The 144,179-nt window shown below is 45.2% G+C and overlaps 1 protein-coding gene across 2 annotated transcripts; it reads right to left on the reverse strand.

Annotated features, from left to right (window-relative positions):
* Positions 1-10,634: 10,634 nt before the first annotated feature.
* Positions 10,635-93,904, reverse strand: RYK (receptor like tyrosine kinase). Of its 2 annotated transcripts, none has more exons than XM_056121350.1 (15): positions 93,643-93,904; positions 70,319-70,440; positions 59,607-59,706; positions 57,648-57,782; positions 54,769-54,822; positions 50,700-50,844; positions 45,073-45,173; positions 41,793-41,918; positions 38,735-38,821; positions 33,264-33,333; positions 28,647-28,779; positions 27,812-27,921; positions 27,495-27,654; positions 12,832-12,968; positions 10,635-11,723 (listed from the first exon to the last, which is right to left on the reverse strand). In XM_056121350.1, exons 1-15 carry the CDS (start codon positions 93,887-93,889, stop codon positions 11,612-11,614), a joined length of 1,839 nt encoding a protein of 612 aa, XP_055977325.1. In that variant the 5' UTR covers positions 93,890-93,904; the 3' UTR covers positions 10,635-11,611. The 2 variants fall into 2 exon arrangements, with proteins under 2 accessions (XP_055977325.1, XP_055977324.1); XM_056121349.1 differs by having other exon boundaries at positions 41,793-41,926; positions 45,072-45,173.
* Between the last annotated feature and the right edge of the window lie 50,275 nt (positions 93,905-144,179).

The following is a 144,179-nucleotide window of genomic DNA, read 5'->3' on the forward strand; positions in this document are numbered from 1 at the left end:
ACCCACGGGAGGGGCATACCTGCTCTTCCCCAGAGGGTCTGGACCCTGCAGGCTCAGCCTCTTTATTTTTTTCCCTTTTTGGGTCACACCCGGCGATGCTCAGGGGTTACTCCTGGCTCATGCACTCAGGAATTACTCCTGGCGGTGCTTGGGGGACCATATGGGATACTGGGAATCGAACCCAGGTCACCGCGTGCAAGACAAATGCCCTACCTTCCGTGCTATTGCTCCAGCCCCTCAGACTCTGTCTTTCCCCGGTGTCCCAATTTCAAAGGTCTAACCAGGCCCCAAGCCAGCTCCTGGACTGGAACGTGAGGCTGTTAGAGTGTCGGAAACTTTCCTCCCTCCCACAGTGCACTCTAGCGACTGCCCGGACATGTGCCCTCTGCTGGGCCCCAAACTGAGCCTGGACATGGCCGTCATACCGTCTCCATTCCTGGGGCCTGACAGAGCATCACAGCTGTTCTAGTTGAACGTGCAGCCTGGTCAATAACTGCCGCTCACCCGCCACCCCAGACCCTGGGACAGAACCAGCTCCCTGTTGCGAGTCGGGAGGAGGAGCAGCCAACTGGAGGCTTGGTGGCGCCCAGGCACACCCAGAGCTGGCAGCGTTTTCCTCCCTGCACTGTTGCAGCCACAGCCTTGGTGCCCGGGAGCGGCCCCTCCAGATGACCACGGCGCTGAAGGACCAGTTGACCGAGCCAGGTGAGAGGGGACAGCTGGGCCTGGTCGACTACCTTGGGAAGGTGATGGAACACCGAGATACCCGAGTATGGAGCAGGTGAGCAAGGCCGAGTGCCCCCCGGGGAGCTGCACCTAAACTAAGAGAGGCCGGAAGCCAGACCAGGTCACAGGAGCCCCAAAGAGGCTGGTGCTGGAGCTTCTCAGCAACTCACCTTCTTTGTTTTGTAGCTTTAGAACAAAGTCCAATCGCTCCATCTGCCACTGACACCTGAAACTGCACTTTTCACTCTGCCCTGAACACGAGAATGCTAATTAATTGCCTGCAGGTTTTTACTCGTAGCAGATTCACCCTAAAACACCCTCTCGTAGAGTATTTCTGACTATTCCCACACATTCCCCTCCACAGAAGGCCCCTTTTTCCATAAAAGTGTCTACCTGAGAGCAAGCCTCTCTCTACTGTGTGCTGGAAGTGCTAGTGAATTCAGCTTTCTTTGTAAAATAGGGTCAGATGACCCTACTTTCAGCTCTGCTAAGCCATGTGTCTGGGGGTCGGTGGGTGAGTGGGAGAAGCAATCTATACCTAAATTTTTGGAGAGCTGCTGCTGCTGCTGCTGCTGCTGCTGCTGCTGCTGCTGCTGCTGCTGCTCCTCCTCCTCCTCCTCCTCCTCCTCCTCCTCCTCCTCCTTCTTATTCTTCCTCCTCTTCCTCTCCTCCTCCTCCTCCTCCTCCTCCTCCTCCTCCTCCTCCTCCTCCTCCTCCTCCTCCTCCTCCTCCTCCTCCTCCTCCTCCTCCTCCTCCTCCTCCTCCTCCTCCTCCTCCTCCTCCTCCTCCTCCTCCTCCTCTTCCTCTTCTTCTTCTTCTTCTTCTTCTTCTTCTTCTTCTTCTTCTTCTTCGTTTTTGGATTGCTTCCACCTGACAAGGCTCAGGGTTGTCTTGGATCTGCACTCAGCCATCACCCCTGGTAGTCTCAGGGATGCTGAGGTTGAACCCAGGCTGACTGTGTGCAAGGCAAGAGCCTTCCCCAATAGACTCTTGCTCCAGTCCCTCTACCTACTTCTAAGCCTTAGGATATTGCTAAATGCACTTGAGATGATGTCGCATCCCAGAGGAGCGGGTACGGGGAAGGGTCCTTGAAGAGAGCGGGGACAGCCACGAAGTGGTGCTAAGAGACGAGGTCCTCGGGGCCAGAGGAAGGCAGACAACCCAGGTTTCCACTGCCTCTTCCTTTTCCTGACTTCCCAGAAGAGGCCAGGAGGACCCTGGGGAGCACTGACCATTAAGAGGAGTTGGCAGAGCTGACCAGGAACGCCTTCTCAGACATCTACCTGAAGCAGCAGCAAAGGGCACAGTACAAAAGTGAAATTCAAGTTTACCAAGACATTACACTTCCACAGAAAGAAATCCTGGGTAAGCCAGAGCTATTTTGTTTTGAGCAAAGTCAGAGCTAGAGAAACTATTCAGAATATTAACCCTGATGTTTCTCTGGACTCAGGGCCTATGACTAACCTCTCCTCAAGGCCAGCGAGTCTGCTGAGAATCCCGTTCACTGTCCGTTACAGGCAATGTTAAGGTGCTCTTTGATGTACTGTGATGTACCTTAACGCTGTGATGAAACAGTTCCAATTAAAAACTAAACTCTGAATGCAAACCATAAAAACAAAAGCACAGAAAATATATTCCAGGGTCATGAAGATGGCTTAGAGGACTGGAGTTATTATTTTTTAAGTTTATTTTAATTAATTTTACTGAATCACCGTGAGAAAGTTACAAAGCTTTCATGTTTGAGATTCAGCTATGTAATGATTGAACACCCATCCTTCCACCAGTGCAAATTTTCCATCACCACCGCCCTCCGTATATTCCCCCCCCAATCCCAGTCCTCACTCTGCCTCTACGGCAGACAATATCCCTGATACTCTCTCTCTCTCTACTTTGGGGGATTATATTTTGCTCTAATTTCCCCACCACCATTCAAGCCAGCTTGCCAGGGGCAGACGCTAGAAAGTTTATTTTCCATTGTTCTTTTTGAATATCATGAGAGGTCGTGTGGCTGTGAAAGTGGCCGAGCGCTTCTGGAATTCTAAGATTGTAAATGATTGGGTTCCAGAGACATCTCTGGGTGGGATTCAATTGGGAGTTTCTGGACCTGGGTTGTTGGTGCGGTAAGATGGCACCCGGGGGCGGGCTGGGGCGTGACAGGACTGGAGTTATTTTTATAAAATTTGGGAGCCCTGGGTTTAATCCCTAAAACATCAGAAGTATGCCCAAAGGGGCTGGAGTGATAGCAGAGTGGGTAGGGCGTTTGCCTTGCATGCAGCCAACCCGGGTTTGACTCCCAGCATCCCATATGATCCACAGAGCATCACCAGGAGTAATTCCTAAGTGCAAAGCCAAGAGGCAACCCCCGTGTCTTGCCAGGTGTGACCCAAAAAGCAAAAAAAAAAAAAAGGAAAGAGAAAAGAATTTTACAAAAAGAAAAAAATTATATTCTAATAAAATTATGTGATGAAGTGAGTACAATTTTAAAGCGCTTTCAATGAGAATTTAAATTACTCATATCAGCACTCGACTATTTCTCAGTAGCTAAATCATGGTAGTCAGAGGAAAGGGGGTGGGGGGATAGTGCCCAGGCTAAATCATGGGACAAGAAACACCTTTACATTCCAAATCTATAAAGTGGTGGCAGGATTAGAAACTGATGGAAAACAGTAGGGCCAGAGTCCAGAGTACCTGCCAGAGAACAGTAGGGCCAGAGTCCAGAGTACCTGCCATGAGAACTTGAGGTTAGAAGGTCAGTCAGTAAGTCCTAAAAGGTTTCTTCCGAAAATAATTGCAGTAGTCACTAAGCTGACTGGTCACTGCCTGCATTCACTCAGACTTCAGTTAACTTCAGTTAACTGCCTGTCACTACCCCATTCTGCATAATGCTACACTAGCGGCCACTGTACTCCCTCCCTGGTTCCTTATCTCTGGAAGCCTAGTTTCGTTCAGGGCAAGAATGTACCCAACAAGGGGCCAATTAATTTGATTCCAAGATGCCTAATAGTGGTGACTGCGTGTTCTGGCAAATACAAGAAGTACAGTATGGCAAAGACAGTAACAGTCTCCTCCTGAAAAGGACTCAGTCAGACCTTATATCTTTTCCCTCTGTTCTTATGTGCTAACGGCAGAGGCCCTGGGGGTCCCTACAAAGTTAGAGGTGGCACTGCAGCAAATGGAGGAGTAGCAATGACGATATTCTAGGGTGCTGCTGCACTGGTTTATTTCTCTGGGTTTAAAGAAACCCGTACTTAAAAAAACAAACTCGTATTTGGTTAAGATTTAGACTTCTAAACCTTGTGTGTATATTTGTCTCCCTCTACATCTATCTTACATATAAGAATATTTGAGATGCTAGGGATAGAATCCATGAAGGCATGCCCTTTAGCACTGCGGCCCATGGACTACTTTTTAATGTCATTACCCATTTTTTGTGTGCTGCACCCAGCTCTGTTCAAGGCTTACTATTGTCCCTTCACCTAGGGAGTGTTTGTGGCAGGCTCAGGGATTGGCTGTGTGCAAGACAAGTGCCCTACCCACTGCACTTTTTTTTTTTTTTTTTTTGCCTTTTGGGTCACACCTGGCAATGCACAGGGGTTACTCCTGGCTCAGCACTCAGGAATCACTCCTGGTGGTGCTCAGGGGACCATATGGGATGCTGGGAATCGAACCTGGGTTGGCCGAGTCCAAGGCAAATGCCCTACCCTCTGTGCTATCGCTCCAGCACCCCCCCCACCCCGTACTATTTTATAGACCCCTTATTACCCATTTATTTCTTTTTAAAAAATGATTTTAAAACCTATTCTTTGAAGGTTTAGGGGGCAATTCTTATTAGCACTCTAGGCCTGGTTATCATGGATGAGTTAAACAGCACTCACAGAATAAATAGGACCACAGATTGTTTATTTTTTTATTTTATTATTTAATTTCTTCTTATGCAGTCACTTAAGTAGGCTGTTCTTGGGCCCCAGAGAATTAATGTTAAGCCGAAATACTAACTGGGAAGAAAAAAATCAATGTAGAAACAAAAAAGTTATTATCCTATTTATTTCCCACATAGCATGACACTTAGTACTTGCCTCAAGAATTTTCTAGCATCTAAGCCATCATTTGGCCTTTTGTTGCTGGGAGTCCCCAACACCCAGTTTGTGGGCAGCATCAGGGTTTCAACTCGCAGCCCTGCACTTGTTGTGCAAGTTCTGAAAGCCACTGAGACATCTTTTGGGTCCCAGAAACCAAAATATCACCAAGTGAGTGATAACAGTAAAGTTGACTTCTCTGGTGCATAAATTTTATTACCTTCTCTTTAATTCTATGGGGTCAGGGTGAGGTGAACAGAATAGTAGTTCAAAAAAAAAAAAGCTTTCAGTGAATTACTTTGTTAGAGGCCATCATTTTCATGTGTAACTCCAAATTAAGCTGGTCTTATAGAAGTAGGAAGAATAATTTGCTACCAGGCTACACAGACACACGAATACAATCTATCTGTTTTTAAAAAAATTTTGAATTTTATTTTCATAAAGCTGTTCACAATAATTGATTACATTCAATATTTCAGCACCAATCCCACCCCCATTACACCTTCCCACCACCACACAAGTCTGTAGATGCTAGATAATTCACTTTGTAGTGCTTGTTATGAATAGTATAAGATGTCTGTGAGGGTCTACCTCACAGTGAGTCAACAAAAAAGAAAAAAAAAATGTATGAGATATCACACGGCCTTGTGCTCCTTGGGATTCCAAAAGTTCAAATAATTGGGGTCCGGAGCCATCTCTGCAGTGAGATGCTGGGTTCTGAGATTCACTGGTCATGGCTGCTAATGTGCTTGACTGGCACTTAATGTGCTTAAGAGGCAGTTTGTGGGTGTGACAGCCAAGAACCCGGAAGGGCAGGGAGATGGGAAGGGATGGCCCAGTCCCGATCCCTGGAGGCCTGGAATTTTCAGTCACTGGTCCCGTATTCCTGGGTTTTCAGCGGATTTATTCTCTTGCATGGGGGCCCAGGACGGGCCTGTGACGATCGGCCATGAGGGTGGTGGCAATTGGTTTCTGGAGGTTTGTGGATGCCGGGGTTCATCTGGTGCAGGTGGAGAGAGGACGCCGGCTCCCATCCGAGGGGTCCCAGTGAAATCAGCCTGGAGCAGGGTCTGGAGCCATCCTTGCAGCCAGCTACTTGATTCCAAGACTCATTTATGAGTCTAGAATCTATCTTTGAAAAACAATAAAATCTGCAGTTTGTTGCAGCTGGTACTAGAGGGCTCCAAGCTAAGTGAAATTAGTCAAAGGGAGGACAAACACCAGATGATCCCATTCATCCGTGTCTACAGCCAAACAAAGCCAAGGAATGGACAACAACAAATGAGGACAACCTCTTAGGCCTGCAAATGCAAAACTGAGATTACCAAGAAGTGGGGGGCAGGTGAAAGTGGTGGGGGGAGATGGACTAGTGGTGACATAAGAACAGAGGTGGAAGGCCCTGGGCACCTTGGCGGTGAAGTCGCAGTAAACCGTTCATCAAAATCATCCATGCTAGTCAACACTACTGAAATCATGTTACTTAACTACAATACAAAAATAAAACGTGGCTGGAAAAGGAGGTGCAAACAGTTGGTTAGGTCTTTCCTAACCAACCATCTCATTATTTCGTGGTTTATAGCACTGTCCTCTCATTGTTGATCGATTTGCTCAATCGGGCACCAGTAATGTATCCATCGTGAGACTTGTTGTTACTGTTTTTGGCATGCTGAATACACCACTGTATGTAGCTTGCCAGTTTCTGCCGTGAAGGTGAGATACTCTTGGTAGTTTGTCGGGCTCTCTGAGGGGGACGGAAGAATCAAATCCGGGTTGGCCGCATGCAAGGCAAATGCCCTACCCACTGTGCTATTCATGGTTTATATTAAATAAAATTCTTTAAATCTGAATTAAAAATAGAACATTGATAACATACACAGTACTTCACATGCTTTAAGAAATCAGCAGAATTTTAAAAAGCTTCTGCAACTGCGCTTTTGTGCAAATTAAGATATTTTTACTCATCAATATTTTAAATATTCAAACCTATCCTGTGCTAAGCATGCAATGGAGATTCACAACTAAGTTCCTCTGTCCATGGAATACAAGGGCCAGTAGTGAGGTGCAAGCCCAGGCAGCCAGGCTGAAAAGGAACTCCAGAGTCAGGGAGTGGGTGGGGTATGAGGGGTCCCGAGTGGAGCAGAGATCTGGCGGGGGGGGGGGGGGGGGGGCGGCGGAACAACAGGATGCATTCAGCCAGGAAGAGGTGCCATGGGGAAGAGCAGGAAGCAGAACTGCAGAGAAGGGGGAGGCTGAGTTCAACCTTGACACTGAGAAATCACTGGATGGTTTGATATTGGGGACGGTGCCAGAGTTTTAGGAAGCCTAACTTGACAAGGCAGGAGGGTTGGGTAACAAGTAAAACCAGTTTAACAAGTTTGGTAGCCAAGAGGCAAAAGATGGCAGTGAGGAGGATGAGCAGACTCTTAGGGAAGCCAGCCCTGGAGACAGTTTCCATAAAATGGGAATTTCAAAAGTTGTGTGCACCACCTTCCACTACCCACACTTCTCCAACAAAAACATTATCACACATAATCTTTACTACAACTAAAGGGACCAGGGTGAGGAAAGATTTTCATCCTTTGTAAACCAAATCACGCGGAGTACACCATATTCCAAAGGGATCTGGATCATTCCATTAGCCTGTGAGAAACCAACACTCTCCTTCTCCAGAGATCCAGAGACTTCTTGGTTCCGTTTCCATCCAGCGAAAGTCTCCACAGCACTGATCCAGGGAGTCCCCTGGGTTCATCCTTCAACCGTCTCAATCTGTAGAGCTGCTGCCAGTGACCCCCACAAGGCCAGTGGCCACTCAGGCTTCTTGCTCACTCGGAAATACTTTCTTCTTCAAGCTTCTGAGATACCCTACTGTTTTTGCTGTTGCTTTTTTCTGCCTCACAGCCATTTGGGGGTCTTTTCTTCTCTTCCTCCTTCACTGCACTCTGTGATATGATGTCTTAGGATGCCATTTCATTTCTTTTCTCTCCAAAGCCAGTTCCTCCCACACCATGGCTTGAAATAGACTCTACGTAATATGCTCCTATATTTCTATGTTCAAAGAGATCTCTTCCCTGAACTTCAGACTCTCAACTATCTGAAAACACAAACAACCTAAACAACAAACTTAAAAAAAAAAACCTGGCCCATAAAAAAGTAAAATGATTGATTTTCCTTGCTTTATAGTTAATTCCATCTCAGCACACAGTTTGGCCATCCAACCAGAAGCCCTAAACCAACTAGTCATCACTAATTATTCTTTCCTGAGTATTCTTCCCTTCTCTAATCCACCACCCAACACCCAGTGGATCCATATCCTGTCTGTTGCCTTTCAAGGTATCTTCGAGGAACACAGCATAAGGAGACAAGGGAATAGAAGGTACCAAGTGATGATACACCCTTGGCCCTCGATTACAGAAAACTTCAAGAAGTGGGGAGTGAGGGGGAAGGGAGAAGAAATGAGGCGGACTGCTAAAGGACACTTTGGTGGTGTATAGGTGAGATAACCGTGTACCTTAATGCCCTGAGTTACTATGATTAATAAGCATGTTTCTAAATTAACTGAAACAAAAAGTTTGCTAAAGAGGCAGGTGGTTCAGGGCGGGGACCTTGGACACTGATGGAAGGATATTGACATTGGAGTTGGAACACTGTATGCCTGAGTTCTTAACAGTTTTATAAATCATGGAGCCCAAGTAAAAATTAAAAACCAAAAAATGGATCTCCAGTCTACCCCTTTCAATCTCATATTACCCAAACAGGTATGAAACATTTCTCTCCTAAATTATGTAACAGTTTCCTTCTTTTCAAATTCACTGTGTAATAGTTTCTTAAAGAAACTCTTAAAACACACACACACACACACACACACACACACACACACACACACACCACATATCACTCCTTTTTTAAAACAAAATTGTTGACTGGGCAGTGGATAGTACAGTGGGTAGGGCACTTGCCTTGCACGCAGCTGACCCGAGTTCAATTCCCAGCACCCCAAATGGTCCCCAGAGCCTTGAAGGAGTGATCCCTGGCCAGAGCCAGGCATAAGCCCTTAACACTCCCAGATGTGGCACAAAAACCAAAAACAAATTTTTTTTTTAAATTTATGAAACAAAAATGTTTTTTAAATCCTCGATGTGGCCAAAGTTAGTACAGCAGGTAAGGCACTTCACTCTCATACATTCAAAGAGGTCGATCCCTGGCACCTATATGGACCCCCAAGTTCTCAAGGAGATCCTTGATACATGGCCAGTAGGAAGCCCTGACACAGCCAAAGCTCCCCCGCAAGCCCTTTGAGTGAAAACCCACTATATTTACAGTAAAATATAAGTGAAATATTTATTTTCTGTTCCCGTGCCAACCAGACTCTGTATTTCCTAGCCTACATTCTAGCCAAACGCACCTCAGTCCTCTTCTTCCAACAGAAGTTGCTGGAAAGTAAGAGACAGTGGGTATGACTTGAAGGCCAGTTTGTTTGATTTAAGGCACCCCAAATTATGTTATTCTGTTCAATATTCTCATAGCTAGCTTCCTATAATTCATATTTTAACCTGCTTGGAAGTCTGGCTAAATATTATTATCTAAATGTGTTCTCTGATACCACTGTGTTTAATTTTTAATAGCACTCACCAAAATTTAATGACATGATTTGCATCATCTAACTAAAATGCATGACCTGGAGGGCCCTCACCATCTTGTTCCTGCGTATCTTATTTATAACATAGAGTACATATAGAGTGCATCCAGCAAGTATATATGGAGTGAATATCTCAATCTTCCTTATTTCTACAAATAAAATTTTCTCACAATGGAAAGGACAGAATCTAACAGAACTCCCTGTTACAACAGTCATCTAATAATATCATATCAATATTTTTTCAGAAAAATCACATTTTCTGTTAAACGTGTTCTCTATTAATTATGACAAAACCAATGGAAGAGCAGTCATCAGAACCTAATAACCACTCTTATCTTCCCATGTCAATAACTTCAAGTGGCTCAGCAAGAAAAATATATTTGAACTTTCAAAACCACCTGCAAATCTGCAGGAATAAGAGCTTATAAACACAAAAGACAAGGCTAAAGGCATAAACATGTCAACAAACTTAAGAGTTCCTGTTACTAATTGCCAGCCAGAGTTCAGCACTGTGGCTGAATTCATCTTGTACCTAGAACTATGATTTATAAATACTGCACTTACCTGGACACACATACACACAAGCCCCTATTTACAGAGGCTTCTAAAACCAAGCACAAATCCAGAGCTTTCTCTATCTGGCTCTGGAGAAGAGTCTCAGTGTTGGGGAACATCTTTGTAATAAAAGTGGAGTCAGAGTCTGTTAGGACTTGGGCTCTTGGGCAAGGATCACATGAAATAAAACGTTTCTGTCTTGTGGTACCCATGGCCGGTGACAAAAACCTCTCCGCCTGGGCCCCCTGGGGCCACTGGTGCTTAATTTGGCTGAACTGTGCACGCCCAGTGCCAGCACCAAGACCACTTTGCACTCGTATGAAGTGCATGAATTCTGCCAAGTTAGGCACCTTCAGGGCCAGGGAAGTAGGCACTCCAGGTGCCAAAACTGCCCTGCCTGGGCAAGCCAGTGGCAGGGGCCTGGATTTCCACCAGGCTACCTGCCGCCAGTCCCATATTTCTAAGGTTCAATCCCTAGTGCCACATATGGTCCCCAAGCACCATCATGATTCCCTCCCGAGCACAGAGCCCACAGAAACAGCCCAACACACACCCACACTCCCTCCAAGGGGTCTATCCAGCTGTTCAAAGACTTACCAGACACATTTGTTCTTATGAACAATTTTTTTTCAGCACTGTCATAATATAAAACAAATCCTTTAATTTTTCAAGTGTCTTAAAAAACAATTTTATACTTAAGCCAGCATTGAAGATAAGCACAAAATTGATCAGTTTACATTTCTTTACCCACAATAACAAAAGCACCCACTCTGTGCATAGCACTATTCCAGGTGCAACAATAAAAGTGATTCCTAACCTTAGAAATATGATCTGACGTTCTGGAATTGTTATCTCTTTTTCCAGAGAGTAAAAATAAATAAAATCTCATTGTTTACTGCTGACTGTCCCAGACCTACTTCTGCCTCATGGGAAAGCAAATTTACCAAATTTAGAAAATTTCTACTTTCCCTAAAATAAGAAAGCAGGACTCTCTTTCCTTCTTTCCTTCCTTCCTTCCTTCCTTCCTTCCTTCCTTCCTTCCTTCCTTTCTAGAAACAATTTTCTGCGAAAGGGAAGTTCCTATCTCTAAGAAATTATTAAAATTCTTTTGTTCTCTAACTGTTCTTCGTTTTCATCCTCCAAGAAAAGTACTGCATCTTGAAGACAAACCATTCCCAAGACTAGTGTTAAATATTTAAGAAAACTTTAAAGGTGAATCACCTACATTATCTTGATGAAGTCCAAAAGTAAAAAGCGGTTGGCACTAAGATAGCTATTCAAAATATCTGTTTAAACAATTAAAAAAACAAAACAAAAAACCACTTATTTATTTTTTAAGAATGTACCCCTAATCCAAAGTAACTATGTCTTAAAATTTTTTGGCCAAAAAATTTACAAAACCTTTTCAGTTCAATCTAATAAAATTGTTATCTAGAAAATATTCCACATTATTAAGTCCATTTTTCAGAGTTCAGGTTCTAAAGCATTCATTTTAAGGCACGGTGTTCTGGAAGACAGATGTGCTGCCATGGGTTCCTCAGGATAGACAAAGCGCCTGTGCCCAGCCGAGTGGAGTCCCACGGGAACCTTCCTTTGGGTGAGGTGGCACCTAGAGGAGTCAGACATAGGCCCCCAGGGCTGCGTGGAACTCGGTGAGACACTGCACCAGCTGCTGGAACTTGGGCCTCTCCTCTGGATCCAAGGCCCAGCAACAAGCCATCACAGCAAACCTGAAAGGGACAAAAACGGAAAATGACTAGAGACAATAGCATAACCTTTTGCTATTGTTATTAAGCATAACCTTATACATCAGTTTTATGTTAGTTATGCTGGTCTAAATGTGGGTGTGGAGGGAATGATATATATTTCTGGCAGTTTTACAATAAAAAGAAAAACAAAAAATGAATGATCTCCAACTTGTGTGTGGATCTAAATATTCTTGAGTATATCAATATATGGGCTGGAGCGATAGCACAGCAGGTAGGGCATTTGCCTTGCATGTGGCCACCTGGGTTCGATTCCTCTGTCCCTCTCAGAGAGCCTGGCAAGCTACCGAGAGTATTCCGCCCGCATGGCAAAGCCTGGCAAGCTACCCGTGACATATTCGATATGACAAAAACAGTAACAAGTCTCACAATGGAGACGTTACTGGTGCCTCCTCAAGCAAATCGATGAACAATGGGAGGGCAGTGCTACCATCAAATATCAAGATTTCATATAAATACATAAAGCAAGATAAAATAACCTATCATTCTCCTTCCTATATTTCAGATCTGTGACAAAGAACCTGGAAGAACAGGAAGCTTTAGCTTAGCACCAAGAACTCTGGATCTGCAGTAACATTAGTGCCAAGACTGCTACTTTGCCATGGCCAGAAGCGTTCCCAGGATTATGAACCTAGATCACAGCCACTGTGCACTCCAACTCCATTCCAAGGAAAGACCAGCTGTGTGCAGCCGTGTGACAGAGCAGGAGCTAGGAGCATCTTCCTCGCGAGCCCACAGTGCTTCCTTATACGTCAGTCGGCCACAACTGAGAAGCCAAGATGACAACGAAGATTTGTTATAACCGCAGGTGTTCTTAAGGCTGCACAAATAAAAGTCAGGTCCCTCACTCCTCACAAATAGCCAAATGGCAGGCAGCGTCTTCTCACTATGTACATTAGTGTGCCAAGTGCGTTCAAGAGTGAAGGCGTTTCAGTGACTGTGTGGGTCTCTCCGAGATTAACTAAAAGTCCAAAGAGACATTCTCAAACACGGAAGTCTCTGTGAATATGTACACCCGCCCTTCTTTAATATGGTGAATGAAACGCGTGCCTTCCAACTCTGTGAAACTTACAGTTCATCGGGACAGTTGATTGGCTGGGCTATTCGGTAACCGTCTTTCAGATAGGCTGCCATCTCAAAGGGGTCGATGTCCACATAGGGCGTCTGGCCCAGAGTCATGAGCTCCCAAAGGGTCACTCCAAAGGCCCACTGAAAAGAGAAGCAAGATGATGAGGGAACATTCCAAACAGCTCTAAGAGTGCTGCTGCCTCTGATCAGAGAGGAACCAGAAATAGCAGAACAACCAACTTCACACATGCAACACAGAAGCCAGGGCTGGAGAGACAAGGTCAAGGTGCAGGCATGACGCTCACACGTGGCCAGGCCCTGTCCCACCCCCAGGACCAGGGATGGCTCCCAGAGCACTGCCAAAAACAGGCTGTGAGCACTGCTTGGGTGTGACCCCAAAACAACAAAATATTATCTATGAAAAGAAAAGTGCCGTACCCAGTAAGTTTCTCTTGCTGGAGAAAAAAAACAGATGCATTTTTATGGATGTAGTGCTTTTATTATTACTCTGTAATTAAGGCAGTTATATCTGCTGGCAAGAATTGTTAGTAAACAAATACTAGCTGTTGGCTGTAATTCTCCCCTAACTCAAAACTGTTATTTCTAAGATTTCCCTACTTGCTAAATATAACAGATAACCTGCATAATGAGAAACTGAAAAAGGAGGGGCCAGAGAGATGGTATAGTGGGTAGAGCGCTTGCCTTGCATGCCATGGGGTTTGATCCCCGGCAAGCCATAAGATCCCCCAAGCACCACCAGGAGTAATTACTGAGCACAGAGCCAGGAGAAAGCCTGAGCACAGCTGGGTGTGTCCCCCAAGTGAAACAAACAGAAAAATAAATGTCCTAAGTAAAATATGCAAATTATATGAAATATAAGATTTCATGGGTTTCTACTGAGTCAATTAATTTAAACTTAAAGCCTACCACCCAATCTTGATTGAGTGAAAGAACAAATTAACTGAAAATCAGTATGAACTATGGGCAAGGGCAGAAATCAAGAGCAGTGACTACACTGGGCCCCCACTCGGGCAGAATACTGGCTACACCAGGGCTCCTGGCAACTTGTCTACACCGAGCTGCTACCGTGTGGCTGGGAAGTACTCAGCCAAGAATACCCGCTGATCTAGTCCAACGTGTAACTCCTATGTTGTAACAGCAGGAACTGGCAGAGGATTCCTGCAGAACAAGTACAGTGCCTGAGAGTCCCGCCATAAATTCTATCTAAAGTAAGTGAGGGAGGTAAAAATGAGAAAAAGAACCCCTACACATCAAAACCAAGTCTGGGGCTGGAAAGACAGTATGGGGGTAAGGTGCCTCGCATGCAACCAACCCTGACTGATCCCGGGTACCAGGTATGAGCACCCAAGGATCACCAAGGTGATCTCTGAACATCGAGCCAGGAGTAAGACGTGATCACAACCCCAAAGAAAACGAACCCCAAAAACCACATACATAGAAAACAAACAAGAAAAGAAGTCTGCTTACAGATATCTAAGCGCAGCACATTTGTGAACCTTTGCATTCACAAATACTCCTCCCAGGAGCTGACAAACTTGGTACTGCAAGCACCTCAACAACATGCGTAAACCTAAAGACATAAACCCGAGTCTCGTGGAATTGCCCTTAAACCTGCTACTGCAGGGGAGTATCCAATTTCCACGGGGAGGTTTTATTACACAGGTGGAACCAGAGCCCGGAGATGTGAAACTGGTTGCCAAGGTGTTTCTCCCTCTCACCAGGTGAGAGCCATGGTAGGGGGTCATCAATCCTAAACAGATTTTGTAGGAAGATACCACAGTACCGGGGAGCAAGTGAGATGCTGCCCCTTGGGACAAGGGAACAGCCCGTTCACTGACTACAGAGGGACACTCTAACATAGGAGGGGGGCTCAGAGCTGCAGGGGACACAGGGACCGTAACAACTATGCCGACAGACTGGCCTCCATCCTTCAGATTGTAATCTGCACGCTGTTATGGTACCGGCTATGGGTCTCACATTACATATTGCAACACTAACAAACACCCCCCAAGAAACAATGAAGTCAAAGAGTACACTGAACTTTTATTTCCTCTTTTATTTAAGAGCCAACAAAAGTGATTAATTACTTGCTGGCTCACCAACCAGCAAGTGGGGGGGGGTGGGGGGTGGATGTGGGAAGAACCAAAATCCAAACAATAGCAAACACACAAGGATGATTTGTAGAAAACTTGCTCTTAAGGGCTCCTGATAACGGAACCATTTAAACTTTTGACACATGTGTTCTATAATTTCCTTGTCTGACGTTGATGGAAAGGGAACAATGAGGTCAAGCTATTTTTTTCCAGTTTTAGGAAAGTTTACCTCTATTTCCATTTAAGGAACCTGCAGAGGATAACTAGCTCTTCTATTCATCTTCCCCCACGGTATCATTTCACAGCTTCTTAACGTGAGGATATGAAACATTTCCCTGCCACCATCAACATAAACCTATGTGCTCAAGGGACCATGTGGGACGCTGGGGATTGAACCTGGGTCGGCCACATGCAGGGCAAACACCCTCCCTTTTTCAGCCCCAATCACTGAGATTGTGTCACTAGAAACCGGATCATTTCAAACTGTCCATTTTTAGCTTCACTGAGAAAAGTAAAACCAGATTCATTCTTGATGCAGCATTTATCAACAATTCATGCTTTCAGTGCAGAATAGTAGTATCTGGTAAAAACAAAAGTTTATCCATTTGCCTATGGGTTATTTCTAAGCCGGAGCAATAGCATAGCAGGTAGGGCGTTTGCCTTGCAAGCGGCCAAGTTCGATTCCTCTGCCCGGCAAGCTACTGAGAGTATCTTGCACACACAGCAAAGCCTGGCAAGTTACCCGTCATGTATTCGATATGCCAAACACAGTAACAATTGTCACAATGGAGATGTTACTGGGCCCACTCGAGCAAATCTATGAACAACAATGAACAACAACGATTGTCAATCTGTTTTACAGATCTTGATTTGGTATCTTATCTTTAAACAACTCTGTGTACTACAAAGAAATACAGAGTTATTACTTTGTTACTACAAAGAAATACTGAAAATTTTCTGCTCTTGGACTTCTGTTTAAAAGATAATCCTTCATCATGAAGAAAAAAAAAAAGATAATCCTTCGGGACTGTGATCATTGGTGGTAGAGAATGGGCACTGGTGGAGGGATGGGTACTTGATCATTGTATAACTGAAACCCAAGCACGAAAGTTTATAAGTCTACTACAACTGTACCTCATGGTGTTTCACTAATTTAAAAAAAAAAGCAACCAATCTCAATTAAAAGAAAAAATGTATTTATGTCACGGCAGAGTCTGGCAAACTCCCCATGGGGTACCCAATATGCCAAATACCAGTAACAATGATGGGTCTCATTCTCCTGACCCTGAAAGAGCTTGAATATGGCACTTTTTAAAATCTCAGGGCTAGGATGAAGGAGACGTTACTGGGGCCTGCTCGAGGCAATCGACGAACACAGGATGATCGTGATATATATGTATAAATATATATATATATATGCATATATATATTAGCACACAAGGCTTAACCTGTAAGATCAGGTGAGACACAACAACCGTCACACAATTTCCTCTAAGGAAACTTTTTGGGATCATTTTTAGTGCATTAGTCATAACAAGCAGTACAAAATAAATTATTTAGGGCCTGATCTTGGGACAAGCTTGGGTGGTAATGGGAAAATTTGAAATAATAGTGGTGGGACGGTTTAATGGTGGTGGGATTAGTGTCGAAATACTGAATGTAATAAACTATTGTGAACAATTTTATAAAAATAAAAAATATTAAAATAAAAAATTTAAAAAAAAAGAGAATCCTTTGGGCTGGTAAGAGTATGCAAGGATGCAGGTACTTGCCTTACACACAGCTGACCCCAGCTATCCCTGGCATTGCATACTGACCCCAATATGGTCTCTTGAGCACTGCCAGAAGTGATCCCTGAGTACAAAGCCTGGGATAAGCCCTAAGCACTGATAGGTATGACCGACCCCCTGCCCTAACCCGCTTATCTCAACCCCCCATCGCTAAAATACCATAAAAAATAAATCTTTCCCCACTGAATCATCTTTCCACTTCTGTTGCAAAGTATTTTCCCATACATATGAGTCAATTTAAAAGTAACTATTTCACGAGCCTGTCTACTTAATAACAATAACCACTGTCATCATTACTGTAATATGCAATCAAATCTTCAACTCTGTTCTTTTACTTAGTTTTTATACTTATTTTATTTTGTTCTTTTGATATTCTCGTTCCACTGCACTTACATATACATTTTAGAACCAATTTCTAATATGAGAGATTGAAAATCTATCTACAAAGATTTTCACTGTAATTAAGTATAATCATCTTGGGGAAACATCTTAATACTGAGTTTTCAGCACACAGAAAACAGGTAACCTTGCTGTTTATACAGGCTCTTAATTTCTCTCAAGAATATATCCAAACCTGGGTTGGTTGTGTGTAAAGCAAACGCCCTACACACTGTACTATCACTCTGGCCCCACACAGCTAGAAATTTAGGAATGGATTTAAGATTTTTTAAAATTACATTTCTTTTCATCCTTAAAAAAATTTTATTTTTCATTCAAGGGGTTCACTCTTTCTGGTATTGTTCCAATAATGACTTCATATGGTGAATTAGTACCTGTTTCATCACAATTTTTACTATTTTATAATCCGAAATATATTCATCCTTAAAGGTCTAGTGAATATCCGCATACCAAAGTTCACTCTGGAATTTCTTTTTGGGGGCAGACTTTAACTAAAAACTCAATTGTCAATAGGTAACAGAGCTATTGCAATGATTTACTTGAGTGAAATTAGAAAATTCTGGGGTTTTCTGTTTTTAAATATTTTCTTTTTCTGTTTCATACAAAGAGCCAGAATTGTTTGTTCTGTAAGGCAGGGATCTTGGATGATCACTGAGAGGAAGTTCACTCAATCCCCAACCTCACGTAATGACAGAAACAGCGGGGGCACACACAGAGGCCGTTTATTTCCAGATCAGACTGGTGGGAGCAGATGTGGCCAAAGCTAGATCTCACACTGGATTTTCTCAGATGGCTTCAAAAGAGCTGCCGTGGGCCGTCTGGTTTCCTCAGACATAATGAGGCAAAAAACAGCCTTGAGAAATCCTGTCTCCCAAAGCATTTGTGAATTCCACCTGTCTGAACTTAGTGGGAATTCTTAAAAATACGTGAGAATCACTTTTTCTCATTCATGATGCTGTTAATGTGCAACTTCCCTTTTTCCTTGAATCATCAGGGTCACCAGCCACCCGGCAGGCTTCCATGACTATACCTGGTGATGCTCAGAGGGCCACGAGATTAATCCAGGGCCGGACTTCTCCAGCGCCCCAGCCTTGCCTTAATGTTTTAATGTTTAATGTTTATCCTAATGCAAAATTAATATTTACATGATAAACATGTAACTATAATAAAAACAAACACTGTAAATCTGAACATTATTCTAATGTTATGAAGTCTAATAGAGGAAAAATGTCCTAAACTTTCAAAACAGTGGTTATTTCATTATCATGGCTCTCTTGTGATATTCTGGGTAATTCGTTATTTATGCTTAAAGATAATTTGTTAAAAGGGAATGCCCTGCCACAGAGGCAGGGTGGGATGGGGGGGGTGGGGGGTGGGAGGGATATTGGGACCCGTGGTGGTGGAGGATGGGCGCTGCTGGAGGGATAGGTACTTGATCATTGTATAACTGAAACCCAAGCACAAAAATTTGTAAGTCTATAACTGTACCTCATGGTGTTTCACTAATAAAAAAAATTAAAAAATAAAGATAATTTGTTAATAAACTCCTGAAAAATAAACTATTTAGGAGTTTATTCTGAATGTGAGTTTCTCCTGTAGAGGTTGGCTTCCTATGGCCCAGCGCAACCCAAGGTAGGACGATGCATTATGCTAGGTAAATTCATAAATCTACCTCCTTCTAGGTATTATATTTCACAAAGTAAATAATGTAAAGGCGCAGAGAACACAGTACTGTTTGCTCTGCACTCTGAAAACTGTTCAAATACCTTAAAACATCTCCACTATGACCTAAACCACATTAATAAAATTAGCATGGCCATCATTTCCTTTACTTGTTTCCCCCCAAAAAACATTCTGAAAGCACAATGTAATACTCTTTTCAGAAAGCTACCAAGAAACTCTTAACTGCATTCCTGACTGCATTTGATCTCTTATAAGGTAGTTTCTTAACAGAGTTACGTTAGCTACTATAGTGAAGTAATTCAAAGATATAAATCAAGAAACCATTTTCAAATAAAGGAAAAGAAAGTCACACACACAAAATTTATGGTGGTATCCACATCTGATGAAAACAGAATAAAAACAATATCCAGAAATTCTTAAGAATGCCTATGATGACGTTGTATCTTAGAATAATATTAGAGATTTATAACAAGTCAAAATAGCCGTGCATACTTCCTCAGCTCAACAGTTAAAGGCTGATTATCAACACTGCCAGAATCTTTACAGACTCAAGCACTCAATCTTTCCAGTAAAAGAGGAACTGTGAGAAGGGAGACGCAGCACAGGAAGAAAGGTGCTTGCTTGCTCTCCAGGCGGCCCAGCACGGTTCAAATCCCCGCACCAGGACCCACGGCCCCTGAGTGCTCCCACAGGCACAGAGCACAGATCCAGGAACAGTCTCTGAGCAGGGCCAGGTATGGGCTCCTCCACTCAAAATACAAGGAAATTGTAAGACAACCCGAGATGCAAATTATTTTATTTTTAAGAGGTTTTCAAAAAACATATCATGTAAAGCTTCTAACTAAAAAGAAATGTAGAAAAGTGAAGGACATATTAATGGAAAGAGATTTCCCATCCAAGACAGTAATCACTGTCACTGTCCTCCCGTTGTTCACTGATTTGCTCGAGCAGACCCAGTAACATCGTGAGACTTGTTACTGTGTTTGGCATATCAAATACGTCATGGGGAGCTTGCCAGGCTTTGCTGTGCGGGAGAGATAACTCTCGGTAGCTTGCTAGGCTCTCCGAGAGGGGCAGAGGAATTGAACTCAGGTTGGCCATGCTGGCCACATGCAAGGCAAACGCCCTACCCACTGTGCTATCATTCCAGACAGTAATATCATTTGTTATTAACACTAGTGTGTATTTTACACAATAGGGACTCTGGTAGGAGTGGGGTTATTTATTTTGTCTACAACTCTACCTGAAGTTTTTTGCCCCAAAGTACAATAATGTAGGTTTTAAACTTCCCACTCTGTTCATACAGGAAAAATGTATACAAATTTTTAATATAAATGTTAAAGAGCTGGGGTTAGAGTGATAGCACAGTGGGTAAGGTGTTTGTCTTGCATGCAACAAACCCAGGTTCAATTCCCAGCATCCCATATGGTCCCCTGAGCCAGGAGTAACCCCTAAGCATTGCCGGGTGTGACCCAAAAAAAAAAAAAAGTTAAAGAGCAAATATATTACACTTGTGCCTTACTTTAAGAATTCAACAAATGTGGAGTTCATGCCCAATTCAATCAGCCTAATCAATGGCTGAATAAATAGCAATACTCCTACATTAATAAAAAAAATATTCAACAAATATACAATTCCCACAAAATGGAAAGACAGAATTGTTACACCAATACATCAAAGTCATACGAAACAAAAGGGTATTCCTAATTTTTTCAATCTCATTTATCCAGCAAAAGATATCAGAGAATTTTATATGTGTGTATTTAAATACATATATAAATTTATATACAAAAACTTATATGACGCTAACGAAAAGCATGTGTGGTTCTCAAGAACTGCCAGTAGTGATTGCTATGAAAAGCCAGGAGTACTCTCAGGTCCTACCCCAAAATGTAAACAACATAATAAAAGTATAAAGAAGAAAAACATGAATATTTAGAGAGTTAACCACATTAAATGTAAATCAACCAGCATTCTCACTATCAAAGTGTAGTTATAGCACTTGGGTCACAGACATTTTAAGCAAGCTTACACCAGTATATACTAAAAGTAATTATGATTTAAAAGTAACTTAGAGACCCGGGTTGATTCCTGGTGCCAAAGGGTCCCCCAAGCACTGCGACGTACAGATCTAGAGACCCTGCACCTCTGGGGACTCCTAGCACCCCTGCTTCCAAACAGCACCACAACCCGAGCCCCTGCTGGAACCGCTGGCCCAGTGGCCAGAAACTGCTTAAGGACCTCCTAGCCACCACTGGAAGCCTCCCAACCCCCAAAAATAATTCTAAGAGCCACCATAAAGTTTCTGATTTTTATTTTTTTAATTATTTTATAATAAATATACATTTTTAAATTAAAATTTCTTAGTTAACTTTTTAAGTTAATTCAATTTAGTTTTTCAAGTGACAACTGGCAGTGCTCAGGGTTTACACCTGGCTTTGCACAGGGATCAATCCTGGTGGGGATCAGGGGATCATATGCGGTGCCAGGAACAGAACCCTGAATAGAGGTACGCAAGGCAAGCGCCTTACCCAGTTCTCCAGCCCGAATTTCTGACTTTTCAAAATATAGCTGTACTGCACTTGTCCTCCCATTGTTCACTGATTTGCTCGAGCGGGCCCAGTAACACTGTGAGACTTGTTACTGTGTTTGGCATATTGAATACGTCACGGGGAGCTTGCCAGGCTTTGCCGTGCGGACGAGATACTCTTGGAAGCTTGCCAGGCTCTCCGAGAGGGCGGAGGAATCAAATCTGGGCCAACTGGGTCGGCCACGTGCAAGCCAAACGCCTTACCCACTGTGCTATCGCTCCAGCCCATCAAGTGAATAATTGTATCTGTTTTAAATTTTTTGGTTTCACCCAAAAGGAGAGAGAGAACAAAAGGGAATGGCCTGCCACAGAGGCAGGGTGGGATGGGGGGGATGGGGGAGGAGGGATATTATCCATGGTGATGGAAAATGGGCACTGGTGGAGGGATGGGTATTTGATCATTGTATAACCAAAACCCAAGCACAAAAACTTGTAAACCTACAACTGTACCTCATGGTGTTTCACCAATAAAAATTTAAAAAAAAAATTTTGGTTTCTGGGCTGCACCTGGCGGTACTTGGGGCTTACTCCTGGCTCTGTGTTCGGGGATCGCTGCTGGTGGGGATGAAGGGCCATTTGGCATGCCTGGGAATGAACACAGGTCAGCCAGGTGCAAGCAAGTGCCTGACCAACTATATTTTCTCACCTGCCCCTGAACAACTGTTTTTAACAAATATAGTTGTCAATTAAGGCCCTCCCGTTTTTCGTCGATTTGCTCGAGCAGGCCCAGTAACGTCTCCATTGGAGACTTTGTTGTTACTGCGTCTGGCATATCGAATACGTCACGGGGAGCTTGCCAGGCTCTGCCGTGCGGGCGAGATACTCTCGGTAGCTTGCCGGGCTCTCCGAGAGGGGCGGAGGAATCGAACTCGTGTCAGCCATGTTGGCTGCGTGCAAGGCAAACGCCCTACAGTTGTGCTATCACTCGATAGCACAGCAGGTAGGGCGTTCGCCTTACAAGCAGCCAACATGGCCGACCCGAGTTCGATTCCTCCGCCCCTCTTGGAGAGCCCGGCAAGCTACCGAGAGTACTCGATATGCCAGACACAGTAACACCAAAGTCTCCAATGGAGACATTACTGGGCCCGCTCGAGAAAATCGACGATCAACGGGAGAGCCTTTACCTTTTATAGTTGTCAAGTGATGGTATGACTGCATTCTAAAGGAAGCCTACTTAAAAGAGAGTATTTTTTTTTAGTAATATGCTAGAACACTATTTTGCTTTCCCTTTTTTAAATTTTATTCACCATGATTTACAATTGTATAACAATGCCAATGCTATGAATACTGGATTTCAACACCACACCCACTAAAGGCTGTACATTTCCTTCCACTGTTATCTTAGGGCCCTGCCCTCACTGCACCCCTTGCCCCCACCTCAACACCACCAACCCAAAGAAGACACTTAAGAACACAGACACGCTTACAAAATTTATACAATACCACAGCCATAAAAATAATAAATTCTATGCATTTTTTGTTGTTGTTTGTTTTGGGGCCATGCCTGGCAGTACTCAAGGCCTACTCCTGGCTCAGTGTTCAAGAGATCCTCCTGGAGAGTCTGGGAGACTATATGGGGTGCCAGTTGTCTAATCCAGTTTGGCCACACGGACATCAGACACCTTACCTGCTGGACTATCACTCCAGCCCCCTAAGTTCTAGTGTGATGCTAAAATATCTTCTTAATTAAGCCACATATCCTCAACAGAAACTTTCCTGCTAGTACAGGGCATACCCAGCGGAAGTGAAGCAGATCAGATTACTCAGAGAAGCTGTTGTACTGGCAGAACTTTATCACCTAAATTTTACTCACTGTGAAGTATTTGATTATAAGTGTTACCAAAATATTTCCCATCATGTCTAAGCATACAGAAATGTATAAGGACATTAAGCTAAGCGATGCCTATACCCCATCTTCCATCTGCAAACATCCACAGGTACCGGCCATCCTGCCGCCCTTCTGAAGTATTAGCTGTCACCAGTGTTTTCTCTCTCTCTCTCCCTCCCTCCCTCCCTGCCTCCCTCCCTCCCCCCTCCCCTCCTCTCTTTTTCCTTTTTTTTTTTTTTGGTGGGGGGGAGTGGTGGGGGTAGGAGGATGCTTGGTGGTTGGGGACACACCTGATGGTGTTCAGGGCTTAGTCCTCGCTCTGCAATCAGGGATCACTCCTGGCAGGGCTCGGGGGACCAAATGCGTTGCCAGGGATTGAACCCAGGTTGGTTGCATGCATGAGTGCCTTACTTGAGGTACAATCTCTCTGGCCCCTCAACATTGCCTTTTCTCAAAGACTAATCATGCAGCCCTCCAGTCCCTTAGCATGAGATGGACTACTAGTAGAGTGTGATCTACAGAATACATCTATTTCCTGCTTCTCAAACTAGTATTGGGATCACAGCAATTACTGCCTCATCTCTACTCAGAAAAAGATGTTCAGTAAACTCACTGAATGTATTAATTCCATTATATATCCAACAGAACGCGGAGAAAAGAATGCAAAGTTTAAGAAGAGAATTCCCAGAATGACCACCAACTGGGAGCTCTTTGGCTCTGTTGCGGCAACATGGGAAGATGCCGTCATTGACAACATTGATGAGGAATACGATCGAATGATTCAGCACCTCCATGATTGTGCCAGGAATGCCAAGAGAGAGATAAACACAAAAAACCACCTTTCTTCGAACTCTCTTGAACTTATTCGCCAATGTGGCTTGGCACATGCCTCAGGCAACAACAAGCGAACATCCGAGCTGGCAAAACTATGCAGAGAAGCCATCAAGGATAACCTCAAAGACAGGAGAGCAGCGGTGCTGGTAGATGTGGCAGAAGCCAGGAAAAGCATTCGTAATGCCCGCCTGTCCTTTACCAATTACAAGACCAAGATGACTGCTCTCCGACATTCTGATGGATCTATCACATCTTCCAGAAGGGCAATGGAGAAGATTATTCATGACTTTTACTCAGATCTCTTTAATAGCCACGTCCACTTGCCCACATACCACATTCCGCATGATGGATATGTCGTTCCCAATGTTCTCCCTTCCAAAATTCAACATGCCATCTCGTCAGTAAAGAAACAAAGAGTACCTGGCCCAGACAAGATCAGACCTGAACACCTGAAGAACTTACCATCAGTACTCATCAATACACTGGCTCGGCTCTTCACACGCTACCTGTCTGAATGCAAGGTTCCATCCCAGTGGAAAACCAGCAGGATTGTACTACTATACAAGAAGGGAGACATCCACAACATTGGCAACTATCACCCAATCTGCCTATTGTCTGTCATCTACAAACTGTTCACTCGAGTCATCCTGAATAGGATTAGCAGAACACTAGATGAAGGACAACCATGTGAACAAGCCAGATTCCGAAAAGGATACAGTACCATCGACCATATCCACACGATTACTAAGCTCATTGAGGTTTCTCAGGAGTTCAAGATGCCACTCTGTCTAACGTTCATTGATTTAAAGAAGGCCTTTGATTCTGTTGAGATGAAAGCGGTCATAGAAGCCCTAGCCAACCAATCAGAGCGTACAAACTCAATACATCAGGATCCTTCGTGAGCTCTATTACTGATTCACTACCAGGATCTCACCATTCTACAAAGAAGTAATCATCCATGTCAAGAGAGGGGTTCGGCAGGGTGATACCATTTCACCAAAACTCTTCAGTGTCACCCTCGAGAACATCATGCGACAACTGGAATGAGAAAGAATGGGAGTGAAGATAGATGGTCGGCAACTACACCACCTCCGCTTTGCTGATGACATCGTTCTAATAACACCAAACATCAGCCAAGCGGCACAAATGCCGACCAACTTCAACCGTGAGTGTGGAAAGGTTGGACTACAGTTGAATCTTACGAAGACAATGTTTATGAGAAACAGCCTCGTTCCTGACGCTCCATTTGCTCTCAACGGAACCACCATCTCCGAATGCAACAGTTATATATACCTAGGTCGAGAAATCAACATGATGAATGATCTGGTATCTGAGTTGCGCAGGAGGAAGAGAGCGACTTGGAATGCCTTCAAGAGTGTTGAAGAAATAACTAAGAGGACAAAGAACCTCCAGCTACGAGCACATCTCTTTGATTCCACTGTTCTTCCTGCATTAACATATGCCTCAGAGACCTGGGCCCTACGAAAACAGGATGAGAACGCTATTCGGGTCTCTCAAAGAGGAATCGAAAGAGCTAAGCTTGGAATATCATGATTAACTCAAATGATAGAATCTGGAGGTCTGATCTCCATCAACGCTCAAGAATCAGGGATGCTGTCTCATTTGCCAAGGCATCAAAAATCAGATGGGCTGGACACGTAATGAGGTTTACAGACAACCGCTGGAGTAGAGCCATTACTGACTGGATTACACGGGAAATCAAAAGACCACGTGGACGCCCACCTACAAGATGGTCAGACTTCTTCGTCAAGACCCTGAATGATCGGTTTGAGGCTCTGCATGTTCCTAGAACGAACAGATGCCATTGGGCTACGCTAGCACACAACAGGGATGAATGGAGACGTTACGGGCACCCGCTCGAGTAATTCGATGAATAACGGAGGATCAAGTGATCAAGTGAAGTGATATATCCAATGGGTTAAAAAAAAATCAATTAACAAAACTAATCATTGAAATAAATGAACACCTTCAAAAGATGAGCTAGCTTAATCTTTAAAGCAACTATGAAGTGAGATTTTCAAGAAAAATATCAAGTTTATTTTTCTAAATTCAAAAATGTTCAGAGGAGGCTTCACTATGAAGGGTGAGGATTTGAAAACCAAATGGAAAGGACAGTGGGCATCTTGTTTTGGAGTCACAGCTGATAATGCTCTGGGGTCACTCCTGGGGGACCATGCAGTGCCAGGCTGAACCTGGACGTCCAGCAAGCAAAGCAAGCACAATGGCTTCTGAGCCGTGTGGCTCTAGCCCTGGATACTGCTTTTTATTATTTGGCTTTTTGGATCACACCCAGCGCTGCTCAGGGGTCACTCCTGGCTCTGTGAATGACCCCGGCATGCTCGGGGGAACATACAGGATGCCAGGGATCAAACCCAGGTTGGCCGTGTACAAGGCAAACACCCTACCCACTGTGCTATAACTCGGGATGCTGGATACTGTTTTTTAAAAACCATGTTCTAAAGTGAAAGGTGAACCCACTTCCCACCTTACCCTCCATAAAAACAGCTTCACTTAATGTAGAAACTAGTGAAGAATTATAACTACAATTTGAAAGGTGTGAATAAAGATGGTTCTGGCAACCCTTTAATAAAGTGCTTACCAGAATTCAATTGGTACTATTTTTTATTATTATTCTATAGGCCAGCCCGAAAATCAAACTCTGGTTTCCCTTTTCATATTGAGAAAAATCAAACTCAAAAATTGAAACCAAAAAAACACCTCTCTTCCCTTCCCAGACAGAAAAAGTCCAAGTTCTCCAGGAAACCTTAAAATGGTGTATATTATTTGTGCTGCTTAATTTTAACTTTAACTTCTAGACACTAATGTTAGAGAGTTTTATCGTCATATCCCTGAAAACAAGGCCAGACATGTCTCCCAGTGCTACACAAGTCGACTACTCAGACTTCAGTATCTACAATTATGGACATATGTCTCCTACCCTCAACCCATGCTCCGACATGCCCCAGGCCTGGATGGAAATGGCTGCGGCAACATACAACAAATTCCTGCCTCCTGTTGGCACCCAAGTTTCTACTGGAAGGCATTAGGATTCCTCCTCCTCCTCATTCATATTTACTCTGCTGAGCTGACAAGTATCAGGTAATTATATATATACATATACACAACGGGTACTATATGTATACATACATATATATTTTACAGCTGGTTTTAAAATGAAGTGTCTTTGACACATGCAAAATTAAAGACCTTAATTCACAGAAAGCAAAAGAAAAAAAAACAACAATGTAAGCAAACTGTTTATTAACATCAAGTCAGCACAAATTATGCTTTGGGTCACAGCTTCTTTCCAACACTGCTCTCTCAGTGAGAAAGTTCAGAGAACTATTATTAGGTGGAAAAACACAAAAATAGGAAAGCACTTCAAGCCACGACCATTTCAGTACTCACCACATCACTAGCGCTGGAGAACTCGTTATTAACTAGACTTTCAAGAGCCATCCACCGCACAGGCCTGTTCTCATTGTCTCCCAGACAGTGATAATCCATGGGGAACAAGTCTCTGGACAGGGCATTATCTGTGATCTTCACTTGAAGCGTGTCATCAATGCTGAAAAGCAAAAACATGACCGTCAAATGTAACGTGTGCAAAGAACACGAATCACGGCTGTCCTTGAATGCAGCACCCTTCCCGCTGGGACTGCTGGAAAGAACCTATCCAAAAAGCACTAAACATGGAAACCCAGAGACAGGCTCAGGATACCTACACGCAGTTCCTGGCAGCCAGGTCTTTGTGGATGACTTCCCTCCTGGCCAGGTAGCTCATGCCACAGGCAATCTGAATGGCCATGTGGACCAGGTCTTGCTGAGAAATCGCCTGCAGTAACAGGAAGTAACAATAGCTGCTATTAGCAACAAAAACATTAGGATGCCAGCAACTTATATTTTATCCCACAATTCTACTCCATCCCCAATTACTTCTCGTATCTACACATCCAGTTTCACAGAACTACCTTTCTGACCAGGAATATGTGTGTTCCCAGAGCTCCCTTATTGCTATTTATCTTTTGGTTTTTAATTTTGGGCCACAGATGGTGGTGCTCAGGGTTGACTTCTGGCTCTGTGTTCAGGGATCACTCCCGGTAGCCTGAGGCAGACCATGTAGGGTGCTGGGGATTGAACCGGGTTGGCTGAAGGATGACAGCAATCATGAGCTCTTTCCTTCTATGTCACTGTCACTGTCAGGGTCCTCCCATTGTTCATCGATTTTTTGCTCGAGCAGGCCCAGCTTGCCAGGCTTTGCCATGCGGGCAAGATACTCTCGGTAGCTTGCCAGACTCTCCAAGAGGGGCGGAGGAATCAAACCCAGCTCGGCTCGGATGGCTGCGCGCAAGGCAAACGCCCAACCGTTGTGCTATCGCTCCAGCCCCCTCTATGTCAATAGTCTGTAAATACCATAATTTTTAGCTTCTTTTCCCAGGTCTTTAACAGGTCTTTTTTTTTTCCAGGCTTTATCATTATTGAGAAGAACAACAGCTACTTTTGCAGGGTTTTTAAAGAAACTACCAGTAAATAACCAATATTTAAGCAAATGTTTCTTACCTGAGGATTATTGGCCTCTACTAATTTGCACTGCCGTAAAAATAATTTGAGGTTCCCCCAATTCATGTAAGGCAGTAACACCATGGGCTTTTCTCCTTCTTCTATACACACATGGGTTATAGGGAGAAGATTCCTATAAATATTAAAAATTGGAAGAGAGACAAGTGAAGCCTAAAACCTCAGGAGCTCTTATAATAAAAAATAATGGCAAATATAAATGACAAATATAAATAACAAATATAAATATAAATAAATAACACAAAATGAAACAAATACTTAAAAGAGGACTATCGTTTAAACTGTAAAATTAGAAATGCTTTTTAAAACTAGATTTTAATATTTCCCTTATATATGTATATGGAATCATTTTCTTGATAAAAAAATCATAAACTCAAAGCCGTTTACTGTGCATTAAATTCTCTAAAGATATAGTCTAGCATGCAATGTCCTCTGAAGGGTAAATAGTGACACTAAACAGCTTGACCACAAATGTATTACAGCATCTCATTCAGTCCATAAAAACAATAATGGCCTCAAGGCAGACTGGAAAAGAATCTGATCACCAAAACAGTCCCCTGTCAGGCTAACAATGCCATAAAAGCCAAAGAAAACTGTAGCTGGTCACATGGGCTTGGAATCTGATTTTTAGTTCCTGAATGTCTGTTTAGTATCTGGATGACCATCTCCTGTGGCCTTACTTTCCATTCAGCTGACACAGGGATCTCAACAACCATAAAATTGGCTATGATGTCCAAAATAAGACCAAGCCTGCAGCAAACAATCTTGTGCCTTTTCTAACTTCCATTGCAACCTACACACATTTCATTCTATCACAGAATGGTATTTCTTCTGTTAGTGTCTAAGAATAAACTTAGTTTTCCCCAACATCATCCAAATTTTTACATAATTACCAAATTTTCTCTACTAAGCTGAAAATTACTGGAAGGCAAACACCAAGATGGACTTTTTCTTTTTTTTTTTTTTTTTGCTTTTTGGGTCACACCCGGCGAAGCACAGGGGTTACTCCTGGCTCATGCACTCAGAAATTATCCCTGGCAGTGCCTGGGGGACCATATGGGATGCTGGGAATCGAACCCGGGTTGGCCATGTGCAAGGCAAACGCCCAACCCACTGTGCTATCACTCCAGCCCCCAAGATGAAATTTTAATTTTATACAAAATGCTTTGTATTATGTGCTCACAATATGCATTTAATATAATATTTGATACACATACAAATATAGCCTTAAGTAAAACTCCTTAAGTTAAAGAGTGAGTTCTACTTCAAAAGTGTTAAGTTTTCCCTCTTGATTTTATTTAGATTAACATGACATCCTCATGTTCCATCTGAAGACAGACTCAACTGCTTAGTATTTCATCTTGATCTACAGATGAAAAATCTAGCCAAGTCAAGATTTCAACTTTTCTTATAACTGAGTAGTATTCCACTGTGTATATTACTATTTTTTTTAATCCATTTATATTTTACTGGGCAGTTGGACTATTTCCAGACTATGGTCATTGTAATAGTTTTCCAATGAATATAGTTATGCATATATTTATCCAAATCAAGGTGTTTTTTTTTTCTGTTTTGGAGATAGATGCCACAGAGTAGAATCTATGCGTCAGTGATTTTTTTTAAAATTTTTTGAGACATCTCCATGCTGTCTTCCAGAGGCTGAACCAGATGAGAGTCCCATCAGTAGTGAATGAGAGTTCTTTTTTTACTGCATCCCAGCCCTGGTTGTTTCCAGACCTTATGTTTATTTCTTTTTTTTTTTTTTTTTTTTTTTGCTTTTTGGGTCACACCCGGCGGTGCTCAGGGGTTACTCCTGGCTCATGCACTCAGGAATTACTCCTGGCGGTGCTCAGGGGACCATATGGGATGCTGGGAATCGAACCTGGGTTGGCCATGTTGGCTGCGTGCAAGGCAAACGCCCTACCCGCTGTGCTATCCCTCCAGCCCCAATGTTTATTTCTAATGATTCTCCCTCCCTTCTTTTTTGTTTATGTGTGGTGCCAGTGATCATACCCAGGGCCTCACACAGGTATGGAACTAACTACTTTAACCCTTACCCCACCCCCAGTCATTATGCACCACTGTTAAAACAACAGCCACACAACTATGGATTAACACTGTGCAAGTGAAAGCTGTGGGCTCCCTCTGTGTCATCGAATTACAAAAGGAAAAGCACTGATCTGATCTGCCCAGACCACTGGAGGACTGGAGCTCAGTAAGTCTACACCCTGTGGCCTCTCTGTAAGGCTTCTGTCTGCCAGTCACCTGAGAGTGGCCATGATGGTTACTTCTACTTTACCAGGGAGGAAACTCATGCAGAGGTTACGTGACCAGCCAAAGACAAACAATAAAGCATTTAATTGTTTATTTCATTTCACTGTTATTTTTTTATGGTTTGCTTAAAATATTGAAAACATTTTAGTCTGCACTTGACATAAAGATGCCAGATGTATATAAGGAAAAGGAGAGAGAGATCAAGGAGGAAAGTGCCTCCCATAGAGGGAGGCTGGGGGCTGGGGGTGGGGTGTTGGGGGATGATGGTAGGGACACAGGGGACATTGGTGGTGGGAAATGTACACTGGTGGAGGGATAGGTGCTGGATCATGGTATGACTGAAACCCAGTTATGAACAGTTTTGTAATGGTTTATTTCGTGGATATTCAATTTAAAAAAATTTTTTTAAAGTGATGTTGAGATCATGCGCAATTCAATCAGCTTAATCAATGGTTGAATAAATAGTAGTACTCCTACATTAGGCAGCCCCCCCACGCCCAAACCCTGTATTGCTTCAAATCTGTGACTCTTTCGCAGCAATATGCAGTATATTCAGGTCTCAAGCCCAGGCGAGTGCCTGGGAGGTGCTGGTCTCTCAGGGCATGTGCGTGCGTTCTCTCTCTGCTCTGCCAACAGCACTGACGCTGGATGCCACAGCCAGATGGAATCTAGGAAGTGTCTGTGTGTCAAGTTGGAGGTCTCATTACTCTCTCTCTCTCAAAAAAAAAAAAATAGGGGCTGCCAAGAGGTGGGGGTCGGTCTCGGGCCACTTACATGACACTCCTCGTGGTGGTGTGGCCTGATGGCTCAGTGCAAGCACCACACCTCCGTGGCTGCCACTAGCCCATGCTCAGTGTTACTGGAACTGAAGCCCTGTGAAGCCAGGTGCTAGCTCGAGGCCTTTTTCACACAGGCCACTTGAACTCTCTCCCCGACCTTAGGCTTTAGTCGTGTGTGTGTGTGTGTGTGTGTGTGTGTGTGTGTGAGAGAGAGAGAGAGAGAGAGAGAGAGAGAGAGAGAGAGACAGAGACAGAGACAGAGAGACAGAGAGAGACAGAGGGACAGACAGACAGAGATAGAGACAGAGACACAGAGAGAGACTGTCTCAGAGGTGCCAATATATCCCTAGCTCATAAGCAGACATTTCATTTTTTGCATGCTAGTGGGCTGGAGCGATAGCATAGTACATTGGGCATTTGCCTTGCACGTGGCTGACCCAGATTTGATTTCTCCATCCCTCTCAGAGAGCCTGGCAAGGTACTGAGAGTATTACCCCACCTGCACAACAAAGCCTGGCAATCTCCCCATAGCATATTTGATATGCCAAAAACAGTAACAACAAGTCTCACAACAGAGACGTTACTGGTGCCCATTCGAGCAAATCAATGAACAACGGGAGGACAGTGCTACAGTGCTACTCCTAAATTTAAAAAAAAATGCTAGCTGTTCCGCCTTTCAGGAGCACCTGAGGAATTACAGAGGTGAGGACAGAGACTCTTTTCACACCAAGTTCCATGCACACTCAAATTACCACAGCAGGTCTGCATTCCAAAGTATTGAGTATCATTTCGGAGCTAACTGGAAAAGTAAGCCAATCTCTTTAATCTCCCTGCCCCCCACCAAATGAGTTCTCTGCTCCATTTCTCATGACTGAAATTCACTGAGCAGAGATAAAGGCATCTCATCCAGGCATACTGAGTTTGCTGCGAGAGGGCAAATCTTTTATGCGATCACTGAAGATTAAAAGCATCTGGAAGAGGTAAAACAAAACAAAATAAAAACTGCCTGAAAATGTTTCAAAGTGAAAACAGTGGCTCTTCATTCTGCTTATTTTATAAAGGAAAGGAGGAAGAGAGCGATCTAGGGTTTAAAGATAAGTGGCTAAAGGCAGAGCAGGTGTGAAGAACAAGCAGGGGAGGGGGCTCAGCAGGGGTCTGACCCAAGACCCCCACTCAACTTCTTTGCTCTGTGTGCAGTAGTGAACTCTGGGAGACAGTCCTAAGCAGAACTCCTGGGCCACTGGAAAGTCAAACAACAAGAAAAAAATACCTCGAGTATCTAGATGAAAGCACTTCTCTAATGAAAATAAACTGGTAACTTACACAGTTATTTTAACACACAATAAAAATAATTTTCAAAGATTCCACTGGTAAACAAATATACGCCGTTGAGTATGCCTTTCACATTCCTATTCAGAAAAAAGGAGTTACTCCAAAGAAACTTTAAATTCAGAACTTATCAAATGTTCTTAAAAGCAAACAGCATTACCATGCAAAGCCCGTGGAGTAAGCTGGAGGGAGGTGAGACGCCAGATGACTCTCTTACCTGTGATGAAGACCCCGAAGCTTACAACTTTCCGTGAGCATCATCGTCACCTGGATTTCAGAAGCCTGATCTACAGATGAGAGAGAGATACGGTGTTGAATGATGACACTACCGATATGACGCTACGATTTCCTGCTGTCAGCAAAAGACTGTCATAGAGTCTAAGGAAAATTGCCATTGGACGTTATGGGTAGGCCACAGCTCCGCAACTGAGCACTTGCCTGACATGGGAGGCCCTGGGTCTGATCCTGGTACCACACATCAAAAAAGTTACAGGTAAATAAATTTAGGGCCCCAGGATACAGCCTGGTGGCAGAGCACGTGTTCTGATGCACCAAATCCTGGTCTGATCCCCAGTAGCAGGGCGATAAATGTAAGCAGGCTTAGCTTAGAATTTTATCGAAACTCACTCTCATTTAATAGGTCAACCTTAACAGCTGGCTATACTTTCAAATATACAACTATGAAATAAAAAAAAAAAACACAGGAAACTGTAGTTCATCTGATTTTCTTCTTCTCTCCTTATCTCTCTGTGGTTAAAAATAAACAAAGGTCTGGGAGGAAAGCTCAAAGGGCTGCCAGAGTGCATGCCTGGCACGCACAGGGCGCCACCTAGCACCAAGGGCGCTCTCAGCCCCAGTGCCACCAGCAGAGCAGCACATTGCCAGGCCCAAGCATCCATCAGGGCGGCACTACCGGGCAGAGCAGCAGCAGTATCAACCCCCTGGACTCCTTTGAGCACTGCTTGGAAATGCCCCAGGAGAAGTCATTTCAACAGAAGAAAAATTTAACTTTTATGTAATAGCTAAAATGAGCATTCCATTTTTTTTTAAGTTTCTAAACTCATGGTCTTGGGTTAAACTAAAACAAGCAAACAAACAAAAAAAAAAACCAAAAAATTGGCTTTCGGGGGCTGGAGAGATAGTAGAGTGGGTAGGGCACTTGCCTTGCACGCAACTGACCCACATTCTATGCTTGAAACCCCACATGGGCCCGAAGTCCTATTAGGAATGATCCTGGAGTGCAGACCCAGGAGTAATCCCTGAGCACCACTGTGTGGCACAGCCCTCAAAAAAAAAAAAATCAACTTTAGATTTTGTGTATGTATATGGTGCAAGATATCAAACTCAGGGCTCACACATGCAAGGCAAGTGCTCTAAGAACTAAGCTATATTCCCAGCCACAATTTAATTTTTCACTTTTCTTTAATTGATAAACAAACCGTAATTTACAATACTGTTAAGGACACAATTCAGTAATTTTCAAAGAGGACATCAGCCAGGTAAGGCGGCGTTTAAGGTACCTGCCTCACTTGTGACCAAACTTAGTTCAATCTCTGACACCACGTGGTCCCTTAGAAGCACCTCCAGGAGTGACCCCCAACACAGAACACAGAGAAGCCCCTGAGCACCACTAAATGTGGCCCAAGTCTACTCCCCCCAAAAAAAACCAGAATAGGGGGCTAAAGCAAAAGCACAGCAGGTAGGGCGTTTGCCTTGCATGCGGCCAACCCCGGTTCGAATCCCAGCATCCCATGTGGTCCCCTGAGCACTGCCAGGAATAATTGCTGAGTGCAGAGCCAGAAATAACCCCTGAGCATCACCAGGTGTGACCCAAAAAGCAAAACCAAACAAACAAAACAGAATAAAACAAACAAAAAACACTTCAAAAAAAAGAGAGAAAAGAAAACATTTTAGTGCAAAACTTAGCAATAGTTTTTTATTATATACCATATATACCTCTACAAGAAAGGTCTTTTGGACTTTCCAAGCAGTGCTCCTCGGGCCTAGGAGCCACTCCTGGCAAGTCTCAGCCAACTGAGCTCGTGGTTCAAGGCAAGGGTCCAAAGAACAATGCTGCTTGAGCCCTGCGGTGGCAGGACTACCCTGGCTTCGCTCAGGGATTGCAGGGTCACACCTTGTGATGCCTGGGGGATCTGGGGGATCAGGTAGTGCCAGGGATCAAAACGGTCACGCTTGGACCATTCCTCTGGCTCTTCTAGAGGAATTTTTAAACCAAAAGATATTTACACAAATCTACAAATGAGGCACAATCTTTATAGTTGACACTCTGAAAAGCCCCCTTCCCAGACTAAATGGGATTTTTTTTTTTTTTTTGCTTTTTGGGTCACACCCCGCGATGCACAAGGGTTATTCCTGGCTTTGCACTCAGGAACCACCCCTGGCAGTGCTCAGGGGACCGTATGGGATGCTGGGAATCAAACCCGGGTCGGCCGCGTGCAAGGCAAATGCCCTACACACTGTGCTATTGCTCCAGACCCCTATATGTGACTTTTATAGGAACTGTAAAAGGGTAACAAATTCAAGGCTTGGAAGCACATGGTAATTCCTTAGAAAAGACATTTCTCATCAGTGTAGAAGGATAAGAGCTAGTTCCTGACAAAAGGGAGAACGTGTCTTTAAATACTTTTTATTATCTAAATAATACTTAGAGAAACTATGGACAGGACTATCTGAGGGTTGGGAAGATTTTTTTTTCGATAGAGTGTTCCTCCTGATTGGGGGATCCTATGGGATACTGGGGATTTAACCTAGGTCGGACGCACACAAGCCAACTGCCGTACCCACTGCACTATCTCTTTAGCCCAAAACTGATCTTTTAAAGAAGGTAAATAGATTCGTATTTCTGCTTAGATCTAAATGCAAAGGTCAATGATGTTTTAAAATCTTTTATAACTATTGAAATTCATAATTTTACATTTTAACCTGTACTTTTGTGTAGTATGTAAATAGACTTGCCAAAAAAAAAAAGTCAGCTCTACATAGTTTCAATTAACAGTTCAAAATAACATTCCGAAAGAATAAACCTCAGAAATACTCAATCATGTACGCTATCTTCCTAACAATTTTGAGGCAGGACTGCGGTCAGTGCACTTCCCGTTTCCTATGCAAACTATGACCAAATCTTGGCTAAGGACTCGCTGTACTTTCTCTTGTTTCCGTCTACCTCAAGGAGAACATTACAATTACAGAAGTAAGGCATAGAAACAACCAAGTGACTACAATGCTGGTGTATATGGAAAGAGAAATCTTATCTTACAAAACAGTCCCGTATCCGCATTGTGTTTCCTTATCACTATTATTTCCGTTTCTTCCCACTTCCAACCATAAATCAACTCAGCTCTGTATAGAAACCTCTTATTAACTCAATATTCATTCAGAACAAATTAAAAATAGTCCAATTCTACACTGACCACAGAATATGTACAAGTTCCAGAACAAACAGAATAAAAGGGAAATGAGGAGAGGCCAGGGAATTCCAAGGTCTGAAGCACATGCTTCATCTGCAGAGGTCCTCGGTTCAATCCGTGACACTGCAAGGTCCCCTGAGCACTGCCTGGCTGACTCCCAAGCACTGCCAGAATCGACCCCACAGTGCACTCAGTACCGTTTGAGAGGCCCTCAAAAGGTGGGGGGGTCCGGGGGGGGGGGGGGCGGAGTTCTAGGAAAAGGCAGTAATTATTAAACTGAGGGGTAAAATTTTACTTTTACAGAGTCATAGTACAAATTTCCTTCAAAATTAGGCTGAAAACCTAGTGTGAACATAGTTAAATATTAACCTTCAAGACTGTAGTGGGGCCTAGGAGAAGCAGAGTTTTGTTTTGTCTTTTAATTACAGTAAATTAAGTTACTACTTTAGAAAGGATAAGTAAGTATGGAGGTATGCCTGACCAAATCTAAATCTGTAGCATCCTTAAGCAGATTTCTAAATTAAAAGCAAATTTCAAAAGTTTTTGTTACAACCTAACTTTTTAGATTGTTACAACCTAACTCTTTAGTAATAAAATTAAGCTCCTTGTACTGTGCATGAATTCCTTTAAGTAAATTTAGAAACATAAGTTCCATAAACTGAGTTTGTAAACCCTGTTAAATTGTCACCTCCTACTCATAAAGCTAAATTCAATTTTCCCATCAGCTTCTCTAAAATGCTAATAAGTATGTTTTCCAAAATTACTACTTTTAATCATCTCAACCATATCAGATAGTTGGCTACTAAGTACTCTAGAAATTATATTTTTTCCTTTTCTTAAAATAATCAAGTGCGGGGCTGGAGTGATAGCACAGCGGGTAGGGAGTTTGCCTTGCACGCGGCCGACCCGGGTTTGATTCCCAGCATCTCATATGGTCCCCCAAGCACCACCAGGAGTAATTCCTGAGTGCATGAGCCAGGAGTAACCCCAGCCTGTACATCACCGGGTATGACCCAAAAAGCAAAAATAAATAAATAAATAAAGATAATCAAATGTTTTAAGAATCAGTTAAGTTCTTATCAGTTAAGATATTTACAAATATCAGTTAAATAACTGAAAACAATATTTTTGGTGGGTCTGGAGACATAATATAGTGGATAAGGTGCTTGTCCTAGACACAGCAGACACCAGCTTGATCCTTGGCAATGCATACGGTTCTCTAACCACAGCCAGGAGTGATCCCTGAGCACAGCCAGGTGTAATTCCAAAGCCGGAAAGGAAAAAAAAAATTTTTTTTTAATCTAGGGAGTAGGTCATATATAATACTACATAAAAAAATGTTGATAGAAAACATTTAACTGAAAAACGTATTATAACTCAAGAAGAGGAAAATTAGATATATCTTAAAAGGGGACCCCAATGCAGAGTATGTGAAAGAATGTTTTCTGTGCAACGAAAGGAACTTGTACCACCTGTTAGGGAACACTTTGGTAATATCAAATTTTAAATATTTTAAGTACTTCTGGGGACAGCAATTACAACTACGGCTATACCTGCAAGCTATACATATATATATATTTCCCCATATATATACATGGGAATATTTTCTACAGCACTATATATAATACAAAAAAGAAAAGAGGGGATTGTGGACAGTAAAAAGTAGCTATTCACATAAGGCAATGTGGGCTTAGGGGGTAAAATCTTTTATATTTATAATCCTTAGTATTTGGAGCAGGGGGACAAATAATGTTTTCTAAGAGGGAACCAGGACTACCAAAGATTTTAACCCAAGAAAAAGGTTATTAGACACAGCAACAATGAAATCATGTGAAGGCAGTTTAACCAGAGCTTCGGCCTGAGAATTTCCAAGTAAATGCCTGTCTTCATTTAGGGAACCTTCATTTTCTGTTTAGTGTTTCCCAAAGTGGCCGACACTGCCCTCTAGAGGGGCACTTGAAGGACTGGGGGTGGGAGGGCGGTAGGGGCCTCAGGAACCAGGGGAAAGAGAAGTTGCTCTTCTATTTATTCAGTTAAAGGAGGCAGTAAGTGGTGTTTGGTTGGTTTTTCTTGGGGTGGTGAGGATGGGGGGAAGGGAAGGAGAGGGAAGGGGGCAGCAGGCCAAAAAAGTTTGGGAACCTCCTAAATCTCCTAAACCACTTCATATGACCTACATTTGACAAGATCTGATTTAAAGGATTGGTACAGAAAGTTTCATCTTAGGAAAAAACTATACAATTACTAAGGGGAAAGGTCATACCTTTAACTGTCTTTACAAATGCCTGTTTTTCTTTATTTGGGTCTTTTTCATCCACTAAAACCCCATGAAAAATACGCCCAAAAGTACCTAAAGAAAAGAACAATAATGAATCCGTAAGATAATGTTCATGAAATTATTAATCATAAAATAATTTAAACAAGAAGGGCATGCATTACTCTAGTCCTAGAATAAAACACTCAAATATCTGTTTCTAATGACTGCTTGAAGTTCTCTGTAACTGCAAACCATCTTAGATTATTTTTACGGAAACCATATATGAATTGAGTATAAGATTACTCTAAATTACAAAAAAAAAAACTAATGATATACTGAGGAAAACAGTAATGAGGGATCCATTGACAGCTGCAAGTTTACAGCTTAACCTCAGAAAGAGACAAAGGAGAAAAACACATTCTCCTTATAGCTGCAGAGTTTAGGAAGGTAGCTTCAAAGGCTGGGGAGAGAGCTAGCTCAATGAGGGGAACAAAGACAGACCAGCAGATTTGAATTGGGAGCCCAGACACAGACCCTCAAGTATCTAGTTAGCAAATGCAAACAGTATCATCCAGGGTGAAAAAGAAAGTTGGATTTTAGCTCCTAATCCAACCAGCCACTCTGTACCTTTTGATAAGGGAGTTCAATCCACTGACATTTAGAGAAATTACCAAATGGAGGAATATGCCACACTTTTCTAAGTGGATCTCAGTCATTTTTGTCATTCAACATTTGGTGTTTTAAAAACAAACAAAAAAAGCAATCCATTCATCATTCCTTACAATAGAGCTGGTTTATATGCAACAAATGTCTTCAGATGTGTTTTTCTGAGAATGTTTTTATCATCCCCTCAAATCGGAGTGATAACCCTGGAGGGTAGAGAATTCCCGGCAGTGGATTCTTTCCATTCAGTAATATCTCTTTGAGAAACCTGGTCTGAATTTTCTGCTATTGCTCTTGTACTTGAGCTGCTGCTTTAAGTCTCTCTCTCTCTCTCTCTCTCTCTCTCTGGTTCTCGCGATTTTCATTAAGAGCAAGTCCTGGTACTCTGTGCTGGTGCTCTCCAGGCCTCCTATCGGTGCACAGGTGTATCCCTCCTCAGACTGGTGAAGCCCTCTCCCACGAGCCATCTCCCCCTTAACTCTTTCCTCTCCTGGAATTCCTATGATTTGGAAGGAAGTTGTTCCTCTTGCTATTGTCCATTGAATCTGTAAAAACTTCTTCATTCCTTCTTTTTCTTTTGGTGGGGGGGATGGTGGAGGCACAGCAGTGGGGGCATACTGCACTTGGTGCTCAGGAGTAACTCCGGATGATGCTCAGGGGGACCGTATGTGGTGCTGGGGATGAAACCAGGGCTGGCTGCATGTAAGCATGCACCTTAACTCGAAATAATCACACACTCTTTGTCGCCCTTCCTTCTTTATTAGGGTGGCCAGGCTCGGGGCGGACTCTTGGCTCCATACTCAGGGATCACTCCTGCAGGTGCCACTGACGTTGCCAGCGACGGGAACTTGTGATTATGTTGTTCATGATTACAGATGCTCATCCAGTTGAGCTTCACAGTACAGAGGTGCATGGCTAGAGGTGAGGTACCAGTTTGGTGACGGATGCTCTGAACTTGAGTGACACACTTCACAGGGGCTCACCTCCAGGGACTCTGAGATGGCAGCCCCCAGTTGCTTCTGGGAAATGTTTCCATCTATCACCTGGAAAAGCCATACCTTGTCTATACTGCCAGTTACTACTGAAGACTAAAAAGGAATCTTTTGGGTTCCTCTGTACAAAGCGCTCTGCAACTTCAGCTAGAAACAAAGCCTGGTGTGCCACCTTGGGGGAGCTCCCTTCGATGTGGAGCCGACTGCCATTCCCAGTCTGTGGACTGAGTTGTAGCTGGACCCTGGGGGCTGGGGCCTGCTGGGGCAGAGCTGAGGCTGTGAGTGTGGCCGGGTGGGGCTGACACTGAGCCTGTGACCGCCCCTGCTGGCTGGAGCCAAGCCTCAGTGCCAGTGTGGGAAGTGCTCACCTGGGCAAGGGCTCCTCGCTCCAAGTCTGGGCCAGAAGTGGCCACACTACCCTTTGTTGGGCTTAAGAAGTCCTGAGTCACAGTAGATACAAGGGCCAGGAAGATTGCTCCATAGTTGGAAGCCTGTCTAATGAGCAGGGGCAAGTGGGGTGGGGGAGAAGGCAGCTGGAATAGACAAGGGATCACTAAGAAAATGATGGTTGGAGGAATCAGTTGAGATGGGAGATGTGTCCTGAATGTAAAGGACCAAATATGACAACCTTTCAGTATCTGTATTGCAAACCATAATGCCCAAAAGTAGAGAGAGCTTATGGGGAATATTGTCTGCCGTGGAGGCAATGGGAGGGTGGGAAAGGGGGGACACACTGGGGATATTGGTGGTGGGGAATGTGCACTGGTGGAGGGATGGGTGTTTGATCATTGTGTGACTGTAACTCAAACATGAAAACTTGTAACTATCTCATGGTGATTCAATTAAAAGAAAAAAAAAGGTTCTGAGTCTCTGCAGCTTGGGATATCCAATACGAAGATGAATTCTGTGAAAAGCTTATTCGCCAAGAATTCCTCTGGGGCTTGTGTGAACTCTGCGGGCAAGCGCGTGGGGATCAAGCCACGGCTGCAACTATCCTGGCTGTGGCTCCTTTCGGATGCCTATACGGTGCTGTGCTGCTGAGACCGGCGTCAGTTCTCAACCTACGTAACACAGGTCTAAAACTGATGTTCTCTAAGCCCTTTGCACCCAAACTCCCACCTGCCCCCCCGCCTCACCACCCTCCAAAAAGAGGATCTTCTGAGTACTGATCATCCTCAAACAAGAATTAGAAAAAAAAAAAACTTTACAGATAAATACTTCACACACGCTTTTTAATACACTTTAAAAATCAAGAATTGCACCAAGGCTACATTAAACATTAAAGATAAAAGAAAATAAGTATCCGTTTTGTAACTGCTTTCTATCTACCGATAAAAGAAATTGTTACAACCTGAAACAAACAAAAATGTTACAGTGTTAACACAAAACCTCTCTTGAAGTATAAATACCTTCTTGAAGTACATCTTTTAGAGTTATCCTCTCCCTGGATATTGCTATGTCCTTCACCTTGGCTTTGGCCTCCAACAGGGTGACACTTCTAAGGTCATTCTTCTCTATCCGCAAGGTAGGATAACCTGAGGAGCCAACAAAGCCAAACCAAGAAATATAAATACCCTTATGAGGGCAGAGGTGAAACTAGTTCTCTTAGAACCCCAGGATCTAAAGAGGTAATGGTGCACACATGAACAAGAAGTGCTTGTGAAGGCCATACTTACAATAGCAATTCTACTATCATTTTAAAGAAACTATTTTATCGACCTTACAATCTTTAAATACAGAATTAAATCAAGCCTAAGAGTCACTGTCACTGTCCTCCCACTGTTCATCAATTTGCTCAAGCGGGCCCACTAACAGTGTAAGACTTGTTGTTACTGTGTTTGGCATACTGAATACATCACAGGGAGCTTGCCAGGCTTTGCAGTGTGGATGAGATACTCTCGGTAGCTTGCCGGGCTCTCCAAGAGGGGCAGAGGAATTGAACTTAAGTTGGCCCGGTCGACCTAGTGCAAGGCAAATGCCCTATCCACTGTGCTATTGCTCAAGCCCAAGACTAAGAGTAAAAATAATAATAGTGTTACTATTACCACTTCATCCAAATGAAATAAACTTGGATTCAAAGGATTTAACTTTATCTGTCTTTCCTTTTTGGGTCGTACATGAAAATGCTCAGTGGTTACTCCTGGCTCTGCGCTCAGAAATTAACCCTGGCGGTGCTTGGGGGACCATATGGGATGCCAGAGATCTTACCCCCAGGTCAGTCTCGTGCAAGAAAAACAGTCTACCCATTGTATTATCACTTCGGGCCCCAACTTAATCTTTTTTATAAATGTATTCTTCCCAAAGATTTTCTAATACAGTTTTCCAACAAATGAACTTTTCTTCAAATGATAAGACATTTGGAGAAAAAAAACCTACTCTAACAAAATATATGAAATTTTAGCTTTCATACTAAGAAAAATGTTAGAATAAAATAAAGATCCAATATAAGGAGCAGAAATTGGAACAGCCTGATTATTTACTCTTTGGAAGCTATCAGCAAGGAAAACTCAAGAATTACTGCACCTAGACAATGATCCTCAATGGTTGCCCCAAGAATTACATAAAACACTTTGTGGATTATCTTATAATGGATGGAGTAAACCAGTAACACCTGAACCCGACACGCAGCTGTGTGACCATAGATAGGTGGGTCAAGAGGCACTACACATACATGAGTATCTGGGTATGCTTAACCCTGCATGGGGTTCTCTGAGTTTCTTGGATCTGTGATAATCGTGCTTTATAATTCTGAAAAATTCTTTTCAGGTGGCAGCCTCCTGACTCGTGCTCAGAAGGTGTGGCGGCCCGCTGAAGATTCTCAGTGAGGCTGTGGTTCAATGCAAGGGTCCAAGGATATGCTACTGCTCAAGGACCTCCCTGCAGTGCTGGAGGCTTCCAAGGCCATACCCAGCAGTGCACAGGGGTCCCCAGTGTACCCAGTGATGCTTACAGGAACCAGGTGGTGCTGGGAATTGAACCCAGGACAGGCAAGTGCTAGGCATAAGCCCTAACCACTGTACTGTCTCCTGGCTCTTAATTTGGAAAAGTGTTGGCCCTTATGTCTTCAAATATTTTCTTTTTTCTGCTCCTTTTTTTTGTTGTTTTACATATAAATAAGGCCAGAGAGAAAGCTCAAAGGGTTGAGTACATACTTTGCATGCAGGAGGCCTGGGTTCAATCCTTGGTACATGGCCCACATAGTCTCCTGGGCACCACCAGATGTCCCCCGATACAGATATGGTTCCATCTATATAATCAAGAATCCAATCTAGGAGCGCGGAGCTAGTACTGCAGGTAAGGCCTTCACCTCGTATGCAACCAACCCACGTTCAATCTCTGGCATGGGTTAGGGTCCCGCTAACCACCGCCAGCATAGCTGGGTGTGGCCCACCAACAAAAACAAATAAATATTAGAAGGAATCATGGGAGGAGGTCGGGGGCCTCCCCGCCAGGGACAGAGCTCAGTGGTAGAATACTTGTCTCACATGTCAGAGACTTTGGGCTCAATCCCCAGTACTGCGCCCTCTCCTCAAAGAATTTATTTCCACTTTGGACCAAGGATATAGCTCAGCAACAAAGCATTTGCTTTGCATGCATAGAGCCCTGAGTTTGATCCCAGTAGTACTTTGCCACTGAACTGCATCCCTGGCTCAAATCCAGGTCTTTTAAATGTGAAAATGTATTACAGGACAACAGAACATTGGGTAAGGAACAGGATGAGATCCTTTCTTTTGGAGAGGGGACTTGGGGGTAAGGACTCACTCCTAGCTCTGTGTTCAGGGATCACTTCTGCCAATGCTGAGGGACCATATGCAGAGCCAGGGATCAAACCAGGGTTGGCTGTGTGCAAGACAAGAGCCTTATCTTAATCTTATTTTACTAAAAAGCACATGCCAGCCAGGAAACACAATTAGATAAATGCTTGTAAGAACAAAACTAATCAATCTCACTAGGCTGAGATCTGACTTACAGCCTACTGTTTATTCTCATAACATTCTTATATGCATGGCTAGCGATCTCTTATTATAACTAATACTTAAGAATAATTATTTTCTTCCAAAATATTGACATGTTACAGTGCAAAAACTTCCATTAAAATCCTGCTCAAAAGAGCAAAGGAAGGGGCTGGAGCGATTGTACAGCAGTTAAAACGCTTGCCTTGCATGTGGCAGGCAGTCCCAAGTTCAATTACCCTACACCCTCTGTGGTCCCCCAGAGCCTGCCAGGAGTTAGCCCTGAGCACAGACAGGTGTGGACATTAAAAAAAAAAAAGGACAGGAAACTGAATCCCATGATAATGGCAGCTCTTTCCTATCTTGATTGGAAACAATCTCTATGGTGCAACTGTCTAAGGTCGTCAAACAAAGTTGTTTTTTTTTTTTAACCCAAAGTTTCTGTTTTCAGGCAGCTCAATGGCTGAGTCTATCCAATTACCTGAAATATTCCTTCAGAGTGTCTACAGAAGTGATTCTGTAGCCCTTTAAATCGAATTATCTATGGAAATCTCCTCAAATAAAAAAATCAATCATAGCAATTAAACCTAAATTTTATTCAATCTTCAGCAAAGGCTAATTCTGAGCTCAGATACCACGGATCTAAGTATGACAAGGTGCGTGTCCTGCAGTTGCAGCAGCACTGAGAATTGGAACCAATGGTGGGAATCAGCGTTAGAGTTAAGTTGACTCTTACTGGTGATAGGAGTTGCATTGTTGGGGGTATCAGCTCTCAGGTACTGAGTCGTCTGGGTTGATGGCTGGGAAAGTCCTTGAGAACTGCTGCTGGCACTGATGCTGCAAACAATTTTCAAGAGAAAATATTTGGCGGGTCAACTTCAATGAGAAACTTCCTTTTTTTCCACAAGTACAAAATGCATAAAGTCATTATAACCAAACTAAAATCCTGATGGAGATTATAATAATTCAATGCTGCATACTGAAATTTAAACTACCTCATACTATACGCTTTCCACTTCTACCTCCACACTAATCAAGCAGTGTCTTCAGACAACACTGGTAATAGTCCTGAACCTCACACAGTGATTCATTATGGAAATCTGAACCATCTCCCAAGAGAAGATGCAATCCCAAGAATTAGACTGCTTTTCAGAAAGGGCCATGAAATGTAATGATTCAACATCACATGGCCTGCAGAGGAAGAAACATCAAATCAAATCTAACCAGATGTAACAACATGCTTAAGAGCTTAGGAAGGTTCAAGATGTTTCAAGTTTGCTTGATCCCATTTATTTTGCTACTTCAATTTTCCATCCTATCTGGAGAATTAAGACAGATTACAATATCTCCAGTATCTGGTGGGAATCACCCAAAGGACCTCAATCACACAAGCCACATGCTCTACCAAACTAAGCACGTCCTCAGCTCCTACACCCTATTCTTAAAATAATAAAGAAGACCCAGAAGATAGTAGACTCAAATAACTGCGAACCCTGCATTCAAGATTACTACAAATGAGTGCCTTTTCAGTGGGCTACACCCCGCCCAAGGGCGTATTTCAGTCTGTCTCAGCGCCTGTAAATTTGGGGTGGTGCAGGAGTTTAGAAATAAGCAGGGAGAATGGCTCCCACGGGAGGGTGCCATCCCCCCTCAGGACAGAGCCAATGGAGACCCCCCCCAACTCCTCTGAATACTCAAAATCTTTTTAGTCACTCACCCTCCTCCCCCTACCCCCTCCACACTAATTCTGGTGATTGAGAAATACTGCACGATGACCTTGATGAGTCTATGCATGTATGAGACAGTACAATAAAAAGATGGGAAGCATGAACTTGAAATTGAAACTCTGCGTGGCACAGGATCGGGACAAGTTCATCTTCTGAAGCCTCAAAACCCTCATAGACAGAAGGAATGTAAAACTACCCCACAACAAAACTGCTAATGAAATGACACACAAAAAACACACAGGCAACGTATGTGAAAGCACTACTTAAATATTACCTGTAGCCAAATGATGGCTGGATTAAGCACAGAGACATCAATTTACTTATGAGTTATTGTTTCTCTCTAATCACAGTAGGTGGCACTGTTACACCATTACAGGGGTTAATTTGTCCCTTTTTTATTTTGGTGACAGGGATCAAACACAAGGCAGGTCTTCTACCACTAAGCTGCATCCCTGGCTCTACTTTAGACTTCTTTAAAAGACTAGGAGCACAAACAAAGACATTATAAGCTAAGCACAATATTGAACAGAGAATAAATCTTCTGTGAAAACCCTAATTTGCTGCAGTAAAAAGGTAGTCAGGGATCTACTCCTGAAACCCATTAACGTCCATTTTAAATCAGTACATCACAGGAAGTAGAAAATGAAAGAAAAAGAGACATTTGCTAGCGCTTAAATATTTTAAAACCACACTAAATAAATCCACTTGATCTTCATAAGCAAGTGTGAGTACTTATGAACGTATCAACCCTGGAACTCTGGGCTAAGACCATCCTTCTCCTTCAGAGCACTTAATTTTGATTTGTATTTTTCTTTTGTGTGTCACTCATTTATTTATTTATCCACTTAGCAAGTGTCCACTACTTGCCAAATGCCGTGCTGGCCGCTGGGGCTGCAGCAGGAAGCAACAAAGACTCTATCCCGGGGAAGCCTGCATTCCAACTGGGAACTTGTTTAATGTCTGTCTCGCCCAGGCAGACGTTTATAAACTCCTTGAAAGAAAACAAAGTGCCTGTTGATTCGCTCCCCCATCCCCAGCACTGAAACTGGTGCCAGCCCCAGTAGGCCCCAATAAGCCTCAGTGAATAAATACATGAGAGCTCGATTAACACTAATTCAGTCAATGAACAGAGGAAGCCATACTTCCTCAAGACAGACATAAGCCAGAAGGATCGGCTACTTCTGACATATATGTGTGTGTGTGTGTGTGTGTGTGTATACACACACATGTATATATATCTATATGTATACATATTCAAAGAAACAAAGAATTATTGGTGTAAAAAAATGTTCTGGGTCTCTCTCTCTGCTCCTTCTTTATTCAACACCCACTCAACCAACACCTCTTAGACAAGGTCATTAGAAACAAAGAGAAGAGAACCCGTCACCTGTAATGACAAGGATGGCCGGGTACAGGAGATCGTGGAAAATAGTCATGAAACAAGTTCAAGGATTCCATGAAAGAGGAATGAATTTTCCGAAAGTCACAAACTGGAAACTATAGCATGAACAGGCTGCAGACTAGTCCCTCTGTGGCAAGACTTCAGAGTGAATGCAGAGGAAGCCTGGCCTCTCAGTAACAACACACCTGACACAACAGAGAGATGGGACGGAGTCGTTTGGTGTCAGGAAAGAGCACGCCACACACATGGGCTCCAAATGCCCCTGGTATATACCCACCGCAGGCATTTTTATTCTCTGCCTCTACAACAAGCTGTACGTAACAGGACTCCAGCTCCTTAGTACCTAAAATAAAAGAATTTTACAACTTGTCTAAAAAATTTGACGGAGCCAAGAGTTCCATCCAGCCTCACCCAGGCACAGCCATGAGGGCTAAGAGGAAGAATGAATATAAAGCACACAGAACGCGGCCCAACACAGAGCAATGCTTTACACAATTAAAGCATTAAGCTATTACAATAAAATTAAAGTGCTGAGTTCTATCAAATAATTGAGAAGATGAAGTTATTAAGTTATTCTCAGCTATTAGAATGAGTCCTCCCTACTGCACAGCCCTGGTCCTAGCAGGGCAATCCTGAAAAGGTTATTTGAATTTGTCAACCCTTTATATTTTTTAAAAGGACAGTCTCATTTCTGAAGGAGGAGACTATGTCAGAAAAGTAACACACAGAGGGAAAATGTCTGTTATGGTATTGATAGGCAGAAAACGGTCAATAAAATGGTGGCTGCTGTTATCTGGTGACTGTATGCAGACAGAGAAGCAGCAGGTGTCTGTCAGATGCTAGCAGACTCTGGGACAGGAACTGGGGCCAGCATCGTCAATGCGCCTGGCTCACAACAGACAGTGGCTAACAGAACAGGAAAGAGCTGAAGAAGTTAATCTGTCACTATTAGGCCAGTGCAACTTTCTGAAAACAAAAATTAAAAGGCACTCTCTGTGCACATATAGTGTACCAGAGCTATGCTCTAAGAATTCACAGTATTGCTTCGCCAAACTTCACAACAGCCCTATCTGTGTGATTTCATTATCCTGTCTTTACACGTGGAAAAAACAAAGACATGAGCAGGCTATATAATTTACTCTAGATCATAAAGGAAAAAGAATTAAAGAGAAATGTGCTCTCGCGAGAATCTCTGCCCTTAACCTAGGCCAGCATAGACTAGGCTGTATATACCTGACAACTAATACTTGCATTCAGGGAATGTCTGGAAACCTCTGCCTAAAAACTAAAAAAAAAGTGAAACAACAATTCCTGGGGAATATTATTTCTGCAAGCAGAGGATTTTAAGTCCCACAGAATCTAAAGTACCTGAGCAATTCTGGCTTCTGTGAATTGTCTTATAAGTCACATATCAAACACTCTAGGATAATGCAGTTCCATACCAAGACAAACTTCTAAATATCATGTACTTCAGTGATGAACAACTTCTATCTCATTTGTATCTTCTCCTAAATTTCTAACAAAATATTCCTGTTATCTCATTTTCCATTCAACTGATTCCAAATACCATTCCTCTTTAAAATCTAAATGTAACTAAAACACAAAACATATTCTTAAACAAGTCACCCACGGATCTCTCTCATAATAACCCTTTTTCTCTTCTTTCTATACCCAGATACGGAAAGTGAGACAGCGGGGACAGGTAAGGAATCCAACCAGGCTACCTGTTCCATATGTTTCTATTTTCAACCTCAATGTTATTTACAACACTGAGTAAGGATGGGACCTTGGCAATAAGACGACACATGGCATCCTGACAGAAAAAAATCTTCCAATCTTTTGGAAGGTAAAAATTTACAAAAAAATAATTACAGCAGGAAAAAGCATATTAATTGCTATCAAAAAAACAAATACACAGACAGAAGCACAGAATCAGAGTAATCATTTGATGGGAGTCTGTATCACTGTATCACTGTCATCCTGTAGTTCATCAATTTACTCGAGGGGGTGCCAGTAATGTCTCCATCTGTCCCAGCCCTGAGATTTTCACAGCCTCTCCTTACTCATCTTTCCCAACGATTGGAGGCTCTTTCAGGGTCAGACGAAAGAGACTCCCACTTAGATGCGAGTCTAAGTCAGGATAAAAAAAATGTAAGTCAGGGTCTAGAGATGGCGTGGTGGCAAAAGGGCCTACCTTCCAAATGTGAGGCCATGAGTCTAATTCTCCACATGGCCCAAATACGCCCAGCACGATTCCGGCAACTCTCCTGCCTGGAAGCCCCAGTGCCACGAGTGTGCAATCTCCAGACTAACACCTAAGCCTGCAGCTCCCAGCAAGCACCATGCGTGAGTACCCTGTGCAAACACCCTGTACAACCACATGCATGACCCCCACCAAGCACTGCAACTGACTTTGTGATGACCTCCAGTCACCACAACAACAAAGGGGCGAGGGGTGAGGAGCACTGAGTCAAGGTTCCACAGGTGCTGGAGATCTCTGAGAGCCAACTCCAACACAAGCAGGAAGGGAATGTCTTCTATCAGCGACCGGGCCTCACCAAGGACGAAAGCCAGCACTGTGGCTGGAAAATAAAACTACTATCTTCAGCTTTCTTCTCACCCTCTCCCGGATCTCCTGCCCTTCCTGTCATCTCTGTCCTGCGAGGCTGGAAAAGCCTCTCTTGGATTCCCACACTATGCTATGTATATCACAAGCATCAATTTTACTGCCTTTTCTAATTATGGGCTAATGTCAGAGATGAAGTACTTGAAGTCATAAGGTCTATCATTAATTGTTTTATTCCCAGCATCGAGCATAATATCTAGTCCAGTGTACTGCAAAGGCTACATATTAGACTCATCCAGAGAGCTTTTAAGAAAAATACAGATGCCCAAAGCCCCAGACCAAGTGCATCAGACTCTTGAGGAAGGTATAAACTAGAAGGGAGGAACAGGACTATTTTAAAATCTGAAACAGAGTTTTGTCAAAAGGACAGAAGGAAAAAAAAAAGTGATGATTTCTTCTCCACCAGCTAATATATTGTTATTTATTTTAAATTTCACAAACTGAAAAATTTAAAAGCACAGGCAGACAGTGACAGTAACCATGACATCATTTTTCCTTGGGCTTGAGATTAATCACCCTCCCTCTGTCCCCTGCACCCGGTGTGCGTGGGTATGTGTGGGCTCCCATATGATTGCTTTTTAATTTCTTCCCCCAAATAGGAACAATACCTGTCATCCAGTTCAATCCTTTTCATACTATGAAGGTGCAAAACAGCTAATATTATTGCTACAAGAAATATTACTGCACAGCAAACCCCTACACTGATATAAAACACACGTGTAGAGGTGGTTGGAGCTGCATGTACAGGATCATCTGAAACAAAAATAAAATTTACATTAAGCTTCGTAATTAACAATTGCTTCGAGACCCAACACACCGAATAATTATCTTGTTCTTTACAAAATATCTGCGCTTTACGTGTCGATTTTTTGGTTAAGACCAGTAATAAGTAATCCAAGTAAGATCAGTTTCCAGCTGACATCAAGTTCACACAGTTTGAAATTTCTTTTTGTTGTAGTTGTATTCTTTTGGAAAAGAACTCTGGCTAACATGTAATCACAAATTTTAGAGACGTAATGAGTCATCTACTGCAGTGCTGTCCGACAGAAATCTCCCAGAGATGGAAATGCTCCTGGGCAGCGGCCTCGGGATCGGCTTCAGGGACTCTCAGTCAACTGGGCTGGCAATTCAATGTGATGGTGCCTGTGCCTGGCCCCACAGTGTTGGGAGGCCCTGCAGGCACACCTGGCAGTGCCCGGGCACCATGTGGAGCTGAGAAGCAAGCTGGGTTGGCAGTGCCCAAGGCAAGCACCGTAAGCCCTATCCCGGCTCTGGTGTTTCTGAAACGCTCTAGAGTGCTGTCCAACACAGTATCTGGGGCTCTGCATTCAACACATGGAATGTAGCTACTGCAACCAAGGAAATGAAGTTTTAATTTAATTTATTTTTAATCAAAATTAAACAGCCACATGTGGCTCACAGTCACACTGTGGGTAGCACAGATTTATACTGATCTGTCGTCGACAGTTATGCCTGTAGTAGAAGATCAGGTTATCTTTGTTGCCAACGATTACTGACTCTCTGGAGAAGGAATATACAGCAAAGCTAAGAGGATAACTTTTTCCTTTTTGCTTCTGAGGGTAGCAAATTATTTTGCTCTCTCTTTTTTAAAAGATAAAACAGGAAAACAAGACAAGTCATTAAATAACCTGTTTCATATCCAACAGAACAACTCCAAGACAAGAGACAACACAGAAACACAAGACTAGGGGAGCAACAGAGGCAAAAATCACGGAGAGTTAAGTAAGTTTCAATAACAAGTACTAACATCAAAACTGTACCGAATGAAAAAGCTGTGCAATTTGAGTTTCATCTTAAATGAGAGGGGGAAGCACTGCAAGAAACACTGTCGACCTCGTTGGGGGGGAAACTCATGCTGGGTAGGAATGCTGCAGAGAGAGCTAAGAGCAGAGACAGGAAGCCAGAAAGCCACCGCGGTGGTCCAGGAGACAGCGGAGGCTTGGGCAAGGGGATCATAGCGAAGACGAGAAGTTAACGGAATGGGGAGCAGCGCCGCAAGATCTGGAGAATGAACCATACAGAGGTAGAAGAGAAAAGAAGAGCCAAGTTTTGGCTAAAGGAACTGGTGAGACAATGGTACCCCTACAGAAACAAAAAAGATGCAGCGCGGAGGAAGGGAAGTTCAAGAGTTTCCTTCTGTCCAAAGTAAAGCCGGAGGACTAGTGCAACGCTACACAGAGATGTCAAACTGAAAGGAATACAAGTCTGGCATTCTGGTATTCGGTCAGAACAAAAGATTAAAGTTGCAGCTTTCCACAGCAGAAATGACATCTGCCCCTGTATGTTCACTGCAGCACTGTTCACTGTAGACAGAATCTGGAAACAACCCGAGTGCCCAAGAACAGACGTCTGGTCAAAGAAACTTTGGTACATCTACACAATGGAATACTATGTAGCTTTAGGATAGATGAAGTTTGAAATCATGAAATTTGCTTTTAAGTGGATGACATGGAGAGTATCATGCTAAGTGAAATGAGTTAGAAAGAGAGGGACAGACATAGAAGGACTGCTCTCATTTGTGGCATATAAAATAACATGAGACTGACACCCAAGGACAGTAGACACAAGGGCCAGGAAGATTGCCCCATAGTTGGAAGCCTGCTCCATGAGCTGTGGGAGAAGGCAGTTGGAACAGAGAGGGTATCAATGATGGTTGGAGAGATCGTTCCGGATGGGAGATATGTACTCAAACTAGATAAAGGACCAAACATGATGGCCTCTCAGTATCTGTATTGCAAACCATAATGCCCAAAGGTAGAGAGAGAGTATGGGAGAAATTGTCTGCCGTGGAGGTAGGAGGAGGGTTGGAAAGGGGGGTATACTGGGGACACTGGTGGTGGAGAATGTGCACTGGTAGAGGGATGGGTGTTTGATCATTGTATGACTGAAACTCAAACATGAAAGCTTGTAACTGTACCTCATGGTGATTCAATAAAAATTTTTAAAAAATTAGGAAAAAACAATAAAAAAATTAACTGGGAATGTAACAAGATTCTGAACCTGATTCAGAAAGTTAAGTTATATCTTATGTAACAAGGAAGCTTACATGACTCATTTAACTTCAAAAGTAAAACCAATTGACATATCATAAAAAAAATTAAGTTGCAACTTTCAAAAATGCAGAAATGAGGAAAATAATTTTACTTTGTTTAGACTTAAACTCTGAATCAACACTAATGCAGAGACGAAATAGTTTCTAGAGCAGTTGACCAATCCACAGCTTGGATCGGTGACTGTCACAGAGCGTACCAGTGGGCTACTCACCCTTTAGAGGGGCAGAAAGGAAGGTTCCAGAAGACTAGTGCTGCTATTCCACCCATGTCAGCACGATCCTGGGCTGGACAGATCAGTCGAACACACCCTGATCAATTACCTCCTAATTCCAGGCTCAGCATCCACTGTTCTAATCCCTTTGTTCTGTCACCACTTGGTCACCCTTCAGGTCTCAGATGAGATGTCACTTTCCTCAGAAAGCTATCCATCATGGTCTCAAGGAAGGTTCCAGAGGCCCCCCGCCCCAGAGTCCTTAAACACCAAGTGTTTGCCCTGTCACAGCTGGGGGCACTGTGTTATTACCACTGCCCCAGGCTGCCCAGCTCCTCCACTGTAGCAGAAACCCTGGCAGCAGGGTCTGTTCTGCCCACTTTAATCCTCCGTCTACTCAGCACTTCCAGCTCTGAGGATGGGCTGGAAAAATGCACAGAGAAAAAGGAAGGAAGGAGAGCAGAATCAAGGAAGAAACAGGGCATGCGCAGGAGTGCGCGCGCACACACACACACACACACACACACACACACACACACACACACACAGACACTACTCCGTGACAAATAACATCCTTCTGTAGAAAATAGTTAAAACCACGAGTTGGTTTTTTTTTCCTTTTTTCAGTAAAAGACTTTATTTAGGGAAACAGAAAGGAAGGGAGAGTGGGCAGTAACTCCCAGGTTATGGGAAGGGTCTCTTAAGGAAGAACTGGGAATTACCAGATTTTAAAAAAATTGGTAGCAGAGATATTTCCTTCTTCTAAGGAATATCCAATTGAAATCTGGATAATTTTAATTGTTTTTTTTTCCCCTCTGGGAAACGCCTGGCCGTACTCAGGAACTACACATCGCTCAGTCCTCAGGGGCTCTTCCTGGCAGTGCTCTGGAAACTACGTGGAATGGGGACAGGACCTGGGCCTCCTAGAGGCAAAGCCAGCACCCTTGGGCCATTCCATAACCTGACATTATTTTCTTTTAAGCTGCGTTTTTACTGAGATGGAATTAGCTGAGGGTTAAGTCCAGGCCACAAATAAGACCAAACTGAGCAGATCCAGATCTTACACAGATTCACGTTTATATTTTAAACACAATCATTTGAAATGAGGCCCATTATATCACCTCATATAAATTCCTGCTTATAAACTTTTTTCTTCTTGCTTGTAAACTTTTCTAGACCACTTGCTTTATGAATTTTACTTCATAAAATGTTCAATATGCTAACAGTTTCATCTGACAATATCTACAAAAATCTACAAATATCAGTGAAATAATAACATGGTACCACATTTCTGACAAACTGGAAACCACAGGCTTCTAAGTTTCATACAATCATGTCCATTTTTAATTATTTCTCAACCCTAATAGATGGGAAAAAAAGAGTAATACTTACAAATAGTTCTGCTAGTGTTTTTGTCCAAGGGTGAAGTTTTTACTTCTTCAAGTTCTGGATTTTAAAGGAGATAAAAGACATGTTAGAAATTTTTTGCCATGATAATTCTTTTATAATTGTACTTTCTGAATTTCCTCTAACACAGATTTGTACTCTTGCAATACAAAGCAGCATTATTATTCTACTGGTTATTATTATTCACTGATCAATAGTCCATGCCAGCATTAGTAAATGGTGTTCCTTATAGAGGCTCAGTGAAAAGGGATTTGTAGAAAGGGCTAAGGAAATAGTTCAAAGGACTAGACTGTGTGCTTTGCATGTGAGAGCTCTGGACTTGCCCCTGACATCACCTGCTCCCCAAGCATTACTGCAGGGTCCCCAAGCACAGCTGGGAGCCACCCCCAGGAACCATCCCAAAACGAACTAAAAAAAAAAAGAATTTGTGCTGACTGGAAGTCAGAAAAGTCGCATACCTCAACCTTGATGGAAACTCACTCACTATACATTAACTATGTGTAAAGGTTTTAAGGAAGGAGTTCTAAACTAATCTAACAATAATCCCACCTTCATATTAAAGACCCTTTACTTAGCAGTATCAGGAATTACAGTACACCTATTACAGTTATGTTACTATGTAAAGTTTTTTAAATGTAGTAGACTGGAAAACCAGATAGATAACTGATTACGATTATGTAAGAATCACAAACATGAAGTGGCTGACAGGGGTAACTAGAAGCACAACCACCAAATAAAAAGGGTGGTACTCTAAGTCTAAAACAAAGCAGGACATTGCACCAAAGAGGATTTTAATGTTAACTTTTACACACATACACAGATGAGTCAGTTAAAGTAGAAGCCCTTAAGTGTATTTTGACGTTAAATTTATATAAGTCTACAAGACTAAAATATGTCATTGAAATGCTTAAACTATAATTTCATTCTTCATCTGCTCTTTCATCATTAGTGTCCATTTTAGGAGTCACAGAAACTGCCCCGGGGGCTGAGCACAGGTTTTGCCTGTGGGAGGCCAGGACCCCCTCCATCCACAGGACTGCACGCCCACCAACCTGCCAGGATCAATCCCTACTACCACTGGGTGGGACCCATAAAAACAAACCAAACCAAAACAAAAATCCACCTCAATGCAATACAGCATTCTTACTGGAATGTATCTGGAAATTAGTCAGCCACTGTAACTTACTCGCTTTCATAACATTCAGCGTCTCAATTAAGAAATGTATTCAGAGCATATAATAATGAGGCTAGAGCATGGTTTGCACCACTCCGCTATCTGACCTTGGCAAGTTGGTCAGTTTCTCTGGGCCTCAGCTTCCTCTTTAGAAACTGAAAATAATAAGGAAGCTGCTGCCTAGGTCTTGTTGTGTAGGTCTTGTTGTTGTTGTTGTTGTTGTTAAGGATTAAATGGGTGCAATACCCATAAAACACTTGCAGAAGAGAACTCAGTAAGTTTGGAGGTTGACTTCCCCTTTCCCCCCACCCCCCCACTGCCCCACCTGTCAGCCCTACCTATGACTGTAAATTCGAGTTACAAAACATTTATAAATTCAAATTTATAGAATACATAAAGAATATTTGCAGATTCTTGAATATACAAACTTTACTTGTGTAGAACTTAAAAGTGGGTAACTCAATAATCTTCTGTTCTGTTTTGGGGTTACCCCCAGCAGTACTCAGTAGCTACTACTGCCTCAGAGGGATCTCCCAGTAGTGCTCAGGGGGAACACATGATGTCAGGGATGGACCCAGGACCTCCAGTATGCAAAGCACATGAGTGCTCTCTCCAGCCCCTCCATAACTTCTAAGATTCTTTCACCTATATATACATATACACTACTTAGAACTTCCTGTAATTTCCTGAGTAACAGATTACTTAAAATCTACTAACATATATTAAGTACTCACACAAAGTTCCCTAATTTCAGGCACGATTCAGTCCATCAAAATATGTATGTGTCTTTGTAGGCTGAGGAGAGCGGTGAAAGAGCTGGACACATGCTGTGTGTGCAGGATTCCCTGGTACAATCTCTACCACCACATGGTCCCCACTCTACCACGGAGTGCCCATCTACTCCCATTTTTAAGTCCCACAGATTAATCTCATTCTACAGATAAAAGGACTGACTGCTATAGATGCTGCTGTTCAAGAGCTTTCCCCAGTATCCTGCCATGACAGAGCTGGCAGTCCAGACACAGGGCTATGCTCCTGCACAACATTATCTTTGTAAGAGAAACACTAGCTAACAATTATTCTGTGGCTCCCTTCAGGAAACTACCTGACTTCACTCTTCAAACACTGTCATACTACTTCACACTGCTACTAAAAACTGTCCTAGCAATTCTAAAAAAAGATTATGGGAAAAGGGGAACTGTACAGGGCCTGAGAAAGAATCCTTAAGCTATAAGCTACCTGATAACTTGAGGGAAGGGGAGGCCAAGGGGATAATATAGCAGGGAAGGCACGTGCCTTGCCCGCGCCAACCTGGGGTTCAAGCCTCAGCACCACACATTGTCATATGGCCCCCCAAACCTGCCAGGAATGATCCAAGTGCAGATAGAAGTAAGCCCTGAGTAACATCAGATGTGGTACACACATGCACACAAAGAGCTATCCAGTAATAATCTATGAATTTCATTAATTTTTTTTCTCATTTGCAACAAAAAGGTTTGGTTACAAGTAAATCTGCAAATCAATGATAATATCTGTTCCTGATGTCACATCACAGAGATACACATTTTGATAGATCAGGTCCCTGATCTCAGTGGACAGGGAGGTGGCCCTGTGGTGGAATACAGGCCTCAGTATGCCAGGCCCGGGACTGGACCCCCCAGGAAAACAAACAAACAAATAAATTTCTTACTTTTGTAGCACATTTTCCTTCTTTTAAAATTTAAAACTGTAAAATTTTTTGAAGAATTTACTGTCAAATTGAGCTGCATAAGTATCATGACCTCAGAATCTACTTTGCCAGTACAGGAAAGCTCGACCCGAAACACTGTTTAAAAAAAAGAGACAAGAAATTCATTTACTACGAATCAATATTAAGACACATGAAATATTTTAGATCACTAAATTTATTCTTGCCGCAATAAAACTAAAAGTGATAAAAGTGATCACTTACACAAACTACTACACAGACATTTTCAGAGAGCTGATTTTCAGACCAAACTCTTTACAATAAAGTAAAAATTAGCAATAAAGATTAAATCAAGACACGAATAAACAAATTGCTATTTTTAAAATTTGGGTTATAATTTTTAATATCTTAAATTTTATAATCTCCTAAATTCTCCTGCTAAAAGAGACAGTAAGGCAAACCCTGCTTATCTTACCAATCATACAGAACAGTAAGAACAAAAATTACTGGACAAAAAAGAAAACAACTCAAAAGCAATTACGTAATGATCTTAGAGAAGAGACTAACTATATATATATATACACCTAAAAACAAACTTGATAAATTCTCCATTTTTAATTTAAAATGTACTTTTAAAAAACTTAAACAGAGATTGATTTTAATCAATTATTGTGCCAATGGAATACCAGACTGGTGCACATCAATTTTTTTCAATCGTACAGTTTAAGATTTTCTATATATTTAAAATATATCATTCTAGGGCTGGAGAGATAGTACAAGGGTTAAGGCATGTGCCTTACCTTGGCCAACCCCAATTCAATTCCTAGCACCCCACCTGGTCCCTCAAGCACCGCCACGAATGATCCCTGAGTGCAGAGTCAGGAGTAAGCAAGCCCTGAGCATCTGATATGGTGTCGTCCAAACCTCCCCAACCCCCACCTTACTCCCATCCAAATGTCATTCTCGGGCCACAGGGATTAAGGCCCTTGCTTTGAATGTGGCTGACTCAGGTTTGACCCCTGCCACCACATATAGTCTGCAAAGTATAACCCAAATCCACCCCAAAATATAAATATATAATCTATCTGTAGCATTCTACTATCTATGAAAAATATGTGTACTACCAACTCACTTTAGTGACCCATAGAAATCAACCAGCTTTCCTATACTTCCCTAACACTCAGTCAGATCAGTATTTCACCATCAACAGTGGTATCATTATCAGAAAAAGTTCCCGAGTACTGCTCTGGCTTATATTTTCAAGTTCTAATAATGCCCATTTCCTTAAAATCACACATTGTGAGAGCAGGGGTCGTTCTCAAAGAACTGGCTCAGAACCAGGGGGTGTGCAAAGTGACTAAGTCCCAGAACCCAGCTAGCCAGGGGCTTCAGTCAGCCGAAGGAGACAGCTCCTGCCCTCTGGCGGCCACAGGGAGAGATGGACTGAGAGTCAAAGGAACACTGGCCAGCGGGAAGAGCTAGCAACTGGAGGAAGAGCAGGAGGTAGGAAACGAACAGCGAGATGGGAGGGACAGACTGAACGGCAGGCAGGAGAGAGGAAGAGCGCCTTGTGTGGTTCACATGGAGGCGCTGCATGCAATGGCCTGGGTCTCCGAGCTGGCCAAGGGCGAGTCCAAGCAAGAAGGGAGCAGGGCAGCTGCTGAGCACCAGCTGGAGTGCGGGCCAAGTCTCCAAGGGGCCAGGGGCACTGGATGTCACAGTCAGAGGTCAGTGTCAAGGTCAGACAGGCTACTGTGTGAGAACCAAGCAAAGTGCAACCAGACCAGACACGGGGGCCTGTAGAGGCAAGTTTTAAAGGGTAAAGAAAAGAGGAAATGGTGCAAAATAGCAAACTCCTTAAACATCTTATTGCCAGAAAGTAACACACTGCTGCAGGTGAATAAACTGTTCTTTCTGGGATGTAGAAGACAGATACTCAGTATCTTTAAGACTCACACTCACCTGATAAAGTGCGTGGAACTTCCCCTTGAGCAGAAATATTGACCTGGGGCATGTCCATAGCCACAAAATTGTCTACTTGAAATCCCAGTTTATATTCAACCTATAAAAAGGAAAAATAAGCTTGATTCTATGATAATAGTGACACCAGCTTGATTTTACTGTTTGACTTATAAACCAAGAACACATAAAACATAACCTCGTTATTAACAAACCCACATTGTCAGTCTTACTCAATCCCAAAAAGACACTGGATTTCAGGTCTAGAATAGTACCATCAGCATCCTGTAAAGGCTGCCGTGCAGGATTCAGAAATTCTGCTGATGATGCCTGAAAGTTTACTAGTAACAGTATTGTAAATCACAGTGCCTACATAAAAAGTGAAAAGGTAAATTTAAAAAAAAAAAATGAAATCCTGAAGTCTAAAATTATTGACAGACAAGCTTGAAGAGGGAGAGCTGAAGAGGTAAAAGTTGAGAAGTACAATTTTTAATCTGTTGCGAGGGCCATACCTAGCAATACTCAGGGGTTACTCCTGTCTCTGCACTCAGGAATCACTCCTGGCAGTGGCCAGGAACCCTATGGGAAGCCAGGGACTGAACAGAGGCCAGCTGCGTGCAAGGAGGTGCCATACCCACTGGACTGTAATTTACAGACTATCACTCATCACCCATGTCCTCCCTGGCTGACAGTAGCCTAGCTCTGAAGACCTGTGTAGCTGGTGGCTAAAGGTTTGCTCTAGGAATCCACTCATCTCACAAGCAGATCTGAGGTCAGTAGTTTATCACAGAACAGCTAAGTCATATTCCCTGGTCCGGTGTTCACAGTGAAGAAAGTTCACTCTAGGGAGACAGTTTGGCGGTTAGGTCATGTGCCCAGCATGTGCCTGGTGCAGGTTCAAACCCTGGCACCACCCCCATCCCCGAAGTATCGCTGGGTGCTGCTCTGAGCCACCCCTCCCCCACTTCAGACTGCCAGGGGTGGCCCCGAAGGTGCCCAGCACTGTCAGGTTGGCTCAGGAGTTCCCGACACCACATGGTCGAAGCAGTGCCACTGTCTCTTCAGCCCTTGCACGGGGCTGCCAACCCAGTGAACTGCGAGTTGAGTCACAGATGGGGTCCCCAGACTTCCTGCTTGCGAGCAGCTTCCCAGTGGCTCTCTGCCTCCACAACACCCCCCCCACCACCAAAGTTCACGTGTAAATGCAATCCTAGAGCTGCCCCACATGCCAAGCATGATCCCAGCACCACAACCAAGTATGTGACTTTCTGTACACCCCAACCAATCACAAGTACCTCCACCACCTAACGTGACTCCCTGGTGTTACAACAACAAAGGGAGGAAATACAACTTCTAAACTAAAAAGTTCAGGTTTGAATACTTTTCAAATGACTCCAAATCCCGAACAGAATCCAAGATGTCCCTGGAACACTAATACGATCTATCAAAACACCTGGCCCACAGTGTGGTTTGACGCTAGTTAACCAGCACTACAAGAATGGAGAGCCCTGTGCAAGAGATATTCATGGAAAAGACAGCATAAACCACAGAGCAAAAGCTAAACTTCAGAATGGCTGGCGCCTTCAAAATCTTGTTGTCCCACTTCCTGGTACTCTATCCTCCTGATGGGGTCTGGATAAAAGTTAATAGTCCTCTCTCCTCACAAAGGCAGCCTTGCTAGAGAGATGGGACAGCAGAAGCCACTGGGCAACTGTTCTGTCTTGGTTTTAATTACAGGGTGACACCCATCGGTGCTTAGAGACAGGACCTACTCCTGCCAGAGCTTGGGTTGGATGGTGACTGGGAGGGCCTCTGGGGCCACACCCAGCAGTGCTCAGAATGCGACATGGGGCCAGGGATTGACTCAAGGCCCTGCACATGCAAGGCAGGTGCTCGACCACTTGAACTATCACCTGGATTTGGCAACTATTCTTCAAGAAACTGAACTAGAATACAACGTGGGGGATGGAAGGGGTGTGGGGGGAGTTGTGTGGAGGTGTGTTGAGGGGTACTCCGAAGGTTTTCTTCTCTTTTTAATGGGAGTTCAAATGTGTTCATATGCATAGGAAGGGAAAAGTCAGTGAAATAGGAGATAATAAACATGCGAAGAAAAAAAAAAAACAAGAAAAGTCTCATTCCAGACCCAAGGAAAGGACAGAGTACCACCTGGGACCATAGACAGGAAGGGCCCTTGGGGGTTTACCCACAAATAGAAAGGAAGGTTCAGCCCAAGATTTCATTGTCCCTGAGGGCTTCAGGTGGGTGTAGATATCACCTAAGGCACACGAACAGCAGCTAAAGGCTGCCTTGGTAAGCGCCCCGTTCATCAAGGGGAAATAGTCTGGCTGCTGTGGCAGTGCCTGTGGTCCCCGGGCTCGGGGTTGTTCCCTCTCACACTGTCACCACATCCAGGGAGCGCTACAGAGCCACAGCCTAGCAAGCTGAGGCGGTCTCAGGGGCATGACTCAAGAGAAACACACACCTGCCACTGACACCGCCAGGCGCACCTCTCATGGTCCCCTCAGCTCTGTCTAATCCAAGCACCTCTGGGAAGAGTCCTGGGCTCAAGAACTGCCAGGAGTCCCCCTCCCGTCCATGCTAGCCCAGGAACATTCAGTGACAAGAGCACTGGAGAAAGCGCCGATCAGCGACCCATCGATGTTATCTCTGAGCAGGACGATACATAGAGAAAAGTGCACAAAGGAAAGCTAGCGAGATCTGGATCTGGAATCCGGAGACGCTGTGGCCCTTGGGGAGGTCACGGTTTCCGAGTTTGACTTTTTGTGAAATGAGGATAACACAACACGCTGTGAGGGTCAAGTAGAAAGAACGGCCAATGAAACAAACGAGTTAGGGTGGCACAGGTCCCCTCTGACAAATACAGATATTCCAAGGATCTCAGCCATGTTCCAGAGCAGCCACCCAATGCCCTACTACACCTCCCCACACCGGCAGCCTACTCCTGAACCCCAAGATACAGACACCAGACTTCGTGTGCCCTGTGTCCCTTAGTTCTGGCCTCCACCTGAACCTGGCTCCAAGCAGCCTTGCTCACGACCCTCTCTGCCGCTTCACAATTATCTGCCCCGTGACCTCCCCCAACCTAGCTTTCCTCAGAAGACACCTCGTCCTCAGCCAACCCATCCCTCCACATCAGATGCTCAGGGCCTACACAACATAGTCGGCTGCCGATGCCTCCAGGACTGTAAGTTCCTTTCTAGGCAATATGTTCTGTGGATTCTGAGCTTACAACCTTTCTCAAAATGACTATTTCTCAAGCAACAGACCTTGACCCTAAGGCTTACTTTGATTCCTGCAAGCTTCCTGGTGGCTTCAATGTCCAGTATTCAGTTTACTGACAAACTAAAGAATTCCTCTGCACCCCAATACAAAGAACCCACACCATTAAAAACCCCATCACCACTTGATTCCAGCAAGAATCAGTGATTCCCCGCACTACTATGGTTCAGGAAATACTTGAGAAGCACTGGTCTCTCTGATTGCTCCAAGTTCCTCTCTTTGATCACTCCCAGGCGCCTAATCTTAGCAGGTTCAAAGCCAAACTCACCACGGCTCCTCCTATCTGCTCTTTCCTTATTCTAGGTCTCAGGGATTCTAAGCAGAGGCTCACCAGGAACCAGTCACTAGGAAAACACAAACAGGCCAGCAAAAGGTCCTAACTAACTGCAGTGCTGATGGGGCATGAAGGTCGGCATCTGAGTATCAGTGTGACAAGGGGGGCTGGGAGGGGCAGAACCTGAGCTTATGAGCAGAGACAGAGCCCAGGGGAGGCAAGCAAGGAGGTCCAAACCCTCTGAGCAGAACAGCAGCCTGGAGGAATAAGAGCTGTGCAAGCATGGAAGTCGGGCCCTTTACGGTTCCCTGCTTCAGGGACTGTCTAAACATGTAATCCGGGGAAGCTCAAAGGGGTGGAACACCAGGCCTGGGCAGTGCCACACTGCCAAGCCCAAGCACCAAACCACGATGCTCCACTGAGCCAAAGCTCTAAGTGGCCCAGCCCTGAGCACAGCCATGGAGGCCCCCAATACATATATATATATATATTTTTTTTTTTTTTTAACCATTCACGGTCACGGTCCTCCCGTTGTTCATCGATTTGCTCGAGCGGGTCCAGTAACATCTCCATCGTGAGACTTGTTGTTACTGTGTTTGGCATATCGAATACATCACGGGTAGCTTGCCAGGCTCTGCCGTGCGGGCGAGATACTCTCGGTAGCTTGCCGGGCTCTCCGAGAGGGGCAGAGGAATCGAACTCGGGTCGGCCATGTTGGCTGCGTGCAAGGCAAACGCCCTACCCACTGTGCTATCGCTCCAGCCCCAAGCTTTTTCCTTTTCTCTGATGTGATTATCTGGGTCACACACAGTCCCGGGTGGGACTGGCACGTCCCTGTGGTGCTCACTGGGTGTCACATGGCAGGCTGCAGCGCCTGCATATTTGGTCACAGGCGGCAAAGTCCCTTGGGGCTGGCACAAATGGCATAGCTGTGGGGTCTGCGCTCAGCACATACAGCAGCACCAGGGACCAAATACAGAGCCGTAAGGCAAGACTCGGAGTCACTTGGCTAGCACCCAGGCCACAACAGGCGGACAGGTGGGTCTGGTATTTGGGTCACGTTCGCTGTGCTCGGGGATCACTCTTGGTGCCTGGAGAGCCATATTCAGTGCCGGGGATCAAATCGGGGCCAGCAGCACGCAAGGCAAGTGCCTTTGCCTCTCTATTCTCTCTCCACTCCAGAGATAAGTTTTCTAAATTGAAGTTTCTGGGATCAAAGGAGAAACTGCCAGTTATTAAAATCTAATTTTCTATATTTGGGCATGAATAGATCTATTTTTTTTAAATCTCACTTACCAATGATCCTTTGAAGAAAGATATGTTCAAAGGCTAAAATTTATCATCTACTGGAACAAAGGGAACTTAAGCAGATGCTTATCAGAAAAAAAAATAATTAGTCAAATACTTCAGAAAAGAAACTAGGGAAAATATAAATATTTGAACAAGCTAGAAAATAAACATTTTTTGGTAATCTTCCTGTACTTGGAAATAAGTGATAACTGCAAATAGCTGATGAGTAAAAGCCAATTTGTTCTGGAACACTGTCGAGATTTAAAGTGAACATACTTTCCTATAGCCAAATGACCTTTAAATTTATCTGAAGTTACCAGAACTGCTGCCTTTCTCACAGAAACCCTCTTCCATACAGACACAGCAGTCTGGCCCCAGGGGCTGCTATTGGGTCTCTGGACAAATTCCCAGCAGATCCTCCTGACAACGAGGAAGAATGCTTGAAACCAGAGAACAGCTATGAGGTGAAGATAAGTGGGGGGGAGGGGAGAAGCAGCATTCTGGCAACAATTTTTTATCTACTTTGTATTTTAACTCTAGAAAGTATCTACTAACACTTAACAGATACAGTTGCTATGTTTGCTATGTTTTTTTCCTGAATACTGGAGAAAGCTCTGGAATACAGAAGAAACTATTTTTTAAAACCACACAGTAGTTGCCCTTTCTTGAGTGTGTGGCCTTGTAAGAGAACTCATACCCAAGCTCTCCTCCCATCTGGAAATGCGATTAACCAATGGCATTTACTGACCCTCACTGAGGCAACATGACATGTGTCAAGAACTAAACAAAGCTCTGGTCCCTAAGGAGACTACAATCTGCTTGGCAAGAAAAGACAAGAGCCTTGTAAATACTGGAAAACATTATCAGCAAAGACTGTGACGTGTGAAAACTAATGTTAAAATACCTACAACTTTAACCAACATGCCAAGGGGTCTGAAGGCCTTTAAAAGTGAATATTTCATCTTCTGGCAAAATCTTAAGAAACAAGAATTAGGAGTTTCTGGTAGTGTGTCAGGGCCTGGGAGCCTCGGCCTTCTGAAACTCTGCATCCCAGCGCCAACAAGATCAAGAGAAGAATTCTCTGCTACATCTCCCATCCTCTGGTGACTCTCCTACTGCAAATCACGGCTACTTCCTGCCTCCTTTACCCCACTCACTCTCTCTCCAGTTCTGAGTCCTCGTTTCTTCTCATATTAGTAGCACTGTCCTGTAGCACTGTCCTCCCATTATTCATCGATTTGCTTGAGTGGGCCCAGTAACGTCTCCATTGTGAGACTTGCTGTTACTTTGTTTGCCATATCGAATACGTCACAGGTAGCTTGCCAGGTTTTGCCGTGTGGGCGGGATACTGTTGGCAGCTTGCCAGGCTCTCCCAGAGGGGTGGAGGAATCGAACCTGAGTCGGCCATGTGCAAGGCAAATGCCCTACCTGATGTGCTATCTCTCCGGCCTTCCTCTCATATTAACTGACCAATAAACCAAAGTATGACCATATGCTACAGACATAAATGACATGATACCTGGTAGGAGACCAACCACAGCGGACAGCCTTTTTAAAGTAGAAAGAATTCAACTCTAGACACAGTGGCAGAGGGTCCTCCATCTACTTCCTCCCTGTGACAGGCTCCTAAAACTTGTCCAAGCACATGCCATCAGCAAAGTTGGATCCCTAAAAGGTGTGCCAAATAAAAACATCCATGGTATGTTTATTTTTAAAAGGAAATGAGTCGAGACTTGGAAGATGGTTTGATGGATTAAAGTGCTCCTAGGGCAACCATAAGATCTTCAATGCTGCTCACGTACCAAGGCGATCCTGGGGACCCCAATGCCTAAAGACCCTCAGAAAACAGGAGGGGGAAATTAAGCATGAAAGAGTTTAGTTTTACTGGACTCCAACAAACACACACTGCCTTTCCATTCACAAGTCACTCTCCACATACCTGTTGAGGAAACATTCTCACGATGTACCATCATTCTTTTCTCCCAAGTTGGCCTAGAAATATATATATCCTGTTCAAGGTCAGTAGAGTATTAAGAACAGAATACTATTTCATTCCATTTTTCATTATTTCTAAATGATTATTATTTTTTTATTCATCGACATTAGAAGTAGAAAAACAAAGAATTAGCTCTCATTTTTCAAGACACTGTAAGAAGCTTCTCTTTTGGGAAGATGTTCACAGAAACACAGGATCTCAGATTTATAAGGGCATTTAAAATTCAAGAACAGCTCCCTCACGAGTTCCACCTAAAACACCCCCAGCCAAATAGTTTCCAGTGGTTTTCTGATGCTGTCCTTCAGCGCGAGGGAACATTCCTCCCCAAAGAGAGGGAGCTGAAAAGTGAAACCTACTTCTCAACTCAGATGCACAAACCAGTGGTTGAAAGAGTGATGAGAAGTGAGATTTTATTTTTGACGTAATTCCAAATTATGCCCCACAATTATTATCTGTCATAAAGAGGAAAACTTTAGAGAGAAATCTGGTGAGCCGCCAGCACTAGCTGTGAGACAAGCTGCCACACGTGCCCTGTGAGGAACAGGGCGGCAGCGCTGCCTAAGGCGTTCCTGAATGGAATTGTGAGGAAACCTCAGCTGGTCCAAACCCAGCAGCACTCTGCAAAGTAACAGGCAGTATGTTGTCAAGGTGTTAGGGTGAAGAAATCCAGAGCTGTGAAAACTGTTACTGATTAACAGGATTAAAGAGATGTCAAGTTACTGCATGGTCCTGACTCAAGCAGAAAAAAAAGAATCATTTACACAAACACTCTCTCTCTCTCTCTCTCTCTCTCTCTGGGTAACTGGTAAAATATGAGTACTGTGTATTAGATAATTAATAGAGTATCAATAGTAAGATTCCTGATTTTGACAACTATACTTAAGTTAGTTAAGATTTTTCTAATATACACTAATATATTTAAGGATAAAGGGACAGGATGCTTATAATGCATCTACAAACTGCTTAAAGAGGGAAGCGTGAGGTATTGGAGTATGGAGAAAGGAAAATAATAAAGTAAGCAAATGAATCAAATCTAAGCTCAGTAAAGAAAAAGGGGTGAAAGTATATGAGAAATATTTGTACTCTTCTCATTTTTCTTCATGCTTGAAGTAGTATCAAAATTAAAAGTTATTCCTTCCCAATAATGTCAAACAAAATACTGAAAAATATGTTAGCTCAGGTTCTTTTAAGAATCCGGCTAAGAGGGGCTGGAGCAATAGCACAGCAGGTAGGGCGTTTGCTTTGCACGCGGCCAACCCGGGTTCGATTCCCAGCATCCCATATGGTCCCCGAGCACCACGAGGAGTAACTCCTGAGTGCAGAGCCAGGAGTAACCTCTGTGTATTGCCAGGTGTGACCCAAAAAGCAAAAAAAAAAGAATCTGGCTAAGAGCTACAGGGTGCCCTGGGGGGCGGGGGGGAAACAGGCCAAATCCTCACCCCGACAGCTGCACCCATAGCCCACCTGCAGCCACGCCAACTGTTGGGCACCACCACTTCACTAATACTCTGCAGAGACACCAAATGCAAAAAATTTCAGGTACTCCGGGTATCCAGGCTGAGAACTTCTCACTCATTGGCCCAGACCATAGATCCTAATTAGTGCCAGGACCATGTGATTACATACAACACCTCCTAATTGGTCAATACTGAAATTCCAGTAGAAGCACACCAAATTACAAGGGAAAGTAGCATCTAAGCCAACTAAACTCAACAAACTAAAACAGCAACACTGAAGGATGTATTAACAAAGAGCAGAGTAAATCCTTACAAGGACTTAAGAACCCCATGGTGAGATATAACAATTCTCACAGTATTTTCTTTTGCTGAAGTATTTTTGATAATTCCTTTGGCCACTTAGTTGCAACAAACAATATAAAATAATATACTGGGGGCAGACTTGTCTGTTGATTTGGTAAATGGGGACAGTCGTGGAGAGAACTTCACTTTGGTGGTGGAATTGGTATTCAAACATCAAAATCCCCTAAGTGTATTATGAACAACTTTATCAACCACGGTGTTTAACAGCATGGGCTGTGCACCCCCCCACCCCCCCACACACACACACGTTCAGGCACTAATCATAAACTGACAGAGCTGAGATTCTCTCTCTCTCAGGAAAACATTTCCCAAATTATCTACACCAGAGGTTCCCCCAAACTTACTTGGCTATTTTCAGGAGGGTAAAGGAAAAAGAAAAATCAAAGAGTCCATCTTCTTTAAGTGGACAAACAGGAAATAATACCCAACTACACCTAAGGTCACTACTCTGCCCAGATCCATCCAGTAGACCCAGGGAAAGCAGTAAGATACCCTTTAGATATTTAAACACAACTAAGCTTCCATTTATTTAATGTTCTTAATTATTTCACATGAATTCAATTTCTCAACCTAAGGAGAAAGGTTTTTTGCTTTTTCCACCCTAAGGAGAGCTACTAAGAGAACACTCCATATTATGGATAATCCAAAGCAATACTGTTGGAAAGTTAAAATGTTCCACAGGCACGTCCCACCCAGTGCTAGGTTTTTGGGGTTACTTACAATGAAAATGAGTCCCGAAGAAGTTATGCCAATTTAGAAAGAATGGGTGTCAAAAGGAGAGAGAGAACAAAGGGGAATGCCCTGCCACAGAGGCAGGGTCGGATGGGGGGGTGGGGGTGGGGGGGTGGGAGGGATACTGGGATCAGTGGTGGTGGAGAATGGGCACTGGTGGAGGGATGGGTATTCAATCATTGTATAACTGAAACCCAAGCACAAAAATGTTTAAATCTACAACTGTACCTCATGGTGTTTCACTAATAAAAATCTAAAAAAAAATGGATGTCAACAACAAAATCTTAACAGTTCTTAAAACTTTTTACAATAATTTAATTTTCCCAATAACCACTATTGTACCAAAATAGAAAACTTTTAAAAAACCTGTATCATGTACAAAGACTTTAAATCTGTTTCTTAAATTATCCAATTTGGTTTGGGGGCATCAGGAGCTATTCCCAGCTCTGTGCTCAAGGATTACTCACAAAGGCACAAAGCAGTGGCAGGGAGCTAAGGTGGCATGGGGCTTGCTGGGCTTTCTCTCGCACTCACTATCTCTCTCTTCTCTATTTCTCCCCTCTCTCTCGATAACACTTTATAATACTGAAAACACACGCAAAACTAAGAACTACAGTCAGGGAAACAGCTCTGTGTGTGAGGCAGTGAAATTGATCTCCATAACCAATAAATAAATATTCTCACTTCCTCATATGAAATCCTACGCAAATACCTATACAGAAAACTGATGAAAGACAGGAGAGGCTCTGTATTAGCTTCCAACTCTTTGACCACTGGGAGAAGTTAGCAGGTTCAAGGAGCCCAGACATAGAAAATATGTCAAGAATTCGGCAACAACACACCAGGCCACAGATTCCTTTCGGCCAGGGGTGCCTGGTCACAGTCCATTGGGTGCCTGCTCGTGCTGCACCTTCCTTCACACATGGGAGAACAAGAGGCGCTGAACCAAACCCACCTGACATCTGTCTCACCACTCCCCAGCCTCCCCCCAGGGACTCCCCCTGTGATAGCACCGCTAATGGGCCCCACCGTCCCCTCTTCCAGCCGAGGATGGGTGCGTCCTAAATGCACATCAAGGATGGCTACCTGCACTTTAAAGGACTTCAGAAATTCCGGAGGAATAGGTGACAAATTTTAAATACAATTCTGGAATATCCTGGACTGCTCCAGCCGCCCCCCCCCCCCCCATATACACACACACCCCACCGACTCTCTGGGACAGCAGAGAGCAGCCCACCCTGAGACACAAACTTGCCCTGGCCTCAGAGCCTGTCCTGGGGTCGGCGGCTGCCCACTCTCTTACCTTGGATTTTGCATGCCAAGTGAAGTGCAGGAAATTTGTCTCACTGGGTACTAGCAGGTTAAAAGATAGAGCATAGTGACTAATAAGGTCGTTTCTCACATAATAAAGTTCTGCATCAAGACCTGGGGGGAAAAACAGGGAACAAGAATTAAACACACGCAAACACACCCGAAACACCCACTTAAGATACTACCCATCAGCACTTGGAGCATTCACAATAGAGGGGGGGAGAACATGGATGTGTGGGAGTGGGCACCACGAACACATCGCAGAGGTACTGCCCCAAGAAGCAGAAAAGACACCGTGTTCATCAACACCCACAAAGAAACAAGAACTCAACAAGGCAGCAATTGTGCCGATGGTGACCTCTCTCTTCTGAGGGCAGTCTGGCCTCTTTCCTTCAGGGAACCGGACAGAAACCTCCTACACTTTCCTGAAGTGACTGAGTTTGGATGGGAGAAAGGCACCTTGGGGAAAGCGTAAGTGTGACCCAAGGCTGCCACCCCAGCCTGAGTAACTTGCTCCCTATCAAGTCTGACAGCGCTTGCAATACTGCACTCTGCAAACACTCTCGCCCCTTTCCTACTTGAGACTGTAAAGGTGGACAACACCGTATTTCTCCTCATCTCCTGAGGATGGCTGTGTGCATAAAACATATGCTGAGAAAACACAAATGCTTTGGGGGCCCTACTCAGTATTGCTCCAGGACTAAATGCTCACTTGGTCAAGTGCTCAGGTGACAGGAAGTGGGGGTAGAACCTGGGCCTCCACGAGCACAGTCAACTGACCTATCTCCCTGGCCTCTCAATAAACACCTGTTAAACACAAGTTAGTCCTGCAGATACAGCACAAGTACCTGATGCCCAAGAAAAGCTGGCAAAGTAACTCTGAAATTTCATTCATTCTCCTATCAACTTCTCAACCAGAGTCACATCCAACTTCCAAGAAATAACAGTCTCCAGTGCTGTCATGCTCCTCATCCTACCACTTACAGAGAAGGTGGGGAGCAGGAGGGGCCATTTCACAATGGGGTATGCATGTCTGACATAGACTAGACCAAGAGACCTGAGGTTACCGATAAAAAAACTAATAGAAGGTACTGAGGTTGAGAGCCAAAAGGAAGAAAATAGGAGAAACCAAACTGCAGACACAGAAGATATTCATGAGTTCAGAGAATTGCTGTTCTAACACTGAACAGTACTAGAAGAGTTCCGAGCTACTGACCGCAGCTTAAGATCTTGAAGGCAGAGCAATTCATATAGCTACAGTCCATAGAAATGAGTCATTGTAATGTATAGATGGTTGTTAGAACTGAGGGATTAAAAAGAACAATGAAGATCTCTGGAAACACTTTATAAGAGTTATGAGGTTAAAGAGATAGTTCACTCATATCCGGGGCACCCCACTGGGAGATGGGTGAGTCCCACCAACTGCCCTAATAGAGCCCCAGCAACTGAATACCCCTAGAACCCAGACACTGCCATGTTCACGGCTGATCTCCAGAGGCTAGGAAGAGCCTCAGTCATAAGTAAATCTGCTGAAAAACTCAGTTATGTGGTTTTGTGACTGAAATCTCCAGGCTCGCACCAAGTCAGGGATGGGCAACCGCCCCCCATGAACTGCATCTGGTGCCATATAAGCTCATTAGCCGTCATGATCCAGAGACTCACAAATAAATCTCCGAAGTGATCAACAAGCTGCAGATTCCTCAGACCCCAGAGTCACCATCCAGTTAAAAATTTAAGTCCAGCTTTATCGCCCTTTAACATCGCAGAGTCTCCTGCCCCCACGCCTGGCTGTGCTCGCCGGGGCCCTTTGGAGGGGGGCGGGTTGAGTTTCCCTCTCCGCCCCGAGCAGAGCCCCGGCAGCCGAAGACCTCTAGAACCAGCCACAACCATGCTGAGACCACTCTCCACACGCATGAAGGTACCGGCAGAGGAACACTGGCATGTGGGTCCCGAGGCTGACATCTCCAAGCCTGCTCGGATCGGGAATGAGCATCCTCCACCCAGATCCTCCATCTTCCAGTAGGCCGGGGTCATGCCCATCAACTGACCTCCCCCACCCCCACCCCGCCCAGCGCCGTGTAATCCCATCAACGGCCAAGACCCAGAGACTATAAAACCCAGCTCCCGGAAGCGCGACATCTTTCTACCTCATTCTTACTTTGGACAACCTGGCAGGCTACCGAATGTAACCTGCCCACATGGCAGAGTCTGGCAAACTCCCCGTGGCGTACCCAATATGCCAAATACCAGTAACAATGATGGGTCTCATTCTCTTGACCCTGAAAGAGCCTCGAATGTGGCACTTTTTAAAATCTCAGGGCTAGGACGAAGGAGACGTTACTGGTGCCTGCTCGAGGCAATCGACGAACAACAGGATGATCGTGACTGTGATTTATCACCCTATTTAAAATTTTAGAATTCGTGGAGTGTGGTCATGTGACATTTCATATCCTACAACACTGATATACTAGCAGTAGCACACACTGGATAGGATGTAAGGTAGAAGGCAACCAATTTCACTGTAGCACTGTCCTCCCGTTGTTCATCAATTTGCTCGAGCGGGCACCAGTAACATCTCACAACAAATTGTGAGCCTTGTTACTGTTTTTGGCATATCGGCTAGTCAGAAAGTAGTGAGTGGTCAAAAGGTCAACCTAAAGTCAACCTGCAGCAAACTATAAACCAATTTCAATTTAAAAAAATATTAGCACACTGGCACAAATGTGGCGAGAAAGGGACCCTCCTTCATTGCTGGTGGGAATGCCGACTGGTTCAGCCCTTTTGGAAAACAGTATGGACGATTCTCCAAAAATTAGAAATTGAGCTCCCATTTGACCCAGCAACACCACTCCTGGGAATATATCCCAGAGAGGCAAAAAAGTATAATCGAAGTAACATCTGCACTTGTTTGTTCATTGCAGCACTCTTTACAATAGCCAGAAACTGGAAGAAACCTGAATGCCCAAGAACAGATGACTGGTTAAAGAAACTTTGGTACATCTACACAATGGAGTACTATGTAGCTTTTAGAAGAGATGAAGTCATGAAATTTACATACAAGTGGTACAATATGGAAAGTATCATGCTAAACGAAATGAATCAGAAAGAGAGGGATAGACATAGAAAGATTGCATTCATCTGGGGGATATAAAAATAACAAAATATGAGATTAATACCCAAGAATAGCTGAGATCAACACCAGGAGGATTACTCCATAGCTAAGAGGCCAGCCGGGTATTCTAGGGGAAAGGGCAATTCAGATAGAAAAGGGAGCACCAAATACAGGGTGTCTGGAGGATCCTCCCAGGATGGGAAAAGCATGCTGAAAGTAGACTATAGACCAAACATGATTGCCACTCAATGTTTCTTTTGCAAACCACAACACCAAAAGGAGAGAGAGAACAGAGGGGAATGCCCTGCCACAGAGGCAGGGTGGGATGGGGGAGATGGGGGGTGGGAGGGATACTGGGATCCGTGGTGATGGGAAATGGGCACTGGTGGAGGGATGGGTATTTGATCATTGTATAATTGGAACCCAAGCACAAAAATTTGTAAGTCTACAACTGTACCTCATGGTGTTTCACTAATAAAAAAAAAAAAACAGAAAGAAGAAAAAAAGATATTAGCACACAAGGTTCAACTTGTAGCAACATGTTAATAATCTCTTCTACAAGGGCTTGACAGCTCCAGGGTGAGATTCAACAATCTTCACACACTTTATTCTAAAGAAACCCTTTTTGATTGTTTTTAGAGAATTATTCATAACAAGCAATACAAAATAAATTATTTAGGATCTGCTATTGGGGCAGGCTTGGATGGTGGTTGGGAAAATTTGGAATAATGGTGATGGGTAAGGGGTAATGTGGTGGGATTGGTGCTGGAACACTGAATGTAATAAATCACTGTGAACAAGCCTATGAAAATAAAATAAATAAAATTTAAAAAGACAGTTCAGGGATTAGGATGCATATTTTGAATGGACCCAACTCCAGTTTGATCCCCATGACCACAATGCCTGGCCCTGCCCCAGCATTAACAGGTATAGCCCTGGAAACCCCTGGCACTACCAGGGGTGGCTTGGTGGCCCCTTAGTACCATCATGGCCCAAGAAGCATCACATCATATTGAACCCTCTGGCCCAGTCGGCCAGAGAATCACCGGAAATGGCCCCAGAGTTCCCTGAGCACCACTCAGGAAACACCAACAAAATATTTCCATATGTTCCCCTCTCCTCCGTTCTTACTCTAGGCGACTCTCAGTGTCCCCACTCCCAACCTTCCCTTCAGTCTGTAATGATAATAAAAACAGTATAACCCTGAATGAAGTTATCCCCACAACTGAGAGTCACTACATAATTAGGATTTCTATTCTCAAATAAATGAATGAATATTCATAGCTGCTGACAGTTTGGAATGCAGAGATTCATATCTATAAATATTTAATGGCCACCAAAATAAACTGACAATTTGAATTTCCCTACCATAGACTGGGATACTAAAATTGCTATATGATCATTAAAAAAGAGTTGGCTGTTTTATGACCAGAGCTTTTTAAATATTTGTTTTGAATTATGGCATTCTTTGTTAACTAAGACATTTTTCCTGCCTGAAAAGGATTTGAAGTAGGTACTCTGGTCTAAGTATATTATGCATGGAAGGATCATTAACAGTATTGAATACAATCACAGTACCTCAATAAAAATGGAAAATAAGAATTTGGAATTTTGTTAAATGAGAATCGAATTTTCTCAATGAAAATATGAATATGATTTCAATTCAAATTGAAAGACTAGCATTGTACGTGGTCCACTTGGGTTTGATCTCCAGCATCCCATATAGTCCCCGGAGCACGAAAAGGAGTAATTCCTTGGCACAGAGCCAGAAGTAACCTGAGAATCACCAGTTGTGGACCCAAAATCTGTCTGTCTGTCTGTCCTCCAGTTGTTCATCGAGTTGCTCGAGCGGGCCCAGTAATGTCTCCTTTGGAGACTTTGTTGTTACTGTGTTTGGCATATCGAATACATCATGGGTAGCGTGCCAGGCTCTGCGTGCGGGCAAGATACTCTCGGTAGCTTGCCGGGCTCTCCAAGAGGGGTGGAGGAATCGAACTCAAAAAATCGGATCCAAAATCAAAACGTAAAAATAAAAGATTAAAAATGGGCAAGGCACTTGAATACGCATTTCTTCAAAGAAAGATATATACATGCCCAACAAAACAGGAAAATATGGTCACCATTAGTCATTGAGAGAGTGCAAATCAAAAGAGCAAGAGATGCCTATAAACAAAAAAAACTGAAAACTGAACATGCTGGTGAGCATGTAGAGAAACAAGCATCTGTTTATTACTTGCTGGAACGCAAAGTGGATTAGTTACTCTTGGTATCTCAGAGTATAAAACATAGAATCACAAGATTACAGAACTACTGTGTAATTCTACTCCTATAATTCTACTTCCAGGTATATATCCCAAACTGAAAACAGGTATTCAATCAAATGTTCAAGTACTCAATCAAATACATGTGCATGAACATACATTCAGAACAGCATTATCTGTTATGATATAAATGTGGAAAAGACAAATGGGAAAAAGCCACAACAGATAAATGGGAAAGCAAATATACAAAGATATCTACATGAAGAGATCTATATTTGCATATAGGAACTAGAAAGGACTTTAGTACTAATATACTCCATAATAGGATAACCTTCCAACTGCACTCATTTGTGGAGTATAAAACAACATAACATGAGGCTGACACCTAAGGATAGAGGATACACGGGACAGGAGGATTGCTCCATAGCCGGAAGCCTGCCTCATGAGCAAAGGGGAGAAGGCAGTTGGAATAGAGAAGGGATCACTAAAAAAATGATGGCTGGAGGAACAGGTCGGAATGGGAGATGTGTGCTGAAAGTAGATAATGGACCAAACATGGTAACCTCTCAGGGTCTGCATTGCAAACCATAATGCCCAAAAGCAGAGAGAGAGTATGTGGAATATTGTCTGCCATGGAGGTAGAGGGAGGGTAAAAAAGGGGGGGGGGGTATTCTGGGGATACTGGTGGGGAGGAATGTGCACTGGTGGAGGGGTGGTGTTTGATCATTGTGTAATTGTAACCCAAACATGAAAGCTTGTAACTATCTTAAAGTGATTCAATAAAATTAAAAAAAGAAATAGGGTAGCCTTCCAAAACACTGTGTTAAATAAAAGCCAATGCAAAATTAGATAGCATGACTCCACTTATATGAACTATCCAGAACAGAATTCAGAGCGACAGGGATGTAAATTACAGGTTGCCAAGGGATGGAAGGAGACTAGGATGAGAAGGAACTGCCTAATGGGTTTTTCTCTGGCGTGAGAAAAATGTTCTGAAAGTAGACCAAGATGATAGCTGCACAGCATGATACATGAACAAAGTAGTACTAAACTGTTCCCCTGAATATGATAAGTTCATGTTATACGAGTTTCAATTCACCAAGTTATAACCTTTCTTGTTGGGGCGACGTCCAGAGGAGCTCCAAGGGGCCTCTCCTGGCAATGCTGGGTCTAGCACACAGTCTGGGCCTCAAGCTCAGAATGCCACGCTGCTCTGGCCGGTGGCCCTGGAGGCCAGCATCAGGGCCACACCCATCGGTGCTAGTGGGTCATGTGATTCTGAGGATTAAATCCCAGGTCTTGCGTGTGCTTGGCATGTGCTCTACTATTTGAGTAATCTTCCCGGTCAATCCCCGCCCCAAACGTGTGTGTGTTTTTGTATGTGTATGTTTGTGTATGTGTGGTTTGGGGGAGGTGGGAGTGGTGGTGCCTGGGATAAAACCCAAGCCCCAAATTACTACTTCTTTCAAAGAAAATAAAAAGTTTACCACAGCGACGGCCCCATGAACTGGGAGGAACTGTAATAAAAATAGCTTCCCGGGACTGGAAAAGATTATGAGGAAACATTCATAAGAGAAAATCAGGTGTAGGAAACAGCCTGAGACGTCCCAGAAATGATGGCAGAGAAGGTAACTGAAGGGTGGAGCACGGAAAGGAATTCCTCTGGCAGCTGGAGGGACGAGAGTGCCGTGGACTACATACGTGCATAAAACATTTGTGTTGTCGAAAGAGGAAAAACACTTCTGTTGTTCAATTAGAATAGCCAGACTTAAGTTTCTCACGGCCAATTCCAGCAAAGTAGGAATACTGCTCTCTGGTTAGAAAATATGACACTTTCTGGTTTGGAAGCATTTAGTGCAGGATATTTAGTGAGGAGTTAAGGCTCTTTCACCTTGCACTGGACTGACATCCAATTCCCTGCACACAGTAGCTCCTAAGCACTGCTGTTTATGGTCCAATTTCCCACCCCCCCCAAAAAAAAACACAAAAACAAAAAAACACCCAAACTTTTTTTCCATGATTTTATTTTTAAATATCCTAAATTCTGAGCTGAAAAATTTATTAACACTGCAAAACACTCAATACCCGCTGAGAAAAATAAGTGTTAACCTACATAATCTTAAATTCAAAGGTAACTCTAGGCCTCCATTCTATATGACCAGACCTGTGTTCAACTGAAATTCAAATAACTCAATAATTCAATTGTTTTCCCAGATCATTTTTAAGCCGGTCAACTGTTCAAGGTCACATAAGTGGTTGGTGACAGCGCTAAAGGTGAAAGTGACATCCTTTTATTAAAACAGCTACCTTTATAGCTTAAAACAAAAGAAACTGGCACACTTCGAAAGCAGGGCTCAGGTTCTAGAATATTTACATACCAGCCAATCAACTGGTACCTCTACTCAAAGAGTTAAACGCACAAATGGCTGGCTAGTGATTAAAAAAAAAAGAAAAAAATCCCAGGGGGAGGAGAAAGTTCCTCAGGCAAGTGCACACGCTTTGCGCACTGGAGTCCAAGATTTCATCCTTGCCACCACATGGTCCCCAAACACCATCAGGAGCAAACCCCAGAGCACTGTGGGGCCCCAAAACAACAACACCAAAAAATTATATAAAAGATGGATTTTAAGAAAAACAGTGTTTTAGAGCAATTAGATATCGGTTATGGAAAGAAAACAAGAGGTCTGAAAAAAATGTAGAATTAATTGACTATCAATTATTCAGTCACCTTTTCCAGGCATCAATTTTCTCAGCTAGTAACAGGGGAGCACAACAAGAAGACATTCATTCCCCTTGGCTAAAAATTCTACTGTTCTATGACATCACTCCTGGTTTCCAGATGTCAGCCCAAACTCTATTCTATGGTATCATCAATAATTTGCAAATGTTAGTCAAAATTTAAGTGAAATATGTTCAGTAAAAATAATCTAGGTTCTAAGGACAGTATGGCATATAAGCAAAAAGCCACAGTCACTAAATACACTATAACAGTGTTTCCCAAAGTGAGTCATACATTCTCCAAGGGGCACTGGAATGATCTACAGGGTGGTAGAAGCCCCCGTATGAGGGTGCAATTGGGAGGCACTTTCTGTTGGTTCACTTCGATTTGGATGGGGAAAACTACATGATTTTCTGTAAAGGGGTGGACTGAAACAATAAAATAATGTGTACATCATCATCGAGTACAGCTTCAGTCCTAGAAAAATTCAGAATATAATACTAGAAAACTGCCTAGAAAATTAGCTCAGATATCATATTTAACAGCCTAAGACAGAACTACAAATGCCAAACTGTAGGAAAGGGGCGCCGTAAAAGAGGTGGTTCAAACCCTGGAGCACAAGGTGTTTTGTTTGTTTGGTTTTGGGTTTTTTCCTTTTTGGGTCACACCTGGTGATGCACAGGGGCTACTCCCGGCTTTGCACTCAGGAATTACTCCTGGCAGTGCTCAGGGGACCATAAGGATGCTGGGAATTGGACCCTTGTTGGCTGCATTCAAGGCAAATGCCCCACTTGCTGTGCTATCACTCCAGCCCCCTGGAGCACAAGTTTTTGCATGCTGTAGCGGGTTCAATTCCCAGAACCACATGGGAAGCACTCAGCACTGCAGAAAGGGAACCCCCAAGTCCTCAGCTGGGAACAGTCCCCAGCCCTGCTGGGTGTGAAATTCTGCCCTCCCCTCCAAGGAAAAAATACCAAAAGCATATAAAATGTTAATCCCAGCCAAGAAGACAGTACAGTATAAAGGCCTTACATGTCTCTCACATGTGACTGACCCAGGTTGGATCCCCCAAGCCCAGGTACAAGGAGTTAATACCTGCCCCCCAAATTTTTTTAACTTTAATCCCCACAGTTGTTCAATAAGCAACAAATAATGTAACTAAATTAAGATTTTGAATGTTATTCTGCTGATTCAACTTATCACATAAGTCTCCCGCAAGCTCCAGCTTCTTAACTGAACCTGGTTGAAACTAAAATATGACTGTGCCCCCACCCCATTCCTTCTTCTTCATCTCCTGCAGAGAAGAACACCTGCCATGGCACTAACAGGTGACAGGTGCACCACCCTCGTTGTCCCTGAGATGCGGCTATGGAGAGAGTGCCAAGAACCATTGGGTGTGGTACAGGCAATCCCAGGACACTCACAGCACTTCCTCCTCAAGCCTCACACTGAGCCATGGTCTTATTAGCCAAGAATCACCTAAGTGGCCCCTTGAATACTCTTGAGAGTCACCACCCCCCCAAAAAAAAGCTGTTGCCTATACCCAAGGATAATAACAGAAATACAATCATAATCTCTAAAGAAAAAATACAAAATACGAAGCAAGTCCTGCTGTAGTGCAAAGCCGTCCAGTCTCCAGTCAATAACTATTACTGGTTCCAGCTTTGTTTAGAGAAAAAGATCCAGTTGCAGCGATGCTTTCAGACCCCGCACCAGGCTGAGCTGCCCGGAGCACTCAGTGTCACAATCCAGTTAAAATTTAACTCCTGGTGTATCACCCCATTCGAAATTTTCGAATTCCTGTAAGTTCTCAAACTCTACATCACTGATAAATCAGAAATAGCACACCACATTGGATGGGATGTAACGTAGAAGGCAACCAATCTCGATTAACAAGATATAAACACACAAGGCTATACTGTAACAGCATGTCAGTAATCCCTTAGACAAGGGCTTAAGGACTCCATGGTGAGATACAAAATCTTCATACACTTTCTTCTAAGGAAACATTTTTGATGATTTTTAACAAATTACTTATAATAAGCAATATTAAATACATGATGCAGGGCTGCTATCGGGGCAGGCTTGAGGGGTAGCTGGAAAAATTGGAAATAACAGTGGTGGGACTGGTTTCGAAATACTGAATATGTAACAAATCATAAACAACTTTATTAAAAATAGTTTTTTTTAAAAAATTTTAAAAATAAAGAAAATGATCTGGGCTAGAAAAACAGTGCAAGGGTTAAGGCACCTCCTGCCTTGTTTGATCCCCAATACCACATATCATCCCCAAGCACAGCCAAGGGTCACTTCTGAGCACAGAGCCAGAACCCCCCTTGAGCACTGCCAGGTGTGAACCAAAACCAAATAGACATATAAAATCATCTGGATACCAGAAATATAGTACAGAGATAAGGCGCCTGCCAAACTGGCCTACCGCAGAACAACCCCCAGCACTATGGTCCACCAAACACTATAGGCAGCAATCCCCCAAGCACCACCCAAATCCCTTTTCAACACCTTCACCCCACGAAGTTCATATATGCATCGCAGATACTACCCTATAACAGAGAGGGAGAAACTAATTCATGATGTGGCATGATCACCATTCAACTTCTTTACATCCAACTCGTAACAGACATATACTCCTATTACAAATTGGCCATAAGACTATTAGTAACAAAAGTGGGCTGGTATGTCAAAAGGGGTCAAAGCACAATGGAGAACCAACTCATCACTTCTCCTGACCAGCAAAAGATGCAAAAGAAGTGCTGACTTTGAGTATAGTTCCAAAGTTAGCTGGTTTCTGAGGCAAATCACTAGCCCTCTACTACAAGCTCATTCATGACGATAGAGATCTTTGTTTTATTCATTAAATATGCCAAGTCCTTAAATATGGCCTAGAATAGACTCAATAAATAATGGTTCAATGAGTAATGATAAATGTTGCTACTGAAAGCAACCATACATCTCAATTACCTCTAACAGCCAATGACTTTGGTTTCTATTCCAAAACATGCATATCCCCCATCACTAACTAAAATAAATTAGTCCTTGGACTATGCAGCATTTTCATACACAACATCTGCGATAATACTAATACTGTTGAATAAGCATTCATTTTAAATAGGTGAAGACACCAATACTCATATATTACTTGCCTACTCATATATATATGGAGTTGGAATTAAAACTCAAATGTGCAACTTCCAAATCCAATAATGATACAGACCATGGTATCGTCGATATAAACATAAATATACACAAATCTTGAAAAACTCTTTTGACATTTTTCTTTAAAAATTTCTCCTGGGGGGCTGGAGCGATAGCACAGTGAGTAAGGCGATTGCCTTGCACGCAGCCAACATGGCCGACACAGGTTTGATTCCCAGCATCCCATATGGTCCCCCGAGCACCACCAGGAGCAATTCCTGAGTGCATGAGCCAGGAGTAACCCCTGAGCATTGCCGGGTATGACCCAAAAAGCAAAAAAAAAAAAATTTCTCCTGGCCTGGAGCCATAGCACAGCGGGTAGGGCATTTGCCTTGCATGCAGCCGACCCGGGGCATCCCATATGGTCCCCCAAGCACCACCAGGAGTAATTCCTGAGTGCATGAGCCAGGAGTAACCCCTGCGCATCGCCGGGTGTGACTCAAAAAAGAAAAAAGAAATAAAAATAAAAATTTCTTTTTAACAAATCATTTAAGGAGTTAAACAACTTCAGAAAATATGCAAACAATCAAAAATCTTTAGTCATTTCTGCTTATGGACAAGAGAAAATAACAAGAAACCAGATTAATCCTCTATTCTCAATTGACCAGAAAACAAAAAATGCTATATGAAAACACCAGTTTAAGACTCTAAACATATGGTGGCATAGGGTAATGACTTCTGAAATAGGAAACAAACTGGATGAGGCCCACAACCGTAGTAGGAGTTGAAGACCCAAAGCTAAAGGTGGGACAAAAAATTAAAATTCGAAATTAAAATGTATGAAATAGAGTGTGCAGGACAGAGTCCCAGAGAGGAGAGAGCTGGACAGGGAAAAGATTTCCCAGATCTCCAGAAGGTTGTCTTCCCAGGGATGCAGCCAACCTCTGATTAGAGCAAAACCTGAAAGGAACAAACTATTCCAAATAATTTAACTGAATATCAGAGCAAAGATCAATACATTTTGTGAGACTCCAAATACACCCAGCACCTAAGAGGGTTAAAAATGATGTCTACCATCCAATCAACAACCGGGCATGCCAAAAAAAAAAAAAGCAGAGAGAGAAATAAATCAAAATCAACCTAAAACTAACACAGATGTTAGAATTAGTAGACATGGACATTTATTATAAATGTACTCCACATATATCACACATGGTCAAAAAACTAAGTAGACCATGGAAAATATAAAAAGGCTCATATATCTAGGGATTAAAAATTAAAATATATGAAAGGAAAACATACACCGAACAAGATTAACGGCAGCCTCAGGATTTCAGAATAAAAGATTAGGAATTCGGGGGCTGGGAAGAGAGCCCAGGGCTAAGGCTCTTGCCCTGCATGTGGCTGAGCCTGGTTCAATCACAAATAGCAAACACTGTCCCCCAAGTAACACCGGGGGTCACTCCTGAGCACAAGCCCAAGAGTATTGGGAACTGCCAAGTGTGGCACAAAAAACAAAAACCCAAAATTAAAACCAAGTAGTCTACATAAGGAGGGCGGAGAGTCAGGACAAGGGACAGGATCAGAGGGTAGGGCTGACCAGGAGCGACTGCTGAAACCGACTGAGTTCCGGGCAGCTCATCACACTGCTCTCCCTACTTCTGAATGTTTGAACTTTTCAATAATAAGCAATTTGGGGGAGCTGGAGAAATAATACAGTGGGTTGGCTGCTTTTTTTTTCCCCTACAAAGTCAGGAGCCAATCTGGACTCAATCCCTGACATGGCATAATAGTCCCACAAGTACTACCAGGAGTGATCCCTGAGCACTGAGCCCAGAGTACAGCCTGAGCATAATGAACAGATATGATCCCCAATCTAAAAACTAAATAATAAAGGGAAAAAAGGGATATTTTTAAATATAAATGTCACATTCAAAAAGGGACTTTTGGGGACAGTAAAATTATTCAGCATGATACAGTGGTAACTGACACTACAGTTACTGAAACCTATCTAACTACAATAGTACAACAGAGTGAACCTTAATGTACACATCAGGGAATTCTAGGGTGAAAGAACGTAAAAGGGCTGGGACATAGCTCAGTGGCACACCTGCTCTGCAAGTATGTGGCCCTGAGTTACAAGCCGGCACCATTAAAAAGCGTGGGCTAGATAGAGATTATAAGAGGTAAAGCACTTTCCTTGCATATAGCAGATCCTGGTACCATCAGGAGTAATCCTAAATGCAAAGCCAGGAGTAAAAAGGAGCACCTCCAGATGTCACCCAAAAAAAAAAACATCAACAACAACAACAAGATGTCTTTCCAGAACCACCTCTTGTGGGATTCAGGTATATCTATGAGTTTTCATCAGGAGTCTGCATAAGGCCTTCAGAGTCTGTGTGAGAAACTACACACAGTAAACAAAGCTTCCAATGTATGGGTCTCTGTGCCTTTATTTTTTGGGGGGAGGGGAGTCCTAAGGCTTCTACAAAAAAGAGGTTTTGAGAACCACTGACACTTCTTTTTGTCCCAACTACCAAGGGGCAAAGCTGAAAAATTACTGCTCTTAAACATGATAGCATCTCAGTACCATCATCTGCCCTGCAAAGGACTTGACCACATAGCCATTATTACAAGCAATTAAGAAACATGTCCAGGGAGTTTTATAACTCTACAAGAAAGTGGTTGAAAGGCATCAAAAGAGGCGGCGCGGGGGGGGGGGGGGGGGGGGGGGGGAAGCTATGTCTAAATTTTCTTTAGATTGTAACAATATAATCTCTTTATTATACCATACTTCATTTCATCTAAAGTATGTGTTACTAAGAAAGCTGTCCATTAACTAATGACTTACCACTGCTTGTAAGGCAGCTTGTTTTAAAAGTGGAAAAACTGGACATCTTATAACCAAGAAAGCATGGCACTCAAATGGTTTATTACCCGGGACCCGGCTCTGATCTCTTAAATGAGCTGCTCAGAGTAGTTCTAGAATCTGTATTTCGTTTAAGCCCCTCAGATGATTCTGGTTAGATAAAGACCAAAATAAACAGCTCATTTCACTGCATAGTGAAGAAAACATATACTTCAGAGTCACATAGCTTACTGTGACCTCCAATAAATTTGGCAACTTCCCCAAGGCTCAGCTTTATCTGTCAAAAAAAAAAGGGGGCAATGCCACCTACTTCCTGGGATTGATAAATGGGAAGTACTTGGCACGTACTAACATATGCATAATTATGGAAGAACATATTTACTTAATGAACAAGACATAACAAAGTAACCCTAGGAAGAATGAACCCTAGGAAACCTATTCAGAAATACTTCAGCGTGCCACACTGTCATTCACTGGGCAGAATACAAGGAACCACCCAGTATTTTTGCTCTATCCAGCAAGACACATGCATTTGTTTTGGCACATCACATTTTCAGAGTCTACACAGATAAAAACTGTTTAGTAACATTCTGAGTCAAAAAATTTTTGTTATCCCTATCAACAAAGATAACTCACCAAAAAAGTAGACTTTTACAGTATGTGATATAATCTCAGAGTACCAAGTGGCTATTTTATGCCCAAGCTTTATTCTGTTTTGTTTTAGTATGTACAGGATGGCAAGGTTTTTTTTTTTTTTTCAGAATAGTGCCATAACCCACAACAGTAACCCACAAAAGTAATACTGTGAAACTTCAGTTCAAGGTACTCCCAAAAACTACCCAGTGCTCAGTTCCTAAAGAGACCCTTCAAGCCCAAAAGTATTTTAGGCAGCACCTTCCGCACTGACTGGTCGACTCAGGATGTGACTCATGGGGAGCAGGCTTAGCCATAATTGGATAGAGTTCTCCCACATGTGTAGAATGAAGAAGAAAAAACTCGAAACCCACAATTGCACAATGTCTCTCTCTTGCTCTCTCAATGAAGAACACATGGTCACAAATGAATGCTGTATCAAGGCCACTGACCCCACCCAAAATGCCCAGGGCTCAGAGACAGCTGCAGGGTGCTAGCCCCCTTCCCCTCGCACCCTACCTCCTCAGGGGTCCGGGCCACGGCAGACGGTGCAAGGCAGACTGAAGAAAAGCACGTTCCCACCAGCCTCCCGCTCTGAGCACACAGCCTGGGAGCTGAGAGGTCTGGGCAGGAGGAACACAAGGTTCATCTCATTTTCCTTTCCCTCCCAAAAAGGCAGGAGGCCCTCAGTACAGCAGCCCACATCTGAAAACCTAGCTATCTCTCTGACGCCTCCCTTTCCTTTAGCACTGAGGTCTCCACCATTACTTCTTCTCTAAACTCCCTAAAAATTCCTCACAAACCCACCCCACCCCTTTAACTCTCCAGCCGAGTCCTGTCACCAGAGGCCGGCTCTCACTGGCTGTTTTCTTCTGTATCTCAGTCTTGACTACCTTCCAATTCTACATTCTGCCACTCACTGATCTTGCCAACTTTTCTCATTTCATCAGATTTTTTCCTATTCCTTTCTGGTGTGTGTGTGTGTGTGTGTGTGTGTGTGTGTGTGTGTTGTGAGGGTCAGGGCGGCTGGGCCATACCAGGACATGCTATTACTAGCTCTGCATTCAAGAACAATCCCTGATGATGCCCAGGGTACCTGGGTCAGGAGGAAGAGGCCAGCATTAACTCATCAGACCCAATACTTCCTTCTGCTCATGCTATCTTCCCCACCTGACATGAACCCTTTTCTGCCCAATAAACCCATTCTTCAAAATAAGACTCAAACTGGGACAGGAGCAATAGTATGGCAGGTAGGGCCTTTGCCTTGCACGTGGCCAACCTAGGTTTTATCCCCAACATCCCCTACGGTCCCCCAAGCACCACGGGGAGTAATTCCTGAGTGCAGAGTCAGGAATAATTCCTGAGTATCACCTTGTGTGACCCAAAAAGCTAAAAAATAAAATAAGGCTGAAATGGTTTCTTTTTTTCTGGAACAGCTTCTCTAATCACTCTAAGTACTTCCCCTTCCTGCAATTAAAAAGTATAATTACACTGGGGCAGGCCCAGTAACGTCTCCATTGTGAGACTTGTTGTTACTGTGTTTGGCATATCGAATACGTCATGGGTAGCTTGCCAGGGCCCGCTTGAGCAAATCAATGAACAGCGGGAGGACAGCGCTACATTGGGGCGGGCAGGGGGGGGGGGGGAGGCAGGTAGTACAGCAACTGAGGTGCTTGTCTTGCCATATGGCTGACCCAGTACCTCACATAGTCCCCTAAACTCGTCAGGAGTGATCCTTGAGTGCAAAGTCTGGAGTAAACCCTGAGTACCGCCAGGTATGCCCCCCCACCCCAAAGAAATACAATAACAAATGAATCACCGTCACTGTCACTGTTCTCCCGTTGTTCATCGATTTGCTTGAGCGGGCCCAGTAACATCTCCATTGTGACACTTGTTACTGTGTTTGGCATATTGAATACATCATGGATAGCTTGCCAGGCTCTGCCATGCAGGCAAGAGTATCTCGGTAGCTTGCCGGGCTCTCTGAGAGGGGCAGAGAAATCGAACCTGGCTTGGCTGGGCTGGATGCACGCAAGGCAAACACCCTACCCGCTATGCTATCGCTCCAGCCCAGCAAGTTTAAATTAACTATTATCTCAGAGTTATAGTTATAAAAGTAATTTCCCCTAAGCAATTCTGAATTCCTAGAAGAAAGGAATTTAATAATTCTGAAACAACACATTTATCTTTATTTAGTTATGTACTCTGGTATCAGGAAATAAACTCAGGGCCTCATCTGTGCAAAGCATGCACTCTACAGAAATCCCATGAATCATCATTTTCTACCACAATGTACGGTGCTTTGTTACGGTTCAAAATTGGCATACTATGACCTCAACCAGTATTGATTTAATAAAATAAGATGAATCAATGCTAAACTCCTTCCCACTCTTTAAGAGATGCAAATTATATCAATTGTGAACTTCAAATTCGTGGGAGGCAGACTGTTCTCAAGCCTGACACCATAGCACCATCACTACTACGGCCAACCAACGTATACTGGGACCTCCCACCCCAGCACCTTACTCCCAGACGTCTGGCACTGCCCTTGCCACAGAACACCTTCATGAGCTCTGGCCTTCCAGAATGATCTATGGAATGAGGACACAGGAGGATGGACATGATATTCGAGACGAGCACCTGCAGAAAGGTTACCGGCTGTCCTCTTTCAAGTATACTGGTCAATCAAAACTGCCCAAAGTCAGCTAGGATGCACCATGGATTCAGGACTGAAGGAAGACCAAATCGCTCACCACCCAAAGGCCCTGAATCAGACTTCTCGTCACTAAACTGAAAAAACTATAGTGCGGCCAGTGAAGGAGGAGCAAAGCAGCGAACTCTAGAGACAGCTCTGTCTGGCTGAGAATTTTTTTTTTCTTTTTGGGTCACACCCGGTGATGCACAGGGGTTACTCCTGGCTCTGCACTCAGGAGTTACTCCTGGCGGTGCTCTGGGGACCATATGGGATGCTGGGAATCAAACCCGGGTTGGCCGCGTGTAAGGCAAACCCGCTGTGCTATCTCTCCAGCCCCTGGCTGAGACTTCTGGAGTCTAGACAGACAGACTTCCATTACAAATCCCAACCTGACTACCAAGGAACAGAGTAATCAGTTACATTCTTACCCCAGGACACTTCCTTTATCTGCAGCATGGAAACCAGCCAGAGAGACAGGCCAAAGGGCACATTCCGCATTTTCAACCCCAAGCACCACCAGAAGCAACCCTGAAGCACAGAGCTGGGAGTATCCTAAGCACCTTGGGAATGATCCAAGACAGAAAAGGAAGCAGTATGTATCTAACACAGGGATTATCTCTGTGCCTGATACAGGCAAAACACAGCATACATCAGCATCAAAGGTACCTACAACTATCACTGATACTCTTAATATTGTTATAAAAATACCATACATATCAGCCTTCAATGGGCAAAGCCCAATGCTCATGCCATTTACACACTGCAGAACAATCACTAACCCATCCCTATGTCCTTCCCAAAAAGGAAGGTCAAGTTCCTCAGGCTGAGTCTAAAAGCTCAGTCCCAAGAGCCATCAAACACCACCTGAGACTCATCAGGCCTGATAAAGGGGTCTGCAAAGCAGTTGGACCTCCAAGTACAGGAAAAGACCCAAAGTTCTGCCTGAAGAAGCTGATCTGCAGATGCAAGAGAAGTTCAAAGTTTCATAGCCTGAACGGCAGCATCTTTATCCTCCCCCATGAGAGAGCCCAGTACAGGCAGTAGCCAAAACTCACCAAGTGCTCCAAGAGAAAGGAGGCATTTTGTCTGCAGACTCCTCCCAAAGAAGTACAAAGGAGGGCTGGGCTCCCAAGGAAAAGTCTACCCACGCTCCAGAGAAAGTCCCTAGACCACCAACACACATACACCTGCTCTCTCTCCCTAATCAAACTTTCAGCATCTCACTCTTAATTATATACAGCCAAGGATCACCAGATAGTTGCGATCTAAACTAACAAAAAGAACGATGAAATGGGAGGAGATGTACAGTGGTAGAACGCTCATATTCATAATAGATGTCAATCCCAGGAAACCACACCAAACCAAAAATAAAGAAAGAAAATGAACTATGAAATGAACAGTCAGAAGAAAGAGTAAAAATATGAGCCAAAGAAGATAGTACTGTATGTAGGGCACTTGGTCTGCATGTGGCTGACCTGAGTTCAATTCCCAGCATTACATATGAACCCCAAGGACCACCTAGAATGATCCCTGAAGACAGAGCCAGGAATAAACCCTGATCAACATCAGGTGTGGCCCAAACCCCATTCACCCAAAATACAAAAACAAATACAGACAGACACACAGTCAGTCTCTCTCTCTCTCTCTCTCTCTCTCTCTCTCTCTCTCTCCCCCCCCCCCCCCAATACTGGGGATATGGTTCAGCAGAAGAGCACAAGCCTTGCACTTCTGTGACCTGGATTAGATTCCCAGGACTGAAACACACACAAACTTCACATCAAAGATAAGTGAGGGTAATTATGAAAATGCAAGGAAATAGAAAGAGAACCAAAAAGGAGCTACTAAATTTAAAAAGAATTATCAGTAAAATTTAAAATCAACAGGTCCTTGGAAGATGAAATTTAAAAATCATACCCCACCTCCAACAATAAAGATCTAAATAAGAAGCAACTTACAATCTGAAAATTAATTTTAAGGACTACATAACAGGAAGGAAGGAAGGAAGGAAGGAAGGAAGGAAGGAAGGAAGGAAGGAAAGAGACAATACAGCAGATAGGGCACTTGCCTTGCAAGCAACTGACTCAGGTTTGATCCCTGAGCCCACCAGGTGTGATCCCTGAGCACAGAGTCAGGACTAAGTCTTGAACACCTCCGGGTGTAGTCCAAAAATGAACGAAAGAAAGAAAGAAAGAAAGAAAGAAAGAAAGAAAGAAAGAAAGAGAAAGGAAGGAGGAAGGAAGGAAGGAAGGAAGGAAGGAAGGAAGGAAATTATCAAAGCAATTACTGACATTTTTGAAAACTGAAGGGCAAATCTCTAGATGGCAAGGACCCACACCAACAGAAATGATCTACACAGGAGCTTTGAAAGGGGTCAAGGCGCTCACTCCAAGGGCTGGAGCACGTGCCCTGCAGGTTCCAGCTGGGTTCTCAGCACCCGTGGGTCCAGATGGCACCGCAGAGTCATCACCAGCACTGAACCACTGGGCCTCCACTGCTGGAGGAGTACCCCCAGTCCTGAGCACTGCCTGGGGAGTCCCCCCACCAAAAATAAGAAGAAAGTTTTGGAATACCAGAGAGAAAGACTCCACACTTTAAGATAACAATACTAATAACCTGTTCTGAAGAGAATAAGAATGTGGGGGGTTGGAGAAATCGGGCAATGAGTCGGGCGCCTATCTTGCGCCCAGCTGACCAGCTTCCATCCCCAACTCCCCGACTCCCTGAGCCCCACCAAGAGTAAGCGCTGAGTACCGCTGGGTGGCCCCCAAGTCAAACAAATTCATTTAATGTAACTTAATTTAGAAGAATTAGAATAGCCTTAGTTTATCAAAAATCCTTCAAGTCAGGAAAAGTGTAAAAATGACATCAAAACTGAAAACCTTTGTTTCAAACTAGTACTCTGAAATTCAGCCAAAACATCCACAAAGCATTAAGAGCAGGACAGACACCTTGAGGCAGGCAAGGGCATAAATAATTTACTTCCCCGTGAAACCCCTTCTTGGGAGGCTGCTGAGGACACATTAGCCACATAGTGAGAACCAAGAAAAGGGGGCAGAGGCTGCCAGGCAGGAGATGACAGCCCTGCCATGCAGGACGGATGCAAGGCCCAGAGAAGGGATCACGGTAAGGAAACCAAGAGAACTGCTTGATAGATGTTTTACCTGGACGGGGAAAAAAGAAGAATCCAAAAGCATTCAACATGCGTGAATGAAGTGAGTGAGGAAATGAAGCAATGGCTACATTTAAAAAAAAAACAACAACAAAAAACTAATCAAAAAGTCTGAGGCAGTTATTTGCTTAAAAAAATGTACAGGAAAAGCAAACATAATCATAGGTCATTATGCCGGATCGGAAGGCATTTAATCAGAGGCGCAGCTCCGAGGGCTGGGAGGAGCACATGCATGGCACTCAGGAAGCCGGGTTCCATCCCGAGCAGCGCCTGGCTGTCCCAAGCACAGCTGGGAGTGACTCCGAGCTCTGAGCACTGCTGAGCACAATCCCGAAACAGAAACAAATGAAAGAAGGTATTTAAACCCCGAATAACACAAACATACAGCTCCAAAGCCTATTTAAAAGCCTCAGACTCTAGAAGAGGGACTGGGGAAATGGGACCATCAGGCCTCTACCCACTTGCTCCTTCTCCAGTGGTGGCCAAGAAATATTTCCCCAGCAGACTGTAGGAGGGAGATGGGAAGAGGACCTCCTCCTGGCTGGATGCAGTCGAGAGACCCGCTGTAACAGGTGGCCTGACTCGCTGTGCCTTAGAAAAAACCCTGCTGGAGGTCCCTCTCCTCAGAGACGGGCTAGGCTGATGAGCAAGGCAATCCCTCCCCTTCCACCTGTTCCAGGGAATAAACTGGCTGTTCAACAATCAGGTAACGAAAACATCATTTCAAGTACTCATTAGCAGTAATTTTTTTTCCACTGTACTATTATCAAGCTCTATTTATATAAAAGTATTTAAATTTTAAAAGCTGCCTGCAGCCTATGTCAAACTTTGATTTAAAGAAGGGAAAAAAAAAAGATTGCAAATTGTCTGACTTTAAACAGGTGACTCAAAAGTCTCATATTCCTCATCTCTGCAAAGGGAATAATGATATCTACCTCACTGGGTCACAAGAAAATTAGAGGAAATAATGTGCATAAAACATGCTGGGGCAGATACAGGGCAGGCACTCAATCAATGTCAGTCTCCGGTTTTCCCTCATCTCCCTCCTCCTACCTCTGGCTGATTTCTAGGAGGGATGGGGCACCACAGGCCTCTGGCTCAGGGCTTACTCGGCACTCACAGATCACTCCTGGCAGGGCTTGGGGGACCCTATGTGGTCCCAGGGGTGAAGCCCCAATTGGTCACCTACAAGGCAAGAGCTCCCCAACCCCAATTTCTTCAATGTGTTTTTCAAATTTATTTCTTCAATGTCTTTTTCGTGTAAACAAAGTCATGACATACACAAGTTTTTAAGCAAAAAGTTTCATAAAGGAGGGGCCATACATTATTCACTTATAATTTTTATAAAAATCAATGCGCTTTGAGTTCATTTGTAAGCATTATTTTTCCTAATCCTTCATCTATGGACCCAGTATCAACCCAATCGCCCCAGTTCTTAATTAGGATAAACTAAATTCAGTTAAACTGAAAAACTGCATTTAGAAAGACAGGACATGTGGTTGGAAAGACAGTACATGCAGCAGGTACAGATTTGATCCCCCGCATGCCATAAGGTCCCCCAAGCACCACCAGGAATGATTCCTGAGTTCAGAGTCAGGAGTAACCTCTGAGCATTCTCCCCGGGTGGCCCAGAGCAACCCCCACCCCAGCACCACCAAAATAAGGCGAAAGCTTTGACATTCCCAGGACTGCAAAACGCAGATGGACGAACAACGTTGAACAGTAAAGCCATTCCCTTCCAGCACCGAGCGGACCTCAAGAAACTTCAAGAAGACTCACAACTTTAAAACCCAAAGTAAAACTTGACAGATAATGGGTTCTGGAGAGAAGGACTTAAATGCTCCCCAGATCTCAGACGAAAGGGGGGGGGGGCGGGCAAGTAGAATAAAAGCATCTGCAACACTTAAAATTATTTCCTTGGGGCTCATTTCGATCAGACCCTCCTCTCCTGGGGGAGGCTCTTTCCCGCCCCACCAGGTCCTCCCACGAGCCCACCACCCTCTCTCCAAATCAACTCCCTAGACGGCAACAAAGCTAACGAGAAGCGAACTTTTCTTCCCAGGTATTCGGAGCCGCAGACGGCCCAGGAACGCAGGAGCAGCCCCAACCCACACACAGCCGGAGATTCAGTCCCCGTTTAAATTACCCTTACGGGCTCCCAAATTTGGAGACTGCCACGAACCGCACCTTCCGAACCCCGCACTTGGAAAGGGGGAAAAAAATAAAAATAAAAAGGTGATGGGGAGAAGGGAGGGAGGTGGATGAAAATCAGAAAGTAGGTGCACGGTGCTGCGCGGCCTTTCGGGGGCATCGAAACCACGGCCGGGAGCGTGCAATTTCGGGTCAGAAACGTGCATTTTTTTGGGGGGGGGGGGGCAACCCCTCCCCAACACTCCGGGCCCTGCCTGCAGCGGTACGCACGGACCTGGCCGCAGAAGTGCTGCGCGGGCGCGGGGCTGCCAGGGCTGCCGGGGCTGGGTCCGGCCCCGCGGCCGGGACCTGGGTCCAGGGCCCCGGCCACCGCTCGCGCACGGGTGGGCTGACCCCCCGCCCGCCCCCGCCGGGGACCACACCTCCCGGCCCGCACGGCCGCCGGCGGCCCGGGCCGCGGCCACCCGACGCGCGGGGACGCGCTGCGGGGAGCGGCGCGCCGTGGGCAGCGCCGAGTGACCGGAAGCGGCCGGGCCCGCGCGCCGCGCACTCACCGAGCAGCCGGCGCACCTCGTCCTCGCTCAGGTAGAGGCTCACGCTGGGCCCCGCGGCCGCCGGCGGCAGCGCGGGGGCCCGCGGGGCCGGGGCGGCGGCGGCGACGGCGGCGCGGGGCGCGGGCAGCAGCGCCGGCAGCGCCAGCAGGAGCAGCAGCAGCCGCGGCGGCGGCGGCGGGGCCCTCAGGCCGCGGCTCCCCGGGAGGCGGCCCCGGCCCGGCGGCCCCGGCCGCGCCGCCCCGCGCATGGCCGCCGCCGCGCCGCCGCCCACCCCCGGCCCCGAGCCCCTCACAGCCCCGAGCCGGGGGCGGCCGCCCAGCTCATGGCGCCGCTTCAGCCCGCCCGAGCGCGCCGCCGCGCGGCCTCGTCCTCTGCGGGGGGCGGGCCGCGGGGGCGCGCCCGTGCGCGCGGCCGCCGCCGCGGGGGCGCGCACGCACGCCCGGCCCGCCGGGGTGCGGGCGGGCGGGCGGTGCCGGGCTGGCTCCGGCGAGCCTGGGCGCGCGCGGGCCCCCCGCCCCCGGCCCCGGGTGCCCCCGCTCGGGCGGCCTGCGTGGACCGGCCTGAGGGCTGCGAGGCTCTCGCCCCCCAGTGCGGAGTCTGGGCTGGCAGTCGGGCTCGGGCCGCGCCCGCAGCCCAGCGCGCTCCCACAGCCAGGGAAATAAAAAAGTGCCAGGATGCCGCGCGCCAGTTGTTAAGAAGAAAAGAAAAGAAAGAAAAAACTTGCTTTGGGGGGCTGGAGCGATAGCACAGCGGGTAGCAAAGCGCGCATTTGCTTTGCACGCGGCCGACCCGGGTTCGAGTCCCAGCATCCCATATGGTCCCCCGAGAGCCACCCCTGAGCATCGCCGGGTGTGACCGAAAAAGCAAAAAAAATAAGTAAATAAACTTGCTTTTTGTTTAGTGAGCAAAGGCAGGAACAGATATCGCCTTTTATCTCACCGCGAGAGACGAACGTTACCATTTCTGTGTTCGGGCGGATTTGCGCACTACACGTTTATTTTCCAAAAATAAAAATCTTGCCTAGCAAACTTCAGCAGCCTGTTCTTAGCATCGGATACACGTTTCCCCCTGCATGCATGTGTGTCGGTCTCTGATTAACTTTCGGTCCAGACCAGGCTTTGACAGCACTCCCACTCGCCCCCCACACCACACACACACCCCTCTGCCAGTAATCTGCAGTGCAGTATATGCAAAAACTTCTCTCCGGGTCTCCTGTGTACTTGGGAAATCTATCCCCCACCTCACCCCCCAGAAAAGGTTAAGAATCCCGGATACACCCAGCCTTTGACCTCTGGCCTCAGGATGTGATTACACGAGCCACCCACCCTCACGGTCAAATTTGCTCCAGTCCCCAGCGTCCGGGTCATTTCGCGGCAGCGGACGCGGGACCTGGGCCCGACCCTGAAGAAGCAGCTGCAGAGCCAGGCCTCCCTTCTGTGCAGTTGCTCCCGAATTGGGGAGGCCCTGGCAAAGACGCTATTTTTATCTCCTGGGGAGCCTGAGTTGGGAGACTGAGCAGGCTGCAAGTCCTGGAACTTGGTTTTCTCCCAGGGCTGAATTCCGATCAGAGATAAGCTATCCCCCAGCTTATACTCCCTGTCCATCAGGAGGAGGCTGGACCAGGAGCGAGGGCAAAGGAAAACGTTCCACCTGCCAACAGACAGATACGTTGACAGTCAGCACAAAACATGGGATGCGGCACTGATACTAGTTATTAAAGGGTTGGGCTCTGTGCAGACAGACCTGGAGCTGGGAACTGGCTGCATGCTCCAGGCTCTCAGCTCAGGGCTTTTGGCTTTTTTGTTGTTATTGCTAATTTTCACTCTTGAGCCGCACACTGTGGTACTGGGGGTGACTCCCAGCTTGATGCTTTGGGTCACTCCCTGAGAGTTTGGGGGTCCAGGCACAGCCAGGAATCTGTTCACAAAACTAAAAGTAAAGGATCTGGCAGGTTGCGGGGGCGGGGGGGGGGGGGGGGGGTGAGTGGTAATAAAAGAATTTACCAAAGGCAAGTAAGACACATTTCTTGAGGGGCTGGAGCAATAGCACAGCAGGTAGGGCATTTGCCTTGCATGCGGCCGCCCCAGGTTCAATTCCCAGCATCCCATATGGTCCCCCGCACACGTCCAGGAGTGATTCCTGAGTGCAGAGCCAGGAGTAACCCCTAAGCATCGCAGGGTATGACCCAAAAAGAAAAATAAAAAGAAACGTTTATTGATACTCTAGGAGAGGGCATAGCAGTCTGAGCTGGGATGGACATTGGAGGTGTTGCTAGCCTTAAGAGCAGGGAACAGTGTGTGTGACTTGCAGGTGGCATTGTTGGGACTTTGCTGCACAGTTGTACCAATTTTGCTGCACGTTTTCCCAATGTGGTTTTCCACAGAAGGCATTATTCCCTCTGCCCAGAGTAGCAAGATGTTCTGAGAAGGGGGTGTGGTGCCTGCGGTCAGCCAGGCTGCACAATTGTGTGCAAAGTATTATTTTGTAAGCCCGCTTTGCAGCCCACAGCATGCGCTCCAGCGCTTTGAGCTATCTGACCAGCCAGGAAGTTTCTTAAGCGATGGAATGTGGTTTTGGTGGCTCACAGCCCCTGTTTTCTGAGGGAATCTCTTGTCAGCAACTTGAGGCGATCTGATGTGAACAGAACACAGAGCTATCTGTCGGGCCTGGCTGGGTTGTGTTCTTGTTCACTGAGCGACCTTGGGAAAATTACTTAAACTCACAAGCCTCGGTTTCCTCATTCAGAGAAGAGTGAGGGTGTGGGAGACTTAGGACTAGTAGATGAGGACTTAGTTGTTCTTATTATTAACCCCTTCCCTCTAAGCTCCACTTTTGTAAATTTCAGCACCTAGGGCGTTCGCCTTACAAGCGGCCAACATGGCCGACCCGAGTTCGATTCCTCCGCCCCTCTAGGAGAGCCTGGCAAGCTACCGAGAGTATTCGATATGCCAAACACAGTAACAACAAAGTCTCCAATGGAGACGTTACTGGGCCCGCTCGAGCAAATCGACGATCAACAGGAGGGCCTTTACCTTACCTTTACCTATTACTAATAAAGTATTCCTGAATCCAGGACCCTTAGGAACTTCACTCAAGAGATGGGAGAGACGGGTTGGGGTGACAGTACTTGCCTTGCAAGACTCCAACCTGGGTTCCATCCCAGTGCCCCATATGTTCCCCCAAGCTCGCCAGGAGTAGTACTGAGTGCAGAGCTAGGAGTTAAATCCTGAACAACCTGGGTGTGCCCCCAATAAAAAGCCCAGAGAGTGACAGCTCAACAGGCCGAGCATATGCTTTGCATGTGGGAGACACAGGTTCGATCCCTTGCCCCCTCCCCATGTCCCCCAGGAGCAGCTCCAAAACATCGCTAAGTGTGCCACCCCACTGGGGGGAAAAAACTTTAAAGCACCTTTCCTGGCACCAGCTGTTCCTCAATAAGCTTATGCCCGATCTTGGTGCTTGACTCTGGGTCACGTTGCCCAGCAAGATGCTCCCATAAGGACAGCTGATAAATGTGCTTGGTCTTATCAGAGCTTTAAAGCAAAAGTCAAAAGCTCCCAAAGAGCAGTTTCTAGGCCAAGGTGTGACCAGCAGCAGGGAACTTGGAGAACAGCAGATTCCTGGGCGGGAGAGATAGTTCAGCCGATGGGGCACTTACGGTGCGTGTGGCTGACCGAGGTTCGAGCCCCAGCATTCCATATATTCATCCAAGCACTGGCAGCAGTGATCTCTGAGCACAGAGCCAGAAGTAAAACCCTTAGCTCCACTAGGTAGGGCCCCAAAAACAAAACAAGAAAAGCAAATTCCTGAACCCCACCCCACAATACAAAAGGAGCAGTTTCAAGGGGTTGAAACACATAGAGATGCCATCTACACATTTTGTTATTTATTTAGGGAGTCCCTCCCCACACACCCTCACCCCCCGAAGGGTACCACAGACCCCCCAGGTGGTTCTGGCATCTGTGGACAAAACTCTCTGCTCTGCTCTCTCTCTCCTTCGCCTACTGGAGTTGCCTTCCCTGTGCTCTCCCTGCCTGCCTCTTACACCTTCTGTCTGTTCCACACACAGTTGCCAGAGGCCCCCTGCTAGACTTAGCCAGACCCTGGCAGGCCCTGACTCCAAAGGCGCCCAAGAGAGTCCTTCCAAGGTAGCTCTCACTCCCTGCACCATCCTCCCTTCCCTTTAGACCTTTCCACCTCCCTCCCCACCATGGCTTCTCTGCTGTACCAGAACATTCCTACTTCAGGTCCTGGGCTCACATGGTTTCCTCTCTCAACCTTTGGCAAATGTCTAAATAAGATGAAAATGTCAAACTCCCCACACTTTAACTGCCCCAAGAAGAAATTACTTCTCCTTGGTCTGACATAAAGATCTCACAACCCCTGACCCATCGCTGGAGGAGGGTTCTTTCCCTGTCCGGTAAAGGTGTGGGTGTCAGGTAGGTCAACTGGGAAGCTTGTGAAGTGATATTGGTTGGAGAAGTAGAGAGCCAGGGACGTTGTGGACTCGATGGAGACCTACTTCCCTCCTGCCTGATCCACCTAAGTCTCCCAGGGAAGTGCCTGGAGGTTGGGGGGTAGGACTGGGTTGGGTTGATCATGAGCTACACTGCAGCATGCTAATGTTCTACCAACCCCATGAGGCAGCCACCATGTTATACCTAAGGTGAACCTGATCTACGTGGCACTCGAATTGGTCCCCACCATCCAGATTTGGGGTAAGCCATGGCCTTAGGCAGGAGCAAGGGATCTCTCTTTGTAGGTAAAGGAAAATTAGGATACTACATATGGTGGAGGGGTTGACCACATGCAAAGAGAATCACCTTAACCCCTTTACGGACACTAAAGTTTATCATAGATAAATCTAATGATCTCTTGATATCATCTGTATTTTGTGTCTAACTTAAGAAAGGCCTTGCCAAAAAAGCACATGAGAAAATGCTCTACATCATTAATCATCAGAGAGATGCAGATCAAAACCACAATGAGATACCATCTCATATCTCAGAGACTGGCCCACATCCAAAAGAACAAAAGCAATCGATGCTGGCGTGGATGTGGCGAGAAAGGGACACTCCTTCACTGTTGGTGCGAATGCTGACTGGTTCAGCCCTTTTGGAAAACAGTATGGACGATTCTCATAAAATTAGAAATTGAGCTCCCATTTGACCCAGCAATACCACTCCTGGGAATATATCCCAGAGGGGCAAAAATGTATAGTCGAAGTGACATCTGCAATTGTTTGTTCATTGCAGCACTCTTTACAATAGCCAGAATCTGGAAAAAAACCTGAGTGCCCGAGAACAGATGACTGGTTAAAGAAACTTTGGTACATCTACACAATGGAGTACTATGTAGCTGTTAGAAAAGATGAAGTCATGAAATTTACATACAAGTGCTACTACATAGAAAGTATCATGCTAAGCGAAATGAGTCAGAAAGAAAGGGATAGACATAGAAAGATTGCATTCATCTGGGGAACATAAAGCAACAAAATAGGAGACTAACACCCAAGAATGGCCGAGATTAGTACCAGGAATTTTACTCCATGGCTCGGAGGCCAGCCACACATGCTAGGGGAAAAGAGAACTTAGAGAAGGGAGAACCAAATAAAAGGTGTTGGGAGGATCCTCCCAGGATGGGAGAAGCATGCTGAAAGTAGACTATAGACCAAACATGATTGCCACTCAATGCCTCTTTTGCAAACCACAACACCCAATAGAAGAGAGAGAACAAAAGGGAATGCCCTGCCACAGAGGCAGGGTGGGATGGGGGGGATGGGATGTGGGAGGGATACTGGGATCCGTGGTGGTGGGAAATGGGCACTGGCGGAGGGATGGGTATTTGATCATTGTATAATTGAAACCGAAGCACAAAAATTTGTAAGTCTACAATTGTACCTCATGGTGTCTCACTAATAAAAATTTTTTAAAAAATTTTTTAAAAAAGGCTTTGCAATTAAACCCTCCCCCCAAACACCGTGCTTTTAAATTTTAAAAAATTAGCTCCTTAATCCATGTGGAATTTATCTTTACATATGGCATATCACGCAGTTTAATCTTTTCCTTATTGAGAGGCATTTGTCCCAAATACCATTTACTGTATGTATTGAATACATTCTAAGTTGTTGTAAACGATTATATTAGTCAGAGTTCTCGAGAGATGAACAGACCAGGAAATTATAGAGAGACCAATAAATATATAGAGAGAACATTTATTTTAAGAGTCTGCTCCCATGACTATGGAGGCCAACAAGTCCAAAAATTGCTTCCTCAAGGCTGGAGAACTGGAAAGCCAGTGGTGTATGTGGTCCAGTGAGGCTCCAAAAGTCCAGGAAGGATGGGACAAGGGTGTGAGTACTAGACAAAGCCTGAGAACCAGGCACACGGGAGGAGACCTCAGGCTGATCTCTTGGGAAAAAAGGGGGTGGGGAGGCGTTGTGGGGGAATTTGCCCTTCCTCCTGATGTAGGTTCTGTTGCGGCCCTCCGCTGACTTGGATGACAGTTCTTACTAGTAAAAGTGACCCTTTCGTTTGATTTTTGAATGTGGGTCATACTGGTGGTGCTTGGAGCTTACTCCTGGCTCTCTGCTCGAGGATCACTCCTGACAGAGCTCGGGGACCACATGGGGCTGCTGGGGATCAAACCCCAGCCGGTCTTGTGCAAGGCAAAAGTCCTACCTGCTGTGCTATGCCTCTAGCTCTGTTCTTCTCTTTTGACAGCCTACCAGTTCAAAGGCTAATCTCTCCTGAAATCACCCTTCCGGCATCTCTTAGCTCAGAGTTGACTGTTAGGGCCCAAGACGTAGTACAGGAGTTAACGTACTAGCCTTGCTTATGGCTGACTCCAGTTCAGTCTGGCGTGACATGGTTCCCTGCACACAGCCAATGATAACCCCTGAGCCTTGTATTAAGAATAGTCTCTGAACATTGCCAGTGGGCCCCCAGTTTTTATCCCCAATTAACTATCATTGTTAAAGAGCATGGTGCGTGGCTTGTCGTGTAGCCCTCAGTGTCACATGTATGGAAGAGATTTTTTTTTTAGTGGGTGATCCTGAGATTGTACAGGAGGTAAGCCACCAGCTCACCTCGAGTGGGGTAGCATAAGCTGCCACCCTAGTTCAAATCCCTGTCACAACATATTGTTCCCTAGCACAGAGCCAGGAATAGCCCCAGAACACCACTGGTTGTGACCAAACAACCCCCATTCACTCATTCATTCATTCATTAGTTGTAGCACTGTAGCACTGTCCTCTGGCTGTTCATTGATTTGCTCGAGCGGGCACCAGTAACATCTCCATTTTGAGACTTGTTGTTACTGCGTTTGGCATATTGAATTCGTCACGGGGAGCTTGCCAGGCTTTGCCGTGTGGGCAAGATATTCTCGGTAGCTTGCCGGGCTCTCCGAGAGGGGCGGAGGAATCGAACCTGGCTTGGCTGGGCTGGCTGCGTGTAAGGCAAACGCCCAACTGAGAAGGGTAAGAAAAAAAATTTTTTTGTCCAGAAAAGATGCCATACTATTAAAAGAGGCAAGCATAAGGCTGGGTCAAGTTTCAGTGTCCATTTAGGAGAAAGATAGAGCAGGCCCTGGACTCACTTACGCCAACTTGGGTTTTCAGTAAATGGCTAAAAGTACATCCCTGGAATAAAAATGATCTTCACTAGTATTAAGAAGTCTGAAAGGGCAGAGTTAGAAGTTTAGCTCAAAATAGTTGCTAATGAGTTTGTTACAAATGTCTCATGACTTTTTCATGTGAACCGTATTCAAACCCATTTCATCCACCAGAATTCAGATCATGAATGGCTGATAGCATAGCTATGTTGGAAAGTCCTGACTTAAATAAGATTGACTGATGGCTAAGTGAATAGGATCAGCTTTTTGAATTTTGATAAGAATTCCAGAGCAGGGGATGGACATGATAGGGCAGCAGGTAGGGCATTTGCCTTGCTCATGGCCGACCCGGGTTCTATTCCCAGATTCTCATATGGTCCCCCAAGCACCACCACAAGTAATTCCTGAGTGCAAAGCCAGGAGTAACCCCTGTGCATCACCTGGTGTAACCCAAAAAGCAAAAAAAAAAAAAGAAAGAAAGAAAGAAAAAAGAATTCCAGAGCAGCAAGTGAAATCATTGCTTTCCTTTCTAAAAGGGTGACTGGACTTGAGCTGTTTGTTGTTACATTCACCTTTTCAGAAGTGGGGAATGCCATCTCAAATCTGTGAGAGATTGGTTTCTATTCAAATTTCTATGGCTGGTTATGTCATTCATCTAATATTGAGGAAATCACTTTACTGCTGAGTAGAAAAGAAGAAGACTTGTCTGCCTTTTAAGTTGTGTTCTAGGCTGGAGCGATAGCACAGCGGGTAGGTCGTCTGCCTTGCACGCAGCCAACATGGCTGACCCGGGTTCGATTCCTCTGCCCCTCTCCAAGAGCCTGGCAAGCTGCCGAGAGTATCTCTCCCATACAGCAGAGCCTGGCAAGCTACCCGTAGCGTATTCGATATGCCAAACACAGTAACAATAAAGTCGCACGATAGAGACGTTACTGGGCCCGCTCGAGCAAATCGATGAACAACGGGAGGACAGTGATTGGTTGGACAGTGATAAGTTGTGTTCATTAACCTCATAAAGGCAAAAGCTGAAAATGAGCTGGCAATAATCCCTATATCTTTTTGGTACTAATGATGTCAATTTGATTAAAGGTTATTGTAACTAAAATGTTGTCTTCTCTTAATGAAAAGTATTTTAGTGTGATGCGTATATTATCAAATAAGGAATATTTAACACTTAAAAATTAACAATCTCTAGTTTGTTCATTATTAACTTGGTTCCCACGTGCCTCTCCTTCAACCCTACTGAAGCTAAGTAAAAACAATAACAGAGTCGTAGCTTTGTTCATCATGATACGATTGTCCTGTAGACAACAGAATTGCACTTTGCCAAAGATGGTAAAATCCTGAGTGTATTCACTCTTTTCCTAACAGCCTGTCGCTGAAATATTATGATGCAAATTTAACAATACTTAAATACTGATATAAAGTGAGTATGTCATATTGTTACATGATATGGAAATAAGAAAAGATAAAGAATTTTGCCTAATGCATTTTGTAGTACTGTAGCACTGTCATCCCTTTGTTCATTGATTTGCTTGAGTGGGCACCAGTAACATCTCCATTCATCCCTGTCACATGCTAGTGTAACCCAGTGATGTCTGCTCACTCCAGGAACATGAAGTGAGACTTACTGTTACTGTTTTTGGCATATCGAATATGCCACAGGTAGCTTGCCAGGCTCTGCCATGCAGGCGGGATACTCTCAGTAGCTTGCCGGTCTCTCCAAGAGGGATGGAAGAATCAACCAGGGTCAGCTACATGCAAGGCAAACACCCTATCCACTGTGCTATCGCTCCACCTGATGCATGTGTATGTACATATAAACATATATGTAAATAGGCTTGAGGGACAAAAATGGTCCCTTCTGTGAAAAATCAGCAGATCCATGAAAAAAGTACTTGACAATCACTGTTCCATGTCTGTGACTGGCTGGCAGTGGGTCTTTCTTTCTCCCTTCTATACCTTCCATACCCATTCTGTTTTTTCTTCACCTTCAGCAAGCTTCTTGGCTTTCTTACTTCCTTTCCTTGAGGGGTGACCCCAAGCCTCCATTGCTAGTCTGATTGTTGCTAATTCTGTCTGCATTGGGTTGTTATGGTTTACTTTAATCCTTAATATACAGGACATGGCAAGCTAAGAGTCTCCCTAAGGGATCTGCAGAATGCCAGACATACCCTTCCTTACTTGGCTTCTGGTTTCCAGTTTACAATGTTTCGTTGATTTTTTATTTTAATGGTTGTAGGATCATATCCAGTTGTACCAAGGATTGAATCCAGGACCTTGCAGGAGCAAGGCCTGTGCTCCACCACTTTAACCACATCTGAGTCTGTTCCAGTATTGATTTGGAATAGTAAGTCATGGACTGGAATGATAGTTCAATGGGCTGAGTGCGTGGTTTGCACGTGGGAGGCCTGAGTTCAATCCCTGGCACCACATGGTCTCCCAAGCACTGCTGGGAGTGACCTCTGAGCCCAGAGCTGGGAGTAACCCCCAAACACCACCAGTATGGTCCAAAAGCTACACACACACACACACACACACACACACACACACACACACACACAGGAAAGAGAGAGAGAGAGAGTCAGCTAGAACTCTGATCACTCTTTTGACATATCTGTCTTTTCTCAATGACTCTTTTGAGAACATTTTAACAGTGTTCTCAGTTTCATGGGATATATGTAAATGTGAATATCTTTCCATTTACCTTTCTTGAAACTTACTGGGATTCCTGACCCTGAATCTGGTATCTTTTAAAACTCCAGGAAATTCTCAGTTCCATTTTCTTTATTGTTCCCAGGTGTTCTCTCTCTCTCTCTCTCTCTCTCCCCCCACCCCCTTTCCCCCTCTCCCTCTTCCTCACCTCCTCCACTCTCAGTGTATCATATTCAAATCCATCTCTTCACCAGAATTCAGATCATGAATGGCTAATAGAATATTTATGTTAGAAAACCCTGACATACATATGTTCCCTGAGCCCACCAGGAGTGATCCCTGACCACAGAGTCAGGAGAAAGTCCTGAACACTGCAGGGTATAGCCCAAAACAAATATAAATTAAAAATAAATGAAAATAAATAAAGTTTGAAACAGTAGTACTTTCTATTGTTTTCTAAATTTTTGTTTTGTTTTGTTTTTAATTTGAGGTCGTGCCCAGCTGTGTTCAGGGTTTACTCCTGGCTCTGCACTAAGGAACCGTAGGGGTACTAGGGATCAAACCTGAGTTGGCCGCATGCAAAGTAAGCACTTTATCTTCTGTACTATCTCTCCAGTCCAGTAGTACTTTCCAGAGTTCATATTCAAACAGTAAAGCCCTGCATAGCTACTGGTCCTTTATAGCTACTATTCCTTGGCCCAGGATTTACACATTGCATTTATCTATCATGGGGTTTTAGTTTTCTAAAACCCCATGATAGATAGACCTTGCCCTTGACCAGTTATTTTGAAAAAAGGTCTTCACCAGATGTCAACTCCTATTTTCTACTGATTAGATTCAGGTAATGCACTTTTGGCAAGAATTCCACTGAAAGGATGAACTCTTCTCAGTGTCTGATATCCATTGGGACCATGACTGTAGATATTAACTATGACCACTTGGTTAATGTGTTTTCAGATACATTTCCTCACTTGTAAACGGATTCACTCATTAAAATATATTTCCTTTTCTAACTGAGAAGATATTTGGAGAGATGACCTTTGAGATTATGTAAAGCTGATCCTCATCAAACTTTTATCTGATACTTGCATTGCCCACTGGTGATTTTCTAACTGCATTTTTACTTCCATATGTAGTTGGCATTCAACCAGAAGGCCAGAATTCTGCTTCTGCTCATCAGGTTCCTTTGTAAAAATTAGATAAATTTTCTCCTTCCCTCTCATTTCATGCTGCAGAGACTGGGGGTACATCCATGGGGTCGCTGTACACTCAGACTCTGCTCTTGGTGCATCCTTTGGTTGTGCTTGCACTCACCTTGACTGCTGTAGGCCAGAGATTGCACATTTTGTCATGGCACTGGGAATCCCAAACAGTAGTGCCACAAGAATGAGGGTCACCCTCAGCATGTTAAGATGTGCCACTCATGTCTACAAAGCCGGGACTTGTCTACTGAGCATCCCTGGACCCTTCATAACACAGATATAGGATATTATATATTTTACATGTTCAATATTTTATATATTACATCTATATATTTTCTTGCTTGTTTGAGGGAGGTCACACCTGGTGGTCAGGGGCTACTGCCAGCTTGTTGCTCAGGGGTCACTCCTGTCAGTGCTCAGGGCACCAGGTGGTGCCAGGAACCAAACATATACTGCCACACCCTGCATGCAAAGCATGTATCCCAGTGCTTTGAGATATCTCCCTCCTGTCCCACCCCTGCCCCTTTCAGAGGATCAGCTCAGGTCTCTTGCTTGCAGAGTATCACTTCATCACTGAGCCACATCCTCAGCCATGTATTTTTGATTTTTAAAGAACCTTTAAGCTCTGGAGAGATAGTACAAAGATTAAAGCACTTTTCTAGCATACAGCTGTATCCGTGACATTGCTTTAAATCCCAGAACAGCATTTTGTCTTCTGAGTGATGCTGGGTAGAGACCCTGAGCACAGGGCCTGAATACCATCAGGGATGGCCCCAAAACCGAAAGAAAACGTTTGAAGTTTGGCTAGTTGAAAGTCCTTTCAGCTGATTTCTGTATCCTTCAGAGATTTTTTTTTAGCTTTCATTGAGCATTTTTTTACTTTATGGAGGAACCAAATATTCTTGCCTCCACTTGTACTTTTCAGCCATTTTTCTTAGGAACCTTCATTCTGTTCAGTGGATACTACATTTAGGAACCAAGATTTGGAAGGAAGGTATAGTGTTTGAAATTGGTGGTAGGCCCTCTCAGGAGACAGCGCAAGGAAATGCATGTGTGTCTCTAGACATGCCATTCCCGCCTCTTTCCCTACACACAGTTCCCTTCTCCACAGTAAGAAGCCTGGCTCCCATTATCTCCTGAGGGTCTGGTTATTTGCTCGTATATGAGCATATGCTTCCATAGGAGAGCAGCTCTTGGCCCTGCTTGCTGAAAGCTTGGCTCCAGACGCCCCCGTCTCCAGCCCATCTCCCCAGACCTGTGTGCCAGCAAACATACTGTGCCTGGAAGGGGAATGGGAGGAAGGGAGTCCACTCGGGAACCTGGGCTTGTCGCGTCATGCCTTACCCCCTGGGCACACTGGCCAGAGTGCCAGTTACTCTATGTCCATCTTGCTTAGCAAATCATCTTTTTTCATTTAAAATGTTGCCACGCATTTGATTTTAATTTACAAATTCTCCAAGAACTGCAGTCAGGCCTTGTTTATTTTAAATAGTAATAATAATTATTTTTTTCTAATACTTCAGGACTTTTTATCTAATTACCATGCTGCTTTTTTGCTTGCTTGCTTTCTTTCTTCCTTTTCTTTTCTTTCTTTTCTTCCTTCCTTCTATTTTTTCCTTCCTTCCTTCCTCCCTCTCTCTCTCCCTCCCTCTCTCTTTCTTTATTTCCCTTCCTTCCTTCCTTCCTTCCTTCCTTCCTTCCTTCCTTCCTTCCTTCCTTTCTTCCTTTCTCTCTCTCTCTCTCTCTCTCTCTCTCTCTCTCTCTCTCTCTCTCTATTTTTATTTTGGTTTGGTTTGGGATCAGGTCCAGCAGTGCTCAGGGATTACTCCTGGCTCTGTGGTAAGGGACCACTCCTGGCGGGGCAAGGAGGACCACATGTGGTGCCAGAAATGGAAGCTGGGCTGGCAGCATCCAGGGTAAGCCCCTTAACCCTTATACTGTCTCTCTGTCCCCTGAAGCTAAGTATTTCCATATAGATGATCTCATTCAATTCTTAAATAATCCTATAGTGTTCTGATTAATGAACTCCATCTTGTAGAGCTCAGGAAGCAGGACACAGGTGAAGTGCCTTGGCCAGGAATGCAGCGAAGCTTGGACTTGGTTCTATTTGTTTGGTTCCATGAGCTTAAAACCATCCAGAAGCCGTAGACTAAGACACTCTAGGACATCTCTGCTTCCCTCCCCTCCCTCACACCTCAGCCTTGCTGCTCAGTGGCTGCTGTTTGCTGACTTGACCGGCTTCTTCTTGGGTTGGCTCTGGAGCCCTGTTTTTCTTCATGAGGTCTCTCCACCTGTACTGGGGGCTGTTTACCTCCAGGACATACCTCTGCCTCTCTGGTCCCAATGCCCAGCCACTGTGTTATCCCGGAGGCAGCCCACTGCTGTCTCCTGGGAAGGACGAGAGGATTCCACCAGCTCGGTTGTTCACCAGGGCCCACTATACCTCCTTGGAGCATTTCTTCCAACTTGCAGAATATGAAGGAGAGACTCGCTGTTTTCACTTATGCTTCGGTGATTGGCCCCGACTTTGATTTATCTCCTGGAAAGTCACTGGTCAAACTGGAATCAGTAACCAAATGCCTCCCCTGGGAGGAGCTGAAAGTTGACCTAGGAGTAAGGAGACACTGGTTAAAAGGAGCTAATCTTAAGATTATGGGAAGGGGTGAAGCAAGAGTTGAGAGAAAGATTTAAAAGTTCTGTGGAGAACAATCCGACAGAGAGAGAGAGAGAGAGAGAGAGAGAGAGAGAGAGAGAGAGAGAGAGAAAGACAGACAGACAGACAGACAGAGACAGAGAGAGATGAGTCTTTAAAATTTAACTGTCACTGATTTGAAACCCCACCTTTGCTTCTGTTATGAGGTTCATACTACACAAAACCAAACAACCATGTGTTCCTAGATTCTGCAAGCTCCAATTTCTTCTTTTTTTCCTTTCTACGTTGAATAGAAAAATGTCTAGCTCAGTTATTTTAATTATTGCCCTTTTATGTTCAAGTACTTTTATTTAGTTAGGTAGAGCTATGTGTGCCATGCTCTTTAACTTTTTTAATAATTTTTTAAAATAGGGGCCAGGGACTGGAGCGATAGCATAGCGGGTAGGGCATTTGCCTTGCACGTGGCCAACCCGGGTTTGATTCCCAGCATCCCATATGGTCCCCTGAGCACCGCCAGGGATAATCCCTGAGTGCAGAGCCAGGAGTAACCCCTGTGCATTGCCAGGTGTGACCCAAAAGGAAAAAATAAATAAATAAATAAATAAATAAATAAATAAAATAGGGGCCAGAGAGAGAGATCGCAGAGGGCATAAGGAGCATGCCTGGCCCACAGCTGACCCAGGTTGGGTCCTCGGCACCTCATAGTCCCCTGAGCCTCACTGGGTATAGCCTCGAGGCCCTGGTGCCATCAGGGTGGCCTGGGTAATCTCTAGCCTGGCAAGGCTTGAGTAGCACCAAATCCTGGTGCCTTCACAGAGAACCCCAGGCCTGGCTGGCAGAGAGCCACTGGATGTGCCTCCCAGGCCTGCAGGGCACCACTTTTATTTTAAGGGCCGGAGCCCACACCTGGCTATGCTCAGGATTTCCTCCTGGCTCAGGGATCACTCCTGGTAAGGTGCAGGGGACCATGTGGGATTCCCAGGATCAAACCCACGACAGCCACAGGCAAGGCCATTGCCATACCTGCTGGACTATCTCTCTAGCCCCTTTATTTTACTGGCTTTGGGCCAGTCCGGAGGGGCTCAGGGCTTACAGACTTGACCTTGTTCAGGGCTTCTACGGCTCTGCTTGGTGTTTCCTGGGTTCCTGCAGGCAAAGCTGTGCCCAGTCTGGGGAAATACCTGGCCCCCTTTTCTCAAAAGTACATGTAGGCAGAGTGGCCTGGCTTCTTTCACCCCACTCATGGTGCTTTCCTTTTTCTTTCCCCCAATAAAATCCTTTGTTTGGGTCATTTATTTTTTTTCTTCTAGAGTTCTTCACAATAATTTATTACATTCAATATGTAATCCCAATCCCAACACCAATCCCACCACCATTATATCTTCCCACCACCATCATTTCGAATTTTTCCACCACCAACCAAGCCTGCCCCAAAAGCAGATCCTAAATAATTTATTTTGTATTGCTTGTTATAAATAACAAGCTGGAGTGATAGCACAGCAGGTAGGACGTTTGCCTTGCATGCGGCCAACACGGCCGACCCGAGTTCGATTCCTCCGCCCCTCTTGGAGAGCCCAGCAAGGTACCGAGAGTATCTCGCCCTCACGGCAAAGCCTAGCAAGCTACCCATGATGTATTCGATATGCCAAACACAGTAACAACAAAGTCTCCAATGGAGATGTTACTGGCCCTGCTCAAGCAAATCGATGAACAACGGGAGGACAGTGCTACAGTGGTACTCCTGCTACAGCAATTTTTTTTATTTTTTTCCTTTTTGGGTCACACCCAGCAGATGCTCAGGGATTACTCCTGGCTCTGCACTCAGTAATCACTCCTGGTGGTGCTTGGGGAACCATATGGGATGCTGGGAATCGAACCCAGGTCAGCCACGTGCAAGGCAAACGCCCTACCGGCTATGCTATTGCTCTAGCCCCCTACAACAATTTTTTTTATCTCTTCAAATACTCTTTCCTAGCTGACAAACCTCCTTCTCTGGTTAGGAGTGGTGTTCTCTGCCCATTACACCCTCTCTGCTCTCAAACCTATGTCTCAAGCTGACTAGAGCAGTAATAAATTTTTCTTATTGTTGGGGTGGTGGGAGGTTGCAGTTCACAACCAGTGGTGCTGGGGAACCATGCAGTGCCAGGGATTGGACTAGGTACCAGCCCATAATGAACTTCATTAAAGGCATGAGGAAAAGAACAGTTGGGTGGAGGGGTGCTCGAACAGCCCAGAATGTTCCAAATCTCGAGATGACAGTGGTGACAGCCCAGGCAGCCATGCACCTACCAGCCCTGCTCTGAGACGCTGTACATCACTGCTCAGCTCATCCCACCGCCAGGGGCTTCCTCAGTGCTCAGCCACAAGCAGGCTGGTTTGCGTGCAGAGGAGTTGCACTCCTTTTGGTTTACAGTCTGCCTCCACCCGGGGTTTTACGCCATAGAGCCTTGTACTCTGGAGGAATGCACGCCTCAGGCGAAGTTGCAGCTGCGGTCTGTTATGATTTTAAATATCAGCCTCCCCCTCTCTCTGCTATAGTTATAATTGCAATTATAATTCAGCTCTAAAACTAAAATATGCCAAGAAGAGATCTCACGGTCAAACAAGTGTGCCAGCTGTATCACTTTGGTAAAGATTTAGAGGATGGAAAGGAGGGAAGAGAATCGGGCTGAGAAACTAGCCCTTATGGTTTTCCCAGTTAGACTCGGTGGGAGAGGATTGAATAGGGCAGGACAGTGAAATGCGAACAGGAAGTCTGTTGGAAGATATTAATGGGATAGGATCAACTTGATGATCAGTTGAATAAACTTGGGGGGCGGGGGGCGGGCAGGGTCCCAGGAAGAATAATACATGCCAAACAGTCAGTAATGGTGGTATCATTGTAATGGGTAGAGAACAGCTAGTCTCCTTCTCCTTCTTTTTCTTCCTATGTTGATGATCAGGGCCATTTGATGAGTGACAGCAATATTTTAGACACACCGATGAGATACAATGAGACACCTGAATTCTATAAGAAGGCATGATTCTGTTTTCTAAAGTACATATATACTAATAACATTCTCAAGCTTTCCAGATAGCAGAAACGTTTTATATGTGTTAAGTGATTTCAAGTTGGGTAATATTGAGTTCGAGGTTCCTGTAAAACATCCTGGCAGGAAGGTCTCGCCAAGAGCTAGATGTATAGATCGGTCTGAACGCCATAGAGATGAGATACAGGCTCTGGTTTAAGGAAATGGCAAGAGAGACCAGATGATTTGCATGATTAATCAGAACGCCTCTAGAGAGGATAAGAGTTAACAAGGGCCAGGGATGTGGCTCCAGGGATAAAGAACAGGCCCAGCATGTGTGAAGCTCTTTGCAATCCCCAACACCACATGCTCGCTGACCCCACCAAGCAACCAACACAGGGTGTGGCCCTGGTGCGACCCCAGAGTACCACCAGATGTGGCTCACACACAGCTGAGAAAGAAAAGGGCTGAGCTAGCAGTGTAGGACAGGACACGTCCATGTACGGGCCTGGAGAGGAAGAACAGAACAGGAGTGAGGAAACCCAGGAGAGTACCAGGCCCTCCAGGGAAAGGGGCGTGGGGCAAGATGGCCTGTGGAATAATCTAGATTCAGAGCCAGAGTTGAGGAGGAAAAGAAGCAAAGGATCACGTGGGAAGAAGCAGGAGCTAGATAGATGGTGCTTGGGGCTACCAGGGATGACACACTTGGAGTGCTCCAGGGCCCACGCAGGGATCAACTCGGTACCTTGCACTTGAAAGGCATGTGTGTCATCACTCTGAGTGCTCTCTCTCTCTCTCTCTCTCTCTCTCTCTCTCTCTCTCTCTCTCTCCCTCTGCTCTGTCTCTGTCTCCTTTCTATCTCTCTCTCTATATCTCTGTCTCTCTGTCTCTCCCCTCTCTCTCCCTCCCGCCCCCCAAGAATGTTTCCAGCAAGCTGTCAGGGTATCACTCTTGGATCATTTTCAAATGAAACCAGAAAGGGCTGCAAGACACTAGTGCTGAAAGACCATGCCTTCTCTCTGTGCAAGTGCCTCCAATTTTCGACGGGAAAGGAGTTTGGTTGTTTGTTTTCACACACCCAGTGGTGCTCAGGGGCTACTCCCAGTTGGGTTTGCTCCTGAAGGTGCTTTTGGAGCCATGTGGGGCTGAGGACCAACCCAAGCCTCCTGCGTACAAAGCAGGGCTGGCATGTTCTGTTGAGCACTCTCTCCTGTCCCCTGGGAAAGTTTCCTTGTTCTTAAAGGACTTAAATCCATGTGACCAGGGAATTGGGAGTCAAGCCCACAGTAACTCTATTTTGGAAGCCCAAAGCAAGTGAACAGAGGTAGTTGGCTTACCTAAAACCTATATGGGGGATGAAAGGCACATAGCTCTGAAAATTTCAGGAAGGATTGGCGGGTAAGAGGATGGATTGAGAGTTTCTGAGTATCATAAGCCTCCACAGGACTTCTCCCCAACACAAATAGGGAGCTAGAAGTTTATAATACAGAAAGGACATAACAGCAGGAGAAAAAGAAAGTCTGCTCTGATAAGCTCCCTTCCCCCTCCTCACCCGAAGTCTCTTATCTCACTGTTAGATGAGAGATAAAGCGATTTCCCTGAGACAATCTGATCAGCCCAGAAGAGAAGATCTACGGCTACAGGCATACCTCATTTTATTGCACTTTGTTTTATTGCACTTTAGGGAGACTGCATTTTTCACAAATTGAAGGTTTGAGACACCCCTCTGTTGAGTAAGTCTACTGGCGCCATTTTTCCAATAGCATGTCCTTACCTTGTCACATTTTGCTAGTTCTTGATATATTTCAAGTGTTTTTTTTTTCTTTAGATCCGTTACAGTGATCTGGGATCTTGGCTGTTGTCATTGTTTGGGTCACTACAGGCTACTCCATATAAGGCGAGCTTTAGAGATCTGCTCCACCAACTAGGCTGGTCCTGTCTCTCTTCCTCTCCTCAGGAGCCCAGATAAGCCAAGAGTTATCTCTTGCACAAAACCATTAGCCAAATTGTGAATGCAAAGGGAAAGCTAGAACGGAAATGGAAATGAAAAGAGCTTATCCAGTGAACACATGAATGATGAGAAAGTGAAGCAACCTTATTGCTGATATAGAGAAAGTGCTAATGGTCTGGTTGGGGGTGTGGGAGTGGTGGGATCCAGCCAGCCACAACATTTCCTTAAGCCGGAGATTAATCCAGAGCCAGAGCCTCAGAGAATAAATATGAGATGGCAGTTGTACTGCTGGCCAAAACAGCTGCCTGTCCAGAGGTCAGATGGAAAGATCTGGAAGCAAATTCCCTAGGAAGAGGACATTGTTTTAGAGGCGGTTATATAGAAAGCCACAGAAAAGTCACGGGGAATTCAACTAAGGGGGGAAGTGCAATTATTAAGTCCAAAGAGAAGGAGAAATTGTTCAAGAAAGGAAAGGCAATTAAGGTATATTATAGGGCTCATGCGTGAATAGTATTTATCTTGTCAAAGCAATGTAAACCCTGAATATTAGTGGGAAAGGAGAGGAAGTTTATAAGCATGGGAGTCTTTAACGAGCTCGAGCTTCCTTTTCTGAAATGAGTTGCTAAGGAGGTGAGGTGGGTGTGGGGCAGGGAGGGACCTGGAGTCATTGGTGGAGGGACTCTGGTAGTAGGTTTGGAGCTGGAACATTGTGTACCTGAAACTCTATTATTTGCAGTTTTGTAAACACTGTCTAAATAAAAAACAAACAAACAAAATCCTTCTTTTATGCATGGGAATCGATAAATCTTAAAAATCAAGAAGTCCACTAATCTTTTTTTTTTTTTGGCTTTTTGGGTCACACCCGGCGATACACAGGGGTTACTCCTGGCTCTGCACTCAGGAATCACCCCTGGCGGTGCTCAGGGGACCATATGGGATGCTGGGAATCGAACCCGGGTCGGCCGCGTACAAGGCAAACGCCCTACCCACTGTGCTATCACTCCAGCCCCAAGCCCACTAATCTTAAACTTTAGTGATGCAGAGAGGATGGCAAAAAGATTGGTTGGAGGATAAAGAGTGTGGAACAGAAGCTCGTGGCTCTCCTAGTAATGGAGAGAAGCAGCTGGCTGGTTGGGCGGATGGGGACTTGGATCCACACCTGCATTGCTCAGAGGTTACTCCCAGCTCTGTGCCAGTGATGCTCAGGGATCATATGGTGCTAGGTATCTGTATGCAAGGCAAGTGCCTCAACCCCTGGACTATCTCTCTGGCCCCAAGACATTTCTAACTCTTCAAACCCCCACATACACATAACTTTGATTGCTAGAGCTCGAGGTAAGGTAAAGGTAAAGGCCCTCCCATTGTTCGTCGATTTGCTCGAGCGGGCCCAGTAACGTCTCCATTGGAGACTTTGTTGTTACTGTGTTTGGCATATTGAATACGTCACGGGGAGCTTGCCAGGCTCTGCCGTGCGGGCAAGATACTCTCGGTAGCTTGCTGGGCTCTCCTAGAGGGGCAGAGGAATCGAACTCGGGTCGGCCATGTTGGCTGCGTGCAAGGCAAATGCCCTACCGCTGTGCTATCGCTCCAGCCCATAACTTTGATTAGAAAAAAAAAAATACGTTAATGGCCAGGAAGATGATTCAGAGGGCCCAGACACATACTTTGCACGTGGAGGTCTGGGTTGGATCCCTGGCATTTCATAGTCCTTCGAGCACACCACTGGGAATAGTTCCCAAACACCACCAGGTGTTGTCCCCAAACAAAACAAGAGCAAACCTCTCTGTCCGTGTAACTCAGAAAAGAAATAACTGCAGTGACTAGACATTGTGGTGAAGGAGGATCTGCCCGCTTGCGATGAGAGGCAGCCTGGAAGACCACTTTCAAACGGCCTGAACTTCAAACACCTTCACGGAACTCACGAGGCAGGATGGAACATGAAGCGTGATCTGCAGCAGACTAATGGCAGAGACATCAAATAGCGGCCCACCCTCCTCCTCAGCCACCTCAAATGCCTGCCAGCAACAAGAATGGCAGCCTTCTCCATCTATCATTTCAAAGAAGGTCTATTCTTGGGTGGATGAGAGACAAAACAGTCTGGAAATATGCACAGACTTGGAGAACTGGTTTCCACTGCATGTACGTGTGTGCGCACACGCGCACCTACATGCACACTCTTCACTTCCACCCACATAAAGAGAGCTTGTTCTGGGAGACAGAGCTACAGGCCGTCGATTAGTTACTCTATACAGAGCTTATACGGGACAGATTGACGCTCCATTCCCCACCTGCGTTCTCTGGGAGTGGAGGAAAGGAAGGAGCCAGGTGTGTGAGAAGAAAGACTCTGGGCTCAGTTTCTGCAGTGACTCTAGTGGCCCTTGTCTCTCTGACTAGGAGAAGCAAGAGAGGTGGTAGAGCACACCCTGCCTTTTCACAGGCCCCCTGAGTGGCCCGAGGCTCCTTTTTTTTTCTTTTTGGGTTACACTCGGCGATGCACATGGGTCACTCCTGGCTCTGCACTCAGGAATTACCCTTGGCGGTGCTCAGGGGACCATACGGGATGCTGGGAATCGAACCCGGGTTGGCCACATGCAAGGAAAATGCCCTACCTGCTGTGCTATCGCTCCAGCCCCAGCCCAAGGATCCTTTGAGATCATTACACGCCCCAGGCAGCTGGAGAGAGTATTAGACTGGGCTACTGGGGAGGAGAGAGCTGCCTGCTAGCAGATGGGCTTGGTCATCCCAGCAGGCAAGGGAGGAGAGGCCTACTCCTCAGAAGCATGGGAAGGGGAAAGGTGGGCTCTCTGGAGTGGAACAGACTCCCCCTAGCCAACACTGCCATGCTATCATCTATGCAAGAGACCCCAGCTCCCAGGACCCCGGGAACTGGAAAATAGCAAAGGTCACAAAGGCAATAAATAGAGACACAAAAGGAACCCGCATCAGCTCCCCAATGTGACCACATTGATATAAAGAAATCTTAGACACCGTGGACCCAGGGAGAAGTGTGAGGAAGTGGAGAGGATGCTTTGAGCTCCACTGGGATGCTCCTCCCAGCGTAGCTGAGAGGTCATGGGTGGGGCAGTACACACCTGGCTCTCCAGGCCTGTGCTTGATGCAGAGGCAGACCAGACCCAGAAGTAAGACTATTCTGTGCATTCCCATGTAATAACAGGCTATCATTTGTTTTACTTGTTAAAGTCCTTTAACTCAAGAGGCCATAGAGTCTTAAGACACAGTTGTCCTAAGAATCTAAGAGCTATTGTTTTGTTTTGTTTGGGGGTCCACACCCAGTGATGCTCAGGTGTTACTCCTGGCTCTGCACTCAGGAATCACTCCTGCCTTTTGGGACCCTGGGGGCTGCTGGGGATTGAACCCAAGTCAGCTGCACGCAATGCAAGTACCCTACCCGCTGTACTATCACCGCAGCCCTGATTATCAAATGGGACCAAGAGTGTTACACCCAGAAATTCCTTTTGACCTCAAGTACCTAGTGGGGTGGCCTGATAGGTTTTTATAGGAGTCCTTCCAGTTTATAGGAGAAGAAGATGGCACTTAGATATGTGAAACAGCTTCATTAAAGTAAGTCCTCAGTGGCAGGGTTAGGATTCAGAATGAGCTTGGATTGATCCCCAAACACATATGGTGCTATTGAAAAGTGGCAGGTCCAAACCCCACTCAGTCACAAGGCCAAATTTCTAGAAAGCAGCAGTGTTTGGACATAATGAATGAAAGCATGCAGCTTCTCTCTGGGAGGTCTGTTAGCAGTCAGATTGTGTGGTTGGAGCAGGAAGATTTGGGGCAGAATAGCTGCCAGGTCAAGGTCCTGGTTTGGGAGCTCTACCCTAACAGAAGCCAGCAAGCATTGAACAAGAACCCCGGCCATCTGGGAGCCCAAGGCATGCTTTTTCCTAAAGTAATTTGGAAACATTTGAGGAATTTCTTAACTTCGGAATGTGTTCAATAAATTTCGAAGTGAGGTATTCAGCTCATGTTCTTTAAACTTATGCCAAAGAGCTGTCAACTTAGATCACAAAAGATCATAACATTCAAAGCCCTCGGCTCTGGCAAGATTCTTCAAGTCCTGCACATTTCCCTACTGAATTCTTCCACATCTGTCCTCTCTCTCCTGTCACAGCACCTTATTACCAGCCCAGGCCCAGGCAAGAGCTGCATCCATGTCAAAGGTATGGGTTGGACTCTGCTCTGGGTTGGGAGCAGGTGCAGAGCTAGGACCAGGGACTCAGAAAAGGCAGTTCCTTTCCTTCAGTCACTTCCAGACTCAGGAGGAAACAAACACTAAGGGCACAGCATTTGCCACTGCCCGATCCCTCCCTTTCTAGAAGAGAATGATTGTTCAGATGGCTGCCCAGCTGGAACGCATTTCCCCAGCCTCTCTTGACTAGGATGAAGCTGCGTGTCCGAGTAATCGACAAAGGCATGCGAGGGAAGGAAGGTCTGTCAAGCCCGGGACGTCAGACCTGCCCCCTCCACCTCTCTCCCCTCTCCCACAGAGGCTGGAGCCTGTCATGGTGGTGATCACACTCAGGCCTGCAGTGAATGACGCTGCTTCACGGGGCAGCAGAGTAATGTTATGACTTTATTTATTTATTTATTTATTTATTTGCTTTTTGGGTCACACCCGGCGATGCTCAGGGGTTACTCCTGGCTCATGCACTCAGGAATTGCTCCTGGCGGTGCTCGGGGGACCATATGGGATGCTGGGAATCGAACCTGTGTCGGCCATGTTGGCTGCGTGCAAGGCAAAGGCCCTACCCGCTGTGCTATAGCTCCAGCCCCAGTGTTATGACTTTAAAAGAACCTGGGTCTTTGGGTGGCTGTGAGGACCCAGTCTCATCCCCTGTTACCTGAGAGAGAAAAATAGACATTTAAACCTATTGTTCTATTCTGTCTTTAGGGAGAAGGATGGAATTGAAACCAAGCAGTACTCTGCGGCTATTCCTGCTCTGTGCTCAGGAGGAACCCATGGCAGTGTTTGGGGGACCATATGGAGCGCAGAGGATCAAACCAATGTAAAATGTATTGCAAGGCAAGTGTCTTAACCACTGCACTATCTCCACAGCCTCCAAACCATCATTTCTTAGGAACTCTGGGTCATAGACTCTTAGCTCTACTCTAGCCATGTTTTCAGATAGGAATGTTTTTTAAATGTTTATTTATTTATTTATGTGGCTTTTTGGGTCACACCTGGCAATGCTCAGGTGTTACTCCTGGCTCTACACTCAAGAGTTACTCTTGGCAGTGCACTGGGGATCATATGGGATGCCAGGGATCAAACCTGGGTTGGCCACATGCCAGGCAAGCATCCTAACCACTGTACTACCACTCTAGCCCAAAAATGTTTGTTTGTTTGTTTGTTTGTTTTTAAGAACTGGAGGAGATTGCTCACTGAGCTGAACACATATTTGCATGCAGGAGATATGTGTTTAATCCCCAGTATCGCATGGTCCGCTGAGCACTGCAGGGAGCAAGCCTCAGGTACAGAGGTAGGAGTAATCCCCAACAGCTAGGAGCATTTCTCTCATCTCAAAGTCAGCTGACTACAAGTTAATACCATCTGCACATTTAATTTTTCTTCTCTATGGACCTCAACTATCTCCTCAATTTCTGGTGATTAGTGAAATCTAGTGCGGGCATTATTACTCAATCTACTACTAGGTTCAAATACCAGTGTGGCTGTTGGCAGCGTGTGGGGGCTGGATCTCTCATCCTGTGGTCCCAGGGCATCCATGAGAGGTGCTGCGCTGTACTTGATCCCATTGGTGACTCAAATGCTTTCTTCACAGCAAGCATCATGCGCTCCTTTCCCAGTTTGAGTTCCTTTCCAGTCCTACCTAGTCCTTAATCCCCACGTTAGGTGTGAAGGGATTTCCAGATGAGACACAAATAAGCATATATATTTTATAATTTTTTGAATTTTATTTTAAGTCCCATGGTTTACCAGCTTTTCAGTAGTGTTTCTTCCGTGAAACATTGCAGCACCCCCCACCCCACCAGAGCGGCCTCCTCCCCACTCCCAAGCCCCTGTGGTCAGCTGCCTACTGCAAACCAGTTCTGTTTCTGTCATCTTAGGGCATTTGTTATCCCCCTACATGGTTTTTTATATCCCACATATGAGAGAGATGATTCTGTGTCTCTTCCTCTCCTTTTGACTGACTTCATTCAGCATACTCTGCAGATCCATGGCAGCATATCGCATGGTCTTATTTTTCCTTAAAGCTGAGTAGTACGCTGGGGGCTGAAGTGACAGGACAGTCGGTAGGATGTTTGCCTCGCTCGAGGCCAACCCAGGTTGGATCCCAAGGTGTGACTCAAAAAGCAAAAAAAAAAAAAAAAAAACAACTGAGTAGTATTTTATATATATATATATATATATATATATATGTACCATAGTTTATTTTTTTTTCCTTTTTGGGTCACATCTGGTGATGCTTAGGGGTTACTCCTGGCTCTGCACTCAGAGATTGCTCCTGGTGTTGCTCAGAGGGACCATACAGGATGCCAAGGATTGAACCCGAGTTGGCTGTGTGCAAGGCAAGGACCCTACTCTCTGTACTATCACTCCGGCCCCATACCATTGTTTCTTTATCTGTTCTTGGACACGTGGGTCGTTCCTATATTTTTGAAATATTGGTTATTGTGAGTAGTGCTACAATAAACATAGGAGTGCAAATGTTTTACTGAATAGAGTTTGGGGGCCCTTGGAGTAGATGCTAATAAGTGGAATTTCTGAGTTATATAAAATTTGGATTTCTAGCTTTTTGAAAAGTGTCCAAATTATTTTCCAAAATGGCTGGACCAGTGTGTGTTCCCTTTTCCCCTCGCAACCCGACAACACTGATTGTTTTTGTCCTTTGTGTGCCAGATTGTTTTTATCTGTTGTGTGCTACTCTCACCAGTATGAGGTGGTAGCTCCCTGCTATTTTGATTTGCATTTCCCTATTGATAAGTGATACAGAGCATTTTTTTCATATACCTTTCAGTCATCTATATGTCTCCTTTGAGGAACTTTTTGTTCATGTCTTCCCCTTACTTTTTCAAGGGGTCAGTTGCTATTATCTTGTAAAGTTATGCCAGTGTTTTATGTATCTTGGATATTAAACCTTTGCTGGATGAGAGGTGGCAAATATTATCTCCCAGTCTGTGGGGTGTTTTTATTCTGGTCATAATTTTGCTGGAGTGATAACACAGGGCTAGAGCGATAGCACGGCGGTAGGACATTTGCCTTGTGCACAGCCAGTCCGGCCAAGCCGGGTTCAATTCCTCCACTCTCTCGGAGAGCCTGGCAAGCTACCGAGAATATCTCGCCCGCCACAGCAAAGCCTGGCAAGCTACCCATGATGTATTCGATATGTCAAACACAGTAACAACAAGTCTCACGATGGAGACGTTACTGGGCCCGCTAGAGCAAATCGATGAACAATGGGAGGACTATGACCGGACCATGACCGGACCATAACTTCCTTTGTGATGAGGAAACTTCTTGTTTGATGTCGTCCCATTTCAGGCAAACATTTTTATCCTCAGTTCAGAGACACAATCTCATCCACTACCTCTTCTAGGCACTCGTGGCAACCTCTTGGGTCATAGTCACTGAACCATCCCGTAGACATCTTACATCTTGGTATTTGAGTCTCCTTTTTTTTTTTTTTTTTTTTTGCTTTTTTGGGTCACACCCAAAAAAGCACAGGGGGGTAGGTTGGAGGCAATGATGTTATCAGCGGTGGGGACGGGGTTGAATGCAATTTTACCTGACCCCGGGGAGCACTGATCCTCAGGGGTTACTCCTGGCTCTGCACTCAGAAATTACTCCTGGAAGTGCTCAGGGGACCATATGGGATGCCAGGGATTCAACCTGGGTCGGCTGTGTGAAGGTAAACGCCCTGCCCACTGTGCTATCGTTCTGGCCCCTTGAGTCTCATGTTGTCCGCAATAAATGTCAGAGTGATATTGACTCAGATGGGGAACAAAGGGTGAGCCAGACCCAGGGGTTCTGAGCTTCAGGTGAGAAAGTGCAGAATGCTGTTTGGGGTGACATCATCACTCCAGGTCTCCTTGCTTCCGTGAAGAGGTGAGGATTTCCCAGAGCACCCTCTCTCTGCTCCCCGAATACCCACCCCCTGTGGCTCCTCACCTCATAGTGCAGTCTAAGTCTCCTCCAGGACTGACCTGGACTTGCTTGAGCAATGGAATGTGGTAGAAGGGATGTTCTGGGTTTCTGAGTCACAGGGCTTTGGCATTCATTCCTGAAATCAGGGCTCAATTGTATGAGAAGACCAAAAACATAGCAAGTCCGCGTGTTTCTCCATCCGTTCATGGAGCCGGCTGAACACCCAGCACCCAGTAGCCTCATGACAAGCTGGATGACTGGGCCAACTGGCACATCCAGCTCATTTATGCCTTCCACGGACTACAGTCCCTACTGTTATGATTGCCACAATGTGTAAGATCCTTATTGAGTATCATTCTGTGAACCCAGGCAAACCCTGGGAGCAATCAAAATAATTGTCTCTCAAAGCCACTGAGTTTTGAAGTAGCTTTTCTAACAATAAATGGGGGCTGGAGAGAGAGTACAGTGGGAAGGGTACTTGCCTTGCATGCAGCCAACCTGAGTTCAGTCCTCAGCACTCCATATGGTACCCCCAAGCCCCTCAAGGAATGATCCCTGAGTGCAAAACCAGGAGTAAGCCCTGAGGACTGCCGGGTGTGGCCCAAAAACCAAAAGAGAGAAAGAAAGAAAAAGAAATAGATATATAGGTACGGCTCTGTCTTTGGAGAACCCCACACCAAGTTCAGGTACCGAGATGACTTCCTAAAAGTGCCAGCTACTGGGAGAAAGGATTTTTTAAACTGAGCTATACCTGACATGTAACATTGTATAAATTTGAGTGTACAAAATGATAATCACTGGTTTATTATATATGATGGGCACTGCTGTGCTAATTAGCACTGATATCACAATACATAGGTATACTTTTTTACTTTTTGAGAGATCTTGGGCCACACCTGCTGTGCTCAGGGTTACTCCTAGCTCTGTGCACAGGGGTCTTTCCTCATGGTTCATAGGGGACCATATGAGATGTCAGGAATCAAGTCTGAGTTGGCCACATGCTAGGCAGTTACCTTACCTGTTGTACTATCTCTCTGGCCCATCTTTTCTTTTCAGTGGTTGGACTAACTCCTAGCCTGATAGAGAAGATACTACTTAAGATATTACCTGTCAGATCTATAATCCTGGATTATTGGGCAAGCCTAGGGTATTTAAAAGGGTCCTCAACTCTCCTTCACTGCTGGTGGGAATGCCGACTGGTTCAGCCCTTTTGGAAAACAGTATGGACAATCCTCAAAAAATTAGACATTAAACTCCCATTTGACCCAGCAATACCACTCCTGGGAATATATCCCAGAGAGGCGAAAAAGTATAGTCGAAGTGACATCTGCACTTGTTTGTTCATTGCAGCACTGTTTACAATAGCCAGAATCTGGAAAAAACCTGAGTGCCCGAGAACAGATGACTGGTTAAAGAAACTTTGGTACATCTACACAATGGAGTACTATGCAGCTGTTAGGAAAAATGAAGTCATGAAATTCATATACAAGTGGTACTACATGGAAAGTATCATGCTAAGTGAAATGAGTCAGAAAGAGAGGGACAGACATAGAAAGATTGCATTCATCTGGGGAACATAAAGTAATAAAATAGGAGACTAACACCCAAGAATAGCCGAGATAAGTACCAGGAGGATTACTCCATGACTTTGAGGCCAGCCGCACATGCTAGGGGAAAAAGGCAGCTCAGATAGAGAAGGGAGCACCAAATAAAGGGTGTTGGGAGGATCCTCCCAGGATGGGAGATGCATACTGAGAGTAGACTATAGACTGAACATGATTGCTACTCAATGTCTCTTTTGCAAACCACAGCATTCAAAGGAGAGAGAGAACAAAAGGGGATGCCCTGCCACAGAGATAGGGTGAGATGGGGGGAATGGAGGGTGGGAGGGATACTGGGATCAGTGGTGGTGAAGAATGGGCACTGGTGGAGGGATGGGTATTTGATCATTGTATAACTGAAACCCAAGCACAAAAGTTTGTAAGTCTACAACTGTACCTCATGGTGTTTCACTAATAAAAATTTAAGGAAAAATAAATAAATAAATAAACGGGTCCTCAAGGGGTTGGAGCAATAGCACAACAGGTAGGGCATTTGCCTTGCACGCGGCCGACCCAGGTTCGAATTCCAGCGTCCCATATGGTCCCCTGAGCACCGCCAGGAGTAATTCCTGAGTGCAGAGCCAGGAGTAACTCCTGTGCATCGCCGGTTGTGACCCAAAAAGCAAATAAATAAATAAATAAATGGGTCCTCAAATGGGGCAGAAGGAGGTAAAGCATCAGAGTCAGATATGGAGATAAGTTTTGAAAAGCTGAGGGCAGAGTGATGCCATTGCTGGCTCTGAAGATGGGATGGAGGTGGGGTCACAAACCAAGGAATGTGGCAACTTCTAGAAGCAGGAGTAGGCGAGAAAACTCTTTCTGGAACCTCCAGAAAGAAAAACAATTTTGCTGACCCTTGATTTTAGTCCAGTGAGACCCTTCTTGGACTTCCTGATTACTGAAATGTAGTAATTTTGTGTTGTTTTAAGCTCCACTAAATTGAGACTAAAGTTTGTGGTGACTTGTTGTGGCAGCAGCATGGATTGGCTACAAACCCAGAGGATACCAGTGATTAAATGGGAGTACTGTGGCCAGGGAGAGGGGCCTAGGCACTTCTTCTGACTGATGATATTCAAGAGCCGAAGTATCCTGTCACGACCCATCAAGGCAGATGGGATGAGGGCTAGAGAGGAGAGAGGCTGCAGGAAGAAACAAGAAGAGAGACAGGAGGAGCATGTGGCCAGGGGAAGCCTAGGAGACAGTATATGAAAGAGACCATTTCCGGCACCAGAGCAACAGTACAGCGGGGAAGGTGTTTGCCTTGCATGAGGCTGACCCACGTTCAATTCCTGGCATCCCATACAGTCCCCCGAGCACCTCCAGTGATTCCTAGGTACAGAGCCAGGAGTAACCCCTGAGCATCACTGGGTGTGACCCAAAAAGCAAAAAAATAGAAAAATAAAAAAGAGACCACTTCCTCTCCTCAGAAGGGCACAGCTGGCCTGGCCTCCCCTTCCTGGTAGAACTGTCTAACTCTACAGGCTATGGAAGTGAACTGTGCATATTTTGGATTCACTGCCCAGTTAGTAAAGGTAGCTGCAGAGTTGCTAATTACACGAATATCTCGTTTCCTTGTCTAAAGATCAGAAACTAGGCCTGTCTGAGCAGTCCTGCCCAAAGTCAGAGCAAATGCGAAAGCCAAGGAGGCAAAATGAGAAGGAGGGCCAAGATGACTCAGGAATGTCCCTGTTTTCTGGTCAAGCTTGCTTGATATTGAAAACGCCTATTTCCAGCCCTTCTGACCATGGGCTTCCAAGAATGTGGGGGGGATGGATGTGGGGAGGAGAGGGGCCATCTCAGCCGCTTCCCAGTTTCCTGTCGGGAGACAAGGAGCCTCCCAGAGCCCTCAGGGGCAGTCTGGCTTTGCTCTGGCAGGAAGCTGGTGACAGAGCGGCACTGCCCACACACTTCGGAGGTGGAAAGAGTTCCTGGCCTGCTCCTTCTCAGGAGCAATTAGGTCTGACTGTGCGGCTACCCCACCTAACTATATCTGGGACCTTCCCTTCTAAGGTGATTCTTGCTTAAGAAGAAAAAAGAAAACAACTCCCTATTCAGACTTAACATTATTAACCCATCTTCTCCTCTGCCATAATTAAAGCATTTAAAAGATATATATATATCATCATATCTCAATATAATATATACTTACATCTCTCTCTCTCTATATATATATGATATATATATGTAGCACTGCACTGTAGCAGTGTCTGCCCATTGTTTATCTATTTGCTCGAGCGGGCACCAGTAATGTCTTCATTGTGAGACTTGTTGTTATTGTTTTTGGCATATCGATACGCCACAAGGAGCTTGCCAGACTCTGCTGTGCAGGCAGGATACTATCAGTAGCTTGCCAGGATCTCTGAGAGGGACGGAGGAATCGAACTCAGGTCAGCTGCATGCAAGGCAAATGCCCTACCTGCTATCGCTCCAGCCCATATACATATGTATATACCTAATGCATGTATATTTATATCTATTACATAATGCATGCATATATATACATAAATATATACATACAAACACATATATTAATGTGTAATACTACTATAGGGCTGGAGTGATAGCACAGCAGAAGGGCATTTGCCTTGCATGAGACTGACCGGTCGACCCAGGTTCGACTCCTCTGCCCCTCTCTGAGAGCCCGGCTATCTACCGAGAGTATTTCGCCTGTACAGCAAAGCCTGGAAAGTTACCCATGATGTATTCAATATGCCAAACACAGTAACAATAAATCTCACAATGGTGATGTTACTGGGCCGCTTGAGCAAATCGATGAACAATGGGAGGACAGTGACAGTGACAGTGACAATACTACTATATATTAAAAAAAAAGCCAACATAAAAACGTAAAACAAACTTTTCCTTTATTATAATCTTTACACAAAGCACTTCCTATTCACAAACAAATTCAGTTTCCATGTCTTCCACAGAGCCAGAGCTGCACTCAATACAAAATAGAGTCAGATGGTAGAATCACTTGACTATTTGGCCTCAGCTTGATTCTTTCAAGTCATCTCCCTGGTCTTTATCTTTGAGGGATCCTGAAATGAGTTATCAAATTCCCTGTCTTCATTCCCTTCCCTCTCATCTGTTTGCCAATTCATTCCTGTCTGGCTTCATCTCCTCATTTACTGGAAACTCCCTTGGCCGTCAAAGGCCTGTCTGATACCACACCCAGTGGTTGGTTCTCTTTATCCAGCTTACCTCAGATCCTAGCCACCTTTCACACAGTTCTTCAGGAAAGGTTTCCTCATTTATCTTCTTCACTGCCTGTTCTCAGCCTTCTCTGCTGGCTTCTTCTTCGAGAACTTTCCATCTTGGTAAGTTCAAACCTCAGGGCTGTGCTGTCCATGCTGCTACCCAAAGTCAGCCTTGATTGCTCTTCAACCCCATTGCTCTGAAATATCACTTACTTCACTAAATAGTATTCATTTACCTTCTTTTGGGGGAGGGGTCGTGGGCAGGGGCTACTCCTGTTCTGTGCTAGTGTTCAGGCACCTTCAGGTGGGACTCAAACAAACTGGAACCTGAGTTCTAGCCTGTTGAGCTTGTTCTTTCCATTTGCCCTGGACTAAAGCCGTTTTTTGATCTCTTCCCTTTTACTCACCTCCTTTTTCTCAACCATTAGCAAGTCATCTCTTTTCCACCCTGAAAACATCCCTTGAATTTTTCCCTCTTATCTCAAAATTTCTCGTTATATGAAAAATGTATCCATGGAAGTCCCCCTCTGCATCTAACACCATCAACACACACAGACACACACAGACACACAAACACACACACACACATCACACATGCTCTGCCAACCTCTCTCTCCCTAGTGACAAGACTACCCGTAGGTTTGTTTCTATAGCACTTATCCATTCCACAACTTACCTCTTGGCTGCCTGTTCATCTGCACTTTCCTCTGGCCAGGATGAGGATGAGTTAAGTTAGACTCTTGCCTTAGACACACTACTAAAAAAACAAGATGCATGCCTAGTAAGCACCCAACTGAGTTCAATCCCTGGCTCCTATGGTGCTCTGAAAACTGCCAGGTGCAGCCCCAGGGGCCCCAAGCACTGCAGGAAGAGGCCCATAAGCACCCAGCACCACTAGGTAACCCAGGTGTGCCCTGCACACCAGGGCCCGAAATCGGGCTCTTGCATGAAACCACAGCTCCAATGGGGCCCCTCAGCCTCCTGAACCTGGCTTGGGAGCCCCCACAATCGAAACAGCAATAGAAATACTAAATCAAAAAAAAATTTTTTTAATGTACACTGATGGAGGGATGGGTGTTTGATCATTTTATTTTATTATATTTTTCTGCTTTTGAGGTCACATGTAGCAATGCACAGGGGTTACTCCTGGTTCTGCACTCAGGAATTACTCCTGGCAGTGCTGGGAGACCAAATAGAGTGCTGGGAATCGAACCCGGGTTGGCTGTGTGCAAGGCAAATGCCCTACCCGCTCGCTCCAGCCCCAATCAAAATTATATATATATATATACATATATATATATATATCACTGTCACTGTCCTCCCATTGTTCATCGATTTGCTCGAGCGGGCCCAGTAACATTGTGAGACTTGTTACTGTGTTTAGCATATCGAATACGCCACGGATAGCTTGCTAGGCTTTGCTGTGCTGGCGAGATACTCTCGGTAGCTTGCCAGGCTCTCTGAGAGGGGTGGAGGAATCGAACTCAGGTCAGGCATGTTGGCTGTGTACAAGGCAAACGCTCTACCCGCTGTGCTATCACTCCAGCCCCAATCAAAATTTTATATATACACATATATATACACACATGTGTATATACACATATTATAATTTGGATCACTGTGAGATACACGGTTATAAAGTTGTTCATGATTGGGTTTCAGTCATACAATGTTTTAACACCCATCCATTCACCAGTGTATATTTCCCACCACCAATATCCCCAGTTTCCCTCCTGCCAATGCCCCCACCACCACTATTCTACCTCTGTGCCTCTGTGGTAGGCACTTCTCTCTCTCTCTCTCTCTCTCTCTCTCTCTCTCTCTCTCTCTCTCTCCCCCTCCCCCTTTTTCTTTTGGCATTATAGTTTGCAATATAGGTTTTGAAAGGAATAGCCAAAATTTTAATGCACTATTAGAAATTATAAATGTAAAAATTTCATAATGAGTCAAGCAAATTTTCATGCTTTACCCATAAATTCTTTAACGTTTATGAGTAAAGTGGTTATGTGGAAAACAACCACCAAAAATGCAACCACAATGATATCACCCCTCATATCAATAAGAAGGCCTAAAATGTTGTTTCCAATTGTGGATCCTAGTTTAAGTCACAGAGACTCCATCTTGTCACTAAGCCGCCTTGCAGAGACTTCTGAGTGAAAATAAACAGGCCGACTCAGTAACTCAGTGACTGCAAGAAACAGGAAGCATCTATAATTATTCCACCAGGCCTCCACACTACAGCTTTCAGTCTGGAGATTTTCTGCCCGCTAATGATGGACAGACAAATGCGTCTGAGAACCAATCCGAAGTGTCACCACAAGTGATCTCATTTCAGACCATCCCCTTCGAAGCCCCGCCCCGGTACCCTCACCCTTATGGGGACACCTTCTTGGTTATGAAGCTGAACCATGGTTCCTATCCACTGTCTCTTTCTTCCCCTTATGGTCTCTCTGCAAAGCCTAGCAAGAATGTTTGCCTCGCTGTGGTGCCCTCTGTCCCATCGCAGTCTACGTAAGCATCGCTATGATATTTGCATGGAGATGAACTAGCCTAATGATGCCTTCCTCATCCCGCTTGTAAGTGCATGACTGTGCTTACAATGTTTTGGAGGCAAGAGCCCTACTCTCCAATAAACACCTCCCCGATTTTATTACATCCCGATGGTTTCTCTTGAGTCAGGAATATCTAGTTAATGTTCCCCTTCCCTTGATTGCTTCACAATGTCTTTATATAGATGATTTGTTTAAACTGATTTCCAAATGGGATTCATGTGCTGCATAATTTTATGTGTCAACTTGACTCGTTGAAAGGATGCCCAGATGGCTGGTAAAACATTATTTCTGGGTGTGTCTGTGAGGGTTTCTCTGGAAGAGATTAGCATTTGATGCAGTAGACTTGAATCCAGAAATCTGCCCTCACTGAAATGGGCCAGCATCATCCAATCCCAAGGGGGCTGGAACGGAACAGAATGGCAAAGAGAAGACAAATTCATCCTGCTCGACCAGAGGCATTCATTTTCCTCTGCCCTCAAACATCGACACTCTGAGTCTTAGAGTATTTGAACTCAGATGAGGATTCACACCATCACCTCCGCCCCCTCCAAAAAAAACAAAACAAAACAATAAGACTCATGCCTTATAATAATGAATTATATCGCCATTATTCCTGGTTCCCAGCTTGCAGGGAAAAAAAAAACAAACTATAGGTGCCAATTCCCATAGTGAATCTCTTCTTTTACATATTCTATTGGCTCACTTTCTCTGGAGATCCCTAAGTCTGTAAATGGCTTACATTCATCTCTCCCTTTCTCTCTCTCTCTCTCTCTCTCTCTCTCTCTCTCTCTCTCTCATTTTTGGGTGATGCTTGGAGTATACTCCTGGTTCAGTGCTTGGGGGTCATTTCTCGAAGTACTTGGGGGACTTTGTGGTGCCAGGGATAAGCCCCAGGCTCCAGAATGCAAAGTATAAACTCCAGTCCTTTTAGCTGTCTCCCTGGTCCACGCCATTTTTTTTAATAGATCGAGCCACTTGGATATAAGTTGCCTATATATTCTAGATAGTTCCTGAAAACTTTTAGCTGGGACTTGGTTAAATTAAGGTTCAGGGCGGAAGCAATAATCCTGAGTGCAGAGCCAGGAGTAACCCCTGAGCATGGTCAGTGTGATCCCCAAACCAAAAATACATAAGTAAATAGATAAATTAAATAACTGCAGTTTCAAAAAATGTTTAAGTAAAAATGCTTCCTATAAAATATTGAGTATTTCTAGTTATACCACATTACAAGGCATGTAATGTCTATTTGTCTCTCTCTCTTTTTTCGTGATTTTTAAGGCTGATCAGGAGGTAAAGTTAAATGATAATTGAGTTTTCACTTCAAAATGTCCAGTATGGGGATGAAGTGATGAGAGCTGGATGCAGATAAGGATGAAAAAGATTGGCAATGTGTTGTTAATGCGCAGTGATGGGAATGGGAAGTTCAGCTCCATATTTCTGTGGGTTTAAAATTTTACTTGATGAAAGACTGACGTGTAGTTCAGGGTGCAGTGACCTGGCAACTCCAGCTACCCTATGTTGTTATCTGTTGTTACATAACAAGTTGACCATGTTTTAGTAGCTTCAGACAACAGGTATTTGTTATCTATTTCTGTGTCAGGACTGAGGGTGCAAGAGCACTTGCTTAAAGTGTATGAGGTCTTGGGTTCAGTTGTTAGCACCACAAAAACAAAAGAAATTCGGTTTAGGCACACGCCTTTCTGGAGGTGTCTGCGTTCCAGCTTAGGGTCTATCATTTCTCTTTCTTCACTAGATGGGACACACTCTCTCTCCCTCCATCTCTCTCTCTCTCTTTCTCTCTCTCCCTCTCTCTTCTCTTCTCCCCTTTTCACCTCTTTCAAATAAGGTGATTTTAATGATTTTACTTCTCTGAAAAATACATAAAATAATATAAACAGTACATAATGGGAAAGGTTTTTTAAATCTAATATTATTTTTATTTATCTATTTTTTAAATTGAATCACTGTGAGATCCACAGTTACAAAGTTGTTCATGATTGGATTTCAGTCATGTGATGTTAAGCACCTGTCTCTGTGGAAACAGTTTTAAATAAAAATGCTAAGAATAAATTGTTAAGAAAAAGTTGCTGGCTAAGTCCAGATCTTGTCAGTAGGCTCCTGCCTAGCCTTTCCCTTGGTGATGCAATAGACCCTGGTGGTCTGTGCAGTGACCTGGCAACTCCAGCTACCCTATGTTGTTATCCGTTGTTATATAACAAGTTGACCCACGTTTTAGTAGCTTCAGACAACAGGTATTTGTTATCTATTTCTGTGTCTGGGGGCCAGAGAGTGGCCCTAGTGGGGGCCTCCCCCAGTACTGCAGTCCAACTTCTGACCAGGGCAGCAGTTACTTGGGGCACTGAAGGATCTGCCACCCACTTCACTCACAGGGCGTCCGCAGGCCCCAGTGGATATTCGCTACGCTGCTACACGTGGGTGCCACCTCTCTAGAGCTTGCCCATTACCAAGTTGACTGATCTCACCAACCAGCCTGGAACAGTGTCGAGGGAACTATACTCGGGGTAACCTGCACGAGGTGGGACCAGAGGGGTCCCTGAGAAGCTGACTTTCTCTGCCTTTGCATGCATTAGCTGGACATGTTATCGTCTATTACATGGTTAACCTGAAATAGTTTGTGTAGGAGAGGCAAGCAAATTCTTTTATTCTTTCCTGCTTTTTTCATTTTTGTGCCGATTTCCTAGTATATCCTTATCTCACCAATGAATAACTTTGATATCAGTACCATGTAATTCTGTCATATAATTTATATAAATTTATCATGAAGCCTAGAAATTAAATAGAACTTTGTGATATTTGTAGATATTCGTGATTCCAACATGTTGATGTGTCTCAATCTAGTACACAAGTCATTATTTTCTGGGGAATTAAAAAAAAATTTCTTATTCTTTGCTGGGCCTCCTAAGCAGTGCTCAGGGGACCCCCAAAACCACTTCTGTCAGTGCTCTGCAGCCATATGGTTCTGAAGTTCCAAAATGGTCCTGGTACATGCCAGGCATGTGCCCCTTAACCACTGAGGAATCTCCCCAATTCCTTGTTTATTTTTGATATCAAGATTGTTCTCTCTCTGGCTTTTGGGGCATTCTCCCTGTGTCACTTTGGCATAACCCCAGTGGTCTCTTTTTCCTGGTACCACAATGTAGTAGGGGTTATCTTAGTGTTTTCTGTCCTAATCACTTCTCCAAAGGTTTCTTCCTATGTGCTTATATGGACATGGCCACGTTTCTTCTGCCTCTTTCTTGACTTAGAGACAGCGAATGGCACATACTGTTATACGACTGTTTCCTTCCTTCACTTAAGGATAATCTCAAAGATTGTGTCAAAAAAAAGAATCCTTATTTCATATAACTTTTTGTTAAATGTATGAAATATTTTTGTGTGTATACATTTAGTTTCCCATCAACAGATATTTGGGTGGAATTAGTAACAACATTTTGAAAGAATGACTTATATGTTAGAGCACACACACACACACACACACACACACACACCTTTCAGTATGTAGGCATTACACCCACCAACTGCCCCCGGCGCCGTGTAATCCCATCAACGGCCAAGACCCAGAGACTATAAAACCCAGCTCCTGGAAGAGAACAGCGCAGTCTCCTGCCTCCGAGCCTGGCTGTCCTCACTGGGGCCCCTTGGAGGAGGGTGGGTTGAGTTTCCCTGCCCACCCCAAGCAGAGCCCCAGCAGCTGAAAACCTCTGGTTCCAGTCACAGACATGCTTAAAGACCACTCTCCACACGTTCTGATGAGCCTCACGCATGAAGGAACCGGTAGAGGAACCCAGGTGTGCAGTACACGGGGCATAGATCTCCAAGCCTGCTCGAATTGGGACTGGGCCTCCTCCACCCAGATCCCCCGTCTTCCAGTATGTAGGTATTATACCCACCAACTGCTCCCATCCTCATGTAATCCCATCAACAGCCAAGACCCAGAGACTATAAAACCCAGCTCCCAGAAGCGCACGGCCACATTTGAGGCTGTGCGATATCTTATTATATAGTTCTTACTGTGGAGAACCTGGCAGGCTACCAAAAGTATCCTGCCCACACGGCAGAGTCTGGCAAACTCCCCGTGGTGTACTCTATATGCCAAAAACCAGTAACAATAATGGGTCTCATTCTCCTGACCCTGAAAGAGCCTCAATGTGGCACTTTCTAAAATCTCAGGGTTAGGACGAAGGAGACGTTACTGATGCCTGCTCGAGGAAATCGATGAACAACAGGATGACAGTGATACAGTGACTTATGTGTAAACTGTGATTCAGAGATTTAACCAGTGCAGTGAAAGTCAATTATTCAAATACTCCAGAGTACTTTTTCCAATTGTTCCTGGCCTGTCAAGAGGATGGGGTACAACCTGGTCCTACTTTCAGCTAGTTTCACCTACTTTCACAGACAAAAACAAAAAACAAACAAACAAACAAACAAAAAACCCAATTCTAAGGTCCAGCAAGCTAGTACAGCAGTTAAGATGCTTGCCTTGCATGGGCTAACTGTTCTTGATTTTGGTAACAATGCAAGGAACTGAATAAAATGGAAGTTTGTTTTCTGGGAATTCCAGCTGCACAGGCATCTCAGTTCAGAGACCTGAGTGTACTCCCTGATGCAAATCACGATGATATAAACCCCACGCAGTTGTTTATCACAGACAACAGAACAAACAAGAAAACCTCATGAGTCCTGAAGCAGCGACACCCACTGCCTTCTCTCCAGCAACCTCCATTCTGGAGATGGGACCCGTAAAAAAATCGCTTGGGAAAGAAATTAAAGTTAATTCTGTTTTTCTAAAGGGGCTCTGATTGGAACAGATTCCTTAGCCAGTCCTGTTCATTTGTCAGGAACATTAAGGGACCGGGGGAAGGATAGAAGAATCATCCAGTTTCCAAGTTCATCCTCAGACTTCAAATGCCCTGGGACACGTTTGATCACATCTCACATACACGCGGGTCTATTGTCTTAAGGAATTATAAGATGTCTTTTACACCTTTTTTTTGGGGGGGGGGGTGTTATTTTGAGGCCACGCCTGGAGGTGCTCAGGGACTACTCCTGGTTCTACATTCAGAGCTCACTCCCCGCAGTGCTCAGGGGACCATATGAAGTGCTGGAACTGCATTGTCGCTGCTGTAACTGCATGCAAAACAAGAGCCTTAACCTTTGACTATCTCTTCGGTCCCCCTTCCTCTTCTTATTTGTTGGGAAAGGAAATGGCACAGTTCCAAAGTAAGTTTCATTTGGATTAAAGATTTTAATATTACAAACCAAAGCATAAGAAGACAAACTAGAACCAAATGTTGATCACATTTCTGGACAGCAATTTTTGTAAGCTTTGAAGTGAAAACAAGAAAAGAAAGAAAATAGAAATCACAAAGTAAAAGCTTAATGAATAAAAGTGTAAAACTTCTGACAATAACAAAAAGCAGTGAAAATGCATTAACCAGAATAAAAACAGCGACGAGGCCTGGGCAGGCCAGTAGGGCGGAGGCGCTGGACATGGTCACTGCAGCCAGGGGGACCGACATCTTTGTTATATAAAGAACTTATAAAAATTGCTTTAAGAAATTAAGGCTTGAATAAATAAATAGAACATTTGTGCTGACAAATCATGGAAGGGGGAACAGTGCTATAAACAAATGTGGCAAAATATTAAATCTTGGAGTAATCACAGAGTCCAGCTAAACACAGAGGAAAGCTGGGATTGTCTTCATCACAGCGCCATGTACATTCTGATTTTTGTTCACCATCTTTATCCAGGTTCCAGGGCTTACAAGACCGCTGATTATGCTTTTCCTGCAGACATGGTTCCAGTACCACACACCCCTGGACTGACCTTTCTTGATTCTGGCGACAACGCAAGAAACTGATATTATTGTTGATTGTTTTTCTCCACAGTGCAAATCTTATAAGCAGTTTGTTGACTTAGAGTCATAAAATTTTGTGACCTTTTTTTTTTTATTGTTTATTTCAGCAGAGCTGGGGGAGGGGCGGTTCCAGGGATTCTAGACCAATTGGACCACGGAGTGCAAGTCTCTAAGATGGGCTGCTGCTCAGACCTGCACTGCTGGGATCACCCGGGACCCTCCCCCATGGGTCACAGGGGTCTCCTGAACTGCACTCAGTGACACTGGGGGACCATAAGTCTGGCAACAAGCACAGCATACAACTTAATCCCTGGACTACTCTACAGCCCTCATGAAATGTGTTCACATCTTGGCCCAACAATCTCATATCTGGGAATCTAGTGCAGAAAAATCTAAAAATGAACAACAAAACACCAAAATAAAACTCTTTTGGTGGTGTTTGTTGCCATCTCAGAGGATTCTAGGTGACCCGTCTTTGGTCTACAATGTTCTTGGTGATGGTATTAGGGGACACTACACTTTCTAAATATAATGGGGGGTAGTTTTTTTTTGTCTGTTTGTGGGGCACCTCTGGATGTTCTCAGGTTTACTCCTGGTTTAGCACTCAGGGATTACTCCAGGCAGGGCTCTGTGGTACTAGTACCATATGTGGTACTGAGGACTAAGCCTGGGTTGGCTGCATACAAGACAAGTGGCCTTCCCTCAGTACTGTCTGGTCCCCATATAAGTGTATTAGCTGATGTGTGTGACAGCTTTTCCTCCCTCCCTTCCTCCCTCCCTTCCTCCCTCCCTCCCTCCCTCCCTCCCTCCCTCCCTCCCTCCCTCTCTCCCTTCCTTCCTTCCTTCCTTCCTTCCTTCCTTCCTTCCTTCCTTCCTTCTTTCCTTCCTTCTTTCCTTTCTTCTTTCCATCCTTCCTTCTATCCATCCTTCCATCCTTCCTTCCTTCCTTCCTTTCTTCCCTCCCTCCCTCCCTCCCTCCCTCCCTCCTTCCTTCTTTCCTTCCTTCCTCCCCTCCCTCCCTCCCTCCCTCCCTCCCTCCCTCCCTCCCTCCCTTCCTCCCTCCCTCTTCTCTGGAGCTTCATCCAGGCAAGGCAAACACTCTCCCATACCCCAGCCTCATGGCAGTGTTTGGATATTGGGGTTTGAGATGAGCAGGAGACCCCTGGGAAGATAAAGATAATTTTTCTGGGTGACAAGGGGTTGAGTCTCCACCAAGGACCGTCAGTCTTCATTGGTTGTGAGTCTTTCTGGGCTTAGTGGAAGGAGAAGAACCAATACAGGACTATGTGAGATGCCACAACCAAGCAAGGCAGCTGCAAGACCCGCCTGACAAGTTCTCACCTGCCCTTTCCTCTGCAGGAGCCAAACAGGTTATGAAGGCACCAGGTTCCACAGGGCTCCTGGCAGGAGAGGAGGCCCAGGGAGAGGAGCCCAGCCTGATGCAGGATGCTCTATGTGGGGCAAGGGTTCCTCCCTTCCTCCCTCCCTCCCTTCCTTCTTTTCTTCCTTCTTTCCTCTCTTTTCTCCCAACCCTCCTTTCCTTCCTTCCTTTCTTCTTTCTAATTTTGGGGGCTACACCTGGCTATGCTCAGGGCATATTCCTCAATCTGTGCTCAGGGATCACTCACTGCAATGCTAGGGCCATATGGAGTGTCGAGAGATCAAACTCTGTCTGCCACACCTTGTTTACTGGACTGTCTCTCTGGCCCCCATCCCCCAAAGGTTCTGCTTTGAAAAACCTGTTTCACTCGGACCCCCGCCCTCCACACGGCAACATGTGCTCCTGACCAGCGCTCACGAGGCAAAGTTGGAGTCTCAGCCATCTGGGAATCACCAGGAGGCAGAGTGACGGTTGCCTTGGTTGGGGCTGACTGAACAACCACGCTGGCCGGTGGGGCTCATGCCGCCCGTGCCCCACCCCCTCTGGAAGCAGCATGGTGGGGGCAGTAATGGTGCAAGGCAGAGGCAGAGAGAAAGGCTCCCGTGCCAGAAGGAAGATGGAAGGAAGGAAGGGAGGGAGGGAGGAAGGGAGAGAGGGAGAGACAGAGGGAGGGAGGGATAGAGGGAGGGAGGGAGGGGGAAGGGAGGAATAAGAAGAAACAAAAGAGAAAAGATGAAAGAAAGGAAGGAAGGAAGGAAGGAAGGAAAGAAAGAAAGAAAGAAAGAAAGAAAGAAAGAAAGAAAGAAAGAAAGAAAGAAAGAAGAGAAAGGGAGTGAGAAAGAGAATGAATGTAAAGAAAGAACGAGCATGCATGAGAACAGGCTTCTCTAGAGAGAAGAGGGCCCCCGAGGTAAGGGAAACGAATCACCCAGCCCAAATTGGGATGAAACACAGCTCTCTGTGACTCCGACACTAAAAATGTATTGGACTCTTGTCTGCAGTGTCCACGAGTCTTCTGTGTTTTCACCCTGCACCAGAGAATAACTGAAGATGCAGAGGTGAGACTGAGCAGGGAAGCGCAAGGGGGTGGGGGGCAGGGGGACGCAGTTGGGTCAGAATCTGAGGCCCACAGTGCTCTGACTTCTGTGCATTTTGCAACCAAATCCAGACGAGAGGGGGTGCAGATGTTGGGAGGCTGTGGTTGGGCCTTTGGCATCCGGGAAGGATGTGGGTTTCACCACAGCTTCACATGGCTTTAGAGACTCTACAAGAATAGAATTGTCACTCCGAGGAAGCAGCAAGGATCCTGGGGCCGAGGCAGTCCTGGAAGAGGACTCGGGCCCTCCCTGCTCAGGCCAGCCCCTGGGGCACTCTGGCTGTGCCCCTTCCTGCTGGGGACCCTCCAGCCTATAGCGCTGAGCTGGAGGGGAGAGAGAGAGAGCCAACAGTGACCTGGGGCGATGCCCCCCCCCCCCCCATCTCTGGGTCCAGATCTTTGGTGAGCCACAGTGCCATAGTTATTGTTAGAAGACACAGTCGGCGGATGCTTCACCTGGATCCTTGGCATTGGGGGTGGGGAGCCCCGTGCTACCTGCAGAGTGCCACGTGTGCCCACAGGAGTCGGTCCCACATGCTCTTCCCCTGTATGGGGGAGAGCCCTAGCACGGGAAGGCACAGCAGCGCCAGTTCCCTGAGCTGACCTCCCCTCCTCATCGTGGTCTGGCTCCACAAAGATCACTTTGGAGCTAATGAGCTGGGCAGGAGTGATAGCACAGCAGTAGGGCATTTGTCTTGCACACAGCCAGCCCGGCTGAGCCGGGTTCAATTCCTTCACCCCTCTCGGAGAGCCTGGCAAGCTACCGAGTGTATTCAATATGCCAAACACAGTAACAAGAAGTCTCACGATGGAGACGTTACTGGGCCCGGCGGGGCAGATAAGGCAACTCTCTTGCAAACTCGGACAACAGTGGACCCCACGAGTTCCTTCCTTCTGGTCTCACACTGCCTCCTTCCCCCCGCCCTCCGCCACCCTCCTGCGGCTGCCAGACACTGCGGCCTGGGCACCTTCCCCACTTGAACTCAAGCTCAAGGTGAGGCGGAGGTTTGAGGGAAGGAGACTGTGTCTCAGGCCAAGGGTAAGGGGTGAGGGAGACTGCAAGGTGGCAGGAATGAGTGTGGCTGGGACCTGAGGAGCACGACCTTGGATTCTGCCCGATAACGGGCAAGCTTTAGGGATAACTTCTTACAGGATTCAAGAGCCCGGAGCTTGACGGGGAGCGAATCAGAGGGGCAGCTGCAAATTCCTGTCACAAGAGGACCAGCTGGACCTGTGAGGGTCCGCGAATAAAAGAATGATGATAAAGGCCGGAGCGATAGTGCGACGGGGAGGGTGTTGGACTTGCACGTGGCTGACCTGGGTTCGATCCCCGGCATCTTATACGGTCCCCCGATCCCCGCCGGAGTAATTCCCGAGTGCAGAGCCAGATGTGACCCCTGAATATTGCCAGGTGTGACCTCAAAAGCAATGATGATAAACGTATAGTCAAATATACACAAGGTAGAGGAAAGAGTGCTTGCTTACTTCCATCATGCGGGAAATGCATGTTCTTTGTTCTTGTGTGAGGTTTGTGGGTATGAGGCTCTGGGTTCTACCCAGAAATAGATAAATTGAATAAAATAAACAGCTAAATTAAATAAGATAAATAGCTCCTTTTTCCTTCCTTCCTCCCACCCCCTCTCTCCCTCCCTCTCTTTTTCTTTTTCTTCCTTCCTTCCTTCCTTTTTTCCTTTCTTTTTTCCTACACTTCCTTCCTACCTTCCTTCCTTCTTCCTTTCTTCCTTCCTTCCTCCCTCTCTCCCTCCCTCTCTCTTTATTTCCTTCCCTCCTTCCTTCGTCCCTCCTTCCTTCCTTCCCTCCTTCCTTCCTTCCTTCCTTCCTCCCTCTCTCCTTCCCTCCCTCTCTTTCTTTCCTTCCCTCCTTCCTTCCCTCCTTCCTTCCCTCCCTCCCTCCCTCCTTCCTTCCTTCCTTCCTTCCTTCCCTCCCTCCTCCCTCCCTCCCTCCCTCCTTCCTTCCTTCCTCCCTCCCTCCCTCCCTTCCTCTCTCCCTCCCTCTCTCTTTATTTTCCTTCCTTCCTTCCTTCCTTCCTTCCTTCCTTCCTTCCTTCCTTCTTTTCTGATTTGAAGTCAACATCCAGCTCCGCTCAGGGTTTACTCCTGCCTCTGTGCTCAGGACGTCACTCCTGGCAGTGCTCTAGGGAGCATGTACAGTGCCAGGGAAGGCATCCTGGGGGAGGAGAGGCCTGAGCTGAGTGCAGAGAGCTGAGGCCTGGCCGTGCTCCCCAGCTACGGCACTGGAGAACCAGGAGGGGGAGAGGAGCAGGCGGAGAGCACTGCTGATGGGAAGGCCGGGCGCCCAGGCCTCGGGAGAGCACGTGTGCGGTCCCTTGAAGCTCCATCGTACTCAGGAAGCCGGGTCTCCCTTAGCTGCCCACGGGGACAAATGTCCCGGCTCCTTTCTGGCCGAGAGCTCTACTGTTGGGGCTGAACTCCCTCATGTGGCCGCTTGCCACAGGTGTCTGGGAAACTCAGTGCCGAGTTTCTTCCTTCCTAGCTCTGCTTTCTTCCTTCCTCGTCTTAGGCCAGCTGGGGGTTGATAAAGGAGGGTCCTTACTGTAGCCCATGAAGCTGGAATCTGGGAAGGCAAAAGTGTCTCAGTCTCCCAGGCTTCTGCTTCCTTTCAGGGCTCAGTACAGGATGAAAACACAGACAGTCCAACAGCAGGGACAGCATCCCCCTGAGACAGGATGAAATGATGCTTTTCTTCTTCCATGGTCTCTTTCAATTTTTCATGGCATTTTGTTGTTGTTGTTGTTATTGCTGTTGTCTTTAGAACTCCCCCAGCAGTGTCAGGGCTTCCTCCTGGCTCTTCACTCAGAGATCACTCCTGACAGGGCTTGGGCCACCATATGGTGTTCTAGGAATTGAACCCAGATCTGCATTATGCAAGGCAAGCGCCCTACCTGCCATACTATCTCTCCAGCCTTTGTCCTGGCATTTTAATTCACCCATTCGATGCCATTTTACTTAGCCTTGGGACCACACCTGGGGGTGCTCAGGGGTTATTCCCAGCTCAGTGTTTGGCGGGGCTCAGGGGGTGAAAAGCAGGCATCCAGCATGCAAAGCTCATTGTCCCTCTGTCTTCGTGACCCTAATGTTACTTTTAGATTTCTTTCATTTCTCCTTCTTACCCCTTCTATGATATTGTTTTGATGGCTGGCGTTTGCACCACCTGGTCGTGGTGTTTGAGGAGGCCTGTATGTCTTTGTTGTGGTATGGAGAATCCCACAGAGCTGTCTGGACCCACTCAGAACTTGCGGACAGCACTGGGGGTTGGACCTGGGACCTTTCAGCTGCAGGCAGGTGCTGTAGCCACTGATCCTCTCCGGGGACGCAGTCCACACCAGGCTCATGCTCAAGGTCCAGACCCCACCACATACTCTGCATTGGCCTACTGGACTTCATTCACACACTTCAACTTCCAAGAGCAAGTCAAGAAGAAGTAAAATCGCCAGAATCTGGAAACAACCCAAGTGTCCGAGAACAGTTGAGTGGATAAAGAAATGATGGCACATCTACATAATGGAATACTACGCAGTTTGGCAAAATGAAGTCACGGAATTTGCTTATACATGGAGGGAGATGGAGAGTGCCATGCTAAGTGAATAGAGCCAGAGGGAGAGGGCCACATAGAATGATCACACTTATTTTTAGGGTATGAAAATATAGTATGAGAATAAACCCAAAGACAATAGAAATGAGGGCCAGGAGGGCTAAGCTATGGTAGAAAGCTTACCACAAAGGGGGAGGAGGAGTGCTATTAGGACAGGGGAGGAGGAGTGCTATTAGGACAGAGAAGGGACCACCATGACAATGATAGTTGGAAATGATCCCTCTGGACAAGAACTGGGTGCTAAAAGGAGGTAAAGTGATATGCATGATAACCTTCAGTAACAATATTACAAATCACAGTGCCTAAAAGAAAAAAAGGGGGAGGGGGTATGGTGCCGCCAGCAGGTCAACCTGTATCTGTGAGGTGAGTGCATCAGCAGCCTGATGACGACTTTAGACTTCCAGGTACCCCAAAATTGCTGCTGTGCCTTTGGCCAGACCCCAAAAACTTGGGGCAAAGTTTACCAAGAAAGTAAACGACCAAAAGTTAGGTATGTGGGAAACACACCCACAAACCACCTTCGGCTCAGCTATATAATCGGAGGCATGGCCTCTCTGGTTCCTGATTGAATGTTCCTCATGAACATTTAATGGCCATGATCCCAGAGACTCAGAAACAAATCTCGAAACCCAGCGTCCGGTGCCTGCAGTAGGTTACCAGTGCTGGGCTAACCCAGGTAGGAATAGGTTTCGTGCTTTGGCCGTTTTCCCCTGGTGGCCTAGTGGCCACCATCCTCCAGAGGCTACTGGATAGTCAGGTTTGAGCCCGCAGTGACAAGACGCAGGGCCTCATGGGATGGGGGTGGAGCCGGTCCTGTCCTCCCCACCCCAACAAGACCCCAAGTCATCGCCCACGAATGGCCTCTCTGGTTCCTGATCAAGCTTCTTAACGGCCATGATCCCAGAGACTCAGAAACAAATCTCGAAACCCAGTGGCTTTTGGCAGAAATGCGTCTGGACCCCACAGTAGGTTACTGTCACCGGGCCACCCCAGGGGGGAAAGGATGTTGTCACTCTGCATGCTCCCCCTTGGCGACTCGGTGACCATCATCCTCCAGAAGCCATTGGACAGTCAGGCTTGACCCGCAGTTGTGAGACATGCAGGGCCTCACAGGATGGAGGTGGAGCCGGCCCTTTCCTCCCTGCCCCATCTAAATCCAGAGTCGCTCCCCACAAATGGCCCCTCTCTGCCTCCTGATCAAGCTGCTTAACGACCATGATCCCAGAGACTCAGAAACAAATCTCAAAACTCAGCGGCTTTTGGCAGAAATGCGTCCGGAACCTGCATTAGGATACTGTCGTTGGGTCACCCCACGGGGCAAAGTGTGTTGTCCCTCCGCCTGCTTGCCCCTGGTAGCTCGGTGGCCGTCATCCTTCAGAGGCCATTGGACAGTCAGGTTTGGGCCCACAGTGACGAGACATTTGGGGCCTCACAGGATGGTGGTGGAGCCAGTCCTGTCCTCCCCACCCCAACGAGACCCCAAGTAATCGCTCACGAACGGCCTTTCTGGCTCCTGATCAAGCTGCTTAACACCCATGATCCCAGAGACTCAGGAGCAAATCTCAGAACCCAGCAGGTTTTTGCAGAAATCCCTCCAGATTTAAGTGTTAAAATTTTGGAATTTCAAAATCACGCGGTTACTACTGCAGCCACACGACATCATATGTTATTCATAACCAGCAATAGAAAACAAATTGTCTACTGTTGCCTTTTCAGCAGATCTGAGTGTTGGGGTAAAATCTCAAATAATAATGGTGGGTCTGGTGTCAAAATATTGAATGTGATCAAAATAGAGAGAGAGTAATGTGGAAATCATCTGCCCCACAGGTAGGAGGAGGGTGTGGGATGGGGGTATACTGGGCTTGTTGGGGGTGGAGAATGGGCACTGGTGAAGGTACGGGTGTTTCATTGTATGACTGAGACTTAGACCCGAAAGCTTTGTAACTGCTCTCACAGTGATTCAATAAATAAAATTATAAAAAATAGGGGCTGGAGCGATAGCACAGCAGGTAGGGCGTTTGCCTTGCACGCAACCGACCCGGGTTCGATTCCCAGCATCCCATATGGTCCCCTGAGCACCGCCAGGAGTAATTCCTGAGTGCATGAGCCAGGAGTAACCCCTGTGCATCGCCAGGTGTGAACCAAAAAGCAAAAAAAAATAAATAAATAAAGTAAGGTGGAGTTCATGCACAATTCAATCAGCTAATCAGTGGCTGAATAAATAGTGGGAGAAAAAGAGAAGAAAATTGTCTGCCACAGAGGCAGGCTGACAGGAGCAGGAGGGAAGCTGGGGACACTGGTGGCGGGAAGCTACCACTGAAGGGATAGGTGTTGGAACATTGCATGGCTGAAGTTTAATCTTGTGCAACCTTGTAACTGTGTATCTCAGGGTGATTCAAAAAAAAATTTTAAAAAGAGTAAATAAGTAAGGGAACCAGAAAGTAGCTTAGCAGAGACCAAGTTCCAATCCCAGCACACACGGGTGCTCCTAGCACAGCCCTGCCACCACCTCACCCCCATCCCCCATCCCCAGGTCCCCACAGCTCTGTGTCAACCAAGCTGGTTTGCGGGTTTCACCAGGAGCAGCATGTGGGCGTCTGAGCACTGCTTGGTGCCGCGTCCGGCGCTGCAGAGCCGAGCCAGGGGAGGGCCGTCAGGGTGAAATCAGCACTCGAGTCACACAGGGTTCCGTCATTCAGGAGATGGCATGAATGCGCGCGTTTATTCAGAGCACAGGTACAGACTTAAGTATGTTTCCACAACCCACCCAAAAGAAAGGAAAGGGGATGGGACGTGGGAAAGTGGATGGGACGATGAATAGAGCCATGCACCGTTGGTCAGTCACAGTGGGCAGAGCCATGCACCGTTGGTCAGCCACCTGGTGACCCTTTCGACCTAACGCTACCGGTCGGAGCGGCCTGCTTTGTTACAGTTTTGACATATCCATAGAGACTGTGCTGTTCCTCGTACATCATTTACAAATCATTTACGAGGGTGCATTTTTCCCAAACTGAAACCGCCTGTACTGGGAAGTTGCCCAGCTTTGAGCAGGACAAAGGGGGGATGAAAAATCAAGCATTCTTTTACTTGGTCAGTAGGCAACATCTCACCCCTTTTTTCCAATTATGGCACGCCAGGACCCCTGTCTTAGGTCGTCCATCGCCCCGCCGTGGTACCCGTCATTGGGGAGAATGCTTTAGCCCCTGTCTTAGGTGTGCGCGGCGGTGACAGAAGTTGCCCGTCATTGGGTATCCTGGGCAAGGGCATACTTCCTTAACCGTGAGGAGGCATAGGGGAGGATTGATGACATTTCTACCAGACCAGGCAGGACCCAGTGTGGCTTGACCAGAATGGAGCGTGGCTCAGAAAAGAGGGGCAAGGGTAGGGTAGAGGGGTGATGGGGATCTCTTCGTTCAGTGATCCAAGGTTTCTGTACAGGTCCGGTCCGCACTCCTTCTCCTCCTGCGTTTTCCGGTACCGGCCACGGGATCAGGTCACTGCAACAGATAAAGGAAGAGGCTTCCCAGGCCCATTAGAAATACCTTTCTGAATAGGGCGGCTCTTTGCTAGTTTCTCTCAGCTGCATAAAGTGAATTTGAGTGATTTGCCGATCAACCCTGCCAATCTGGTCTCTGACAAATGAGACAAGTCGACTCAGGATGCAGGGCCCAAATGTAAGCATCAGTAATAGTATGATCAGAGGGCCTGCTATAGTAGATATCAGGGTGGTGAACCAGGGGGATTGATTAAACCAAGACTCGAACCACCCTTCCTGAGCCTCTCTCTCCTTTTTATGCTGTTCCAGGCCTTCTCTCAGCTTAGCCATGGAATCTCGGACTACTCCCGTGTGGTCGGCGTAAAAGCAGCACTCTTCTCCCAGCGCTGCACACAGCCCTCCGTTTTTAAGGAAGAGCAAGTCGAGCCCCCTCCTATTTTGCAAGACTACTTCCGACAGGGAGGTCAAGGACTTTTCAAGATGGC

Source organism: Sorex fumeus, unplaced genomic scaffold, assembly GCF_029834395.1.
Source record: "Sorex fumeus unplaced genomic scaffold, SorFum_2.1 ptg000044l, whole genome shotgun sequence".
Taxonomy (NCBI): domain Eukaryota; kingdom Metazoa; phylum Chordata; class Mammalia; order Eulipotyphla; family Soricidae; genus Sorex; species Sorex fumeus.

What these genes read in the sequence shown, in the direction of transcription:
- RYK (XM_056121349.1), bottom strand. Translation starts at nt 93,889, where the DNA reads ATGCGCGGGGCGGCGCGGCCGGGGCCGCCGGGCCGGGGCCGCCTCCCG. An exon ending in CGAGGTGCGCCGGCTGCTCG is followed by an intron (nt 70,441 to 93,642) that starts GTGAGTGCGCGG and finishes TTTTCCCCCCAG; the next exon opens with GTCTTGATGCAGAACTTTAT. An exon ending in TAGAGGCCAATAATCCTCAG is followed by an intron (nt 27,922 to 28,646) that starts GTAAGAAACATT and finishes CTGTTACTGCAG; the next exon opens with GCGATTTCTCAGCAAGACCT.